This window comes from Strongylocentrotus purpuratus, unplaced genomic scaffold, assembly GCF_000002235.5.
Source record: "Strongylocentrotus purpuratus isolate Spur 01 unplaced genomic scaffold, Spur_5.0 spur5_scaffold_3, whole genome shotgun sequence".
Taxonomy (NCBI): Eukaryota; Metazoa; Echinodermata; class Echinoidea; order Camarodonta; family Strongylocentrotidae; genus Strongylocentrotus; species Strongylocentrotus purpuratus.
Window position 1 is genome coordinate 21449408 of NW_022145609.1, and position 119235 is coordinate 21568642.

General features: G+C 38.3%; 5 protein-coding genes across 5 annotated transcripts; 3 read left to right on the forward strand and 2 right to left on the reverse strand.

Moving 5' to 3' along the window:
* The first annotated feature begins 18745 nt into the window (after positions 1 to 18745).
* Positions 18746 to 25974, forward strand: LOC105437882. The gene is made up of 2 exons (XM_011665014.2): positions 18746 to 19040; positions 19981 to 25974. Exons 1-2 carry the CDS (start codon positions 18896 to 18898, stop codon positions 20301 to 20303), a joined length of 468 nt encoding a protein of 155 aa, XP_011663316.1. The 5' UTR covers positions 18746 to 18895; the 3' UTR covers positions 20304 to 25974.
* Positions 25975 to 28607: 2633 nt separating this feature from the next.
* Positions 28608 to 46502, reverse strand: LOC589199 (centromere protein C). The gene is made up of 14 exons (XM_030996092.1): positions 46365 to 46502; positions 42312 to 42349; positions 41591 to 41673; positions 40951 to 41018; positions 40069 to 40274; positions 39217 to 39423; positions 35332 to 37937; positions 34438 to 34524; positions 33697 to 33984; positions 32976 to 33164; positions 32272 to 32400; positions 31237 to 31350; positions 29976 to 30128; positions 28608 to 29405 (listed from the first exon to the last, which is right to left on the reverse strand). The coding sequence occupies exons 1-14, from the start codon at positions 46386 to 46388 to the stop codon at positions 29332 to 29334; spliced, it is 4266 nt and encodes a 1421-aa protein (XP_030851952.1). The 5' UTR covers positions 46389 to 46502; the 3' UTR covers positions 28608 to 29331.
* Positions 46503 to 55531: 9029 nt separating this feature from the next.
* Positions 55532 to 66913, forward strand: LOC583283 (HAUS augmin-like complex subunit 3). The gene is made up of 13 exons (XM_030995573.1): positions 55532 to 55729; positions 56282 to 56395; positions 56928 to 57011; positions 57111 to 57222; positions 57728 to 57907; positions 58302 to 58444; positions 59207 to 59341; positions 60392 to 60575; positions 61417 to 61569; positions 62302 to 62398; positions 63037 to 63181; positions 64287 to 64464; positions 64958 to 66913. The coding sequence occupies exons 1-13, from the start codon at positions 55551 to 55553 to the stop codon at positions 65084 to 65086; spliced, it is 1833 nt and encodes a 610-aa protein (XP_030851433.1). The 5' UTR covers positions 55532 to 55550; the 3' UTR covers positions 65087 to 66913.
* Positions 66914 to 71450: 4537 nt separating this feature from the next.
* Positions 71451 to 95943, reverse strand: LOC583309 (cyclin-G-associated kinase). Its single transcript, XM_030995574.1, has 22 exons — positions 95675 to 95943; positions 94971 to 95032; positions 93835 to 93894; positions 92356 to 92610; positions 91325 to 91450; positions 90109 to 90198; positions 88971 to 89106; positions 87993 to 88175; positions 87071 to 87188; positions 85850 to 86048; positions 85291 to 85413; positions 84945 to 85078; positions 83994 to 84110; positions 81982 to 82062; positions 81192 to 81309; positions 80242 to 80321; positions 78846 to 79036; positions 76687 to 77777; positions 75910 to 76369; positions 75089 to 75246; positions 73073 to 73201; positions 71451 to 71840 (listed from the first exon to the last, which is right to left on the reverse strand). Exons 1-22 carry the CDS (start codon positions 95799 to 95801, stop codon positions 71691 to 71693), a joined length of 4188 nt encoding a protein of 1395 aa, XP_030851434.1. The 5' UTR covers positions 95802 to 95943; the 3' UTR covers positions 71451 to 71690.
* Positions 95944 to 104064: 8121 nt separating this feature from the next.
* LOC754752 (cystinosin) lies at positions 104065 to 116869 on the forward strand. Its single transcript, XM_030996616.1, has 9 exons — positions 104065 to 104199; positions 105731 to 106010; positions 107442 to 107548; positions 108509 to 108649; positions 109401 to 109500; positions 110883 to 111002; positions 112945 to 113124; positions 113815 to 113932; positions 115807 to 116869. The coding sequence occupies exons 2-9, from the start codon at positions 105804 to 105806 to the stop codon at positions 116001 to 116003; spliced, it is 1170 nt and encodes a 389-aa protein (XP_030852476.1). The 5' UTR covers positions 104065 to 104199; positions 105731 to 105803; the 3' UTR covers positions 116004 to 116869.
* Positions 116870 to 119235: the final 2366 nt, after the last annotated feature.

Consider the following 119235-nt stretch of genomic DNA (forward strand, 5'->3'; position numbering starts at 1 on the left):
GGCCGGGGTGGTTCAGCATTTTGGAGGAAAATATTATTTTTTTTAATAGGCTAGTTTTCCCCACAATGAATGTCCATACATGCCATTAGATGGATCCTGACCCCCATATCCCTTTGAAGGGGCGTAGTGGCAAATATTGTAAATTTTGAATTATCACAACTTTCGGGCCGAAATTGTAAGGGCCGGGGTGGTTCAGCATTTTGAGGAAAATATTATTTTTTTTTAATAGCTAGTTTCCCCACAATGAATGTCCATACATGCCATTAGATGGATCCTGACCCCCATATCCCTTTGAAAGGGCGTAGGGGCAAATATTGTAAAATTTGAATTATCACAATTTTCAGGCCGAAATGGAAGGGCCGGGTGGTTCAGCATTTTGGAGGAAAATATATATTTTTTTTAATAGGCTTTTTTCCCCACAATGAATGTACATACATGCCATTAGATGGATCCTGACCCCCATATCCCTTTGAAAGGGGCGTAGGGGCAAATATTGTAAAATTTTGAATTATCACAACTTTCGGGCGAAATGGTAAGGGCCGGGGTGGTTCAGCATTTTGGAGGAAAATATAATTTTTTTTTATTGGAGCTAGTTTCCCCACAATGAATGTACATACATGCCATTAGATGGATCCTGACCCCCATATCCCTTTGAAAGGGGCGTAGGGGCAAATATTGTAAAATTTTGAATTATCACAACTTTCGGCCGAAATTGTAAGGGCCGGGGTGGTTCAGCATTTTGGAGGAAATTATTTTTTTTAATAGGCTAGTTTCCCCACAATGAATGTACATACATGCCATTAGATGGATCCTGACCCCCATATCCCTTTGAAAGGGGCGTAGGGCAAATATTGTAAAAATTTGAATTATCACAACTTTCGGCCGAAATGGTAAGTCCGGGGTGGTTCAGCATTTTGGAGGAAAATATATATTTTTTTGATAGGCTAGTTTCCCCACAATGAATGTACATACATGCCATTAGATGGATCCTGACCCCCATATCCCTTTGAAAGGGCGTAGGGGCAAATATTGTAAAAATTTGAATTATCACAACTTTCCGGCCGAAATGTAAGGCCGGGGTGGTTCAGCATTTTGGAGGAAATATTATTTTTTTTTTTAATAGGCTAGTTTCCCACAATGAATGTACATACATGCCATTAGATGGATCCTGACCCCCATATCCCTTTGAAAGGGGCGTAGGGGCAAATATTGTAAAAATTTGAATTATCACCTTTCGGCCGAAATTGTAAGGGCCGGGTGGTTCAGCATTTTGAAGGAAAATATTTTTTTTTGATTAGGCTAGTTTCCCCACAATGAATGTACATACATGCCATTAGATGGATCCTGACCCCCATATCCCTTTGAAAGGGGCGTAGGGCAAATATTGTAAAAATTTGAATTATCACAACTTCAGGCCGAAATGGTAAGGGCCGGGTGGTTCAGGATTTTGAGGAAAATATATATATTTTTTAATAGGCTAGTTTCTCCCAATGAATGTACTACATGCCATTAGATGGATCCTGACCCCCTATCCCTTTGAAAGGGGCGTAGGGGCAAATATTGTAAAAATTTGAATTATCACAACTTTCGGGCCGAAATTGTAAGGTCCGGGTGGTTCAGCATTTTGGAGGAAATATATATTTTTTTTAATAGGTTAGTTTCCCCACAATGAATGTCCATACATGCCATTAGATGGATCTTGACCCCCATATCCCTTTGAAAGGGCGTAGGGCAAATATGAAATTTGAATTATCACAACTTTCGTGCCGAAATTGTAAGGGCCGGGGTGGTTCAGCATTTTGGAGGAAATATATATTTTTTTTAATAGGCTTAGTTTCCCCACAATGAATGTACATACATGCCATTAGATGGATCCTGACCCCCATATCCCTTTGAAAGGGGCGTAGGGGCAAATATTGTAAAATTTGAATTATCACAACTTTCGGGCCGAAATGCAAGGGCCGGGGTGGTTCAGCATTTTGAGAAAAATTATATTTTTTGAATAGGTTAGTTCCCCACAATGATGTACATACATGCCATTAGATGGATCCTGACCCCCATATCCCTTTGAAAGGGGCGAGGGGCAAATATTGTAAAAATTTGAATTATCACAACTTTCGGCCGAAATTGTAAGGTCCGGGGTGGTTCAGCATTTGGAGGAAATATATATTTTTTTTAATAGGCTAGTTTCCCACAATGAATGTACATACATGCCATTAGATGGATCCTGACCCCCATATCCCTTTGAAAGGGCGTAGGGGCAATATTGTGAAATTTGAATAACACAAATTTCAGGCCGAAATGGTAAGGGCCGGGTGGTTCAGCATTTTGGAAGGAAAATATATATTTTTTGATAGGCTAGTTTCCCCACAATGAATGTAGTACATGCCATTAGATGGATCCTGACCCCCATATCCCTTTGAAAGGGGCGTAGGGCAAATATTGTAAAATTTTGAATTATCACAACTTTCGGGCCGAAATTGTAAGGGCCGGGGTGGTTCAGCATTTTGGAGGAAAATATTTTTTTTTTAATAGGTAGTTTCCCCACAATGATGTACTACATGCCATTAGATGGATCCTGACCCCCATATCCCTTTGAAAGGGGCGTAGGGGCAAATATTGTAAAATTTGAATTATCACAACTTTCGGGCCGAAATTGTAAGGCCGGGGGTTCAGCATTTTGAAGGAAAAAATTATATTTTTTGATTAGGCTAGTTTCCCCACAATGAATGTACATACATGCCATTAGATGGATCCTGACCCCCATATCCCTTTGAAAGGGGCGTAGGGGCAAATATTGTAAAATTTGAATATCACAACTTTCGGGCGAAATGGTAAGGTCCGGGTGGTTCAGCATTTTGGAGGAAAATATTATATTTTTTGAATAGGCTAGTTTCCCCACAATGAATGTCCATACATGCCATTAGATGGATCCTGACCCCCATATCCCTTTGAAAGGGGCGTAGGGCAAATATTGTAAAAATTTGAATTATCACAACTTTCGTGCCGAAATTGTAAGGCCGGGGTGGTTCAGCATTTTGGAGGAAAATAATTTTTTTTTTAATAGGCTAGTTTCCCACAATGAATGTACATACATGCCATTAGATGGATCCTGACCCCCATATCCCTTTGAAAGGGGCGAAGGGGCAAATATTGTAAAATTTGAATTATCACAACTTTCAGGCCGAAATTGTAAGGGCCGGGTGGTTCAGCATTTTGGAGGAAAATATATTATTTTTTGAATAGGCTAGTTTCCCCACAATGAATGTACATACATGCCATTAGATGGATCCTGACCCCCATATCCCTTTGAAAGGGGCGTAGGGCAAATATTGTAAAATTTTGAATTATCACAACTTTCGTGCCGAAATTGTAGGTCCGGGGTGGTTCAGCATTTTGAGGAAAATATATATTTTTTTTATATAGCTAGTTTCCCCACAATGATGTACATACATGCCATTAGATGGATCCTGACCCCCATATCCCTTTGAAAGGGGCGTAGGGCAAATATTGTAAAATTTGAATTATCACAACTTTCGGCCGAAATTGTAAGGCCGGGTGGTTCAGCATTTTGGAGGAAAATATTATATTTTTTATTAGGTTAGTTTCCCCACAATGAATGTACATACATGCCATTAGATGGATCCTGACCCCCATATCCCTTTGAAAGGGGCGTAGGGGCAAATATTGTAAAAATTTGAATTATCACAACTTTCGGGCCGAAATGGTAAGGGCCGGGGTGGTTCAGCATTTTGGAGGAAAATATTAATTTTTTAATAGGCTAGTTTCCCCACAATTGAATGTCATACATGCCATTAGATGGATCCTGACCCCCATATCCCTTTGAAAGGGCGTAGGGGCAAATATTGTAAAATTTTGAATTATCACAACTTTCGTGCCGAAATTGTAAGGGCCGGGGTGGTTCAGCATTTTGGAGGAAAATATATATTTTTTTTTAATAGGCTAGTTTTCCCCACAATGAATGTACATACATGCCATTAGATGGATCTGACCCCCATATCCCTTTGAAAGGGGCGTAGGGGCAAATATTGTGATAATTTGAATAAACACCATTTCAGGCCGAAATGGTAAGGGCCGGGTGGTTCAGCATTTTGGAGGAATATATTTTTTTTTAATAGGCTTTTTCCCCACAATGAATGTACATACATGCCATTAGATGGATCCTGACCCCCATATCCCTTTGAAAGGGCGTAGGGGCAAATATTGTAAAAATTGATTAATCACAACTTTCGTGCCGAAATTGTAAGGGCCGGGTGGTTCAGCATTTTGGAGGAAAATATTTATTTTTTAATAGGCTAGTTTCCCCACAATGAATGTACATACATGCCATTAGATGGATCCTGACCCCCATATCCCTTTGAAAGGGGCGTAGGGGCAAATATTGTAAAAATTTGAATTATCACAACTTCAGGCCGAAATGGTAAGGCCGGGTTGTTCAGCATTTTGGAGGAAAATATTATTTTTTTTGAATAGGCTAGTTTCCCCACAATGAATGTACATACATGCCATTAGATGGATCCTGACCCCCATATCCCTTTGAAAGGGGCGAAGGGGCAAATATTGTAAAAATTTGAATTATCACAACTTTCGTGGCCGAATTGTAAGGGCCGGGGTGTTTCAGCATTTTGGAGAAAATATATTTTTTTTTTAATAGGTTAGTTTCCCCACAATGATGTACATACATGCCATTAGATGGATCCTGACCCCCATATCCCTTTGAAAGGGGCGTAGGGGCAAATATTGTAAAAATTTGAATAAACACAACTTTCAGGCCGAAATGGTAAGGCCGGGTGGTTCAGCATTTTGGAGGAAAATATATTTTTTTTAATAGGTTAGTTTCCCACAATGATGTACATACATGCCATTAGATGGATCCTGACCCCCATATCCCTTTGAAAGGGGCGTAGGGGCAAATATTGTAAAAATTTGAATTATCACAAATTTCGGCCGAAATGGTAAGGGCCGGGGTGGTTCAGCATTTTGGAGGAAAATATATATATTTTTTAATAGGCTAGTTTCCCCACAATGAATGTACCTACATGCCATTAGATGGATCCTGACCCCCATATCCCTTTGAAAGGGGCGTAGGGCAAATATTGTAAAAATTGAATTATCACAACTTTCGGGCCGAAATTAAGGTCCGGTGGTTCAGCATTTTGGAGGAAAATATATATTTTTTTTAATAGGTTAGTTTCCCCACAATGAATGTCCATACATGCCATTAGATGGATCCTGACCCCATATCCCTTTGAAAGGGGCGTAGGGGCAATATTGTAAAATTTGAATTATCACAACTTTCGTGCCGAATTGTAAGGGCCGGGGTGGTTCAGCATTTTGAGGAAAATATTTTTTTTTTAATAGGCTAGTTTCCCCACAATGATGTACATACATGCCATTAGATGGATCCTGACCCCCATATCCCTTTGAAAGGGGCGTAGGGGCAAATATTGTAAAAATTTGAATTATCACAATTTCGGGCCGAAATGGTAAGGCCGGGTGGTTCAGCATTTTGGAGGAAAATTATATTTTTTGATTAGGTTAGTTTCCCCACAATGAATGTACATACATGCCATTAGATGGATCCTGACCCCCATATCCCTTTGAAAGGGGAAGGGGCAAATATTGTAAAATTTGAATTATCACAACTTTCGTGCCGAAATTGTAAGGTCCGGGGTGGTTCAGCATTTTGGAGGAAAATATATATTTTTTTTAATAGGCTAGGTTCCCCCCAATGAATGTACATACATGCCATTAGATGGGTCCTGACCCCCATATCCCTTTGAAAGGGGCGTAGGGGCAAATATTGTGATAATTTGAATAAACACAAATTTCAGGCCGAAATCGTAAGGCCGGGGTGGTTCAGCATTTTGGAGGAAAATATATATATTTTTTTGATAGGCTAGTTTCCCCACAATGAATGTACATACATGCCATTAGATGGATCCTGACCCCCATATCCCTTTGAAAGGGCGTAGGGCAAATATTGTAAAATTTGAATTATCACAACTTTCGTGCCGAATTGTAAGGGCCGGGGTGGTTCAGCATTTTGAGGAAAAATATTTTTTTTTTAATAGGCTAGTTTCCCCACAATGATGTACATACATGCCATTAGATGGATCCTGACCCCCATATCCCTTTGAAAGGGGCGTAGGGGCAAATATTGTAAAAATTTGAATTATCACAACTTTCGGCCGAAATTGTAAGGGCCGGGGTGGTTCAGCATTTTGAAGGAAAAAATTATATTTTTTGATAGGCTAGTTTCCCCACAATGAATGTACATACATGCCATTAGATGGATCCTGACCCCCATATCCCTTTGAAAGGGGCGTAGGGCAAATATTGTGATAATTTGAATAAACACAAATTTCAGGCCGAAATGGTAAGGGCCGGGGTGGTGCAGATTTTGGAGGAAAATATATATATTTTTTTAATAGGCTAGTTTCCCACAATGAATGTACCTACATGCCATTAGATGGATCCTGACCCCCATATCCCTTTGAAAGGGCGTAGGGCAAATATTGTAAAAATTTGAATTATCACAACTTTCGGGCCGAAATTGTAAGGGCGGGGTGGTTCAGCATTTTGAAGGAAAAAATTATATTTTTGATTAGGCTAGTTTCCCCACAATGAATGTACATACATGCCATTAGATGGATCCTGACCCCCATATCCCTTTGAAAGGGGCGTAGGGGCAAATATTGTAAATTTGAATATCACAACTTTCAGGCCGAAATTGTAAGGGCCGGGGTGGTTCAGCATTTTGAAGGAAAATTATATTTTTTTGATTAGGCTAGTTTCCCCACAATGAATGTACATACATGCCATTAGATGGATCCTGACCCCCATATCCCTTTGAAAGGGGCGAAGGGGCAAATATTGTAAAATTTGAATTATCACAACTTTCGTGCCGAAATTGTAAGGGCCGGGGTGGTTCAGCATTTTGGAGGAAAATATATATTTTTTTAATAGGCTAGTTTCCCCACAATGAATGTACATACATGCCATTAGATGGATCCTGACCCCCATATCCCTTTGAAAGGGGCGTAGGGGCAAATATTGTAAAAATTTGAATTATCACAATTTCGGGCCGAATTGTAAGGGCCGGGGGGTTCAGCATTTTGAAGGAAAAAATTATATTTTTTGAATAGGCTAGTTTCCCCACAATGAATGTACATACATGCCATTAGATGGATCCTGACCCCCATATCCCTTTGAAAGGGGCGTAGGGGCAAATATTGTAAAATTTGAATTATCACAAGTTTCGTGCCGAAATTGTAAGGTCCGGGGTGGTTCAGCATTTTGGAGGAAAATATATATTTTTTTTTTAATAGGCTAGGTTCCCCACAATGAATGTACATACATGCCATTAGATGGGTCCTGACCCCCATATCCCTTTGAAAGGGGCGTAGGGGCAAATATTGTGATAATTTGAATAAACACAAATTTCAGGCCGAAATCGTAAGGGCCGGGGTGGTTCAGCATTTTGGGAGGAAATATATATATTTTTGAATAGGCTAGTTTCCCCACAATGAATGTACATACATGCCATTAGATGGATCCTGACCCCCATATCCCTTTGAAAGGGGCGAAGGAGCAAATATTGTAAAATTTTGAATTATCACAACTTTCGTGGCCGAAATTGTAAGGGCCGGGGTGGTTCAGCATTTTGGAGGATAATATTTTTTTTTTTAATAGGTTAGTTTCCCCACAATGATATACATACATGCCATTAGATGGGTCCTGACCCCCATATCCCTTTGAAAGGGGCGTAGGGGCAAATATTGTAAAAATTTGAATTATCACAACTTTCGGGCCGAAATTGTAAGGGCCGGGGTGGTTCAGCATTTTGAAGGAAAAAATTATATTTTTTGATTAGGCTAGTTTCCCCACAATGAATGTACATACATGCCATTAGATGGATCCTGACCCCCATATCCCTTTGAAAGGGGCGTAGGGGCAAATATTGTAAAAATTTGAATATCACAACTTTCGGGCCAAAATTGTAAGGGCCGGGGTGGTTCAGCATTTTGAAGGAAAAATTATATTTTTTGATTAGGCTAGTTTCCCCACAATGAATGTACATACATGCCATTAGATGGATCCTGACCCCCATATCCCTTTGAAAGGGGCGTAGGGGCAAATATTGTGATAATTTGAATAAACACAAATTTCAGGCCGAAATGGTAAGGGCCGGGGTGGTGCAGGATTTTGGAGGAAAATATATATATTTTTTAATAGGCTAGTTTCTCAACAATGAATGTACCTACATGCCATTAGATGGGTCCTGACCCCCATATCCCTTTGAAAGGGGCGTAGGGGCAAATATTGTAAAATTTGAATTATCACAACTTTCGGGCCGAAATTGTAAGGGCCGGGGTGGTTCAGCATTTTGAAGGAAAAAATTATATTTTTTGATTAGGCTAGTTTCCCCACAATGAATGTACATACATGCCATTAGATGGATCCTGACCCCCATATCCCTTTGAAAGGGGCGTAGGGGCAAATATTGTAAAATTTGAATTATCACAACTTTCCGGCCGAAATTGTAAGGGCCGGGTGGTTCAGCATTTTGAAGGAAAAATTTATATTTTTTGATTAGGCTAGTTTCCTCACAATGAATGTACATACATGCCATTAGATGGATCCTGACCCCCATATCCCTTTGAAAGGGGCGTAGGGGCAAATATTGTGATAATTTGAATAAACACAAATTTCAGGCCGAAATGGTAAGGGCCGGGGTGGTGCAGGATTTTGGAGGAAATATATATATTTTTTGAATAGGCTAGTTTCCCCACAATGAATGTACGTACATGCCATTAGATGGATCCTGACCCCCATATCCCTTTGAAAGGGCGAAGGGGCAAATATTGTAAAATTTGAATTATCACAACTTTCGTGCCGAAATTGTAAGGGCCGGGGTGGTTCAGCATTTTGGAGGAAAATATTATTTTTTTTTAATAGGTTAGTTTCCCCACAATGATATACATACATGCCATTAGATGGGTCCTGACCCCCATATCCCTTTGAAAGGGGCGTAGGGGCAAATATTGTAAAAATTTGAATTATCACAACTTTCGGGCCGAAATGTAAGGGCCGGGGTGGTTCAGCATTTTGAAGGAAAAAATTATATTTTTTTGATTAGGCTAGTTTCCCCACAATGAATGTACATACATGCCATTAGATGGATCCTGACCCCCATATCTCTTTGAAAGGGGCGTAGGGGCAAATATTGTGATAATTTGAATAAACACAATTTCAGGCCGAAATGGTAAGGGCCGGGGTGGTGCAGGATTTTGGAGGAAAATATATATATTTTTTAATAGGCTAGTTTCTCCACAATGAATGTACCTACATGCCATTAGATGGATCCTGACCCCCATATCCCTTTGAAAGGGGCGGGGCAAATATTGTAAAAATTTGAATTATCACAACTTTCGGGCCGAAATTAGAAGGTCCGGGGTGGCTCAGCATTTTGGAGGAAAATATATATTTTTTTAATAGGTTAGTTTCCCCACAATGAATGTCCATACATGCCATTAGATGGATCTTGACCCCGATATCCCTTTGGAAGGGGCGTATGGGCAAATATTGTGATAATTTGAATAAACACCAATTTCAGGCTGAAATGGTAAGGGCCGGGGTGGTGCAGGATTTTGGAGGAAAATATTATATTTTTTGAATAGGCTTGTTTCCCCACAATGAATGTACGTACATGCCATTAGATGGATCCTGACCCCCATATCCCTTTGAAAGGGGCGAAGGGGCAAATATTGTAAAATTTTGAATTATCACAACTTTCGTGCCGAAATTGTAAGGGCCGGGGTGGTTCAGCATTCTGGAGGAAAATATTATTTTTTTTAATGGCTAGTTTCCCCACAATGATATACATACATGCCATTAGATGGGTCCTGACCCCCATATCCCTTTGAAAGGGGCGTAGGGGCAAATATTGTAAAAATTTGAATTATCACAACTTTCGGGCCGAAATTAGAAGGTCCGGGGTGGCTCAGCATTTTGGAGGAAAATATATATTTTTATGCCTCCGTTACGAAGTAGCCGGAGGCATTATGTTTTCGGGTTGTCCGTCCGTCCGTACGTACGTACGTACGTACGTACGTCTGTACGTACGTACGTCCCGTTCTCGTGATCGCGTTATCTGAAGAACTGGTTGATGGATTCCTGCCAAACTTTGGTCATGTATGTATCTTGTAGAGCCGATGAACTGATTAGATTTTGGGGTTACGAGGTCAAAGGTCAAAGGTCACAGGGCTCATTATGTATGCAAAACGAGCTCGTGATCGCGTTATCTGAAGAACTGGTTGATGGATTCCTGCCAAACTTTGGTCATGTATGTATCTTGTAGAGCCGATGAACTGATTAGATTTTGGGGTCACGAGGTCAAAGGTCAAAGGTCACAGGCTCATTATGTATGCAAACGAGCTCGTGATCGCATATCTGAAGAACCGATTGATGGATTGCTGCCAAACTTAGGTCATGTATGTTACTTGCAAAGCCAAAAAAACTGATTAGATTTTGAGGTCACGAGGTCAAAGGTCAAAGGCCACAGGGCTCATTATGTATGCAAAACGAGCTTGTGATCGCGTTATCTGAAGAACCGATTGATGGATTGCTGCCAAACTTAGGTCATGTATGTTACTTGCAGAGCCGATGAACTGATTAGATGTAGGGGTCACAAGGTCAAAGTTCAAAGATCACAGGGCACATTATGTATGCAAAAACAGCTCGTGATCGCGTTATCTCAAGAAACCGATTGATGGATTCCTGCCAACTTAGGTCATGTATTTTCTTGCAGAGCCAATGAACTGAGTAGATTCTTGGTTCATAAGGTCAAAGGTCATGGGCTCATTATGTATGCAAAAATAGCTTGTAATCACAATATTCTGAAAACCTGTTAATGGATTACAATTGAACTTGAATTTGAAAAATTTCTTCTGTTTTGGTTTGTAAAATTGCTCTATGACGGAGGCATCATTTCGACTGCGCGCAGTCGAAGTTCCATCTAGTTTTAATAGGTTAGTTTCCCCACAATGAATGTCCATACATGCCATTAGATGGATCTTGACCCCGATATTCCTTTGGAAGGGGCGTAGGGGCAAATATTGTAAAAATTTGAATTATCACAACTTTCGGGCCGAAATTGTAAGGGCCGGGGTGGTTCAGCATTTTGAAGGAAAAATTATATTTTTTGATTAGGCTAGTTTCCCCACAATGAATGTACATACATGCCATTAGATGGATCCTGACCCCCATATCCCTTTGAAAGGGGCGTAGGGGCAAATATTGTGATAATTTGAATAATCACAACTTTCGGGCCGAAATGGTAAGGTCCGGGGTGGTTCAGCATTTTGGAGGAAAATATTATATTTTTTGAATAGGCTAGTTTCCCCACAATGAATGTACATACATGCCATTAGATGGATCCTGACCCCCATATCCCTTTGAAAGGGGCGTAGGGGCAAATATTGTGATAATTTGAATAAACACAAATTTCAGGCCGAAATGGTAAGGGCCGGGGTGGTTCAGCATTTTGGAGGAAAATATATATATTTTTAATAGGCTAGTTTCCCAACAATGAATGTACCTACATGCCATTAGATGGATCCTGACCCCCATATCCCTTTGAAAGGGGCGTAGGGGCAAATATTGTAAAAATTTGAATTATCACAACTTTCGGGCCGAAATTGTAAGGGCCGGGGTGGTTCAGCATTTTGAAGGAAAAAATTATATTTTTTGATTAGGCTAGTTTCCCCACAATGAATGTACATACATGCCATTAGATGGATCCTGACCCCCATATCCCTTTGAAAGGGGCGTAGGGGCAAATATTGTAAAAATTTGAATTATCACAACTTTCGGGCCGAAATTGTAAGGGCCGGGGTGGTTCAGCATTTTGAAGGAAAAATTATATTTTTTGATTAGGCTAGTTTCCCCACAATGAATGTACATACATGCCATTAGATGGATCCTGACCCCCATATCCCTTTGAAAGGGGCGTAGGGGCAAATATTGTGATAATTTGAATAAACACAAATTTCAGGCCGAAATGGTAAGGGCCGGGGTGGTGCAGCATTTTGGAGGAAAATATTATATTTTTTGATTAGGCTAGTTTCCCCACAATGAATGTACATACATGCCATTAGATGGATCCTGACCCCCATATCCCTTTGAAAGGGGCGTAGGGGCAAATATTGTGATAATTTGAATAAACACAAATTTCAGGCCGAAATCGTAAGGGCCGGGGTGGTTCAGCATTTTGGAGGAAAATATATATATTTTTTAATAGGCTAGTTTCCCCACAATGAATGTACCTACATGCCATTAGATGGATCCTGACCCCCATATCCCTTTGAAAGGGGCGAAGGGGCAAATATTGTAAAAATTTGAATTATCACAACTTTCGGGCCGAAATTAGAAGGTCCGGGGTGGCTCAGCATTTTGGAGGAAAATATATATTTTTTTTAATAGGTTAGTTTCCCCACAATGAATGTCCATACATGCCATTAGATGGATCTTGACCCCCATATCCCTTTGAAGGGGCGTAGGGGCAAATATTGTGATAATTTAAATAAACACCAATTTCAGGCCGAAATGGTAAGGTCCGGGGTGGTTCAGCATTTTGAAGGAAAAATTATATTTTTTGATTAGGCTTGTTTCCCCACAATGAATGTACATACATGCCATTAGATGGATCCTGACCCCCATATCCCTTTGAAAGGGGCGAAGGGGCAAATATTGTAAAATTTTGAATTATCACAACTTTCGTGCCGAAATTGTAAGGGCCGGTGTGGTTCAGCATTTTGGAGGAAAATATATATTTTTTTAATAGGCTAGTTTCCCCACAATGATATACATACATGCCATTAGATGGATCCTGACCCCCATATCCCTTTGAAAGGGGCGTAGGGGCAAATATTGTGATAATTTGAATAAACACAAATTTCAGGCCGAAATGGTAAGGGCCGGGGTGGTTCAGGATTTTGGAGGAAAATATATATATTTTTTGAATAGGCTAGTTTCCCCACAATGAATGTACGTACATGCCATTAGATGGATCCTGACCCCCATATCCCTTTGAAAGGGGCGAAGGGGCAAATATTGTAAAATTTGAATTATCACAACTTTCGTGCCGAAATTGTAAGGGCCGGGGTGGTTCAGCATTTTGGAGGAAAATATATTTTTTTTTAATAGGTTAGTTTCCCCACAATGATATACATACATGCCATTAGATGGGTCCTGACCCCCATATCCCTTTGAAAGGGGCGTAGGGGCAAATATTGTAAAAATTTGAATTATCACAACTTTCGGGCCGAAATTGTAAGGGCCGGGGTGGTTCAGCATTTTGAAGGAAAAATTATATTTTTTGATTAGGCTAGTTTCCCCACAATGAATGTACATACATGCCATTAGATGGATCCTGACCCCCATATCCCTTTGAAAGGGGCGTAGGGGCAAATATTGTAAAAATTTGAATTATCACAACTTTCGGCCGAAATTGTAAGGGCCGGGGTGGTTCAGCATTTTGAAGGAAAATTATATTTTTTGATTAGGCTAGTTTCCCCACAATGAATGTACATACATGCCATTAGATGGATCCTGACCCCCATATCCCTTTGAAAGGGGCGTAGGGGCAAATATTGTGATAATTTGAATAAACACAAATTTCAGGCCGAAATGGTAAGGGCCGGGGTGGTTCAGGATTTTGGAGGAAAATATATATTTTTTTAATAGGCTAGTTTCCCAACAATGAATGTACCTACATGCCATTAGATGGTCCTGACCCCCATATCCCTTTGAAAGGGGCGTAGGGGCAAATATTGTAAAAATTTGAATTATCACAACTTTCGGGCCGAAATTGTAAGGGCCGGGGTGGTTCAGCATTTTGAAGGAAAAAATTATATTTTTTGATTAGGCTAGTTTCCCCACAATGAATGTACATACATGCCATTAGATGGATCCTGACCCCCATATCCCTTTGAAAGGGGCGTAGGGCAAATATTGTAAAAATTTGAATTATCACAACTTTCGGGCCGAAATTGTAAGGGCCGGGGTGGTTCAGCATTTTGAAGGAAAAATTATATTTTTTGATTAGGCTAGTTTCCCCACAATGAATGTACATACATGCCATTAGATGGATCCTGACCCCCATATCCCTTTGAAAGGGGCGTAGGGGCAAATATTGTGATAATTTGAATAAACACCAATTTCAGGCCGAAATGGTAAGGGCCGGGGTGGTTCAGGATTTTGGAGGAAAATATATATTTTTTAATAGGCTAGTTTCTCCACAATGAATGTACCTACATGCCATTAGATGGATCCTGACCCCCATATCCCTTTGAAAGGGGCGAGGGGCAAATATTGTAAAAATTTGAATTATCACAACTTTCGGGCCGAAATTAGAAGGTCCGGGGTGGCTCAGCATTTTGGAGGAAAATATATATTTTTTTTAATAGGTTAGTTTCCCCACAATGAATGTCCATACATGCCATTAGATGGATCTTGACCCCCATATCCCTTTGGAAGGGGCGTAGGGGCAAATATTGTGATAATTTGAATAAACACCAATTTTAGGCTGAAATGGTAAGGTCCGGGGTGGTTCAGCATTTTGGAGGAAAATATTATATTTTTTGAATAGGCTTGTTTCCCCACAATGAATGTACGTACATGCCATTAGATGGATCCTGACCCCCATATCCCTTTGAAAGGGGCGAAGGGGCAAATATTGTAAAATTTTGAATTATCACAACTTTCGTGCCGAAATTGTAAGGGCCGGGGTGGTTCAGCATTCTGGAGGAAAATATTATTTTTTTTTAATTGGCTAGTTTCCCCACAATGATATACATACATGCCATTAGATGGATCCTGACCCCCATATCCCTTTGAAAGGGGCGTAGGGGCAAATATTGTAAAAATTTGAATTATCACAACTTTCGGGCCGAAATTAGAAGGTCCGGGGTGGCTCAGCATTTTGGAGGAAAATATATATTTTTTTAATAGGTTAGTTTCCCCACAATGAATGTCCATACATGCCATTAGATGGATCTTGACCCCGATATCCCTTTGGAAGGGGCGTAGGGGCAAATATTGTAAAAATTTGAATTATCACAACTTTCGGGCCGAAATTGTAAGGGCCGGGGTGGTTCAGCATTTTGAAGGAAAAATATATTTTTTGATTAGGCTAGTTTCCCCACAATGAATGTACATACATGCCATTAGATGGATCCTGACCCCCATATCCCTTTGAAAGGGGCGTAGGGGCAAATATTGTGATAATTTGAATAATCACAACTTTCGGGCCGAAATGGTAAGGTCCGGGGTGGTGCAGCATTTTGGAGGAAAATATTATATTTTTTGAATAGGCTAGTTTCCCCACAATGAATGTACGTACATGCCATTAGATGGATCCTGACCCCCATATCCCTTTGAAAGGGGCGAAGGGGCAAATATTGTAAAATTTTGAATTATCACAACTTTCGTGCCGAAATTGTAAGGGCCGGGGTGGTTCAGCATTTCGGAGGAAAATATTATTTTTTGAATAGGCTAGTTTCCCCACAATCAATGTACATACATGCCATTAGATGGATCCTGACCCCCATATCCCTTTGAAAGGGGCGTAGGGGCAAATGTTGTAAAAATTTAATTATCACAACTTTTGGGCCGAAATTAGAAGGTCCGGGGTGGTTCAGCATTTTGGAAGAAAATATTATATTTTTTGAATAGGCTAGTTTCCTCACAATGAATGTAAAACATGCCATTAAGTTGATCCTGACTCCCATATCCCTTTGAAAGGGGCGAAGATGCAAATATTGTAAAAATTTGAATTATCACAACTTTCGGGCCGAAATGGTAAGGGCTGGGGTGGTTCAGCATTTTGGAGGAAAATATTATTTTTTTTGAATAGGTTAGTTTCCCCACAATGAATGTCCATACATGCCATTAGATGGATCTTGACCCCCATATCCCTTTGAAAGGGGCATAGGGGCAAATATTGTGATAATTTGAATAAACACCAATTTCAGGCCGAAATGGTAAGGGCCGGGGTGGTTCAGCATTTTGGAGGAAAATATTATATTTTGTGAATAGGCTAGTTTCCCCACAATGAATGTACATACATGCCATTAGGTTGATCCTGACTCCCATATCCCTTTGAAAGGGGCGAAGATGCAAATATTGTAAAAATTTGAATTATCACAACTTTCGGGCCGAAATGGTAAGGGCCGGGGTGGTTCAGCATTTTGGAGGAAAATATTATATTTTTTTTAATAGGCTAGTTTCCCCACAATGATTGTACATACATGCAATTAAATCGATTCTGACCCCCATATCCCTTTGAAAGGGGCGTAGTGGCAAATATTGTAAAAATTTTAATTATCACAACTTTCGGGCCGAAATTGTAAGGGCCGGGGTGGTTCAGCATTTTGAAGGAAAAAATTATATTTTTTGATTAGGCTAGTTACCCCACAATGAATGTACATACATGCCATTAGATGAATCCTGACCCTCATATCCCTTTGAAAGGGGCGTAGGGGCAAATATTGTGATAATTTGAATAAACACCAATTTCAGGCCGAAATGGTAAGGGCCGGGGTGGTTCAGCACTTTGGAGGAAAATATTATATTGTTTGAATAGGTTAGTTTCCCCACAATGAATGTCCATACATGCCATTAGATGGATCCTGACCCCCATATCCCTTTGAAAGGGGCGTAGGGGCAAATATTGTGATAATTTGAATTATCATAACTTTCGGGCCGAAATGGTAAGGGCCGGGGTGGTTCAGCATTTTGGAGGAAAATATTATATTTTTTTAATAGGCTAGTTTCCCCACAATGAATGTACATAAATGCCATTAGATGGATCCTGACCCCCATATCCCTTTGAAAGGGGCGTAGGGGCAAATATTGTAAAAATTTGAATTATCACAACTTTCGGGCCGAAATTAGAAGGTCCGGGGTGGTTCAGCATTTTGGAGGAAAATATTATATTTTTTTAATAGGTTAGTTTCCTCACAATGAATGTCCATACATGCCATTAGATGGATCCTGACCCCTATCCCTTTGAAAGGGGCGTAGGGGCAAATATTGTGATAATTTGAATAAACACCAATTTCAGGCCGAAATGGTAAGGGCCGGGGTGGTTCAGGATTTTGGAGGAAAATATATATTTTATTTAATAGGTTAGTTTCCCCACAATGATTGTACCTACATGCATTAAATCGATTCTGACCCCCATATCCCTTTGATAGGGGCGTAGGGGCAAATATTGTGATAATTTGAATAAACACCAATTTCAGGCCGAAATGGTAAGGGCCGGGGTGGTTCAGGATTTTGGAGGAAAATATATTTTTATGCCTCTGCCACCGAAGGTGGTGCCGGAGGCATCATGTTTTCGGGTTGTCCGTCCATACATCCGTCCTGTTTGACCGTTATCACAATATCTCAAGAACCATTTAAGATTTAAACTTAAGACTCGGGAATAGTATTTATCACCATAGGAAGACGATCTGATTAGATTTTGGAGTACGTAAGTCAAAGGTCACAGGTCACAGAGGTCAACTTATGAAATTCCTTGTATTGAGTTTGTTAGCGCGATATCTCAAGAACCATTTGAGATTTAAACTTCAAACTTAAGGATAGTATGTATCACCATAGGAAGATGATCTGATGAGATTTTGGAGCACGTTTGTCAAAGGTCAAGGGTCACAGAGGTCAACTTATGAAATTCCATAAATTGAGATTGTTATCATGATATCTCAAGAACCACTGGAGATTTAAACTTCAAAGTTAGTGATAGTGTGTATCACTATAGGAAAACAATCTGATTACATTTTGGAGCACGTAGGTCAAAGGTCAAGGGTCATAGAGGTCAACTTATGAAATTCCATACATTGAGATTGTTATCATGATATCTCAAGAACCACTGGAGATGTAAAAACTTCAAACTTGAGGATAGTATGTATCACCATAGGAAGACGATCTGATTAGATTTTGGAGCACGTAGGACAAAGGTCAAGGGTCACAGAGGTCAACTTATGAAATTCCATACATTGAGATCGTTATCGCGATATCTCAAGAACCACTGGAGAATTTTCACTTCAAACTTAATGATAGTATGTATCACCATATCATAATATCTCAAGAACCACTGGAGATTTAAACTTCAAACTTAATGATAGTGTGTATCACCATAGGAAGACAATCTGATTAGATTTTGGAGCACGTAGGTCAAAGGTCAAGGGTCACAGAGGTCAACTTATGAAATTCCATACATTGAGATCGTTATCGCGATATCTCAAGAACCACTTGAGAATTTTCACTTCAAACTTAATGATAGTATGTATCACCATATCATAATATCTCAAGAACCACTGGAGATTTAAACTTCAAACTTAATGATAGTGTGGATCACCATAGGAAGACAATCTGATTAGATTTTGGAGCACGTAGGTCAAAGGTCAAGGGTCACAGAGGTCAACTTATGAAATTCCATACATTGAGATTGTTATCATGATATCTCAAGAACCACTGGAGATTTAAACTCCAAACTTGTTTAAATTGCTCTATGGCGGAGGCATCATTTTCGACTGCGCGCAGTCAAAATTCCATCTAGTTTTTTTTTTTTTTTTTTTTTTTTTTTTTTTTGCGGCCGAATATTCGGGTACAATAAATCGTACCCGAGTAGTTGTCAACCGTGCGGGTACTCGAGCATTCGAATTCGACTACCCGTCGCAGCCTTAATATCAAATACCTTATATTGTCTATAAATGTGGAATATCATCATCATCATCATTATTATTATCCATTCTTCCATGTTGGCCGGCTGCAGGTGTTTGTGTGCTGCATCACGCCCCAATACATCATGTCAGAGAACTGTAATCGGGAGTTGAGCCTTGCCGATCAGCTCAAGAAACCTATCATTCCCATCATCTTCAGGAAAGTCCCTTGGCCACCACCTGGCGGCATGGCCCTCATCGTGTCACAGCTCATCTATGTCACCTTTATTGGTGAGTATATCTTACAGATAGAAACTGGAAGAGGGTGTAATATTCAGTCAAACCTGTCTATAGCGATCGCTCAAGGGAAACACAAAAATTGGTCTTTGAAGACAGGTGGTCTTTGTAGACAGGTTCCTTTAGTACATTTTTCAATGAGAAACCATTTTCAAGGAAGACAAAAAATGTGGTCTTTGTAGACAGGTGGTCACTAAAGCAGGTTTAACTGTAACATTCCTTGGACCGCCGAAGGGACTTGTATTTTCACAAGGAGTAGCATTTTCCTGAACTATGGGGCTCTGGAGTATTTGATCACAAGGGAAAATAAAACGCCTGTACCTTCCAAAGAATGTACTGGTATATTACGTACGGCCCCCTTCCAGTTAATATCCTCAAACTCGATTTCACGTGATGCGCTGAGGATCAATCACACATTGGTATATCTGCAAAAGAGCTGTCTAATATACCAGGATCGTAGCGCAATATAAAGACACGCCCGTTACATGGATGACACATGTTGACAAGACGAATACGTTGGTGTCTCCATCTATGTTTGGTTAAAATCATCGTGCATATGATTCTTAAAATATTCATAATTTGGTTGTATAGATCGAGGCATGCTTATATTGTCTGTTGTCCTAACAAGAGCATACAGTTTTACAATCAGAGATAACACCATTTAGTTGCTCCAAACATTTACCTCTTTAACAACATGATTCGGCTACGTAATATTGAAACAGTATTTGTGGTGTATCAGTTTACACTTTACATGACTGAAATCACCAACAAGGAATGTGTCAAAAAATGCCACTAACTTTTGCCAAGCTACGAAAAAAAGATGTTTATTGGGGGATAATGCATTCAGTTTATATTCCATGATGATGTGTGATTCGCATCTTTGTTTCAAGCAAATTTAATCAACGCTTTACGGTGGTCTGATCTTTGTTCATAGGGGTCGGAGGTCATGGAGGGTCAGGGGTCAAGGCCGACAAGGAGATGAAGAACCAGGATGTGATCCATCAGATCACTCGCTACGTCAAGCCCATCCAGGTCAAACCGGCCGTCAAGATCGAAGACTCGGCCGTCGAGATCATCACGACCAACAACTCCCAGTCAGCCGACTCCACGACCCCGCGGAGCATGCATAGCCCCAGCCGAGTGGAGTCCCTGCGCACCCAGAGCAGCCTCGGGAGAAACAGCACGGGTGGAGGAGGAGGGCAGAGACAAGCGCAACAGGTGGCGGTCACCAAGTGTGCCATCTGTTCCATTCTCTAAGGTAGGCCACCCATGCAGGACTGGGATTTGCAATGGCTGATGAAATCAGTGTTTCTTCTTCTTCAAAATGGCAACACTTGTATCTCTCTATTTGCCTTACTTTTCCTATGAAAGTTCTGTATCTAAGAATATTTTAAAATGTCATTGACGTTAAACTACAACTTTGCTGATTCATACTGAAAAACAATGACTTTGAGCTTATCATCATTTTGCTACTTTAAGAAGCTTAATGCTTATTTTACTTTTTTTAAATTCTAGAGTCAAATGCAAAATGGTAAAGCAACAAAAGTCGACACAGTGTGTGAAGAAATGTTTTGATCTTTGAATTGATTTTTGTGTCATTATTGAATGAGATTCTCAAATTTCCTGAACATTCACTTTGTAATTCTACAACAAGTGTACCTCCACTTATGTGTTCAGTGTTCACTTTAAGCAATATATATTTTTGTTGTGGCCAAGTCAATATCCATTGGAGATCGGGAGAAATTGTCAAGAAAAAAAAGAAGTCATTTTCTGAATTGGACCAAGAATACTTATTTGGTATGCTTATATCAAAGTACATTGTTCTTTAAATGTATACATGTTAAGATTTTTGATGTGAAGCCTTTAGATTGATAAGATTTATATTTCTGTATGACTTCTAGGAAATCATGTGATTATATGCTCATTTATTGTGTGAAATTGTGAATTGTAAAATTGTATCTATAAGAGACTTCTAATCAACTCGCCGTCCAATGAAATAGGCTAGTGACAATTCTTTAAATAGTCATTTCACTTTCTGCTATTTATTATCATTGTTATGTTTCTAATGTACTGAAATGCAGTGTGTAAAATGGAAATAATATTTTGAAGTGATTTACAAATGATTGAATGAGGATTGTATATTTCAGAAATGATTGAAATTTTTGTGCCTATCTTGTGATAATTAGCATACATGTACGATGTACTTAAGTTCCAGTGTGTTTTGATGACATGCACTTGCGCCTTTAACAGGGCTAATACTATTTGAGTGGAATGTAGTCATTTACTAGTCTTATGGAATTCTTTACTAGGCCAACTCAGAATTATGAAGAAAAAAAAGCAATCAATAATGAAATTGTTACAATTGTGATTTACACATTTGTGATAAAACGACTTTGAGGCTTAGTAATGCAACTGTGAGGATTAGGAATGCATTTGTGAGGAATCTAGATGGTTGCATACGAGTATATCGTACCTGATGTGTCGGCCATCCTCATGTATGGTAGGCCTACTGCTAAAAATACCTAGTTGTCTTTTAATTAGCTCTTGGTTTTCCTCTAAGGGGCATCCAAGCTTTTGCAGTGGGTGGAGGCAGGGGGAGGGGTCAGCTTTGATTTGTTTTTTATTTTGTGTGTGTGTGTGTGTGTGTTAAATCTATGTGTCAAGTGCAGAATGGAGAATAGTGTTAAGAAAACTGAGGAAAGCCTTATTTTAAACTGTAGATTGAATATAGATTTCCAATTAATTGTTACATGGTCAGTTTAGAATTATGATACAAAAGTTGTGCAATACCATGAAAATTCTACTCCTCTATTTTATATGTTCATGTTCTGTCATAATTCTCCCTACCGCATATAGCTTAGAACATTTAAGCCACGTCTATAGTAGAATAATAACTTTTCTTTGATCGCATTTTTTAAAAGACGTTGTGTATGCGGCACTCTAATTTTACTAGCGAATTTATCAGGCGTTTGCAGTCGCACAAACTTATTTTCTGTCAAAACGGGGGACAAAGTATTGGACTCACACTTAACTGTTAATGAGACTAGAAATGAAATGTAGTTTTGCCTAAATCTCTAATGATGTAAATTTATGAAATATGTGACCCTGCTGTATATCATGGGAAATTCTTGAACATTCTTGACAATAGAGCCCAATCATGGCTTGGGGAAAAGAATCTACTTTTGCTATTGCAGCATGCCAAGTTTTCATTTTTTGAGAGAATTTCTCCAACCGCTGGCATTTGCCAATGCTGGTACATTACTTTCAATTAATCAACATACTTACCGTTACTGCTTGTGTATTTTGCAAAATTTGTAACTATCGAACAAGATTAAGAATTACAGATAATAAATTACTAGTAAATCGAAGAATAGCAGAATACATGTTTTAGGATCACCGAAAGTTAGTGAGTCTACAAAATTGTACTGAGAATAATTGTTCAGAGGCACAATGCATTATGAGAATGTACATGTATATTGCTATATGCGGTAGTGAGAATTGTTTTCCAGGGATTGCAGCCTGAAAAACAAATATTTCTATTTCAAGATATTTTTTGATTTTCTTATATCCTTCCTTTTTTTTCACTGAAGCTCAAAATTAACCTCTACTTTTGGTATTCAATGAGAACTAAAATTTAACAAGATTTAGCTGTTCTTTTGTATTCACTTATATATATATATATTTGCTGTTTGTGATATATACAAAGTAAAAATGCATGCTGTAATGTGGGGTGTGTGAGTTTGATAACTAGTTTCTCTCTTAGGCAATTTTCTATTGGTAACAAGGATTGTTTGACAACATTTTCAAGCCTTGCAGACTATACAAATAATGTATGACATTCTGTTTTAAAACCATGATATCAATCATGCTCTGTAGTTATACTAGAAAGAAAATTGATTTTCAAATTCATGGATGAAGAAACTATTGTCAAATTGTCACTTTTTACTTATGCAGAATCGCCCTAACATCTATGTAAAGTCTATCATCTCTTTGTGCAAGAAGTGCCTATCTGTTTCATGTACATATTCAACCAAACTGAAGCTTTCATATTTTTGAAAAGAAAACTTTTAACTATATCATGGATTGAAGATCCATTGATTATATTCTTTGCAGACTTTCTTTTCATGTTTTATACATAAAATATGATTGAACATGTTTTAAAAAATGTTTTTAAAAATGCTTGTGTCACCTTGGTAAACAAGTACTGTATGACCAAATATTTCTAGTGCTTTCACAGGAGCTACTTTATTTGATCCTAATTCATACTTCTACTATTTTAATATACAAAATCTTTATTGCTACTGCTTGTACAAATGCTATGAGTGCAACTTTGACAATTGCTATGGATACACCTATGTACTCTAGTTGCAACCATGACTAAGGTAGCTACTACAACTACTTATTTCTACTTCTACCTTTATGTTTACTACTTCTATGACTATTACTACTGTTATTTCAAAAATGCTAATTTTACTTCTTCTACTACAGCTCACAACAACAAATACTATTTTTACATCAATTAGCATCTACTGCCACTTTTGCTCCTGTTGCATATTTATTATTCATGCTTGTTTATTATTTCTATGCCATATATAAACATGTCATCATATTTTTTTTTAAAGGTCACCCTTGCTACAGTCATTGTAATTGCCCTTTGGCAGTGAGATGAAATTGACATACCTTGATGGGAGTTTTCTCCTTTAAAAAAAATGATAACTGGGTATTAAACAGTATGCACGCATAAGAATATAGTCTGTTTTTTTAAAATCATATTTATGGAGAAGTTCATTAGAGCCTTGCATGATATACATGTACATACTCAAACTAGTTGTAAAACCTTGTTCATATTTAAAAATGGAGAATATGTATTATCTGCCATATTACCTGAGTTTAGTCCATTCCTGGTTGTGAAAGTTAGGGGCCATTACTATTTATATCTACTTTCTTGTGATTACAGTACTCAATCACAGATCATTATTTTTCCCTGCTCTTTGTTCCTCTACCTTCTGTCTATATTGTCAGATTTTGGCTTTCTGTCCCGCATTTTTCCAACTAACTCCGTTAAGTGCAAGATGAAATTAGCTGCAGTATGTCTGTATTCATTGCCATTTTAATTAAAATCAATGTTATTTCTATTTTGTCATCAATCATGACCTTCTTTTAACCTTCCCTTTTAATTGATTCAGTGATTCAAGTTCAGATATGGATGGATGTACTTTCCCATTATCAGCCTGATATGGCTTGCCTTTTGACTATTTACCTTACTAGAGTTCGGCCAAATTATGATGAAATCGTAAATTAAGTATACATGACATAAAATATCTATTTGAGCAACTGAAGAACACAAGTAAAAGGACAAAACTATTCTTGTACCTACTTCATTTATTACAGCTTTGATACAGGTTATATACAAGTATGGTATAGATGTATAGTTACATGTAAATTAGAAAGACAACTTTTATACTGCAGCATTCCATCATCATTATACACTGTATAATGAAACATTTGACTATTTTTATTCTGTTGTGTGTGGATAAGTGTGCTTTTTATGGCATATATAGCCTTTCTTTTAATGGTGTATAGGGGTCGGAGGTCATGTAAGGTCAGGGGTCATTTTATGCTGAATTTATATTGTGATGCATGTCCCTTTGCCCTTCTACTATATATTTATTATAATATATAAAATAAGAAAAAGAGTTTGACAAATCAATGCAGAAATCATAATTTCCTGAACCAGATACAGGTCATGCAAAGTGCAAACACTTCAATACCGATATGTAAACTTACAGTACGGGATGATTTATTAAAGCCTGCTTAATTTGAATAAAAAGAATCATCAAATTATGTGTACTCAGTAATAAATAAGGAAAAAGGTCAGAGCATTGATATAACATGTATTTCATGTAGAACCATGTTGTCATTATTCGGGATCAAAGGCATTTTATTTTGAAAATGGAATTAGTCATTTTTGGGGGTGCATTTTGGGTTATCATTACATATATGATATACGCTTTACATTTTGCTATGCAAGGTTGCAATATACATGTACATGTATGTATAGCTGGCCATACTAGATCATTTTTACTAATGAATTCAAATTTATGGATGCCTTACGCCAGAAACAAAATGCCACATGTAAATTTAGATATGTGATATTTCATACTCAGTGGATCGAGACCATCCTCCTTGTATGCATACAAAGGTTCTCCAGTAAACAGGTCTTTGAAACTCAAATCACAATAATTTGTGTGATACGTGTCAGGAAAGAACCTGAAATAGGGGAAAAGGATTCGACTGCTCTTGCTGCTGTGTTTCTTCATCTCTTCATTTCATGATAAGTAAAGGAGAAGTCCACTCTGATATTAAGTTGGTTTTAATGGAAGTAGAAAAATGAGAGAAACAAATTAGTGAAATGTGCTCTGTGCAGAAAATTTCATAAACTTTTGTTTTCCTAGAATGTTGTTGATGACGGAATTAATTTATTTCATATAAGGGTTGTATAAAAACATATTTGAAATAACTATATTTAGGACGAATGTATGATAAAAAATTTTCTAAGGGATTTTTTCTAATTTTCTTACGGGAATATATTTTTAGCGTTTTCAGTATAGGGCAAATGGGAGGGGAGCTCGCAAGATACGTCGCAAAGTTGCCAATTTCTGTTTGATCGATCGCACTTTTAAAAATTCCTATTTTTTTAAAATCAGTTTTTGCTCAAACTTCGCTGACATGTTTCTCTCATTTTTTTGCTCTTTTAAATCAACAAAATACAATGTTTTATCAGGGTGGACTCCATTTTTTAACTCTTGGAGATGATTGCGTGTACCGGTATTCTTTATGTGTGAAGTACTTGTACTTGCAAGTCATTTTCAAATTTTCAAATCGTGCAAATGATTTTGTCATTAAATTGCCATGTCTATAGTAGAATTAATATTTGTCTTTGATTGCATTTTGTTAAAGACGTTGTTGTCCCTGTATTCTGTTCCGAAAAAATGTAATGCAGTCATCGGTAGAAGGCCTATACATGGGTTAATGTTTGATATACTAAATTACATTACATAATTAAAGGATGCTCCAACAGTTCAATTTGATGAAATATATGAACAGAAACAAAAATTGGTGATGTCATATTTCTAAAAAGCCACCTTCTCAAGTTAAAAAATAATGACACTAGTGAAATTCTGAATTTGAAGGGGGGGGGGAGAAGTATTAAATTTCTTCATGTTGTTGTCCTACAAGTACATCTATATCTTACCTGAAAAACAAACTGAGAATATGAGAGGTAAATATAGCTAGAAGCAGAGTGAAATAGTGTCTATCGAGCTATATTGAGCAAGATTAAGTGGGTTCTAAAAGATAACGTCTCCCAAAGCAAGTAAAAGTTAGAGCAATATGCAATGCCGATTTAAATAGACCAAAACAAACTATGGCAAAGAAGACTGTCCATGCCAGAAAAAGAATGTTTTCAAGTACAATAGACCAGTTTACTACCATTCAAACTTTATCCATGCTTTTTAAACAAAGGTTGTTCTTGAAAAAATGAAAACTTGTCAGAGGCTTTCCCGACATAGCATCAAGGAATATATGCAGCCTGGATTCCAACTATTTTGGTTCATTTATTAATAACAGGTTAATGGAATAACTCTTCATAGCTCCCCAGGAAAAAAAACACATCCATAAGATGCAAAAGTACATGCATGTAGATAGATCTAGGGGTTTAAAAAAAGGGTGGCCTTTGTAGGCAGGTTGAGATTGTGTATGTTCACAGAGCACATTCACTTTGTATGCAATTCACAGCATAGTTATCGCTTTTTCTCACACAACCTGCAGATCAATGATTATTCATCTAAGGAAATTTTTAACGTTACAATTCATGTTTAGTCATCACTGCAAGCATTTTATACAGGACTTATCGTACTCATACATGAACATACAAATAATGAAGGCTGGTATAGACGATATTTATAGCAGATTGATAGGTTTATTTACAATTTATTTACAGTTAGTTAATTCATCTCTAATGTACATCAAACTAATGCATGTATATACAGTGCTTACTGTGCAGTGCAAGGCAGAAAATACAGTTAAAAATTATACAAAAATCCAAACAAATATGATCAAACATAAGTTGGATAATACTTTGAAACGTTCAAGGCCCTTTTGCCTCTTAACATGAAATTACATTATTATGTGGTGATCAAGGACAATAGCAACTGCCTCGCTTTGCCTTCTAAATAACGTTCATTATTATTATTATTAAAACAATGCGAAGATTCATGCCTTTTCAATTCATGTGAGAAAGTCTGAAAGAACATTTACACCCCAAACAATGTTAAGAGTACTCATAACATTTACACCAAAAGCCAATGACAATGAGAAAGCTGAAGTCCTTATACCTAGTGGTATGAATGAAGTATGTTGTATGGCTTTTTTTGGCACAACAATCTTTCTGAAGTTATAAAGTAGCGTAAATAATCAGAGCTTTTCCAACCAAAATGCATTAAAAGCATTTAAAATGACAGTAATACACCCCCAGCAAATAAAATACATGTTTATATGAAATAGGAAGTATTATTTGCAATATCACAAAAGTTCTATATACATGAACAGTATATATATATACTGTACATCGCACAGGCAAATTTTATAACATGTTTAGTTCATGTCATACATTTACTGAAATATTGATTACGGTAAGAAATCAAGAATAAGAAATGAAATTATTTCCACTTGAACCTTCTAATGAATGCACCTACTTTTTAAATAGAAACCTTTAATTGTAAAGTTTACGTTAAATAGACATCAGATATACAAGTACATTGTTATGTTTATTGAAATCTTGTTAAAAAGTTATTTACAATAAAATTTACAATTTACTAGAAAATTGATCACGGAAGTATTCTGCATGAACAAGGCTCTCCTTCCCCCCCCCCCCCCCACATCATTATTGTTTTAGCAATATCATTTTTGAACACTTCAAACTTACAGGAGATTTGTTATCGACGAGCATCCTTAATCACAGGTAAATTAAGTTGCCAACTGACAGTGATGGTAATACAAGTACCCCATTTTTTTAATGCTCCATAACTGATCTATACAATTTTAAAAATCATAAAAAGACATTCCATACTCTACCTCAGTTTTACGCATAGTTAAGTATTTTATTAATGACAGTAAAATCTATAAATTCATGAGATGCAAATATACGTTACACTGCATATACAAAATGTAATTCCGCTACTTGCACTTTGAAAGTGTCCAAAAAGATACACACCAGGGGGGTGTTTCACAAAGATCCGAAGTCGAACTTAACTCTAAGTTGGACTTAAACATTATGGAGAGCCATTTGTAGCCTTAAAATAAAATATATTCAAAAGCAAAAATTCACGTATTGTAGACTTTTCATAAATTCCACATCAAGAACATGAAATGTCCTTGATAAAAGAAAACATGAAAGATTTGAATCAACGTTTTATGCCAATTTTAAAATAGCTTTATTTTCAAAGATGCTCAAAGCTTTCCATAATTGTTAGGTCCAACTTGGAGTTAAGTTCCGCTTAGTATCTTTGTGAAACGACCCCCAGAGCTGCCAACTTTCACAAGAGCATTTTTTCCCCAACGGCTGAAAATTACTACTTTGTTGAGGGTACCACTATTTCTGTAATGAAAAGAATACAACATCGCAGAAACTGGGCCGGTATTCAATTCAATATCTAAACCAGAAATATCAGTATTTCACTCAGATAAAAAAAACTTAGATAAAATACTTACCGGTAGCCAACTTCAGTATTCGTTTGATGCTTCTGGCTAAGTATTTTACCCTAAATTAAAAGACAGCTCGCTAGCAGACTCAAGCCAATTATTTTGGAAGCATTGATTGTTCATCATAAGCTGCGCACAATAATATTAGCCCACATTTAATACTACAGGTAAATTGCGCATTACTTTTGATTGACTGTGTGATATCACAATGCTTATCAGTAGGTATTTTGGCATAAGTTTGCTCGCAAAAGTAAATTGCTTAAATGTGATCTGAATACAAGTCAAGACATTTTACTTAGCTAAGCCAAATGCGAAAAATAAGTTTTACTCATACAAAGTATCACATTGAATACCGTACCTTGATCTTGAGAATTGGGATTTCTGTAACAAACCATTCATATTCTCTAATTTCGGTACAAAATACAGAAAGTCCATACTTCTTGGTTGCTCTTCAAAAGCAAAGTTTGAAGAATCGTCGTAATCTCCATGCAAGTGCAAGGCTCTGTTTTTCCTCGTCCGACTTTCATGAACTTTTTAGCTGGAAGAAAGTCAGCTTGGCCTCGTCTCTCCGCAGGTTCGTGATGTTATAAACGTTACCTGAAATGACGGGAAGACCAAACAAACAAAACCATCAAAATACAGTAAACCTTACCTGTGTATAAGAACCACTCAAGGGTAATAAGGATGGTGATTTTTATAGCAAATACAAATAATTTCTAGCATATAATAAAAAAAAAACAGCTCTAGTTATTTACAGGTTGAGCGTATATTATAGCCTTGAAAATCCATCTAGTAAAACACATATAGTGATTACAGATTACTCTGTTTGTGTCATATTTCGTTCAAAACTTTCACCAGTTTGCTTCTCTGATTTTTGATCCGTCTTTTAGAGCATTTCCCCCCTAAGCCCATCTGTACTAGTATAACCAGGAGGGATTAGACCACCCAGCATGGTCACTGACAGGTGGTTATCTCATCAACTCAGCTCTCAACTAACATAAGAAAAAGACGATCATGGGGGACCAACGGGCACCGCTTAGGCATTGTTTTCTATAAAGAGGGAGTAAGTAGCTACAAGTAATGCAGTGGGGCTTTAAGCAGTTTGCTGCCTAATGTCTAAGCAAGGCTTATTAAAAGCACACAATGCGAACAAGGATAAATATTCACCTTTAGGAACAAAGAACCAGTCTCCACTCTGTAATATCTGGCTCGTCTCGTGAAGGGTCATGGCGACTTTGCCTCGAACAACATAGAATATCATCGTGTCACGTCGTACAAGCTGGGATCCTTTCTCCCCAAAGGGCCGGATAGTCAGAATGCCTGAATGGAAAATAAAAGATTAAAATGTATCTTTGTTCACCACACTTACACAAGTAGGTTAAATTAACCAAAACAGACCTATACATACAATACCTTTCCTTTTTTTGTTGTTGAAATTGTTCATGTTTGTAATGTTTTATTGCTTGATTAGCTTGTTTGTTTTTACATTCTTAAATAGTGTTTCGCTAAGAATACAGGGATGATATAAAGGGCCTAAAAGAATTCCCTTCCACAAAACAGGAAAATATAAGTACATATTTCATTTATTAATTTAATTCATTCCAATATTTATGTAGGAACACAAGATCAGTATGTTACTATTTTTCATCTGATATCAGAACTATGAACAATAATGGAATGGTAAAAAATAGTTAAAGTTAACATAATAACAAGTAAAAGTAGAAATTAGACCATACCTGCCAACCTGAGACAAGAGAAATTAGGAGTAAATTTTTCTGGATGGACTACGAGGTCGCGAACCACCGAAGGATTGGGGTAGTAGCCCGTAGATTGGGGGGGGGGGGGGGGGGGGGGGGTACACAGGACTTTAGGGTTTTTTTTTTTTTCCATGTCGCTGTGTATATCTTCTATGAGCGCAAGCGCGGATGTCGGCGTGATCTGGTTATCAGTGCTGTGTTATGCTTTAGTCTTATACATACATACATACATATTGGTATTTATTGAGCGCCTTTACATGAACATGCTCAAGGCGCTTTACATTTCAAAATACAAACATAATAGTTATATACTCTCCAAGTGCATTACACTCTAAAAAAAAAAAAATAAATAAATAAATAAATAAATAAAAAAAAAAAAAATAAAAAAAAAAAATAAATAAAATAAATTAAATTAAAAAAAATCGGAGTTTTGAGGCATGCATTCGGAATTCGGAGTTGGTATGAAAAATGCGGAGGAACTCCGCCTAAATCGGGGTGGTTGGCAGGTATGTTAGACCCATTTCATGAAGCTCATTAAGTTATTATCAATAACAAATTACAATAATTGTTATAATAAGCTACTGAAATATTGAATTTGAGTGGCTGTGAGCAAAATTGTCGTAGAAATGTGACATTTATTATAGAAAACAATAAAAAAGGCCCTGGTTTACCTGCTGCGAAGGCTTTCTGTGAAAGAGCCTTTGAGATGGTGATAGCATCATCTGGTTTAGCAGGCAAGCCACTGGGACCAGTGAACTTGAGCATCTTGGATGTAGCCACAGCATCTAATAGGTACAAAGAAATGCATCATGGATTATTCTTTGACTGCACAAGAACACAGAGGCTACGTTTTGTCTTGAATTCACATGCAAAAAAGGGTGATGAGAGAAAACTTGAGAGAAATGAATAGTTGGAGGAGGCAGTCAGGCCCCTCAGACAAGGAGCGATAAAAATTATGAGACCTGGGGAGTGTTTCTCAAAGATTAAGATCGACTTTAAGTTGGACTTAACTGTGGCAGGCCATTCATGCCACTATTTACTCTCACCGTTATGATCTTTAAATAATATTTTTTCCTTCAATAATGAATTATCAAAATATATAAATTCTGTAGATTTGTGACCATGATTTGTATGTTCCTTGAGAGACAAATGCCAGTAAATGGTGAGGAAAAACAGTGGCATGAACGGCCTGCCATAGTTAAGTCCAACTTAAAGCCTATGTTAGTCTTTGTGAAACACCACCCTGGGCCCTATCTTACAAAGAGTTGCAAGTCCTCCAATCAATTGCAAGATTGCAGTCTCCTATCTTTTATGTACATAGTTGCAATTGATATCAACTCTTTATAAGATGGAGCATCTTTAATCAAACTTGGAAATTTACAACACTACTGAAATATGAAGAATTGTAAGATGATGACATGGATCCTAATCAAATGATTGGTTGAGAGCATACACGTGACCAGGCATTTATTTTGCCTAATGCGTAATTTGAATAATGACCGGTCATTATCAAAATCATGTTATAAAACATCATTTTATAAAACAAATAAAACATAATCTTATAAAACAAATAATAAACAGCATTTTGTTTGGGAATTAGTAAAATTACCCACACTCGGTACCTTCAAGTTAGACTGTTCCAAAGGTACCTCGTGTGGGTAATTCTTACTAATGCCCTCAATACTGTGTATTATTTGTATACTCACCAATAGCGACTTCTTGCTTGGTGTCAGGGTTGACTACATTGATGGTGGGTTGGCAGACTTTACTGGTCCCTACGGGAGGTGACGCATGGATTGAGATGTGAGAGGGCGTCACTGGCAGGTGACCTTTGGCTGAAAATAAAATATTTAAAGGGATTGGGTAACTTTTTCTCAGATTCTGAACAAAATCCTGGATTTAGCTCATTGTGCAATGATAATTGTTAACCTTTAGGTCAGTCAGGAACCCCATGAATTTTACAAGCCGATCGTCTGTCTGATTATCAAGATGAAAATCAAAATCAAAATCAAATTTTGAGTTTTCCTAAGGGGCCATTAATCTCAGATTTAACATTGTTAAACGATGCCTTTAAGATTCATGTTATATCATCCATATTTGGTATCAGGGTAGACTACATTGATGGTGGGTTGGCAGACTTTACTGGTCTTAAAGAGAGGTGATAAATTGACCCCCCTCCCCCTTAAAATACTGCAACTTTCATTAAATGTTTAACATTTAAATCTTTATTTTATTTCATTTTTTTCCCTGTTCTACAGCATGTATTCCATCTTTTAGAGAAACAATATACTGGTAAATTAACACTGCAGAGAGATATATATTACAGAAAGGTGACCACAAAGACAGGTTTAACTTTTAACAGTGAACCCTTGCAAAGGACTACACAAGTCTCCTTCCTAGTAACACTTACGTTTAGCTGGTTGCCTCATAGACCTCACAGACACTCTCTCCTCTGGTGCTCCGGGAGAGATGATACCAGCCAGAGCAAGCCCCCCTGACTTCCGACGTTCGTAGAGTGGACGTTCGTTACGCCAGTACTCTAGAGGGCGCACTCTCTGTCGTCTCGTCCGTCTGACTCCATCTTCCTCATCAGGTTTGACTATAGGAAGGAAATCGATGTCAAAATTAGGTCATTTATCATTGGAAATAAGTAAATCAGGGATGCCAGTTAGAATTGATCAGAAGGGCCTAAAAATTACCTAGAATGAGCTTTTTATACACAAAAAGCCTTAAGTATGGTCTGAAAATAACTCACATGGGCCTGAATTCAGGCTATTGCCTGAAAACTGGCATCCCTAGTTAATGTAACATTCAAAAATGATTTCCCCGTCTAAGGCCATATTTTCCTGAGACATGTACTGGTAGCCTGAAGCTAGCTGCCAGTTTTCTTTAGTTGAAAAAAGGATAACAAAATGTGTGGATATTACAACAATAGCGATGGTGTATTCCTAGCCCATTGCTTACTAGCTTTGAGCTACAGTGTATGCAGCGTGAATGATAATTTGTATGCATTGGGTTAAAAAAAAAAGTTTTATAAACATTTTTAAATTTGAAAGTGTTCGGTTGTTCCAAAGAATAAACCTTGTGAAAGAAGCTACAGTGTTTGTTTTTGGATACGATTAAACACTTACTGATATAAGCCTTCCGGAGTGGCTTCTCTGTGTAGAGGATGGAATATTTATTCTTCTTGTTCTTGGGTCTCTTATCCCAGTTCCTGCTGACTTTCAGGATAGACCCTGTGGACGTTATTGACCTTGCTCCACCGCTGGACGTGCTTGGGGACTTGCCAGGGGGGGTTGGACCCTTGGGGGACTGGTCAGTGGGCTGGTCAGTGGACTGGTCAATGGACTGGTCGGATTGATTTTGGTTTGCATCATGGTGAGCAACCAAGACTTGGGTAGTATCAGTATGATCCTCAGCTGTAAGCAAAAGATTATAAAAATAAACATTGAAGACTGCTGTACTAATAACATGTATACAAGGACCACTGTCTATAACCAAGAGTTTTGAATTCCAAATCTATCCTGTTAATTAATCTTTACAGATAACTACCTGCCAATAAAGAGAGCTTTTCTCACCTTCCTTGAGCAGTCTGTACATAGAGATTAACATGTAAGAACATGGTAAGAACAAAATCACTAAAGGGGAACAACATTGATTGTTCTAAATTACATTGAGTTTGAAAGAGGGAGGATTCATTGATGCTTAGTTACAAAATCAATAATAAGTCTATGTGACAGAAGAATGCTGATGATCCTAGATCCCACTCAAGTTTCACAGGCCACTCTCCTTAAATGAGAACGATCCTCCTCACTTACTGTTCCCCATTGTGTCAGGTTCAAGTCTAGTTTCAATAGACAATAATGACTTACTATGTTCGATGCTGTCGTGCCAGTACTCTCGAGGGGGCGCTCTGTGACGTTTCGTCCGTCTGACCCCATCTTCCTCATCAGTTTTGACTATAAGAAGGAAATCGTTGTAAAAATTAGGTCATTCATCATTAGAAATGAGTTAATTGCACATCCAAAAATTATCTACCGGTACTCGATTGACAGTTTCAAAGTCAAAGGTCAAATGCCTTCCCCAGACATGTACAGGTAGACTGAAGCTAGCTGTCACTTTGTTATTGATTGCTAAAGGATGCTATTTTGACAATCGCCATGTTGTAGATGTCTGATAACTGTTATGAGGGGTAGGAGGATAATTGTTAAACAATTAGAAAGTCCATGTGACAGTAGACAGATAATCCCTGATCCTACCCTTTTGTGTTTCACAGGCCATTCTCCTTTTAATGAGAACAATTCTCTTCACACAGTGTGCCCTATTGGTTCCTGTTCAAGTCTAGTTTCTATAAACAATAATCCTCTTTATACCCAACACCACTTGTATAGTTTGATGCTTTTTTTTTTCAATGACATCAACATCCTGGTGATCAGGCTTTCCCCACCCTCAGTGGGCTACTACCCTTACAATTTCTTTCAATAGAAAGTTCAAGGATCTGATGAAAGTTCTGTTTCAGTGTAGCTATCCTACACAAACTTCTATTTTTCATCTACTGTATGATCAAATTTCAAGGTTAATTCAAAGCAAATTCTTCCCACATCAAAGTTCATAACCAGACTTCAATAGTGTAGCTTTCAATCTTCCCTTCTACACTTTATTCAATAACATAAAGTAAACCATTTCCTGGTAAAAACTAGTAAAGTTAAAAAGTGGCCCACAAAAAAATCAAATATTTGTTTTTGTTTCACCATGCAAAGACTTACGAGAATCTTCAGAGGTTGTGGAGGTTGCCTTCGAAGATGGTCGCTTTGACGGTTTCTTGGCCTTGGCTCCCTTCTTCCTTCCTCTTCTACTTTGCCCTTGATCAGCTGTCTCTCGATCACTCTCTGCTGTGCTTTCATGCGATGACTGACCACTCAGATGTTCTTCCACGTTTTTGGTGTCGTCCTCATTCGCCTTGTCCCGCGTCTTGGCACCACCGCCACTTGATCTCCCCTTAGACGATCTCCTGGACTTCTTGTGGTCCTTTGAGAGAGTAGCTGTAGTAGGTGGAGCGTCCTTGTTGTCTGAAGATTTGTCCTCAGCGCTTGAGACTTGATGGATGCTAATGTCTCCACCGACAGAGATCATGTCCTTGGTGGTAAAGTGGACACTGCTTCGACGCGACCTGAACGCACTGGAGCTAGAACCAGCCTTGCCTGTCGAGGGTCCATCCTCATCGACCCCTAGGGTTTCATCACTGGCTGTCTTAGAACTGTTGCTGACCTCTGCAGGATGATCGGAGGATTTCTTTTGTCGCTGCTTTCTCTGCTTCTTTTGTGGAAGATCCACAGCAGCAGCTTGGTCATCATCAACCTGTGAGCCAGCATCTGCATCAGAAGAGCTAGCCTTCTGATTGGAGGGTTTCTTTTGTCGTCGTTTTCTCTGATTCTTTTGTGGAAGATCCACAGCAGCAGCTTGGTCGTCATCAACCTGTGAGTCAGCATCTGCATCAGAAGAGCTAGCCTGGGATGTGCTCTCAGAAGACCTTTGGCTCCTCTGTAATTGTTTTTTCTGTTGGTTAGACTTCTTTCCTCTGCTCTTCTTGCCTCCCATTGCTAGTTTGGAGTCATGCCCATCTCCACTTAAACTCTCGTTAGGACTTTCCTTTAATTTCTTTTGATCGTCATCCCTGCCGATTTCCGATCCTCTTTTACTTGCCTTTTTCTTCTGTCCTTTCCCCATTTTGCTCTCTTGTTTATCCTTCTGGGTCGGTCTCCTTGTGGATTTCGGTAACTTTTCTGGTTTTTCTTTTTGTACCACTTCCTTATCATTTTTCTTGCCTCCTTTTGCAATGGTTTTTCTATTTGTTCTCCCTGCTTTTTTGCGATTTCCTTTCTGTGTGTCATCCAATAGGCCATATTCTTGCGAATCGGCATCAGCAAATTCAAATTCATCTTCCACTTCATGAACTGATGGAACTGCAAAACTTGCTCTTAAAGAAAAGAAGACTTTCTCAGTGTCATCATCTTCATCTTCAACAACATCAGATTTTGATGCCACAACAGTTTTTTCCTTTTGCTTAATTGCCTTTCTAAAGTTCTCCTCTTCTGTCTTTTTTATTTCATCTACTTCTGTGTCCACTGCCTCCTCTGATTCTGGTTCTTCAATATTTCTTTCTCCTTCTTCTTCTTCTGTTTCTGTAACAAACTCACTTTCTGTTTCTGTCTCTAAAACTTCCTCTTCCTTGGTTCCTTCAACCTTCTCTCCTTCTGTCTCTCCAGCAGTTTCTGCATCTGTCTCTGGAGCTACCTCATCTTCCGTTCCTTCATCCTCCTCTTCTTCACCCTTCTCTTCTTCAACCTCTTTTCCAGGAGGGGCATTTGATTGCTGTTTACTTTTACGTCTCGACTTGACCACTTGTGTTTCTTTCTCGACATCGTCTTTAAGATCTTCCACTCCCTTTGAGCGACGGATACTTCTATCGTGGATTCTCTTGATCTCCCTTTCTAATCTGCTTGACTGATGAGGACTCTTTCTGAGATTTGATGTTACATCATCTGTTTCCTTATCTCCGACTATGTCTTCTTGCACGTCTTTTATTGATACGTTTGACTGACGAGTACTTTTGCTGCGTCTTGTACCTCCAGCTCTCTCTTCCTGCTTCTCTAACTCCATCTCAGTATCACTTCCTTTATTTATGCTCATGTTTGAAGGTTTTAAACTTCTGCTTCGTCTGGAACCGTTTTGCGTATTTGTGTCAATCTCTATGTCATCCACGGCATCATTAGCTTTTGACTGACGAGTACTTTTCCTGCGTCTCGTACCTCCAGCTTTCTCTTCTTGTTTCTCTAAATCTATTTCAATATCATTTCCTTTATTTACGCTCACGTTTGAAGGCTTTATACTTCTGCTCCGTCTGGAACTGTTTTTAATATTTGTGTCAATCTCTTTGTCATTCACGGCATCTTTATCAACTTTTCCTTCATTCGCTTTTGACTGTCGAGTACTTTTCCTACGTCTTGTATCAGCACCTTTCTTTGCTGACTTCTCGTTATCCTTCTGAAGCTCATTTTCATTTAGCACACTCGCATTTGATTGTCGAGTGCTTCTCCTGCCTCTTGTTTCTACTGCTTTCTCTGCTTCCCTTTCATCTATTTCTTCATTTTCTACAATGTTCTTTGACTGAGAAATACTCTTTCTGCTTCTCGTCTCCCTTGGAACTGGGCCACTTAGGTCACCATCAGGCCGGGTTGATCGCCTCTTGCTCCCTCTGGTCTGTGCAGTAGTACCCTCGTCGCTTGGTGAAGTGGCTTTTGCCTGAGGCTCAGGTACCTCTTCTTGAGGTGATGATGGTTCACTGGTTGTCCGGCTACTCTGCTGGTCATCACTGCAATAAGGAAAAAGATAATGAAATTACAAAACTTATTCACTGACACCTCTGATCCTAAACCATGTCTATGCTGTAATTAATCTAAAATCCTAAACATGATTTCAAAGGCATTATCTTAATTTGTTAACATGTGATGAATAATAAATCTATGAGCTTAAGGGGTTACAAGATTCTGGGACAACTGCCCAATTGACTATCACCTCTAAAAAAAACTATCCCCTAAACCTTTCATGATAATCCTTCCGCATTTTGGTTCGATTACTTTTGATTCAGAGCCCTACAAAAATATACCAGGGGGGTGTTTCACAAAGATCCTAAGTTGAACTTATCTCTAAGTTGGACTTAATAGTTATGGAAAGCCATTAGCATCCTTGAAAATATTTTGTAAAAGTTATTTTAAAAGGCATTAAATGTTGATTCAAATCATTCATATTTTATATTATCATAGGAGATTACATGCTCTTGATGTTTATTTCATTAAAAGTCTAAAATACTTCAATTTTTGCTTTTGAATATATAATATTTAAGTCCAACTTAGAGTTAAGTTCGACTTTGAATCTTTGTGAAACACCCCCCAGGTGTACGATAAGAAAGGGCAAAAATGTCTCTCTACAGACTTCATCAAATTTATGTCTCATAGGAATTTCAAAAAGGAAATAAGCTCCAAAAATCTTTAAATTGGCAATACAAAGGGAGCTTCAAAATCATTGTTTGTCAATCAGGGTCCTACCCATGTACTTTTTTTACAGAAATATTACAAAAATGAAGTAAGACAAGAAAAATACATTTTAAAAGTGAGATATGATTAATTTACCTCTTTAAAAAAAAAGTCCTGTTTCAAAAGGGTTAACTAGCCTCTGGCAACTATCCCATGAACATGGAAGCCCTAATTACTCCCTATATAGTTGTTGGAGGGTAAATTTTAAAAGGACAGATGGTAATTGGTCCTTTAATTAGAGTTAGTTGTGATGGGTTGATAGCTCTGAGGAGCAGTCACCCTGCCACAGGTAACAAATATATTTTTATGGGTGGTGGCAGTGGAATGAGTTCCTTAAAATTCTCCACTAGTTATGATGGTATTTATGATTTTAGAATTCCTAATACTTTCTTATTATTTTATATTCCTTATTTTCTATATCTAATTCCCCCTTTAATCTTAAGTCAAAAGCAGATTACACTAAACGTAAAGGGGTAGGGGGCAGATCTCATTTTTTCTTCATAGAATTAATGTTCTGCTGAAGCTCTGGATTGAATTCCAAATATTCCCAATACTCACTGTTCGACAGGCCCGCTCGCATCATCCTCTTCAGTCTCTGTCTGTTCATCCCCTTCTTCTTGACTGAGTTCCGACTGGCTGGAAGGTGCTTTGACAGTTCCTTCTGAAGATGATCCACTCTCTTGGCTCTCTCCTTCATCCCCGACACTGTTCTCCCCTTCACTGGTTTGGCTCTCTTCGGAAGTGGTGGCCTCTGAAAAACTTAGCCTACAATGTATAATGTACGAAATGAAATTGCTTTTGAATATATACTTCTACGCTGAGAAAAGAAAATGGTGAATAACATAATATTGCCTGATCACTAAATTTATGAAAAGAATGAGAACCTATAGTTGAAGATTTTGGTGCGGTTTCACTTATCACTTCTTATGTTGAAACTCGTATGTTGAAACTTGTATGTTGAAACTCATTTCACTTGCATTAGAAGAAAGGGAAAGTTTTGTTTTTGTGTTTGTCAGTTGATTTGCACTTGGTAGAGGTTTCATAAAAAATAGAAACGACATGTGTCTACATGTATATAACTGAAATGGTCCTTCTAGTGCTGGGTCTTTTTCCACTTAGACTGTAGACTAGTCATGCGTTACGCATTCTAGACAGAGAACATCCCAGGGTTTTTAGTCATTGCCTCTCCTCATCCAACAATGGCAAATTTTGCAAGACTTGGTCCAAAGAGAACCTCTGGGACCTGTTTCACAAAACTTGTCATCAGTGACAAATGACAGTCTTTGTTATAAGCTACTGAAATCTTTGCTTCTGATTGGTTATCAGCAGATTTGTCACTGAATTTTGCTATTTGTCATTGGAAAAAGGCTTTGTGACACGGGTCCCTGGTCAAAACCATGTGGGACCTACCTCTGCCTGGTCTTGAATTTACTCAAGGCTGACGAGGGTTCCAGGCTGGGGGCTCGTCCCTTGATGATGCTGCCAGTGATATCAGCCTCAAGGGCTGAAGCATTCTCTGCAGCTTGTGAGACGTCCTGTGGCAGTTCAACCTTGCTTGCCTCTCGATCTGAGCTGGCTTCTTGAGGGGTGAACGATGGCATAGACCTCAGCGATCGCTGCAAGTTAAAAACAAAGTGCTAGGTAATGCTCACTGTTGCTGAGTATTCATTGGAGTTTTTATATAATCATTGCAAGCCATTATCTGTGCATAACTTTTTTTTTTCCAACAGAAGTATTGATCAGATTTTATATCAATATCAGACCCTTGGTCATTCATTGTGTATGTCGACAAGAAGTCAACAACTAGACTTACTTACAATGTACATCCTTACTTCAGAGATATTTTCTATGTTCTAAGGACAGCATCACTGTTTTGAGTACTGCTCATTTAGTTAAAGTGAGATTATAGTGCTGAAAGTGTTCCATATGACATATATTTATTTCAAAATCGAAGCACAACTTACATTGAGCTCACTGACCCTATACTGTGAGGACTCTTATGTCATTCTAGATAGCACTGCTACAGCCTGTTGTCATTTAATGTCTTGCTTTACCTATACTTTCCTTGCAATGAATCAAAGAGCATTTTCATTTTTTACAAGATTCGTTCCTTTAGCTTCAGCTAAGATGAGAGCAAGACAAAGAATGTTTGGTCTGTCTGTTTTGTTACTATGCTTCGATATATTCATTTAATTTCTCACAAAAACGGTACAAAATGGGCAATTTTTATGATAAGAAAATGGACAATACTTCCACGCCTCAACCAAAACAACAGTTTTACAAAATAATTACCTTTTTCATAGTACCGTCTTTATTTTCCTTCTCTGCTGCTAATGTAGTGTGCATGGTAGCATCATTCTCTGCAGAAAATGGATAAAAAAATCTTTCATGAGTAATGAATACACAGAAATGTACTACTAAGTAATACAACCGTCACAAGAAATTATATTATTCATTTTTCATCATATAATTTCCTGTTAAGTTAGTACTACTGAGATAATGTAGCATGGTTAATACGCTTCCTGTGCCATCTTGTTTTGCACTGATTTATTTACTGAAACTGCTTGCAGCACGTCTAATATGAATGGAATACACTACTGCCTGTAAAATACCTCATACATGAATCTAAATTTGTATTATTTCATATTAAATCATAACAATGCTTATATAGATCTCTAAGAAAACTCTGTCAATTTTCTTTAAATATTGAGCAGAGAGTTCCATCTTAATATGGTCCCCATGCAATTTGGGCACTAGTTTTTCATGGGGAGGAGAATTGGCTTTGCATTAAAAAAAAAAATTGTTATCAATTTTGTAGCCTACCGATATATCTAATGATGCAATGTGATTGGAATAAAAAGAACTGACATTTAGGGTTCGCGAGAAATAAATTGTGTTTAGGAATTGCTCGGAACATGAGGTGCATACTTACCGCTCTCTGACCAGTAGTCATCAAAGACTTCAAAGCCATCGCTGTCTTTCCTCACATCTTTTTTCACTACAATGCCAGTCCGCCTGTATCAAGAACAAAGATTGTTTAACACTCTCATTAATACCAAAGACGATTTTGAAGTTGTATGATGGTTTGTTTTTACCCTACTGTTAAGAAAGCATGTACATGTATATCCTTGTATGCAAGCAAGGGGACTGACGACTTTAAGTCCTCTCTGGGGGACTTTAACTTAGTAATGAGGATTAACGCCTTACAAAAGGGCACGACTGCATCAACCTGGTTTGGAATCCAGGACCTCCCGGTAATGAGACCACTGCCCTAACACTGAGCCATCACATGACTGTTTATAATAAAAATTTATTTCCTTCTTTTCCATAGCAATTTCAAGAGAAAGCCTGCAGTTGTTGAGTCATACAGTTACATGTACATAGTATAGAACGCTAGAAAGTGCAGTTACAAATTATACAAACCAGGCCTGATACAAACATTAAGGTTTGGAATGATTGGGAACTGAACAACAGAACAAGTTTAGGACAAAAACCATACGGTAAGTAAAATTAATATAAGATAGCAGGTGAAATACTAACAATGCAGTACACACAAATCATTTTGGGGAAATCAAACTTTTACAACTATACAATAATTATAAATATAATTTTACACTTCATAATTGCGATGCTCCTGTTATTAGTATATTTACCTGCCGACACCGTCTTGGTAGAAAGGGTTGACAAAAACCTGTGAAAACAAGAAATTAGACAAATTAGTAATATTTGACATACTGACAGTATAATGATTTAACAAATTATATAAGTATCAACAAAGTCTAAGTGTATGTCTGGACAAATGTTTTAAAGCCATGTATAGGACAGTATGTTTCTGGAACTGAAATCTAAGATAAATCAAACCAAAGATGAGAATAAATTCTGGAACTCTGGAGCACTATGAAATTTTTTTTTTACAAGATGTACATGTAGGCAGATCAGAGAGCCAATTTGTTACTAGTCCAACTTACATTTGTTTAAACAATTCGATTGTTCACACCACACTTCTTCAGTAGGTCAAAAGTTCCAACTCATAAACTCATAGTTTAAGATTAGAAGAGAGGCACAGCCAATATGGGACTTTATAGGAGACCATGGCATTGTTTTATGAAACCGTCATTAGTACAAGCTCACCGACATCCCATTGTGGCATTGAAACACTTGTGTTATTACATTCAATACACGCGTCTTAACACTCAATCAATGGCCTAATTGGGTTGTCGGCGAAAATATACTCATGACGGTTTCGTGAAATCTGTTCTGCTGTACATCTAACTCCACTGACTGCCTCTGTACAGAGACCAAATTGTGTTGTACAGGTTAGTGAGGGAAATTTATGCAATGCAGTTTGTGTGTGATTGCTGATCTCATTGTATAGTAAATACTGTTACTAATTGTGTGCGGCACGTAGAACTTATCAGGCCTCAGCCTCATTTTCCTAAATTGGCCCTTCTGATTGGCTATCGTATTACTAAAACATACCAAAAATCAACTAAATCTTCATCAATTGTTCGAATAATGGTCATGATTTAAAATCATTATGTTTTTTACCTCAATACCTGTTTCATGTAAATTTTCTTATCTTTTCTGGAGTATTTTTCCTAAGAACGAAGACTTGTAATATAAACTTTCTCACAGGATTCACGGCAAACTGCTGCGATTTGCTGTGAAACCTGTGAGAAAGTGTATATTATTGTGTCTTCGTTTTGGGGAACATAGGTCTACTTAAAAAAAGATAGGAAACTTGACACAAAACAGCAACAGGTAAGAAACATATCGACTTTGAAATCATGACCATTATTTGAACTTCCTTGCTTCCTCGTAAGTAAGAGAAAAATAGAGTAATGACAGTTAATGTTGTATGACTATGAATGATCACTGATCAGTGAACACAATTTCCAATCTAGCTCCGTTCACAAATGATCATCCACACTAGTGCTGTAGCCCGGAAGGCTTACCGTTACCGGGTTCCAACCCGCCGGGTTGAGCATTTCGGGCCGGACCAGTTCCGGGCTGAACTGTAGCCAGAATTAGATCAACTCGGTAACAAAACCCGGCAGTAAAAAAGAGTTTTTAAATAGCTCATTGTTCGTTATCTACTTATCTTTCATCACAATAAAACCGTCAAAAGTAACTGTAAACAAACACAGCATGATGGCTCGATCTTTTACATCTGTTGAGCTGTCTTTACAATAGACACAGCACACATAGATTTTGTGTTGTGTGGTCAAGTGTGTATTTGTATCTCCCTAGCCCTGGCCCTGCCTGCAAGTGATGTGACTGATCAGCTTACTGTACTGACCAATCAGAAAGTTTCCCCCGAGTGGGCGGAGAGTGAAACCAGCATAAATTAAAGTTCAGTGATTGCTGGCACAGTTACAGTAGAACAGACGATTCATAAATTATGAAGTTTGTTGACCTAGCTGATAGACGAGTGAATGGCAAATTTACATAATGTGTTTGAGAGTGTGTATGTGAAAATTTGTTATGCCCGAGGTGGAGGCTGAGCTGAGATGAAGTCGACAGAGAGTTAAATTAAAGAGTAATTCCATCACCAAAATACTTCCTGACAAACGGATTTAATTAGCAAACAAGATAATTATTGGGGTCCATCTCTCTGCCTTAATTCTTGACCAAAATTGATCAAAAAGATTTAGCCCAGATTAGAAGAAAAAAAGATAAGTTTGTGAAATGTTAATAGTCTTTAGAGATGAGAAGGAAAAAGTTATCTTCATCATCATTCTTCCTTCAATCTTTACCTTTTTTCAATTCTATTTATTCATCTTCCGAATGTGTTTTAAACCTTTTCCCCCCTCAAATCAATTTGATCTTCTTTCTTAAAAAAAAAATAAAAGTACAGAATTATTTACGTAATGTAGTTTTTCTCATGTTTTCTTTTCTTTCTTAAGTTTCTTTCATTGTGTCTCTCGATCCCCCCCCCCCCAAATTCATTCACATCTGATATATCTCTTTCACTATCATGTCACAGAAATTTAGAATACAAAACATTCCCTGTCAAGAATAATGCATGCCAGACAGCTTGGGCCCAACTGGGTGTAACATTACACCGCGGATTCTTTGAACAGGGTTCAAAGGTTCAAAGGATCAACAAGCAGCCTTTGTCCTGCTATGCGCACATCCCCAAAAATATGCAAATATCGGTTAAGCTATATCATGTGCCTTACATGTGATTATTGTTTTTAATTGGCAGACAAACAGACCAATCATAGTAGAGCATGTTGTATGGGCACTATGACAGGGAAATGAGCTATTTTTAGGATGCCTACATACATGTAGCTAGCCTTATGCTTCATCTTTTTAGGGAGTGGATTAAGGGTGATAATTTATGCTGACCTGGGACTTATGTCTGGACTCACAGACAGCATGATAAACAAAATGAAGTGATGTGCCCTCCATTCAGGACAAGGTCGGTAGATCACACAAGATGTGTTTGTAGTAGCTTTCAAATAGAATCTAGTCAATATTATTTCAGTCCAACTCTCACCGGGTTACCGGACCTTTCCGGGTCTCGTTAAGAAATTTGGAAAATTGCCGGGTCGGGCCGGGTCCGGGTTTTGGGTTCCTCTTCTTCAAAATAATCTGCCTCCTTCACTGCTGAAGATTCTTGCAGATGTGTGCGAGTGCATGTGTGTGGCGACATGGGGATGTCCAGGTGTGCAGGTGAGAGGTGTATATATACATAGTGCCAGTAAAAAACATTGCCGGAATTTACTTCCCCCCGGTCTTTAGTTGTCGCTGGAAGGCTTCCACTGATGGAGCCAGGACAACCTCAAGGGGGAGAGCGTTCCACTGTCGAACAGTGCGAGGAAAGAAGGAGTGAATATGTTGCTCTGTTCGTGACTGCATGACACGATAACAGTAAGGACGAAACGATCTTGTAGTTCTTACGACTGTTGCCGGTTGGATGTATAGTGGTGGATGTCAAAGTCAACCAAAGAGTAGTGCATCTTGTACAGTAAGGTGAGACGTTGATGCTCTCTTCTCTTCTGGAGGGAAGTCCATCCAAGTTGACTCAGCATGTCAGAGACGCTAGATGTATGATGATAGCGGTTGAGAACATATCTCGCTGCTTGTCTCTGGACTATCTCCAACTGGTTTACACATCTGATGGTGTGTGGATCCCAGACAGCACAAGAAGAGGGCGAACGAGAGCCTGGTATGCAGTAGTCTTGAGCCGAGTGGAGTTGACACGCAGGTTCCTTCTAAGAAAGGCTAGGGTGTTGTTTGCCTTCTTGCAAGTGGCAGATACATGCTGTGTCCAGTTGAGGTCAGCAGTGAGAGTAATGCCAAGGTATTTGGCAGCTGACACAGACTCCAAGGGTTCCCTAATCCACACACACTTCGTCTAGACTAACTTAATTCTACAAAAGTATGAATATGATTCTGAATAAGCGCCGGATCTATAGTATCAGTTTAGATCAGGATCTCAACAACAAACATCACAATCACACCGATTCTTCTCTCACAATGAAAAAAGTGCACACAGGAAAAAAAAGGCAGACATGAGTGTCCCGCCGAGCACTCTCCCCCGGAGTCCGGGCATGGAGAGGTATCAGACCCCGCTGAACTTCATGCAGCTTTAGTTGTTAGTTATTCAGTTATTGACAATGCAGTAAAAATAAGACTGCGATTACAGAACGGTCATGAAATGAAAAATGTATCCATATGAACTTAAATAAAATACTTACATTCTTCTTCTTAAATGCCGACATTATTTTGATTTCAATCTTCGTTAGTCATGGAGAAATCCAACACCAAATTTCACATTATTCAGCTTGATGTCGATTGGGTTGACGTTTGAATCTTCGCGGCCATATTTTGGATGTGTTCGTTTTTCTTAGATCAGCTCTCACGCGCAGCGCACACGTACGTACGCACAGACCCGGATAATCTAACCATAGGATGGATAAGGCCAGACATTAGTCTCATAATGCAGACCCTACATTAAAGTTTGACCAAATCGGGGGAGCTCGTCTCGAAAAACTCTAGATGGATATAGATATAGTTATCCAAAGGAGGATAGAGGGGCGCAAAAACGCAAAAGAGGGGGGGGGGGGGGGGGGGGGAGGAAAAAATTGCAAATTTAAAGGGAAACGGAGGAAGGGGGATCCTCATTCTGAAATGTAAATTTGTATTAGAAATACATATTTCTAATGGTTTGGCTCCCTCGAGTGTGTAGTTTTAGGTTTTCGTAATTTCACACCCCAATATAAATACATGTATGCCCATATTTAGCTTATACAAAAACATTTTTAGACGGACTATAATGCAGTGCAGTGGCGCTGCTTAGTGGCTGCCGGGCTCACGATCAATTGGGCAAAAAGAATTTCCGTTTCGGTTTAATAAAATTTGGAGTGGACTATTAGGCTATTATTATTATTATTATTATTATCATTATTATTATTATTATTATTATTATTATTATTATTATTATTATTATTATTATTATTATTATTATTATTATTATTATTATTATTATTAGTGTAAACAAAACAAAAAAACCAAAATGGGAAGTTAAGCATTTGAAAGAAATAGTACATCCTGTTGCTTGGCTTAATTCTTTGAGTAGTTCCTCTAGAGAGTTCAATATTTTGCATCCTATTTGAAGAACAACTAAAAACAAAATGCTGCTTATTTCAAAATTTTGCAAATCCACTGTTCTGTATTGGCGTTAGAGGTCGCAGGATGTGCTTGGGGCTCCCAGGGGATTTTTTTTTAGAGTAATAACTTTCAGACAACTATCATCTCATATACGGACATCGTGATGCCCGTGTATCCTTATATTTGGGTGCCTGAATATTGTATTCGGGCAGCGGCAAGGTGTCAGAACTTACTCTTATTTTCAAATTTAAGTAGCGGACGATAACTGAATATTGATGATAAGTGAAATAAAAAAAAGTGAAAATAAAACTTAAAAGTAACAAAAGAACCCATTTAATTTGTTTTTAAATGTTCGTTCTGATTATTCATAGCAACAGTTTTCCCGAAAATCAATCGTCATATTCTGGTTTCAAATTCGATTTTCAGTGGTTTTTAGCACTTGACTGACTAAGGTCCATGTTTTTAGTTACCTCTTTCAAAATGGTCTACTGCATGAGCAAAGCTGGTTACGTTTGCTTTACGCGATTATCTTTAGTCAATCCATATACCTCTTACTTTTCGGGGGGGGGGGGCACTGGCGTACCTATGGGGGGGGCAGGGGGGGCAGAGTGCCCCCCTGACGGGCTCCAGGGGAAAAAAAGAAAAAGGGGAAAGAAAAGAAAAGAAAGGGAAGGAAAGAAAAAGAAAAAAAGGAAAAGGAAAGAAAAAAGGAAAGAAAGAGAAAAAAGGAAAAAAAGGAAAGAAAAAAGGAAGAAGAAGAGAAAAGGAAGAAAAAGGGAAAAGAAAAGGAAAGGAATAAAAATGGGGGAAAAAATAAAGAACATGGCCGTAAGCACCAGGGGGGGGGGGGGCAGTTGACCCCAGATATTTTGAAATCGTACAGTTTTTTTTCCTGAAAATGTAGTGTAGGCCTATACCAAATCCTTCAATTCTACTTTTGAAAATGCAAAAGTACCCTCATGACCAGTTCGGTCGCTCGAACTCCCTTCACTCTTTTTGCTTTTGAGATTCTTCGAAAACTTTTAACGCATCTTTCCCCCTTCCCCCATCAGAAAAATATTCCGCATACGGCCCTGAAAAATTAAAACAAATAAAAATAGGAAAATATAAGTGATATAACAAATTTGAAACTCTTCGCTGGCGCGAACTGCTTGCTAGCCTATTTTGTATTAAATGTTTTCACTTCCTCGTCCCCCTGAAAAAAGAAAAGGATTAGTATTGCCTAGAATACAATTGTGCCTGCCCCGACGGGCCCCGACCTGCAACCATGGCAACAATAACACACAATATATGTACCAAATGTTACTAAAAGAGACTAATTCATTTTTCTCGCTCGCTACACTCGCTCGCGAATAAAATGAATAGACATTGCTTTGGAAACAATTGTGCCCACCCTTGACCTGCAACAATATCATTAAAAATGGAAGAGTTTTTTCGCCCTCTCGCCAAAAAGGAATTGAATCGCGTTAAACGCGATTGCGTCCATCCTGACCTGCACCAATAAAAACAAGTTTATTTATTAATTTCTATTAAAAGAGAATTTTTTTTTTTTGCTTGCTCGCTATGCTCGCTCGCCAAAATGGAATTGACACCGCTAACGTGCCCGCCCCAACCTGCAACAACCAGTTAACAATTATGTACGAAACGTTATTCAAAGAAGTTTTGGTGTGCTCGTGCTCGCCAAAACGGAATTAACATCACCTTAGACATGATTGTGTAAGCCCTGCCCTGCAACAAAAAAATCTGAAATTTATGAACCAATTATTATTACAAAAATTTTGCTCGCTCGCTACGCTCGCTCGCCAAAATAGAAATAACACCGCTTTTAATAATCACGTCCCTGACATGGAACAATTAAACCAAGTTTATATACCATATTTTCCCTATAAAGAGAAGTGATTTTTTTTTGCTCGCTCGCTACGCTCGCTCGCCAAAATAGAATTAACACCGCTTTTAATAATCACGTCCCTGACATGGAACAATGAACCCAATTTTATGTACCATATTTTCCCTATAAAAGGAAAGTGATTTTTTTTTCGCTCGCTACGCTCGCTAGCTCGTGGAATTATGTGCCCACCACTAACCTGCTGCAATATCATTAAAAAGAGAAATGTAGGGGGTTGCCTGCCCGCCAAAATGGGATTGACATTGCCTTAAACACGATTGTGCCCGCCCCCTACCTGCAACAATGAAACAAATTTTATATAGCAATTCATTGAGAGAAAGGTGTATTTTCGCTCGCTAGCTAAAATGGGTATAACATCACCCTTAACACAATATTGTTCCCGCGCCCTGCATGGGACAATTGAACCAAGTTTAAGTGGCAATTATTAAAAAAGAAGTGATTTTTTTTCTTGCTCGCTACACTAGTTTGCAAAAAAAATGAAATTAACGTCGCTAACAAGTGAATGTTCCCACCCCCAACTTGCAACAATACCAGTTTATATACCAAACGTTACTTAAAGATTTTTTTTTGCTCGCTCGCTCGCTCGCCAGAAGTGAAAATTAGCATCGCCTTTTTTGTTTGTTTCGGTCGCTTGCCCCCCCTGACGGAGTACCCCAGGTACGCCACTGATCCAGAGTTATCATGTGTTTGGTTAAGTTACCAGATGAGTTGAATATCTTCTCACAATATTTGCACTTGAAAGGGTTTCTCTCCAGCGTGCGTTCTTTTTTCTTTCTTTTTTTTTTTTTTTCCTTTCCCCCCCTTTTTTTGGTTTGTTTTTTGGGCCGCCCAAGGGAGGGGTTTAAACCCCCTAAACCCCCCCCCCGTAGATCCGCGCCTGTTTCCCCGCGAAGCGTGGGCGCTGGATGTGTTTTATTTACTCAAATTGTAGTATTACTACACGTCCGTATTACACCCCCATGTATGGTAATTTACCCTGTATGCCAACTTTTTTGCATGATTCAAACATACCTTCCAGTAAATTGAGAGAGACGGTTTTGTCCTTATGGCAGCATGTAGGAGACGAAATTTTCAGTTCGTTCCCTGATTCTGATTTTGTTTTATTGATTTTCATCCATTTCTTTGTTTATTTATATCTCTACATGTAAAACATTTGAAGAGCTATTTTCCGAAAGGAGCAAAATCTTTAGATAGCAAATGAAGATAATGATATACATTTTTCCTCTATTTACTTTGAACAAAATTATTAACCTAAATTGCGAGAGAAATTATGAACACATGCATCTTTTAATAACAATTTTTCATAGACACTAGAACAAAATCGGGTAAACAAAGAGTTCCCTTAAATTACATACATGGATCTAGTGCCTCTTGAAAAGAAATCAACAAAAAGTGTTCCCCCCCCCCCCCCAAGCCCCTGAACGAAATATCTGATGACGTAATTTTCCAATTTCCGGGGCCCAAATTTTTGTTGCTCATCTAACCGTGATTAAATGCTTTAAAACCCCTGAGCTTCCGGGGGCTCTGCCCCCTGGACCCCACCTAGGGCCTTAAGGCGGACGGTTGGATGCTCATCTGACGGTAATTTTATGCTTAAAACACCTATGCTTCTGTGGTCTCGGCCCCCAGGACCTTACGCCAAGTGTCCGGCCAGTGTCACAAATAAGATATCAAAATATGCTCATCTGACCGTAATTTATTGCCCAAAACTCCTGAGCTTCCGGGGGCTCCGCACCCTTGACCCAACACCAATTTGTGTCTTGCTATAGTGTCACAAATAAGGTATCAAAATATGCTCATCTGACCGTAATTTATTGCCCAAAACCCCTGAGCTTCAGGGGACTCCGCCCCCTGGACCCCCACCCACTGGCGTACCTATGGGGGGCAGGGGGGCAGAGTGCCCCCCTGACGGGCTCCAGGGGAAAAAAAGGAAAAGGGGAAAGAAAAGAAAAGAAAGGGAAAGGAAAGAAAAAGAAAAAAGGAAAAGGAAAGAAAGAGAACAAAGGAAAAAAAGGAAAGGAAGAAGAAGAGAAAAGGAAGAAAAAGGGAAAAGAAAAGGAAAGGAATAAAAATGGGGAAAACAAATAAAGAACATGGCCGTAAGCACCAGGGGGGGGGGCAGTTGACCCCAGATATTTTGAAATCGTACAGTTTTTTCCTGAAAATGAAGTGTAGGCCTATACCAAATCCTTCAATTCTACTTTTGAAAATGCAAAAGTACCCTCATGACCAGTTCGGTCGCTCGAACTCCCTTCACTCCTTTTGCTTTTGAGATTCTTCGAAAAAATTTAACGCATCTTTCCCCCTTCCCCCATCAGAAAAATATTCCGCATACGGCCCTGAAAAATTAAAACAAATGAAAATAGGAAAATATAAGTGATATAACAAATTTGAAACTCTTCGCTGGCGCGAACTGCTTGCTAGCCTATTTTGTATTAAATGTTTTCACTTCCTCGTCCCCCTGAAAAAAAGAAAAGGATTAGTATTGCCTAGAATACAATTGTGCCTGCCCCGACGGGCCCCGACCTGCAACCATGGCAACAATAACACACAATATATGTACCAAATGTTACTAAAAGAGACTAATTCATTTTTCTCGCTCGCTACACTCGCTCGCGAATAAAATGAATAGACATTGCTTTGGAAACAATTGTGCCCACCCTTGACCTGCAACAATATCATTAAAAATGGAAGAGTTTTTTCGCCCTCTCGCCAAAAAGGAATTGAATCGCGTTAAACGCAATTGCGTCCATCCTGACCTGCACCAATAAAAACAAGTTTATTTATTAATTTCTATTAAAAGAGAATTTATTTTTTTTGCTTGCTCGCTATGCTCGCTCGCCAAAATGGAATTGACACCGCTAACGTGCCCGCCCCAACCTGCAACAACCAGTTAATAATTATGTACGAAACGTTATTCAAAGAAGTTTTGGTGTGCTCGTGCTCGCCAAAACGGAATTAATATCACCTTAGACATGATTGTGTAAGCCCTGCCCTGCAACAAAAAAATCTGAAATTTATGAACCAATTATCATTACAAAAATTTTGCTCGCTCGCTACGCTCGCTCGCCAAAATAGAAATAACACCGCTTTTAATAATCACGTCCCTGACATGGAACAATTAAACCAAGTTTATATACCATATTTTCCCTATAAAGAGAAGTGATTTTTTTTGCTCGCTCGCCAAAATAGAATTAACACCGCTTTTAATAATGACGTCCCTCACATGGAACAATGAACCCAAGTTTTATGTACCATATTTTCCCTATATAAAAGAAAAGTGATTTTTTTTTTCGCTCGCTACGCTCGCTAGCTCGTGGAATTATGTGCCCACCACTAACCTGCTACAATATCATTAAAAAGAGAAATGTAGGGGGTTGCCTGCCCGCCAAAATGGGATTGACATTGCCTTAAACACGATTGTGCCCGCCCCCTACCTGCAACAATGAAACAAATTTTATATAGCAATTCATTGAGAGAAAGATGTATTTTCGCTCGCTAGCTAAAATGGGTATAAAATCACCCTAAACACAATATTGTTCCCGCGCCCTGCATGGGACAATTGAACCAAGTTTAAGTGGCAATTATTAAAAAGAAGTGATTTTTTTCTTGCTCGCTACACTAGTTTGCAAAAAAATGAAATTAACGTCGCTAACAAGTGAATGTTCCCACCCCCAACTTGCAACAATACCAGTTTATATACCAAACGTTACTTAAAGATTTTTTTTTGCTCGCTCGCTCGCTCGCCAGAAGTGAAAATTAGCATCGCCTTTTTTGTTTGTTTCGGTCGCTTGCCCCCCCTGACGGAGTATCCCAGGTACGCCACTGGGGGGGGGGGGAGGGGTTGGAACATGAACAAAGTTCAAATTGTACTGGAATTACAAGTGCAGCGCTTGTAAAATGGCGACTGGCTGGTTGAATGCTCCCCAGGGAGTGGAAAATGAGCATAAGTCCTGCCGGTAAGCCTGAATCCGATGGCCGGCGTAATAATATATGCCGTGCCTAGAAACAATTTATTAGGCGCATTTGATTCTGGAAAAAGTTTCTCAGGAATGTTCATATGTTGAGGAATGTGATCATGCAATGGAGTCGCACCGCATTTCAGGAAGAAAAGGCCTATGTCATAGGCCTGCTCTTATCACCGAAGATGTGCACATCAAAATTCAAATAGGTCTATAAACCCAGACTCCACAATTTTAATCTACATTTTTACGTTGAATGATCTTCGTCATTCAGCCAATAGCTGCACTATTTAATATTAAATCACGTATTGGCTGAATCTTTAGACTAGGAACAACGACGTACCAGTAAGTGAGAAAACGGATAGAGGTTTGTCTATCCTACGTTTCTTAAATTCTGCGCGCCGCGAGCTAATTCAAAATACTGGCGGCAGAGCTAGAGATGCATGCTGCTGACCGTGCTCCAGCCCCACGCTCCCCCGGTCTCTGTGCATGTGTGCATGTGTCGTCCGGCCGATCCCGTAACTATTCCGAACACTAGCTAGCTATAGCCTATAGCCTAGGTAACGTAACTGTATTCCATGATTTCCATCGCCTAATTCTGTGTGTCAGTAAGTGTTGTACATGTAGGCTAGTCTAACTCTAGTAGTAAGTCTAACCGTGTCAATTAATTGTTATAAAATCATGTAAATCGTAGTTTTACTTTTACGTTAACTTTTTTTAGTCTGGACTTTTTATTTATTCTGACAAAAGTGACAGAGACTGAATTGAGCTGAGTGAGAAGTGAGAGTGCGATGATCGCATGTAAACAAACATGAATAATTGTGATGTCAGTCATGATTGCCCTTGGCCTTGTTGCCATATTGCCCAGGGTCCCGTTTCTCAAAACCGTCATAACATAAGTCTAACTTCTTGACTAAATCAGCGTTAGGAAGCTACTTCACTTGTCCGCTACGTGTTTCACAAAGCCCTCTTTCACAGTCTTTGCCAAAATCAAAGACAACATCCTTACAATATAATTGACGATTCCGACCCCGTCATATCTCTATCAATGTCATAGCCTACTGTGCATGTAATATATTTCTACATGCAAGTTCCAACTACACACGCACTGGACTATTCAGATGAACAGTCTACAGATGAATGTTTTGTCAAAAGATGTAAAAGTCAAGTCTAACTCAGCTCTGTTAGGCCTAGACCGAATTTTCCGTCTCTTTCGTTCGTTAGCCTCTTATTGGGGTAGGGTCGGCTCGCTCTTTAGAGACGGAAACCGTCTATACACATTCCCTTGATAACGCCACGGCCATTTCAGGTCGTAGCGTTTTGCCCCCAAAATCCCCAAAAATGTCATTTTACCTCGTGCATGTTATATTGTAAATTAGGCCTAGGCTATAATAAATCAGTTCCACTTACCAACTTTACTGAAATAATCACTTTAATAGTCCCTTTTTAGGAATTTATGGGTCAAAATCGAAATCCATGTCGAAAAAGATTTTCAAAATGGATTTCGATTTTGACCCATAATTTCCTAAAAAGGGACTATTAAACTGATTATTTCAGTCAAGTTGGTAAGTGGAACCGATGTATTATAGCCTAGGCCTAATTTACATGTGGATATGCACGAGGTAAAATGACATTTTGGGGGATTTTGGGGCAAAACGCTACGACCTGAAATGGCTGTGGCGTTATCAAGGGAATGTGTATAGACGGTTTCCGTCTCTAAAGAGAGAGCCGGCCGACCCTACCCCAATAAGAGGCTAACGAACGAAAGAGACGGAAAATTCGGTCTATGTTTAGATCTATTAAGTATTATTAACAACTGTTTAGTCTAGATCTATTTACAATTTTGGCACAAGGTAATTTTTTCTTTTGTTCCTCTTTTCGTTGGTAGATTCTATTAATTGTTAAAACAATGTAGAAGGTCTATAGAATCTACCAGATTTTCAAAATCTTATTGATTTTTGTAGGTCTTTTGCATTTCTATTAATTATATACATAGAATGTTCAACACTGTACACGTTGACTAATAACAACACTTGGAGGGTTCAGTGACACAAAGGCATAACTCCAAATTTTGCCAAAATGAGGATTTCAAAATGTTCAGAAAAATGTGGGCTTTCCAGGAAACACAAAGACTTAACTCCACCCAACACCCCCATTAAAGTCAATGGCTAGTGAAACATAGACTCTATACTTAACTCCTTAAACTAAGCCAAAGTGCTCAGAGACACATAGATTCTAAACCACTTTTTCTCAAAATGGCGAAAATGGAGTTAAGTCTTTGTGTCACTGACCCCTTGACTTATGCATTTTGTATCAATTTTCCACAGTGCAGAATGTAACAGCTTTATTTACATTCTAATCTAGACTATATGCGAGTCATGAGCTGAACTGAATTCTTATGCAGAATGAATGACGGAAGAAAGCTTAAGGAGACCCTGAAGCGCCTGGATTACCCAGAAGCCCAAGAACTGCAAGCAGAGGCGTTTGATTGGTTGTTTGAGAATGACGCCGTAGCCCCCTTCTTGGATTGGTTCATTGACAATGTAGGACCGGCCAATGTACTGTCCAGACAGGAATTAGCAGAGTAAGTAATGAATGAAGGTCTGGAGATATAAGCTAAGTAATGCCACCATAAAAACTGGCATGGATAGTCAGAATGGAATGACAAGTAACTGATAACAAGGTATGGGAGAACATAAGTTGATTGTTAAGTGTGATTGGGTTTAAACCTCCTCTTTACAGGAAAAAAAAAAGGGGGGGGGGGAGATAAAATGTTGCAAATCATTTAGTCTGTAAGTGATTTGTTAAGTTATCCTTTAAAGCCCATCTGTACTAGTTTGACCAGGAGACGTCCCTGCAAGTTCACTGACAGGTGGTTATCTTATCAAATCAGCTCTCAATTAACATAAGAAAAGGGGATCATGGGGGACCAACAGGCACCGATTAGGCATCGTTTGCTACAGGTATATTTATAGAGGGCGCAAGTAGCTAGAAGTAGTGCCGTGGGGCTTTTAAAGCTCTTTTAATTGAAAGAACTCTTGTGGGTTTTTTGTTCAATTCCTGAGACATCACTTTGATTTTACTTATTTAATGTCATTGACATTGTTTTCCTTGAACAATGTACATCTACATGTAGGTTTCATACCTTGGAATCTTCTGGGGATGGAGTACTGGAAGGGGAGAAACTAAACACGGCCTTGAGGAGCTCAAATACAGGAGATGAAGATGATCTCTCTCCGGAAAAGCTTAAGTATGTTCCTTGTCTGTCAATCAGTGCATAATTCTTTACATAGCCTAATATTCTACATTTCTATATGATTCGATTATTGTAAAAGATTGCATTCAATTCAAGTTTGATACATGAAGGATCATTAATGTGTGTCACCTTGACGAGAAAAGTCAGTCATCAGAACTGTTGTCAGATTATACAATTTAATACTTGACTAAATATGGGGTGAGAATTTATTAGGAGCTAAAAGACATGCAAAGCTTATTATAAATACAGTTCAACATTTTGATTCAGTAATCAAAGACCTTGAATTGATAGTTTTTCCAAGAATGTAAGAAAAAATATTTGTAAAATTTAAAGGAAAATGATGTCTATTTAGAAAGAGGAAATAAATATGTTGATTTTTCCATAAGAAGATTAATAAAGACACATACATGTAAATGAACAAAACAAATTATCTGTTTTTACATTTTACACATAACTCTAATATCAATATCAAATTATCAATGTCAAGTGTGTGATTTTATTTTTGTTTTGTTTTTGTGATTTTTAGGGATGATATAGAGGCGATGGAGGAGGAGCTACATAGAGCTCAGAAAAACAGGAAAAGCCTTCTTCAGCTGAGGAACAAATTAAGGTAATCTCCACTGGATATTAGTTTACTTCTAGGCCTATATCACTATACTTGCTAGTGAAATGACATTGATATTCTCCTTTAATTTCTTTGACCATGCAGCCTTCATCATACATCCTTGACCCACCAGCTGACCAAGCTTACCCCTGTGGAGTCCCAGACTGAGAGTCAGTATAAGAACATGCTGGAGAATAGCCAAGAAGACAACTTTAAGGTATCCTTACAAACTGTTTATTCAAAAAGATCAAAAATTTAACCGACTTTGAGGCTCTTGAAGTATCAAGATATCTACAGATTTGTTTACAAGAACAAACTTACAATACTTCAACATACATGTACTGCCCAGTTTTGTTGATTGGTTTTTATTTCCAGATGATAGCACGGTTTCATGTTTTCATAGTTTGCCTATTAAAGTGATTGTACGTCACATGCTCCTGTGGCACTTGCTTTGCAGACAGTTTTTAATATCAACCAAATCCATGTTTTCTGTACTCCCAACTCTGAACCTAAATCTTTAACCCAATGTCAACCTGAACTTTCATGGCCCAACCCTGTATAACAAAATGAAACTCAGAAAAAATGCCGCCAGTGAGAATTCTTTTATCATTATACTTTGCAAAGAGCAAACATTCAAGACCATTTCATTTTTGTGATCTAATTTTTATATCATCTTTGTCATGAGGGTAATTAATTTTATTTTTAAATGTAAACCAATTTAGGTCAACACTTCACTGGATGATCTGAACAAGACCATTACTGAACTGGTGGCACTGTCGACAAAGAGCCTCGATACCCAGCATGCACCATTCATGTCCCAGCAGCCATTGCAAGCATTCCACCAATCAGAGGAGAGCTATACCCAGGCCCTCAAGCAGTTCACAAAGAGACAGTTCTTTGAGGTAAATTTGTGTCAGTGCTTTTCACATGTGGATCGAAATGTAGATTGGAAATTGTCTTTTTTGTATGCAGGGAATTTTGTACAACGAGTTGTATAATGATGTGAGGTCTTCTTTCACATCAGAAAATCATCATCATTTGGAGTCTTAAACTAAATGTCTGTAGATTTGATACCACCATATAAGTTTGGTGTACTTTGGTGTGCTTTATACCCAGCAAGATGTGATTTCATAATAATCTAGTAGTTTGCCTAAATTTCCAGTATACATATATTAACAGTTTTCCCATTTATTGACAAATTCTGACAACATTTCAAAAGGGGGGTATATGTCCCAGTAATAAACATCATTGAATAATAAATTGATTTCGTTATTTTTTAATTTGTTTTATATACAGGGCATAGCACAATTAGCAGGTCACAATGAAGGGTCACGGTACGAGCTGCTAGAGGTCAGTGAACCTGGATCTCTGGTCATACGAGGAGAGCAGTGTCATGTGACCGAGGCTGACTGTGAGGAGCTTGCAAGGCTAAAGACACTGTAAGACACATGTTGCCTTTCATCAGACATTTTAAAACCCATCTGTACTACTTGCTCCCTCTATATAGAAACAATGCCTAATCGGTGACCATTGGTCCCCCATGATCCTCTTTTTCTTTTGTTAATTGAGAGCTGAGTTGATGAGATAGCCACCTGTCAGTGACCTTCCTGGGTGGTCAAAACCCTCCTAGCCAACTAGTACAGACGGCCTTTAAACAATCAGTAAGAAAGATATTGAGGCTCTCTTTTCCTTTAGATTAATGAGATTTCCCATTTCAAATAGGCAAGTGGCAACACTGAAATTTCTTTATAAATTGAGTCCAATGACATTCAATATGTAAATTTGTCTCCCCCCCCCCCCCCCTCCCACTCCCTCCCTTGTCTGTCAAACAAAGTGCAGAAAAGAAGTGAGGTAAAATTTAGGTTAGTAAGTATGAAATTTCTTCTTTGTAGTGCCATAAGGAATAGATTATAAACCACAAATCTGAGAAATGTACTTAGTTTCTAATTGTTTATTTAGTCACATGATACCAGGGTTGCCTCATAATATTTTTTGTTACAAAAATGTGTCGTGTTGCATGTTCTGTAAGCCTCAAGGTTGAAGAAATATCAGAGAAAAGCAAAACGTTGTGTAGGTATGCTGGTGAAAATGATGCTGAACTAAAACTAATTTCATGTTACATTGTCCTTCACATGTCTCATGTATTTCCATACACTTTTATGTTTTTCTCTTTGACTGCGTCCTAATTTGAATGTTGACAGGTACCCAACCAGTCAGAGAGGGTACATGAAAGCACTCCTTGAAGAAAGCAGAGTGACTGCGGCCCACAGGCTAGCAGAGAAGAGGCTAGATTCAATCTCTCACCAACTGTATCCACGAGATGTTCACAGTCTCAGGTAACAAGTTTATGATAGTATACAGTCATACCTGTTCTAGGGATCACCTGTTTAGAAAGACCACCTGTCTACAAAGACCACATTCTTTGTTTCCCTTGAAAATGATTTTTCATTTAAACATGTACTAAAAGAACCTGTATACAAAAACCACTTATCTTGTCTCCCTTTGGTGGTCTTTATAGGTAGGTTTCACTGTTCTACCAAAGGGCAGATATTCTGTAGTTGACAGGTCTCTCATTTCACATATCTCTTGAACTGGGTTGCCACTTGCCAGCCAAGCTTATATCTTAGGGTTGCAAAACATTAACCCGGTAACTACTGAATTCTTCAACCCCCTTAGGCTTATTACAGGAACCACCTTATACCCATAGGCAGTGGGTTAACATTTAGATGCTCAATTAACAAAATGAATAATAACAACATTTATAATGCACACATATCCACCCCAGGGATACTTAAGGTGCCTAACAAGGTAGATACATTAAGCATATGAAATTACATGAGAAGTTACAACGAAACGAAAATAATTAAACATAATTAAATATAGTTAAACAACGTTAATTACATCAGATTTTGGCTAGGTTTTCAAGTTATTTTTGAACAAATTTTGATATGTACATGAATGAATCCAGTGTTCGGGGTAATAATAATATCTATAAAGAAGTTATAGATGTCTTTTTGTATTTAGTGTTAATAAATCCTGGGGAGTGTTTCACAAAGTCTAAGATCGGCTTTCAGTTGGACTTAACTATGGCAGGCCATTCAGGCCACTGTTTGCTCTCACCATTTACTGGTATTGGTCTCTCAAGGGACATAAAAAAAATCATGATCATAAATCTACAGAATTTTCATTTTTTCATTGTTCAAATCACTATTGAAGGAAAAAATATCATCTACAGATCATAATGGTGAGAGCAACCAGTGGTATGAATGGCCTGCCATAGTTAAGTCCAACTTAAAGTTAATCTTAGTCTTTGTGAAATACTCCCCTGGTTTACTGAAGGAAAAATTATGAACAAGTTTCTTACATTTTTCCTCTCCGTTAATCAGTGAGAAGTTAGAGCAGTGCGAACGACAGAAAAATGCTGCCCTCAACCAAGCCGTCCAGATCTGGGAGAGCGAGATCCCTCGTCTGCTAGAGGTCAATGCTTCTCTGCAAGCTACACACATACTATCAGGGGACTACAATCTCAAGATCGCAAGGCAGGACTACTTCACATCAAAACAAGATAAGGTAAATGTCAAATTAGTACTCTGCTCCAGAATACTTCGGAAAATAAAACAAGTTGAAAATAAGCTACACACATACTATCAGGAGACTACAATCTCAAGATTGCAAGGCAGGATCGACTGCTTCACATCAAAACAAGAACAGGTAGATACATGTAGATGTACATGTAAAATTAGTAGTCTGCTTCGGAATACTTTTGGATAATAGAATAAGCTGAAAATAAATGATAAATGTACATGTTTATGGATATCAACATGTGTCCGGCCAAAGGGTATGAACCTATGCATGACCAGCAGATGTACATTTGTCAAAATATGCAGTTTAGTTTTGAACTTCCTTTGAATACATGTCTGCATCTATACATTACATCTTCAAATCTGTTGTCAAAAGTGATGGATGGATATGATGATGGAACCTTGTTATGTAAAGAAGACTTACTGTATAACAAACACTCATTATTACAAGGTACATGGTTATTTGCTAACTTGGTACATTGCTTTCTCTTTGTTTTTAGCCCTGATCTTCCTCTTAATCTATTCATCCCTTCATAACAAACTTCTAAAATTTCAAATTTGACAATAATTTGTCAGTGTTCTTCTGCTTGGGACATAATATTTTCCCTGCATATATACATCACAACCATGGAAAATTTACAAGAGTTGAAAGTAATGTCAAAAATAAATAAAGCTCTGTGAACAAATTAAAGATGTCAACAACAACAAATCACAGAAACTGTCACTTTATCTACTCAAATGTTCTAAAACAACCTGAAAAGAAGTTAGTACTTTGATCATCATCATCATCATTATTCTCATCATGATCATTCCTATCATTTGCATCGCAGCTGATTGAGTTGCTGTCGGTCCAGAGAGCACGCAAGGAGTTCCTGGACATGGCCTATGAGGTGGAAGCACATCATCACAGAGCTACACACAGACTCATGACGGCATCCACCAAGCTCCTACAACAGGACCTCACCATGCATCACCGGTCAATGGTGAGTAGGATGTTTAGAAATGTGTGTTAGTTTGTCTTGCAAAGACAGAAATCTCTGTGAATCATGGGGGCACAGTTTAGGTGAGTTTGTAATCCAGAATTATGTTCTAAGGAATCATATTAAAAGTCATCATACAAAGTTATGTTTAATTTCAAAAGGAGCTTAAGCCAGGAAGAAAACAATTTTTTTTAAATTCAGGTGAAAAAAATATACTTTTTAGACTTTTTAAAACCATATATTATTGGTCAAGGGTAACACCTCTAACATATATATCCAAAGATGTACATACATTACTAAAGGGAAAGTGGTATAATAAAAAAGGTGATTTACCTGGAAATACCCAAAGCGGATTTAGCTCCTTTGGGAATTAAGCTCTTCATATACTCTCTGAACACACCATGGCATGGACCACACTGTGGCAGGTGTTTTATTTAATCCTGCTGGGGGGGGGGGGGGGGGGGGGGGCTTGGCACCCTCCCATGAGCTCATTGGGGTAGCCGGTTTGGTCACCGGCTACCCGAACATGAACTTGCAGTACAGGATTACATGGTTACCTGTAGCAGCAATACAGTTGGCAAGACTGCCTTCTGTTTGGGGCATAGCTGTAATCTTCCATACAGGGACCATCCATATGTGGGGCTGTGTCAAGTTTGGCTTCAGTCAACACCCAAGTTGAAGAGGAAACTTGACTATGCCAGAATAAGTGACACAATTATTCTCCTTTTTTCCCAGGGATTCCTCTCAGATCCTGACCTGAACATCAATACTGAAACAAGAAGTACAGTGGACAGCAGAGATCAAACGGTCAACAGACTACATGAGATGATTGGTATGATGTCCTCAGATACAGTCAAACCTGCTGTAGTGACCACCTGTATAGAAAGATCCTCTGTCTACAAATGAGCTGAATTAAAAATGATTTTGCAATAAAAAGTGCATGAACTGAATTCATTACAAACGGCGTATTAACATAAACAAAATATTTCCTCTCATAAAAAAAATGGTAGGATTGTTACTTTAGAACAGGGAATAAGTATTAATTACAAATTAGGCTTTAAAGGGAAGTAGAAAAGAAGTTGAGTTCTGAAATACTAAATAAGTATATATAGTTAGGCTTGCGGGTGCACCATGTGAGAGAGAGAGGGAGGATTAAGGAGTCCTGAAAAGGACTCTCGGTAATCTTTCTTGACTATATAATCAAAGTACCGGTAAATGTTGTAGATCACAAAAATAGTGCAATAGGAACTACCAAAGGTATCCTATAAGTATGGAAAGTGTGCAACTGTCACTTTAAAGTTGCACAATTTGTATTTCTTAAACTTTTATGTTGGGTATGAAGGACTTTGTCCTCTTTCAAGCTAGTTGTCAGCAAGTTATGAACAAGACAACAACAATACCAACATGCTGTTTTCTGCTCAATTCCATTCCTATCCTGCTTTGCTTTACATTTTCACCCGATCCTCATAGGCCTTGGTGGAAAGCAGGAGCAACAGCTGTTTCTGACATACTCTGGCCTGCTGGAGGATAGCAGAGTATTTGTGAATAGACTATCGTCATTGAGAGACAACCTGCGCCTTGCTTGGGATAGCCAGGAGGGTCGGCTAGCTTCCTTGTAAGTAAACCGACTCAAAATATTTTAGGAAATTCATGTTGGAATTATTTTGATAACAACAGTAATGATGATAATAATAATAATATTCAGTTCTTGTATATTGCAAAATATATCATGAAATAACATCTCTATGCGCTTCCAAAGAGATTTGGAAATCATTTCCCGGCACTCGTTATCAGCGCATTATACCTCACCTGGGTTGAGTGTGGCAAATGTCTAATGTCTTGCCAAAGGACATTAGTGCCGCAGTAGAATTCGAACTGTGGACCTTGTGATCCACAGTCAGGGACATCCACTGGACCACTACACCTCATCGTTATTGGCATCATGCTCTTAGCTCTATCATTATAACCCTGGCTATAGCCTAGTTGCCATTTTGGGGGCACTTTGAGCATTCTAGGAAATTCTCCTTGTCCATTTCTAAACCTGTGTCAAGAGAGACAACTCTAGATAAAATGCATTGTGTATGGATATGAACACTTGGCCTTGATTTGAACCCTGAACTGAACTGAACCGAACTCTGTTGATAGCTCAGCAGAATTAACCCACAGTATTTCTCTTTTAGAAGTCTCTTCTGGATGATAAAAAATATAATGGACTGAAAAGAACTCTTAGACATAGGGTACTTGGAAAGTCATCTCATTACATTGATACAAAGTTCAAATCCAAGATACGCCAAGCTTGAGTTGTCCAATGAGCAATAAGAAAGACCAGAGGCACAACATCGGGGCGTTGTGGCGTGCGCCTGTAATCAAGCCAACAATGGAAGTTACAAACTGATTTAGCCGAGGATGCAGGTTCGAAACTGAGTCGCGTCTTTCGGATGGTGACATTAGAGGTCGGTCCTCAGACATAAATAATCATATCTGATTGATACATGTCTGTAAAAAAAACAATTACAAGCACACACACATCAGCACAAATCCCAAACTTTGCCTGCCTAACCTGTGGACTTCTCCGCCAATCCAAAATTTGCCCTTTTAGCCATCAGTGGAAACACATGAGACTTTAAAACCAACTGTAGTAGAAGCTAGACATCCTCGAAATGGAGTCATTGACTACCCACAGTTCATTAAATACTACTGCTTATTCTCCTGTTTCACAGGGAGAGGAACCTGACCCAGTGTGAGAACATGGTCTACGCCGGCTCGACCACGAAGGACGGCCAGCCCGTGCTGACACCCCCTGCCATACTAGATGGAATCGCTCAACTGGAGAAGATGCTGGAAGACCTCACGCAAGGCATGATGGACCTGATGGGTGATTACAACAATAAACTGAAGGTAAGTGCATTGTGTCAAGAGTCAGTTTTGCGGTACGTCTTAGAACCTAGATTGTCTTGTGCAATCTGTAAATGAATGGAAAACCAGTGGGAAATTAAGATTCAAGGTATTTGGGTTTGATTTAATTAATTAATGCAAAGTCAATGTGAATATGCATACTCCACATAAGATGATGTCATCAAAGTCAATAGCTAGTTTTTAGGTCGACAACTTCCAATTTTCAAAGTTTTAGATTTTGAGTTTTCAGAAAGCTGTAGACACTAAATCAGCATATGATAATAATATTGTAATCTTTGGCTTATAAGCTTTCGGTTGATTCATAATTCACTGATTTAATTTTTGAATTCCTGCAAAGTCTATAAAGATATAGATTTCCTGATTGCCTAGACCCAAGCATATCATTGTATACCCAGCAGAAAGGTGTGAATGGATACACTACCTTTATTTGTATCCTTCTTTCCCTCTCATTCCTCTCTCTCTCTCTCCCACACAGACCCTGAAGAGTGATCCCTTGTTGTCTGAACAGCGCCAGCTCTTTGTCTACTTCTTCACCGAACCTGTTCAGCTGAAGAGACAGCTCCAGTCACTATCCCAGCAACTACAAGCTTTGACAATCTCCTAGAGCGTTGTTCATACCTGACGCAGTGAACAATTTTTCTTGTTGTCTGAACAGCGCCAGCTCTTTGTCTACTTCTTCACAGAACCAGTTCAGCTGAAGAGACAGCTCCAGTCACTCTCCTGGCAACTACAGGCTTTGACAATCTCCTAAAACCTTGTTCAGACCCGACGTACTGAACGATTATTGTGCGTTTGGTTAATGTTTTGTAGAAGGCAGTATTTTTGGGAGAAAATGGACATAGCAGAAATGATGATACCGCCCCCCCCCATGCATACTCTTTAATCTGTCGTTTGTTAACTGCATAAATATGAAGCACACTGCACTCATCTTATTCAATCTTGCAGCTGCTTTGCTTTAAAGCTAATTACCCAGTGTCCCGAGTCTGAATTGCTAGCAATTCTCCTGCAGCTAACATGGACCATATTATAATAAGGACCATATATTGTCTTTGCACAGTATGAACGTGAAGCTTGGAGACGGTGTTGCCAGAGTCCTACATATATCTATGTAGTGTATCACATATTGCTTGCCCTATAGCCATACTGTTTGTAGTAAAATCCTGTTCTTTCATACTGTACAAAACTCGGGCCTACCCTGGAGACATCTAAAAGGACTAAAAATGTGAGGTGTTCCAATTGATTGGCCGTATTTCTGTATGTATTTTCCCAATATGTATTTCAAACTATGTTCACAAGCCATCAGTTTATGCAGCGCAGTTGGTTTTTGATTATTAGAGCCCCAATCGTCCCCCTTTCTTGTAATGATCTGTTCCGACTATCAACATGATTTTGCAGTTAAAAAAGATGGCTTAGGCAGCAGAAGGGGTAATGTAGAACCAATGATTTGCTATTCTAGTGGTTACTAGTACCGGTATTGGTTTGTAAGGGGTAAAGTAATGTAAAATCATGACTATTTCTGTAAATAAATGAATAAATAAATGAAACAAATGCAGTGTAAATAAAAAGATATATAAATGTACAAACATTCTGAATCTTTCGTTTCATTTTGCATTGCGTTAAAATTTTACATTACATATTTTTATTAAATAATTATTATCAATATGAGACAATCGCTCTTTCTGAATGGTTCTGGAGATAACACGAGAACAAGATCTTGAAATGGAACTCCCCACAACAATATTTGTTAAAGATAATTCACACACAAAATATATATCTCTTCTCTGTAACATAAATACAACAAGAAACTAGGGACTTGTTTTCATATATGACACTTTATTTCATAATCACAGCTTCGACATAGGGGTCAATATTCATCATATCTATATATATATTTATATGTATGCGTTAAATCTATCAACAACCGACTTCAATTCCATGACTTTACATATATCAACAATATCAGAACTAGAGGTGCAAGATCTCCCCTCCTGAGAATTCCTCTTAGGTTTTGTTTCTTTTTCTTAATTCCGGCATCTACAAAACCACCTTGAAACTCTAGCTGAAATGGAAGTGCGATGTAGATGTATTTCAGGTGAAATTGTGATCACCTAACAATTATTGTTAAACCCCATCCATGCCATATGCAAATCTTGAGAAATATTGTTGAAAATAACTTTACACTTGTCTTTAAATAACCTTCTTTTTTCAAAGAATTTTTTGAGATATTAAAAGCTAAGATTAGTATAAACCTAATGACACACAAGAGGTTAATAATTCTTTCACCTCGCAAAAATCGTCTTCACTTAAATGACTGCATTTTCTTACACATATCCATTTTCATAGAATGTAGGTAATGCATTGTACATGTTCAGGAAAAGGACTCTGCAAACATCAAATAGCGGGGGCAATAACTGGTGAAAGGTCCATCAAATTCAACTTTTACCAGGATTCTTCCAAACAAGGATGAAAGGGAAACATATTCACCTGCTACAATACATGTATTCAACATAAGCGGATCATTTCCAATTAGCTCTCTTGTTTTTGAAGCTGGTACAACATTTTTATGTCATGACCCCTTCACAATGAAGATTTTAACATACACAAAATCTTATATGTAGAGGTGGACAGTCAATAAATTTCTGTTGATAAATGTATATTCATAATCACTAACTCTCCGACATGTGATCAGTGTATAGCAGGTCGAACACAAACCTGCGATTGCGAAATGAACATGAAAGAGTAAGTTGAATGAATGATATCGTTAATTATCAACTGAATGTATACATTTCATTATAACTTGAATGTTTGTAGGTTTGAATATTCAAAATTCAAGTCATAATTATTGATAAATGTAAATGTTAGACTTTGTATTAATGTTAGTTCATTGTTAATGTCTGTGACATTGTAACTCTCACCAAAACTGTTGCCCTTACAATGAATTACTACAAGATCGAATGATTAAGATTAACCTCAATAAACATGTGCATGAAATAAAAAAAAACCATAATGTCAAAATGAGGACATTTGGTAAGCAAATTGCATCATTCTAAAACAAATACTTGTACTGTTACAAAATTGCAAAATTTCTAAGTCCATATTACAACTAAAAAACATATGGATACGGATAAGTAACAACCATAATCATTTGGTAAACTACACTACAATAAGTTATGCTTTTAAAATGTTGCAATGTTCATATATGTGTCATTGTGGTTCCATAGGTTCTCTGTTGGTACAAAAGATTTAAATAAATACCAGCATTTACGGTGGCACAATAACATACTTTCTTCAGAGACATCAGACAATAATACGATTCTCTCTTAGAGTAGATATAAGCATAAATAATTTTCTGTGTCACACATATTTCGGGAATGAAATTCACAAAAGCTGGTAAATAGAATGTACGATTGAAAATACTATTTGTTTATACATTTTTTCCCTCACATACTTGAAACAATCCTCCAAAAGGTTAAATCTCTCTCTCTCTCTCATATTAATACACTTTGCACGTACATGCAGCATTCACCTGAACACATGTAATACAACTTTACTTCCTTTATGTTGTTTTTGATATCATATGCAATAAAAAAAAGTTTCCAGTCATTCAGCAAAAATCCATATTATTATTTCATAAAAATCAATTCTAAATAGTACTAATATACATACAAATAAACTACCCACATACTCTTTCAAAATCAATGATGGTTATTTTGTAGGCAAGAGATACATGTATAATTTCTGCACATGTCAATATACATGTATCAAACCTTTACAAAAGAAAAAAAGAAACTGGAATGTGACTGAACGGAATCGCACGAATGATTTTCCTTTCAAGACTCGTTCTGATATAATGCGGTGAACGTCTTTTTACAACGTACAGATGAATGGCAACTGCGCTCAACACAGGTCCTGTGCGTATTCACCGAGCTCTGTGTAACACGATACAGAAATGTGAGGAGTATTACAATTTACATCATAAAAATATGCTGCAGTTTTGCAGTGTCGAGTCTGAACGATGTTTCATTCTGTACTGCATGTGATGCATGGAAACTTACACACTTCGTGCATGCCGAGTACAAGGGTTTAGCTCCATGGAAGTTAGTTCTATGATTGTTTCAAAAAGAGTTTGAATACTTTGTATTTCACAACCATCAAAATTATTGATTAAATGTTAGACGTCACAATATCAATAAATGAGTACATTAAAAACAACTGATATGATAAATATGCAAAAAGAAGCTAATTTTAGAACTTGGATTAATTGGCATATACTGTAGGGTTGGGGGTAGGAGGGTTAAATCTTAAATGTTTAATTTTTCACAAAACATAATTAAGGATCAGCACTGTAGCACAAAACATTGATGAATATGAGAAATGAGATTAATATGTTTGGGTCAAATATAAGGGCTACAATCCACAGGTAATATATTAAGTTCTCCAATACTGTTATGTTAAACAACTGCACCACTTTTTATTTTCAGACAAAACATACCTCAACCAAGCTATATTAAAACAATCAAATCGATAAACTTCTCACTGATAAATTCAGCAAATTGCTGAAACGTCACGTGTACTTATAGCTAATCCTTAACCATTCAATATCATATCGTATACCCAACACATTGCATTATGCCTAGTCACAGACGATAAATAAGAAATTTTAATAAGGGATATATTTCCTGGGGGAATTCATATTTAACCATTCATTTTCAAAGAGGGGACAAAACCATCACTGAACCAATGTTCTCATACATATGCCACACAACTGAATTGAAAATTATGTTAAAATTCAATCTTAAATGTTAATGTAACTAAAACACTGAATATCAATTACATGTATTTTTCGATAAATAAGATAACTGATTATTGCATAAAATAGACACAATTTACTCATTCACAAGGCCACTGAGCACAAACGTACGTGGGTAGAGTTGGATGTAGCAACTATCAAAAATGATTCAAAAAGATGGTAGGAATTAACCAAGGAACTGACAGGAATGCAAGAAAATACTGGACTTCTATGATTATGAAAGAAAGATACATGTGATGTCTTTTTAAATAGGGGCACATAATTCAAGATACAAACAACCTTGATGATCTCTCTCTCTCTCTGTCTCTCTCTCTCTCTCTCTCTCTCTCTCTCTCTCTTCCTTTGTGTAGGTGCCATATCTGTAAACTATGGTGATCATGTTGATCCACAACAATGTTTTAGACGACCTTCATCAACATTACTTACTGGTCTCTTACTCCTCTCCACTTCTGCAGGATTTCCATCCAGAGTATGCTTCTCCTTCCTCTACTCTTCTTTCCCTTTATCTTTCCTACATGTGTCTTTGGCACACCAAGTGCCCTGTCTGTCCACTCCTTCGCCCATTCCAGCTCTTCTCAAAGACCAAATCATTCGAAAACTTTTCATAAAACCCTTTTCAAAAAGTCCAACCAGAGATATCTCTAAGACTTGCATCTTCACTCTCCAGAGAGAAGTCTGCACTGCATTGAATGGTGTCATCAATAATCACAAATCTTGGTTCTTGTACCTAGAGTAAAGCCAGTGCTTGGGCAAGCAGTACCATGAGGGGTGAACTATTGCAATAGCCGCTCATGCATACATAAGAACCTTACGGTTGTACTGTAGAACAGGTCCAACGATGGAGTCACATTGCCTATAGGGGGGGGGGGGGGGTCACTCTCTCTCTCTGTGAATAAGATTGAGACCAAAAATGAACAGCAATATTCTAGCATTACATAGCTGCTTGTACATATACTACTAAAAATATCAGCAACAAAATCACAAGTGCTTACCCGAAATTAGTCTAAATCAACTATCACGTCTATTCAAATCATAGCCAAAAGCGATGACTATTTGAAAATAGTACTAATCCTATGTCTTCAACGTTAAAGGGAAAGTTGAGTTCTGTTGCAGAGGGCGCTACAAAAATAATTTGTTTGTGAGATAATGAAAAACTGAGTGTCAAATTTGAAAAAACATCATATTTAAATGACAAAATCATCTTTGTTTGATCAAAATCGGTTCAGAGACGGCTAAAATATAACGATTTCTAATACTTGTGTACCACCACAAATATTAGGTATTTTGAAAAATTTGAAAAAAACCGTTAAAAATATGATTAAAGCCGTTTACGTCGTATTTCAGCCAATGCCGATGTTGGCTTGGTTGTCGGCATTTTCGTGTTGCTTATATTACGCGCAACCAGTCGGCCCATGTATTGTTATTTTTTATTAAATAATTAATTAACGGTCACCATGTTTTTTTGAAAGTGGAGCTGAATTGGTATGCCCGTCTTGGCTAAATTTCACACATTTTGGGGTCTAAAATTACCTTCATAGCAATTTTAGGTTCTAAAAGGGTACTAGAAATGTCATAGATAAGAATAAGAGCAATAACCATGCACTTTGAAGGCATTTGCGGTCTGAAAACAGAACTCAGCTATCCCTTTAATCTTATTATTACAAACAAATACAAAATAATTTCAGCTTGAATAACTTGAAACATATTTCACTTCCATTTTGATGATATATTAATATGGTTCTGAGAGAGATGATCACACACATTATTAAACCCTAATGTACGTGGATTTACATGACTTTACAACCTCACCAGTCTACGGAAATCCCCAACTACCACCCCTGAAGCCCCACGAAGGCATGACAAGGGGAAACGCCTCAAAAAACATTGCGATGGCAAAATTTCATGAAAAGAGGCTTTTTTATGGACCTTCTAACAACAAGGCTGAAGGTTCAAAAGACCAACAGTTCTTGAGACTACAGGTTTTGGTCTTGGGGACCTGACAGGTTGGTAGTTCTTGAGACAGAAGGTCAAGGAGAATGTAGATTTGCAAGAAAGAAATTTCTGATCTTTGTGGACCTTCTGACATCAAGTCTGAAGGTTCAGAAGACCATCAGTTCTCAAGAACAAAGATCCATGCTACCACAGGTTTTGGTCTTTGGAACCTTCTGGCAAATCCATAGATCCAGGGGGATACCAGTTAATGAGATTGACATTTCAGTCACAGGACCAAAGGGTTGAGTCTTAAGGACAGTTGGTCTACTTGGTTTTGTGCAGATCAGAAGAGTCCAACAAATGGTGTTACTCCACATCCTCTCATAGTCCACCCCACTCCACAGACGACATATAAAAACCTAATGGCAGTTAAATCAAGGGGGCCTTAATACCGATGGAACATCCATTAGAAGAGTGCTTGTGCACCGGCTTCTTCAAAGGCTGACCATGCGTCACTGAGCTCCATGAAGATCAGCTTGGCAAGCTCCTCGTTGGGTGTTCCCACCTGCTTATCAGGGTGGGCAGAGAGCACCGCCTTCCTGTACCACTTCTTCACCTACAAACAACAAAGAAGAATATGGTCAGGGTTTGATAGATTCAGTATATTTGTCTTGACTTTAAAGAGAAGGTTGAGTTCTGAGGAGAGGCGAAAAATAATTTGTAAGCGTTACCATTGTTATTAGATAGATAGATAGACAGATAGATAAATGGATTTTATTAAGATCTTCGTGTCTGACAGTTAAAAAACTGTAATGAACATGAATTACAATACAAATTTCCAAAGAACATTCACATAATTATATGAAATACCAATAGGCCACTTCCGCAATGCATTCAAATGCAATCGAACGGAAGAACATCAAAGAAAAAATGTTCCCTAAAAAGCATGGCTCTTCAAATGCCTTCATATTCTTAATATGACATGTATTACGGCTTAGAAATCAGACCCAATTTTTTTATGCCACATGTTTGTGTCATCCCATATATGCTTGTTACTTTACCAAGACTGGGCCATTTTTTTTTTATCATTTCGATGGCTCCAGAACCTTGCAGTACACACCAATACCAACATGTATATGCTACATGATCAACTTTTTCTGATTGATTCCACATACACACCTTGTAATATGGTGACTGGCTACAAATGTGGAGTGGAGTGAAAAAATGTGCAGAATAATAATTTCATTTCAGTTAAAGATACTATGTCCCTTTTGCAGCCAACCTCAAATTCTGTAGAACTTTGCAGGAATTATGAATATGTCATGAATGTCCGATCTGTGAAATTTAAAAGTTAGCAGTGTTCTTATATTCAAATTATGCAAGGAAACCCGTTTACTTGCTAGACTTCACTGTCAGACACTATTGTCAGTATTGAGTGACTGACTGGCCTTTTCTCTTCTTTGGTAATACCATACATAAAATGAGCTGTAAAGGATCCGTCTACATCAATAACCCACGTCTTGTAATGGCCAAAATTAAACTGATTGAATTTTTGCACAGCATAAAACGTACGACCATGCGGTACAATCGTGTCTAAAAATCAAGACTATTACTTATTGGCTCTATAGCTCCTAAGTCGATTTGACAACTAATAGTCATTATTTTCCCACCTATAGACATTTTAAAGCCCCCTTCTAAATAAGTATTATCTTTCAAATGCCATTGGAATCTAACCTTTTCATTTTTTGGTGTGCAAATGGGACATAGTACCTTTAATAGTAACTGAAAAATAACAAGTCTTCATTATTGTTGTAAACAAAAAATCATCATTCAAGCTTCATAGTCTACCTGATTGTGCTCCACGAGTTGATGCATGCCGACAGGCTTCCATCTGTCCTCTCCATCCCATAATACTTGGTGCATGGAGCAGATCAGAGCCCGGATGTTGTTCTCCTTGCCCTGCGTCCAGTCTCTCACCTGAGGGCAATCATAATTGCAGAGTAGTAAATTTTCCCACACAATTAAACAGTAGATTGGGTGGCGAAAGTGAAACTTGTCTTTCCTTTTATATGAAAAGCTTTAGATATACCCTAATAATCCAAATATAACTGATTATTATTATTATTTATTTATTGCAACCAAAGCTTGAGGTGGAGTTTCAAATATAAGTAAAAATGCTAATAGATACATTACAATTATGGTAGAAATAATGTACACAAAGTCAAAGAAACTGTAGAGTCTGATACATAAATATATGAATAACAATGTGCTACAACCAAATTATTATTCCTTATCAAATGATTTAATGAAAGCTCATGAATACAAAATTGATGATAATAATGGATAATGGATAAGGTTTTAATAAACTAAATCTTGAGAACAAAATGGTAATGCAACATGTGTGTACCAGCAGTGAAATATACACATAAATGTGTGCAGTGCTTTTAACTGCCATTATCATCAAGAATAAGGTCAAGATCATAAAAACTCTGGTGATGTCCAAAACACAAACATTAGTGACAGAAACGCCTTTGAATATTCATGTATGACAAAAGCGTGAATACTCAACATGCATATTCATAATATAGGAAGCTTTCTGGGCTTGACTCGATCATACAAAATCATGTGAACCTAGAAGAAAACTATTGTTGTTGTTGGTTTTTTTTAATCCCGCAAAATTACCAGCTACAAAAAATCTAAGATCCCACACCTTGTGAAGAATATAAAATAACATTTCAGCATATTTTCCAAATCCACAATTACAACATTTCTGAAAACAGCTTGGTAACAGGAGTGTTACCGGTGTGTTGGCTCAGTCAGTAGAGCGTCCGCCTCACAACCGGGAGGTCGTGGGTTCTAACCCCAGCCGCGTCATACCAAAAGACGTTAAAAGACGGGAGTTGCTGCTACCTTGTTTTGGCGTTCAACAATAAGGGATAGAGCAACGTCGATCTGGCGCTGCTCAGTGGCTGCCAGGCTCACGATCAATTGGGCAAAAAGAATTTCCATTTTCGGTTTAACTTAATAAAATTTGGAGTGGACTTATTATTATTATTATTATTATTTATTATTTATATAAGTTTGTGACAAAATTGGTGACCTACTACCAATGTTCTGCAGGAGAGTTTTACAGTTAAGCTCTAGTAAATGTGTACCATTAGGCTACTTATCATGTGCTAATACAACATACAACATTCATGTACCAGGGCCCAGTTTCATGACAGCTTGTGAGCGTCAAGTAACGCCCGGCTAGAATGCTCCCCAGGGAGTGGAGATTGTGCACACAATGTGTGCGGGCAAGCACTGAATCCAATGACCGGGGTAATAGTATATTTGTAAAGCGGTTAGAAACATTTGTATTAAGCGCTTTATCAAAATTAAATATTATTATTATTATTATTATTATTATAATAAAACTTGCTATCAATAACAAATGCTAAATTTCTATGACAAGTTTGCTCTCAGCCAAGCAGATGACATGCTTTCAGTAGCTTTCAACAGTTATCGTAACTTGTTATTGATGAAAAGCGTTTGAAATGGGGAACAGGGGGGTGTTTCACAAAGATTCTAAGTCAAACTTAATTCTTAGTTGGACTTAAATATTATGGAGAGCCATTTGTAGCCTTATAATGAAATATATTATAAAACAAAAAATCAAGTATATTAGCCTTTTCATGAACATGAAATCTCCCATGATAATAGAAAATATGAGTGATTTGAATCAACATTTTATGCCTTTTAAAATAACTGTTACAAAATATTTGTAAGGATGCTAATGGCTTTCCATTATTTTAAGTCAAACCTAGAGTTAAGTTCGACTTTGAATCCTTGTGAAACATCCCCCAGAAATTGCTAAAATATTACCTTGAGGACGTTTGGATCTGTTGTGGCTTCTATTTCTTTTCTCTTCATGTCGTTAATTGTCTTGGTTTCATGGCTCTTGGCAGAGGCCTGGAACTTCTGTTGGTCTGAGAGGAGGTTGCTGAAATCTGCCTGCTTAGCTGCTTTACTCGTCATAAATCCTGCACACACATCAAATCAAAGACATGACTTTCTAAGATGCTCTACATCTACATGTATATCTCAAGAAGTCTATTTAAAGGCAGTGTTTAACAATTTTAAATCTGAAATGCATGGCCCTATGTTTTAACTGTGTCTGTGATATGGTCTAATATTGACTCCCTAAAAAAATTGCGCTTCAAAATGATCATGAAGTGCCTCAAAAAATAGAAATCTTTGAGTGACCGGTTTTACCATACTCATTTTCCATAAAAGACTGTAGTGTAATAAAAGTGGTTAGAAAAAAAATAATTTCAATTTCAATTTCCAATCATAAATATCTTGATAATCAGATCGGCTTGTAAAAGTCATGGGGTTCCTGACTGACCTAAAGGTTTGTAATTATCATTGCAGCATGAGCAAAATCAAGGATTTTGTTTCAGAATCTGAGACAAAGATACCAATCCCTTTAAACCTGTCATAACCACATCCCAAATGGTTTGGAGCTTTGTACGCATCATTGGATTGCGATTGCTTTACTTGTCATGAATCCAGCACAAAAAATCAAAGACATGACTTGCTAAGACGCTCTACATCTATATCTCAAGAAGTCTATTTAAGACTGGCATAACCACATCTCAAATGGTTTGGAGTATACACAGCAGATGTTATCTTCTTAAACTCACCTCCATCTCTCTTGCCTCTTTCTTCTCTACCTCCAATGACACTACTAGATGCAAACCCGCCGGCAAAGTAGTTAGGTTTGGCCGCCTGAGGAGGAGGAGGGGTCGCCGTCTTCTGAGGCATCGTCTGACTCTGGGGCTGGAACGGTCGATGGGACGGTGACTGGGCCTGTGAGGACATCATCGGTTGTTGCCTGCCCGCACCGAAACCAGGGCTCTGCCTCTGCTTCTGCGGACTGGGTTGGCCCCCTCCTCCCATCGCCGGGCTGCCTCCCATCGGCCCCCCTGCGGTGCTGGGGGAAGGAGAGGAGAAGTTTCCAAAGTTGGAGAAAGGGTCCACCTTGGCAGGAGGTGGGGTAGGGCGAGTGGAGTGCTGGGGAGTTCTGTTGGAGCCAGACTGCATGGGAGTCGATCGGGGACCACCTTGGTTCCAGCCTGCCATTAGGTCTGGGCCACTGTTGCTCTGCAGAGAAAAAGAGAAAGAAGTGAAAGAAGGTAACAAAGAATGGAAAGAGCGAAAATAAACAAGAAATATCTCTCCAATATGAAGAAAAAACCATCAAGAAGTGAATCGACCATTGACGGATAAAGTACCAAAGAATATTTGGGAAACCAGTTGACAATGTTTATGTTTTTAATCTAATCATCATAATGGAACAACTAGGGAGTTCAACTCCTGTGCATTGAATCATATAGCAAGCATCTTGGGTGCCTGAGTTGGCAGACACCAGCACACCACAGAACATCATCATTCAATGCCACATGTCTGAAAAGACGAACCTGTTTCAAAGTAGGGCCACCATTTTGACTGAAGCTGCCCAAGTCACCGAGGAGGTTGTCACTGCTATGCGTCTGCCTTGTCATGCCTCCCTGTGGAGCACTCAGGTTACTCGTCGAAGCGGGTGTCGGCGAAGGAGTTGACCTTGGCTGTGCCCCGAACGGATCAAATAAGGGCTTGCTGGCGCTGGCAGGAGATGGCTGACTGCTAGTCCCAGACATACTGGGGGAGGGCTGGCCAAAAGACGCAAACGGGTCAAACAAATTGTTCTTTGCCCCTGCACTGCTTGGTTGGCTCTCCTGCTTGGGTGTGGCCTTTGGTGTCCCTTGTTGACTGGTCGGCTGCGAAGCAAACGGATCAAACTTGACATTGTCAAACGGCTTCTCTTGGGCTTTGGTTTGCTTTGGCGCGGAGGGTTGAGATGGTTTGGCTTGCATGAATGGATCAAAAGTATCCTTCGACTGGCCATTTCCAGCGGGAGACGTCCCCATGTTCAGTTCAGCGGTTGAGTCAACTAGTAAATCAAAATTGGTAGGGTCCCTTGGAGGTGGGGCCATGAGATCGGGCTCCACTGCTGGCTGGGATGCAGGTGTGCTCTCACCACCTATGTTCAATAGATCGGTCGTTTGTTCCGATTGTGACATTGCGGAAGAGAAATCGGCGAAGAGATTCTCTTGGTTGGTACTGCTCTGAGATGTTTCATTGATATCTGACTGAAAGAAGTTAGCGTCATTACCACTTCCTTGTCCCTGACTCTGCTGACTTTGGCTAACCGTACTGTTCTGGCTCATCTCACTCAACCGTTGCGCTTGAAAACTGTTGAAGTCGTCATCATCACTATCATCGTCATCGTCAATTAGGGTCTCGTGTTCCTGGGTTGGGAGCCTCACGTGGCCTTCCGTCTGTGGAGGACCACCCTCTTGCCAATCCAACGTCTGAAAGAAGGGCTTCTTGGCCTCTGCAGGGGCTTCTCTGGGTGCAGCTTGCTTTGGAGGAGGGGTTGTCTGCCGAGGAGCGGTGGGTTTACTCTCGGAAGGTTGCTGCTCTGATCGTTCCTTCTCTAACCTTCTCTGTGCCTTCGCATCCATCTGACCTGCATTAGCAACAAGAAGACAGTGTCAGGACCAACTGTCAGAAACCTCATCTCATATATTTATTCAAATCAAAACATATATTCAACCACAACTAGAATTTTAACAATTGTTGTATTTATATTCGATAGAGACAAAAAAAGGGAATGATATAAAGACTGAGGTACACTTAAATGAAGGGGGGAGGGGAGGAACAATGTACAGGTTATCACATGAAATGCAAAAATCAACAATTAATTTAAATGAATAGATAGGAAAAGGAAAATTTGAAGAGAGAAAAGAGGAATAGGATACTCAACAGAAATCACATAACAAACGACAAACATAAGTAAACAAGAAAAAGGAAAATTTAAATTTCTTCCATCAAAAATTACTGTAAGCAAACTCACTGCATTAATTTTAAAACAGAACAATCCATTCACATCAGCCAATAGCAGAAATAAACTAATTACCAACAAAATGACTGAGATAACATTGAAATCTTTCACACGTGTAAAAAGAAAACATTTGTGACATGAATGTTAGCCTCGTATCTGTCCATAATGTTTAACTAGTCACATCATGGTCTTCAAAAGGCATAAAACATTTGATATTGGGACATGTGAAAAACCCAGGACAACACTGATCTTATTGTTCTAAGCTCCACCATCCCTTACATAATACACCAATAGGACATCACCAGAATCGTGATGACTGTGTAAGAATGCCTCCAAAATAACTGGCTGAAAACCCCACTGCACTAGTTTAGCCAGGAGGGATAAGACCACCCTGCAAGGTCACTGACAGGTGGTTATCTCATCAAAACAGCTCTCAATTAAACATAAGAAAAGGGGATTATGGGGGACCAATGGTCACTGAGTAGGCATTGTTTGCTATATGAAGGGTGCAAGTAGCTATAAGTAGTGCAGCGGGGCTTTAAGTCTGGTAGGGAGCTGTCTTAAACTCTGGTTAAAATACTCAGCCAAAAGCGTCAACCAAGTACCAAGCTTGTTAAGTAATTGACCCAAGTTGAAAACCGAGTAAAATACTCTGAATATTTCTGGATTGAATCCTGACTCGGGGGGTCTTACCAAACTGGGCGGTCACACTGTCCCACTCCTCCTGGCCAGAGAAGCAGTACTTGGGGGTCAGTCGCTTGGTCTCGAACGTGGTCCAGGGGGGAGGTTTCTGGGACGGTCTATCCTTCTCTGACACCACCACATCCAGACTGGCATGGAAGTGCTCGGCAAACTTGTCCAGTTCAAAGAAGTCCAGCTCGTACCTGGTAATACAGAGAGAAAGAAAAACAAAGGGCTAAAGCTTAACAGGAATCGATTATAGACGTTGAAGTGTCGTGGCTGAGTGGTTTAGGACCCTTGACTGGAGATGCTAAGGTCGAGGGTTTGTATCCCGACACGGCACTAATATCCTTTGGCAAGATATTAACCTCCACTTGCTACTCTCCACCCAGGTGTTAAATGGGTACCCGGTAAGATGTGATCGTCATTGTTTGTCTAAACGGTTTTTGATAGTCAAGTAACGCCTGGCTGGAATGCTCCCCAGGGAGTGGAGATTTTGCACACAATGTGTGCGGGCAAGCATTGAACCCAATGACCAGGGTAATACTACATCTGTTGGTTATTGGTGGTTATTTTACCTTACTGCTAAGAAAGCATAAATGCTTGGAAGTAAGCAACTAGACGTCGACGGCTTTAGGTCCTCTCAGAGAGACCTGGTAATGAGGATTAATGCCTTACCAAAGGGCACTAGCACATCGTCTTGGTTTCAAACCCAGGTCACCGGACTACGAGACCACCGCTCTACCAAATGAGCTATCGCGCCTCCTGTAAAGCGCTTAGAGAAATTGTAGATGTATTAAGCGCTTTAAGGGTAAGATCAATTATCTTATCCCCTATATTTGTCATAATTGTACAAAACATTTATTCTAAGGTAAAATCTGCATGAATTGTTTTCTCAATTTTTTAAAATTTGACCCCTCTTTGTTTTAGCTTTGAAGGTTACAGATTGTGGCTTCCCTTCCAAAAGGCCACAGTTGTACATGTTAATCGAGACATCCTGTCTTTACCCCTTTGACTTTTGATTGCTTGTATTACCATAGACATTGTACAGGACCAACTGGGTCCCTGTATGCAATGGGTTAAGAAAGATCTTTTTATTTTCTACAGATTGAGCTCACCTGCCTAAAACGACCATTTTCCTATAGTTTCTTTATGGCAAGCTTACTATGTAGAGTTGAGGGTAATAAGAAACTGCCAATTTCATATATAGCAACCATGATATCATAGCCATGGGGACATTCCCTTTTTAACCCTGTGACCTTTGTAAATGCATGTCCATCACAAATATACATCAAATTTTTCTATGGTGATGATCACTCAAAATACAGGTGTCGTTAGCAACAGATTAGGTACAGGTACTTCAGTAGTGTAGAAAGGTTGGCAGGATCACAATAAAGAAAGGACTTACCTATTGAAAGAGATCTCTTTGGTTCCTGGTTCTATAAATCCAGTATTGAACTGGAACTGGAACATTTTTAGACCGGTCACCTGAAGTAAGACAACAAATAAAGTATGACATCAAGATGGTTCATCAAACAGTAATACGAGGGTGTTCGGTGTAAATAGACAGTTACAAGGCCTCTCATTTCATACTAATTAGGTACTCCACTGGCACTGCAATCATTGTCTATACAGGAAACAAGGGATGCAAGGCCTTTGTCATTTTGTTACCAAAGCCTATCGGGAAAGAAACCCCTACCTGAAAATTTACGGGGAATAACAGACATAAAAGAGGTTCGATTGGCTGTCCTGACGAGCAAGCAATGGTATACAAGGCTAAGTTACTGATTGCATTTATAGTCAGCTAAGACAAGACAATGAGTGATTTCAAGTTGGGTGTTTAGGGCCGGTGTTAGTGTTTAAAACAGTTACCAGCCCTAAACACCAAAATGGAAATCAGCTGATGTAAAGGCTTTGACCTCTGAATATTGTCAACTTCCGGTAGCTAGTGTTATCGATTTTGTAAAATTGTCTTCTGCTGAGCCCACCTTGGTAGCTGGTGTTAATAATTAATAATTACTTATTAATTAGTATTAATAATACTAGCCCCTAGGGATTAAGCAAATGTTGATTTCCAGTTTGGTGATAGTGTTAAGCTATCGATATTGATATCGATATCAGGCTCTTAATTTCATCAGCAAATATTTAGCTTGATTTAAGAGCTCTTGACTGCTCTAAACACTAACACTTATACCCAACTTGAAATCACTCAATGCATGCAGTGCTAGTGGTGTACCATAGCAGCGAGAGATGGTCCAAAAGCCAAGGTACATTGTGCATACCGGTATACTTTCATCAAGAAACAAAACAAAAGATCATTTTATGCAGCCAGATGAAAAGTCCAGATTGATTACAAACCTTTCCTTGTACTTTTCCACCAAAGGTTGACCGGGCATGATAAACTACAACCATTACATCACCGCACACAGGGATATTTAGATCGATGAAAGCGCTGGCATCCTCGACCTCAAAACCCCTACAAAGGGAAGAAGATGATAAGGGTACAGGTTATACCCTTTTGTAGTGTAATATTTTACATGACTTTGTTGCAATTTCCCATTAAAAATGATGATTTGAAGGTAAATTTTAATACTCATAATCAAATTTAACAGAGAAATCTAGGAATAAGATGTAAACATCAACACCTTTTAAAGGTAACCAGGCTCTAAAACCCCCCCCCAAAAAAAAAATCAAAAAAAATCAAACCCCCCCCCCCCCCCCATAATTTTTTTTTTTTTAAATCACTTTTTAACCTGTTTGACTTCTCACTTTCCCATAGGCTTAGTATGGGAATGACCCAATTCACAAAGGCATTTGGGAAAAGAGTTATCACATAATTATTCCCAAATCAAATTAAAAGGAATTCATTTCATAACTAATAACACAAAATTAAGGAAAAGTGAATCAAGAATGTTTTTTTTTTTTGGGGGGGGGGAGAGGGGGGAGTTAAAAAAGTTATGACAAACTTGAGTTTCATTGTGACTTAACTAAAAAGATGAAAGTTCTATGTTGTAACTGACACACAGTACACATCTTTCCTCCACTCCTAAAGACATGCATCATAACAGTAGTAAACATGGGGACTGATTTTGATGATATGTCTATACAAATTTCTCAAGGAATATATAAACTAATTTTGCCACTGTACCTCATCCTTTCATACTCTTGAGACGTGGACAGAATCCTCTCCTCATCGTGGAACACTTCACAAAATGGACGGCAACCACTCCTGTAAACAACAAAAAATATCAGATTGAATCATCCCAGGCTCTGTCAACTCAACTCTTTGGTGAAATCATCACTTTAAAGGTAATGCAAAGTTTTGGAAATACTGAAAATTGGATGGATAGTAATTTTTTTTTAAATTTTGACTCTTTTTAACTCTTTGGTGAAATCATCACTTTAAAGGTTATGCAAAGTTTTGGAAATACTGAAAATTGGATGGATAGTAATTTTTTTAAAATTTTGATATATTTGGATGCCCCTGTGGATGTATTATAAGAACTGGAAAATTTAGCCCTTAAAACACTTCTGCTTGCGAGAAATTGAATAATGAACTAGATGGAACTTCGACTGCGCGCAGTCGAAATGATGCCTCCGTCATAGAGCAATTTACAAACCAAAACAGAAGAAATTTTTCAAATTCAAGTTCAATTGTAATCCATTAACAGGTTCTCAGAATATCGTGATTACAAGCAATTTCTCATATACATATATGACCCTTTGATCTTTGACCTCATGACCCTAACATCTACTCAGTTCATTGGCTCCACAAGATGTCCCGAGTTAAATAGTAATCCATCTGTCAGTTCTAATGAGAATGCGTTCACAAGCTATTTTTGCATACATAATGAGCCTTTGACCTTTGACCTCATGACCCAAGAATCTACTCAGTTCATTGGCTCTGCAAGATACATACATGATCTAAGTTTGGCAGGAATCCATCAATCTGTTCTTGAGATAACGCGATCACAAGCTGTTTTTGCATACATAATGAGCCCTGTGACCTTTGACCTTTGACCTCGTGACCCCAAAATCTAATCAGTTCATCGGCTCTGCAAGTAACATACATGACCTAAGTTTGGCAGGAATCCATCAATCGGTTCTTGAGATAACGCGATCACAAGCTGTTTTTGCATACATAATGAGCCCTGTGACCTTTGACCTTTGACCTCGTGACCCCAAAATCTAATCAGTTCATCGGCTCTGCAAGATACATACATGACCAAAGTTTGGCAGGAATCCATCAATCGGTTCTTCAGATAACGCGATCACGAGCTGTTTTTGCATACATAATGAGCCCTGTGACCTTTGACCTTTGACCTCGTGACCCCCAAATCTAATCAGTTCATCGGCTTTGCAAGATACATACATGACCAAAGTTTGGCAGGAATCCATCAATCGGTTCTTCAGATAACGCGATCACGAGAACGGGACGTACGGACGGACGGACGTACGGACGTACGGACGTACGGACGTACGGACGGACGGACGGACAACCCGAAAACATAATGCCTCCGGCTACTTCGTAACGGAGGCATAAAAATTTACAGGTGCTCCCGGTAAATTTCAAATAGCGCCTAAGGCTATTCCATGGTAGCTGCGACAATGAAAATCTCAGAATATGCAGTTCTGATATATAATTTCCAAATGGGGATAGCTAATCAGTGGATTGTAGTCAAGAAACATTGTTTTAAAGCTTAAGTAATATCAGTCTTGAGAGGGAGCTATACAACTTTATTTTTATTTTAGTTTATTATTTACAATTTCACCACTTTAGACTCAATTTCAACCGCAAAAATGATCATTGAATAACCAAATTCATGACCCCATACCAAAACTTTGTATTACCTTTAAAGAAAGAGGGCTGCAGATATCCTGATAATAGTCAAATTTTTTAATGAGCTATTCCAAATGCATGTGGGCCAAAGGTTTTTTTTAACCCCTAGAACATGACCCTCTCCCTTCAATACATTTTCATGGTTTCTGCTTGGTTTAAACTCCTTTCCCAAGTTGAATTGACTTGAAGAACATTTAACAGACTCCTTGACTTATCTTTTCTCTCCCTTCCAAAAGAAAGATATCAGCCAAACATTTTGACAGTCTGGGGATTCAATTCCAAGCAAACTAGGAGTTAGAAGAAGGAACTATAATTCTCACCTCATCTTATTGTAGAGGGGTACTGGAGTTAACCTCAGGCTTTTAATGAGTAGTACTCTCTGATGGGGCATGATGGAGGCTGTAGGAGACAGCATGCCACTGATATACTCCATGTACCTGGGGTGGAGAGCATAGAATTACTGTTAGGTATTCATCAACTGGTATTACCTTTTTAAAAGAAAAAGTTGAGTTCTGGTCATGCGATTGCACTGTAAAAGAACAGTTTGGAATCGATCAAAAAAAGTTGATCGTGTAGCATATACATGTAAGTATTGGTGTGTACTGCAAGGTTCTCTGGAATCATCAAAATGGTAAGAGATTCGTCCCAGTCTTGGTAAAAGTAACAAGCACTGTACACAAAAAGGTGTATATGGGACAACACAAACATAAGGCATAAAACAGTGGTCCTCATTTTTAATCTTTTTACATGTCATATTTAGAATAAGACGGTATTTGACACCTTTTGGGTGTTTACCCAATAACAAGTATTTCTTAATGGGACCATGGGCTTGCTAGGTGCGAGACTTGTAAACACATTATTGGTATTTCCACCAAGTTTTGTGTCTGCAAATTTCAAAACCTACCATGAACATGGAAACTGACTATCATCTCCCTTTAACTGATCTATTGCACAGCAACATGTACACTTTGAAATTTGTGTAAATATTTCTAGCTGGGAAAATATCTATTGTTGTTTTTTTGTTTTGCAAGAATTTCTCCAAATAAAGTTAGTCTGTATAATTTGTATTTTTGTTATTGCTATTGTTTATACCATGTATTTTTCCTTTACTGGGAACAACTCCATACAAGTTTTTATAAACTTTTTAGTAGTCTCCATTTTTTTCTCTTACTATGTATATTTGCCATTTCTGTATACATTACAATATTGTATTTATGCTTAAGAAGAATGAATAAATTTAACTGAACTAATCTGAACTGGTAAGAACCTACCTTTTCTGAGACTGCGTTATCCCAGGAGGCCCTCGCTTGACGGAGAACATGTAGAGGCTGACATCAACCGTGCTGAAGAGACGACAAAACGTCAGGAAGGAAGAGACTATCGTAGCTGAGGATGCCTTGCCATCCTGCCAAAACACAATCAGATTAATTCGTTCAAGTATGTAAACTCGTATTCATTGATGGCAGAACAACTGTAGCCTGAACATGCGAGGTACCAGCCATGCATTTGTATGATCTTACACAGTGGTTGCCTTTCGACAAATGATATGTATTCTTAATTTAAAGATTTGAGATCAAAATAGAGTGTTTAGAAAGAGCTCCCATGTGAACTACTCACCATACAGTGTATCACACACACGTTCTTGGGGTCTCTCTGCATCCATAGATACATATTCCTACACACATGATACAGGAGAACCAAGTTGGGTGGCCTTTTGGCAGGGAAGCCACAATCTGAAACCTTCAAACCAAAAACAGAGAGGGGTCGAATTAGAAGGAAACACAGGAGACAAAAATTCGAACAGATTTTTACCTCAGAATAATGCGGAGACATGTACTATTATGACAAATACAGTTTAGGAAATATTTATTCTTTATACACAAAAGAAATAGAAGAACCAAGTTGCAGGGTCTCTTGGCTTGAAAGCCGCAACCCAAAACCTTAGTTTGGAATGAAGAAGGGAGGGGTGTCGAAACAAATATTCTTACTAGTTAGCCAAAAAATTCAAACAAAAATTGTCTCTGAAAGAAAAAGTTATACAAATTTTGAAAAGAAAACGTTATCACATTTAAAAAATTTCTTTACCCGAAAAAATTATGAATATGGCGACAAGGAATTTGTATGGTAGTGGGCAATATCAAAACTTGCTTAGATAACATTCCTTTTCAGAACTTACTCTATTTTCAAACTTGGCAGGTCTGTAGGTCCTCTGCGATAGATTGAAGACGTGATAGTGCCCACTATGTCTGGTTTCTAAGAAACTACGGACATCGTCGATACCGTTCTTGTAGGTGGACTCTAAGCCCTCGGCTGGAAATGACATGACGATGATCCTGCTGGTGATGTAGGATATGTCCAGCTCTGATTTGGTGTAACTGAAAGATATAAGACCAAGATAAAAGAAAGAAAAATTTATAATGATCATATTTCCAACTATGCAGCCTCTCATATTCAAAGTGTGTGAGAAACAAGGAGATAATTTACACTCAGTACTAAAGAAGATGCTTGTACAGTCAAACCTGCTTTAGTGACCACCACCTGAAAAACCACATTTTTTGTTTCCCTTGTAAATGGTTTCTCATAGGCACCTGTCTACAAAGACCACCTGCCTATAAGACAAATTTTCTTGTCTCCTTTGGGTGGTCTTTATAGACAGGTACCACTGTATTAAACTGCATGATTTCTCAAAGGATACTAATAATGATTCTAGAAATGTAAGAAAACCTTAGAATTTATATTTCCATCACCAACCATCATTTTAACCTTCTTTACTGATTTCATAAACTGCAATATTACTCGGGTATACAGTAGGCTTACGGTTGCAACATGTGAGAGAGGGGGAGGAGGATTGGGGAGTCCTGAAAAGTACTGTTGGTAATCTTTCTTTCTTGAGTGTGTGTGTAGTCCTGAAATGGGACTTGGGTATTTGGGTAGTGTAGCATCGTTTCACTTGTTACCCGTAATGTAGTGCCTTATTCTCCCAACCACAACACATCTACATAGTACAAATCATTATAAAATGATGACGTGGATCCTAATCAAATGATTGGTTGAAAGCGTTCATGTGACCAGGCATTTATTTTGTTTAACGCGTAATTTGGATAATGACTGGTCATTATCCAATGACCGGTCATTATCCAATGGTAATGACCGTTCATTATCAAAGTCATGTTATAAAACATCATTTTATAAAACAAATAAAACATAATCTTATAAAACAAATAATACACATCATTTTGTTCAGGCATTAGTAAAATTACCCACACTATGTATCTTCAAAACAGTCCAAACACCCTTCACTACCGCCTCGGGCATGTTAGACTGTTCCCAATGTACCTCATGTGGGTAATTCTTACTAATGCCCTCACTGCTGTGTATTATTTGTATACTACCTTACCTTGCTACTGTCTGTGCTACCCTACTGGAGGTGTCTTTGAGGTTGCGTAGGAGATTTCCTCCAGCTCCTTTCATCATCCCCAGGAAGTTTCCTGCAGAGTCTACTGAATCTGGAACAGCTGGATGAAGGAAAGGCATGAGAACAAATACCTCCAGTTTAGAATGGACAGTAGACTCATCAGACTCATCAAATCAAAGGTCAGCTTTCAAAATATTTATTTTTACCGTATTTTAGAAGAAAAAAAGGTTTAATGAGTATAAAAATATATAAAAGCATTCAACACTGAGAAATATCAGCACAAAGAGGGAGAATTTTTTTTAAAGGGCAATACAACATCTTTTTTTTTTAAGGCCTCATGGAGAAGGTAAGATTAGAATGAGAACAAACAAAATTAAAAACCTATCTCCAAATTTGTTTGCGTTATCTTAGTTAATAATTGATACGAGTATGGTATGTATGAAAACTTGGTGGCACAGTTTGCGTTAGTAAAGTAAATTGACACATCACATTCATTTCTAAACTTTGCATTTTAAAATTCTGCCATTAATTTGACTACCAGTAGATCTATAAAACAAATTTCAGCCCACTCATCATTCATCTTGATAAAAGTGATAGGTCATGACCTCATTATATAATTTTTGTATTATATCATGGCAAAACTTGGAGGTCAGAAGTGAACTGTAATGCAACTTATTTTTGCACCCTTCTGCCAGTCACACACAAAATAGCTCCATATATTACATGCTTCTGCATGTATGTGATTATTGTGGACAATCTTTTATTTTGGCTAAGCGAGTTGGCTCAGTCGGTAACGCGTCCGTCTGTCGAACCAAAGATCCCGGGTTCACCTGCACACACCCCCAGTATAGTACGATAATACTCTGTAAAGAGGTCTGTACTCAAAAGGAAGAAGAACATTTACCTCCTTCTCTTTCTGGAGCTCTCTTTGCAGGACTAGCCGTATGCTGCACAGGACTGGCGCGGGAATCCAGCATTCTCAACGGGCCTTTCAACGTGACCTCTCGGGCAGCTGCGATCTCCTGAAGTTGGGCAACAATGACCTCTAGAGGAGGCCGGTTGCGTGGATCCACCTGTAACATTGCACCTGCGTAATAATAATGGTAATAACGATAATTATAATTTGTCTTGTCTAACCTGGATAGCCTCATCAGTATAATATTTGTGTAAACATTAAATGAATGTCGGTCTATTGTTTTATCTACCCTAAACCCTAAACCCTATTAGATTAGGACGTGTGCGCTTGTAAAAATGATGCCTGGCTGGAATGCTCCCCAGGGAGTGCAGAATATGCATACAATGTGGGCGGGTAAGCTTGGATCCGATGACCGGGGTAACAATATATATCTGTAAAGCGCTTTGAGAGGGCCTGCAGTCCTGGAAAGCACTATATCAGAACAAACTATTATTAAAGGAAATGGTTCTATTGCACTATCTACAAAGGAAAGCATTGAATGCTTTACCAAACTATCTACAAAGGGAATTTGCTCACCATGTATCTACGTGAGACCTGGACAGATCAAGCGATTGTCCACCTAGGATAAATCTTTGGCTCGTGAACCCTATTGGAATGTCATTCGTTATTACAGTAGGCTTACGGTTGCACCATGTGGAAGAGGGGGGAGGATTGGGGAGTCCTGAAAAGGACTGTCGGTAATCGTCCTTTTCAGGACTACACACACACTTAAGAAAGAAAGATTACTGACAGTCCTTTACAGGACTCCCCAATCCTGCCACCCCTCCCACATGGTGCAACCGTAAGCCTAATGTATATCTACATCACATTGCAAGCCGTACTTATAAGCAGCGTCATTGGTTTGTTTCTACAGAAGCACAATAAAACGTTTATTCATGCAGCTATTAAACCTGCATGTGTACTCACGTATTAGATCATGTAGTATCATGTATTCTTCGTCATCTTCTGGAATGGTGTAGTTTGCATTGATAATCCTCAGCTTGGCAGAGTCTTCAAACGGATGCTGCCGGTAGCACATGGTGTACAGCATACACCCTAACGCCTGGAAGCAATAACAAAGAAAAGGATATCCTTTCACTAATTTTGTTTAGGGTTAAGTTCTGGTAAAAACTTAGTTCAAAACAATTTATTTGAGCTTTTTCATTTACTTCCATGTAAAAGAAAATCTTAGTAGTGATGTCTATAAATGTTCAATCCATGGGATTATTTTACGACATGAAAACAAATGGCTAATGCATGTACACAGAAGTCCTATGCGCGTTCACTGAACTCTGAGTAATATAAGTTACAGAACTTGAAGTGTATTACACCTGTGTCATTAACAAAACAAAAAAACTATGGTTTACAGCATCATAACTGTGCAAGGCTATATGAAGAACAAAAGGGTCGCTCTTTGAGGGCTTTCATATTTCACACATGACTAGAACTAATTTACAACTTTGGACCGAATTCCGATGCCACACGTGTGTGTATTCCGTGTGTAAAGTGCTTATGTCTATTGTGCTTTTAATACAAACAAGATTTTGTCAATTTATGATTTGCAAAAACTTTAGAATGCCTAAGTAGTCCCATGAACTGATTTAATTTATGTCATTTAAGAATCTTGATGAAATACATGTATCTTTAGCCTCTGATACTAAAAAGGGTTTGGAAAGTTGCAAAATGTGGTTTTTAAGAAGAATGATGAAAATCTGTTGGACTGACAAAGTAATGAAGAAGTTCTTAGAAGTGCAAAGGAAAATGATATGTGAGATGTTGATTAGGCAGTTGAATTTCATGGGTCACATTGCATGTAAAGAAGGCCTACAGAATCTTACTTTGACAGGGAAAATTGTGGGAAGGAGGAGTAGGGGAAGAAGGAGGATACTTTGGATGGACAGTCTGCACAAATTATTAGAAGAGAGACAGAGCTGGGTGTGGTGCTAATAGAGAAGGCTAGGAGCAAAGGATTGTGGAACAGCATGATCGCCAAAGTCAAACGATATGGCACTTAGAAAGAGAGAGGGATGAAATGTTGACAGTTAGATAAATGCCCGTTACTCACCCATACATCCATGGCATGGTTGATTGGGAAGTTCTCATAGAGGTCCAGTATCTCAGGTGGTCTGTACATGGGTGTGGTGTGTCTGGCAAACTGAAAAAGACAGGCAAAAATTAAGGATTCTTAGATGAACATCAAGCCAGTGGCATTCAATTCAATTATTTCCAAATTCCAACATCAATTATAACAATGTGTAAAAGAACAATCAATGGGCAATAAAAACATTATACAAATTTGACATTTTCATCAAATGATTAAGAAGATAAAAAACAGAACAAGTATAGCATTCAATGAGAAACAAAGTAAAGAAAGGGAAAAATAGATTGTATAATACATAATTCAGTATTGACAGACTACATCAAATACATCAATGAATAATTGGAAAATGGTGAACACAGTGAAAGCCAGGTTTGTGGCTTGTTGGAGTGTGTGCATGTACATCTACATGTATTTATTAGTTTGTTTGCACACAACTGAATACTAACATAATAGCAATAATGTCAAATAATCAAGTACTGCCGTTATCATTACAACTACCAATGAGGGAAGGATGGACGGAAATCACAACAGATCTCTATGCCATAAATTAAGCAATACAGACTGAACATGATGGTAATCTCAATGCATTTTGAATGAGGCGTCGTGCTCTTTTTTCTTTCTATTGAAGATTTTATTCAGATGGATTGATAAGTCCATCATAGAACATGAAAGGAAGGGAGGTAATTTGGCAAGAAAATGTATAAAATACAGCTGACTAAAATAATATTCTACAAAATCGGCCTATATTACAGCTTACTACAGGAAGTAATAAAAAGGTCAAAGTTGTCCCTTTTTAAACGTGACCATTTAACATCTGTATGCTTCAATGACATTTGTGTACAGTGTACAACTATGAACAAGTGGCAGAATATAGAAGAATGTACAAGAAATATATCTGAATTCACAAATTAAGTTCATATAATAATAATAATAACAACATTTATAAATCACACAGGGATGCTCAACGGCGCCTTAACAAATTAGGAAATTATTACCCCGGCTTTAGCTGAGCTGCCATTACGGCGCTCTAGCATTTCAAGGAATTAATTCCTGCCAGGTAGGTACCCATTTAGATGTACATCACCTGGGTTGAGCGTGGCAAATGTAGATCAATGTTTTGCCATATAATGCCCTTCTGGTTCTAAGCAAGCAACTTTTATAAGACTACTGTAAAACATACCTCATCTTCTAGCGTGCTTCTTTTGAGGGAGCTCCATGATGAATCAGGTTGATATGATTTGCTCGTCGCACTGCCAAAATCACAAAGCTTCAGTGTTTTCTTGCTTCCAATCAAGAAGTTCTCAAGCTATAAAAAAACAAAAATACAGGAATAATTCAGTTTCGATACATGGCAAAAATATACTGATAATTCAAATGCTTTGGTAAGTCTAATCTGATATAAAGGATACTTTTTAAATTGAAAATAAATGACTGGTTTGTCCAGCTCGATAGCTTCACTTTAAAAGAAAATAAAACGGATGAAAATGAACATGATCTGCCCATAAAGTCTAAGGAAGGTCCCCTCATAAAAATTCCTTCCTGTACCCTACAAAGAGCTTCCTAACTAGAGAATATATATCTTTAAATGGGTTATCATCTGTACATGTACAAATAGTAACAAAATTTATACAAACAAATCATTTCCTTAAGTCACCATGTACCCTGCATATAGAAGTGCATAACTGCATAAACTTTAGGACCTCTCTGCCACAAGAAAACATAATACACTGCAAATGACACCACGCCTTCTCTACAACCATTTGCTCCACACTCAATTTCTTTTGCACTCTCAAATTCCTAACTCAACCATAGACCCAACAACAAACCTTACCCTACCTAAAACCAAATCACAACCCAAGCCCTTACTTTGTGTGATGAAATAATACAAAGGTAAAATCACCATCTTTTCAACTCTCCTTCATTTAAATCTTTATATGTACACAATGTTATGAAGAAGCTACAATTCATGCCACAATTATAGTGCCCCTTTTTGAATTGTTTGTCTTAATACAAATTCATTGTCATGAAAACTTCCAATATCCATGAACCCTTTTTAAATTCCAGAAGACAGAGATTTTTTTTTTTACTAAAAAAACAAACAAGAAAAATAAAACCAAAACATCGCATGTAGTAACAATTTGGGGCAGTTCATACAAAACAGTCAAAATGTTAACTTTGATCAGTTTAACGGAACACGGTGTAAACACTCACTTTGATATCCCTGTGTGTGACGGGCGGTGTCTGCTTGTGCATGTGCTGCACACCCCTGCATGCCTGGTAGAAGGTCTGCAGGACATCATCGCAGCTCAGCGGCATGTGGCGCTGGTTGATGGCATCCACCAGCTGACCTCCAGGACACAGCTCCATCAAGAGCAGGTACTCTGACTGACCATGGTCAGTGTCGCCCTTCCCGATGGACGCGGCCGAGAAGAACTGCACTATGCTCGGGTGCCCTGATAACCTTTTCTGTGAATTTAGGGGCTAAGGAAAAGTACCAAGGAAAAAAATTTGGGGGCTACTTTTCAAGCTCGCTTCATTAAAATTACACTCTTTTATGACTTTTGGGGGCTCTTTTTGGCATTTCGGGGGCTCATTCTCCCGAGCCCCCATGTATTTTTTTTCCCTGAAAAGTACAGTACTACAAGTCATTTTCACTCGATAAGCCCAACAGAGGACATGATATGTGCTGAAGCCCCAATATGTTGTGCAAGAGAAAGCCTGGACATTGACAGGGCATGAAATCTGGGTATGAAAAGCATGAGAAATGGCTTCCCTCAGAAGAAACTGCAAAGAGTTCTAGCTGTTACTTCCTCTGCATGACATCGCTAACAGGGAAGAAAAAAATTAAAAAATTTAGAGGGCTACTTTTCAAGCTTGCTTGCATTAAAATTACGCTCTTAAATTTGTTTTGCTTTGAACTCTATGCAAATTTTTGGGGGCTCTTTTATAACTTTTGGGGCTCTTTTTGGCATTTTGGGGGCTAATTTGCCCCGAGTCGGTGAGTCCCGTGGATTTTTTCCCTGATCACTAAACTTATACAGATAACAGAGAACTCTACAAAATGATCAAACAAACTAGTATTTGGGTGAGATAGAATTTACAAAGTTAAGCTTACAAGTTACATACATGGCTTTACATGCTTTTGGAAAGCCCTATAAAACATTTTTTCATATTTCTTTTGTCAATATAACAATTCTAAGCTCCTACAAGGGGATATTTCCTTTATACGAGGAGTATTCAGCAATGCTGATATCTGGGAGGCGCGTACAGTAGCTCAGTCAGCAGAGCAGTGGTCTCGTAATCCGGTGACCTGGGTTCGAAACCAAGTCGATGGGCTAGTGCCCTTTGGTAAGGCATTAATCCTTATTACCAGGTCCATCGGAGAGGACCTAAAGCTGCCGGCCGTCTGGTTGCTTACTAAAGAGGATCTCTTTTCATGATCTAAGTATCTCCTGACTGAGCTTTCATGTATTTTGTTTTTTATGTTATAACAAACTCTTCTAAAATATTCAAACATCCTGAGTCAACATCCTAACATAATTAATATTTGTGGATAACCTAACCAAGACAAACAGCTGAACAATGCCTCTTTTTATACCATTTGAGACTTAAATGGTTTTAGACTATCATATATCGTCTTTTAAAAATATACATGTACTGTACATGAAAACGTAGAATAATAAAGGATACAAGAATTGCAATCTCTTGGAGAATTTCTTTTGACTTTTCCTCATCATTTGCCAACAGTCTCTGTAATAAAGAGATAGGAAATTAGGAATACAAAAAAATATAGACAAAATATCACATTATGAATAATGGTAGTGAAATCATAAGTGTACAGACCCCAGACAGGTAGCTCTCATTCTCAATTCCCCTCTGTCATGTCCTCCCTCTCTCTCTCTCTCTCTCTCTCTCTCTTTCTCTCTTTCTCTATCTCTCTCTCTCTTTCCATCCTTACGATTGTGTGATGTACATGTTATGCTGTAATTCATTGTTAAAATTCCATTAGTTATATTATTGGATTATTGACAACATCACTAAATACATGTTTGTGAAATTATCAAATCTTCATGTACTATCCTCTATAGTTTTAATAAGATAATACACAGGGCAATGGGCCAGAGTTGCATGGCCCAAATAGATTCAGTTGTTGACAAATAAATTGCATGCACTTTATAGAAATGTGAACAAATTTTCGAAGAAATTAGGAGAGAAATGAACAAAACAAAAACTGCATGTAAAATTGCTTCTATTGCAAAATGGCAAGCCAAAGTATGTTGGAAATTGAAATACACACAATTCAATAAATGAATGACAGAAATACTGATATACGAAATGCATAATTTATACAACAACTACATTACCAGTTATCCTAGTGGGGGTGGGGGGGGGGGGGGAGGTTAAACTTTTGTACACATTAAAAAAAAGGGCGATCCTTCCTAAACATTGCATTTAAGTTGTAACACTACATCTACATGTGATGTACTCAATGCGCCTTTTAGACTTAAACTACTAGTGGCATTTGTGATCTGAGACATATAAGTGAGGTAACAAATAACGACATGAATGAGCTTGAAGTAAAATGTAAATACGTGTATACATGTATGTAGTGTTTGATGTGTAATAAAGCCTTGGCAAGGCGGGTACCCGGGGGGGGGGGGGGGGGGATCAGTCTATCTTTGCAATATATTATTGCAGGCTGCAGAGTACTGTTAAAATGAATCCGTGATAATAATACATGTAGAAGAAAAAAAAGGGAGAATTTATACTAATTAATAAAAATAGATTTGACTCTATTTCAACACTATTTATTTTAAGATTCTTACCTTGAGAGCAAACTCCTTTCCAGTTGAATTTTCTTGAGCGACATATACAAACGCAAAACCTCCTGTGAAGAAAAAGTTTGAAGAAATTATCTTAAAGCATTTTTGGCAAATATCAATGATTAAAGAAAAGTGCATGATGGAGAAGTAGGTCTAGTTTGTGTAAGCTAAACTGCTGTTTCAGAGATTATTCTGTCTTTCGTTAATGCTACATCATGCATGGTGTTTACCTTCTCAGAACTTTCACAATGTCAATGAGGAATTATTTTGAACAAACAAACAAACCCCCCAAAATAATAAATAAATAAATGTTTCATGCTTGTTGTGGTTTTTAGTACTCCCTCCAAATGTAGACTAGACAGCTGAACGGCCACACAACATACATGTTTGTAAATCGTGAGTGTACAGACTCTGTACAGCTAGCTCTCATTCTCAATACTACTCTCTCATACCCCACCCTCTCTCCCTCCACTCCCCCCCTCCCCTCCCTCCCAGCTCCCCCTTCCTCCCTCTGCCAAAATAATGAAGGTCATTAATAGAAAGAAAAAAAAACATTTTGTATAACTTGTACATTAGACATCATGATTTCAAATGAGAACCTTCAAAATATAGTCTCATGCACACACATTACAATTGCACCCATTCAACTCATGCACACACAAATCACAACGCCAATGCAATGCAATGGTCAACATACACCCCTTTACCTTCGGCGATAACTCTCCGCACTTTCAGCTTGGTGTCGCCGAGTTCGACCTGCTGGCCAACAAATTCATTTCCTCTATCGCTCGGGCCACCAAGGATTCCAAACGCTGATCGGAATAAATCAGTCATTGTAGAGATTAACACATAACAAGTTCAGTGCGAAAGTATTTTGTGCTTAATACATTTTTTCTAGCGTTTTTTCAACCTGTTAAAAGTACGAGAATCCACACAGAACACAATCTATGCATTACGAATACACACCCGGTGGATTTACAATTCGGCCAAAGCGCAACTCGCTGAAAATGAATACACATCGACCGAGTCATTTGGGGAAACTATTTATTTTTTATTTTTTATTTGTTCATTGTTGGTGGTGTGCCCAGGCGCGTACCAGGCGCGGATCCAGGATTTCTTAGGGGGGGGGGGGGGCCCATTTTTTTTTTGGTCCGAAAAAAAAATCGTAACGACTCAGCCAGGCGCTAAATAAGCGGGGGGGGGGGGGGGGGGGGGGGGGGGGGGGGGAAGGACACTTTTTTTTTTTGGTCTCAAAATTTGAAAATTTGACATTTTGTTCCGTTGGGGGGGGGGAGGGGTGAGGTCACCTTTTTTAGGTCAGCCATTGGCATATTTTTTTAAATTTTTTTCTAAATTTAAAAAAAAAAAAAAAAAATCACAGAAAAGGGGGGGGGGTTGCTCGAAAATACACACATACAAAACCGAAGGGGGGAGGGTCAACCCCCTAACCCCCTCCCCCCCTTCCGTACGTGCCTACTCGTCTGGAAATAGTTTTTCCCCTCCCGCGCGAAGCGCGGAAGCTTTTACGTTTGATTAAATCATTAGAAAAAGAAGACGATTCGTTGTATAGTTTTTTACTCTTAATCCTCGTCTGAATTCAGTTTTCCCCTCCTCCCTCCCGCGCGAAGCGCGGAAGCTTGTTCGTTTCATTAAATCATTAGAGAAAGAAGACGATTCGTTGTACCGTTCTCGACTCTTAATCCTTGTCTAAATTCAGTTTTCCCCCCGCTTCGACGTTTCATTAAATTTTTAGAGAATGAAGACGATTCGTTGTTCCGCTCTCGAAAATAATTTAGTTTCCCCCACCCGCGCGAAGCGCGGAAGCTTTGACGTTTCATTAATTCATTAGAGAAAGAAGACGATTCGTTGTACCGTTCTCGACTCTTAATCCTTGTCTGAATTTCAAATATGTTCTTTGTCTATTCCCTTTTCTTCCTACGTCCTCTTCCTTTACACTCCTCTCTTTTTTGGCTGGCGTTTATTGGGGGACCACCCCACCGCCCCCCTGGCTACGCGCCTGCTGTTAGATGAACAGTTGTTGATACCTTGTCCGCCCCGGAAGCTCAGGGGTTTAAGGTTTTAATTTACGGTCAGATTAGCATTCAGGGGTCCGCCTTAGCGCCCTAGACGGGGTCCAGGGGGCAGAGCCCCGGAAGTTCAGGAGTTTAGGCATTTAATTACGGTCAGATGAGTATCGAGGGGCCCGCCTAAGGGCTCTTGGTTGGGTCCAGGGGGCAGATCCCCCAGAAGCTCAGGGGTTTTAATTACGGTCAGATGAGCATTTTTGATACCTTATTATTTGTGACACTAGCAGGACACTATTTGACGTGGGGTCCAGGGGGCAGAGCCCCCAGAAATCAGGGGTTTTAGGCATAAAATGACCGTCATATGAGCATCTAAGGGCCCGCATAAGGGCCCTAGGTAGAATCCAGGGGGCAGAGCCCTTAGGATTTTAGGCATTAATTTTAATCATGGTCAGATGAGCATATTTTGATACCCCATTATAATGTGACACTGGCAGTTAACTATTTTTTCTTTCTCGCTCTCTTTCTTTCTATTTCTCTTTGATATACTTTTTCAAAGAAAGTATGGGGGAGGGGCTCGAGGATCCCGATCCCCGCCGTTCCGCGGGCCCTGATATGTAGGCATCTCAAGAAGCATTTTCTTGCCTGGCTGTAAATTTAGGAATTTGTCATTTTCCAACAAACGCATGAAGTGAGGAAAATTATCTCATTTCAGCATTATTTGTTAACCACCGTTATGGAATTATAAATAAACCACGTTTGAATTCTATTTCTCCAACCCCCCCCCCTCCCCTATCATTATGCCAGTGCCCCCCCCCCCCCTCCGATCTACACCTTGTTGGCGGGAAATTTGCAACTGATATCCCCCTTCTTTTCTTTTCTTCTTCCTATTTGTCCTTCCCTTTATCTCCTCTTTATCTTTTTCTTTCCCTTTCCTTCCTTCTCTTTTATTTTTTCATTTTTTTTTTTTTGGGGGGGGGAGGGGGAGGCAAGTCCTTCCCCCCCCCGATCTCCTTCTTCCCTCTTTTCTTTTCTTCTTCCTCTTCCTTTTTTTCCCTTTCTCTCCTCTTTCCCTTCTTTTCCTTCTCTCTCTCTCCTTTTTTTTTTTTTTTTTTGCGGGGGGGGGGGGCCAAGGCACGCTCGCCCCCCTGGATCCGCGCCTGGCGCGTACACAGGGCTGGGTGGGGGGGGGGGGGGGTTAAACCCCCTCTTAATTTGTGTATGTGTGTATTTTGGAGACCCCCCCCCCCCGCTTATTCAGCGGCTGAGTCGTTGCGAAAATTTCGTCCCGATTTAAAAATGTTAACCCCCCCCCCCCTTGAACAAATCCTGCGTACGCTACTGTGTGTTCCTATTATAATTTATTGGTCCTTTCTCTAATTCTTTTACTTTTCCTCAAATCGATTGTTCTCTTCATCTTTTTCTTCTTAGTATAGTACTTTAGAAGCAGAAACATGATGAGAGGAACAATTACTTAGTGAAAGCTCTACCGCGATATCCGATTAAAAATAGGAAAGTTATGAATTATTGAATTTTCATCAATGACACACAAATTGACAAACACTGTGACGCATCTTGCGAACTCCTCTCCAATTTAATTGCTCATTACAGATAATGTCATATACTTTCATTTTCTTAGTTATTGATGATGGAGTAGATTTTTTTTTAAGACAGGGGTTGTATAAAAACATATTTGTAATAATTACATTTAGGGTGAATGCATTATTGAAATTTGTCTTAATATTTTTTTAATCGCACATCGCTATTTTATATAGAAATTTGCAGGAAAATTTGACACCATTCGGTTGTTGCTGCACCTTTTATCACCTGCCGTGCACTGGCGTACCTATGGGGGGGGGCAGGGGGGGGCAGAGTGCCCTCCTGACGGGCTCCAGGGGAAAAAAAGAAAAAGGGGAAAGAAAAGAAAAGAAAGGAAAGGAAAGAAAAAGGAAAAGGAAAAGGGAAGAAAAAAGGAAAGAAATAGAAAAAAAGGAAAAAAAGGAAAGAAAAAAGGAAGAAGAAGAGAAAAGGAAGAAAAAGGGAAAAGAAAAGGAAAGGAATAAAAATGGGGAATTTTTTTTAAAAAAAAGACCATGGCCGTACGCACTAGGGGGAGGGGGCAGTTGACCCCAGATATTTTGAAAACGTACAGTTTTTTCCTGAAAATGTAGTGTAGGCCTATACCAAATCCTTCAATTCTACTTTTGAAAATGCAAAAGTACCCTCATGACCACTTCGGTCGCTCGAACTCCCTTCACTCATTTTGCTTTTGAGATTCTTCGAAAACTTTTAACGCATCTTTCCCCCTCCCCCACCAGAAAAATATTCCGCATACGGCCCTGAAAAATTAAAACAAATGAAAATAGGAAAATATAAGTGATATAACAAATTCGAAACTCTTCGCTGGCGCGAACTGCTTGCTAGCCTATTTTGTATTAAATGTTTTCACTTGCTCGTCCCCCTGAAAAAAGAAAAGGATTAATATTGCCTATAATACAATTGTGCCTGCCCCGACGGGCCCCGACCTGCAACCATGGCAACAATAACACACAATATATGTACCAAATGTTACTACAAGAGACTAATTCATTTTTCTCGCTCGCGAATAAAATGAATAGACATTGCTTTGGAAACAATTGTGCCCACCTTTGACCTGCAACAATATCATTAAAAATGGAAGAGTTTTTTTTCGCCCTCTCGCCAAAAAGGAATTGAATCGCGTTAAACGCGATTGCGTCCATCCTGACCTGCACCAATAAAAACAAATTTATTTATTAATTTCTATTAAAAGAGAATTTATTATTTTGCTTGCTCGCTATGCTCGCTCGCCAAAATGGAATTGACACCGCTAACGTGCCCGCCCCAACCTGCAACAACCAGTTAATAATTATGTACCAAACGTTATTCAAAGAAGTTTTGGTGTGCTCGTGCTCGCCAAAACGGAATTAACATCACCTTAGACATGATTGTGTAAGCCCTGCCCTGCAACAAAAAAATCTGAAATTTATGAACCAATTATCATTACAAAAATTTTGCTCGCTCGCTACGCTCGCTCGCCAAAATAGAAATAACACCGCTTTTAATAATCACGTCCCTGACATGGAACAATGAACCCAAGTTGATATACCATATTTTCCCTATAAAAGAGAAGTGATTTTTTTTGCTCGCTCACTACGCTCGCTCGCCAAAATAGAAATAACACCGCTTTTAATAATCACGTCCCTGACATGGAACAATGAACCCAAGTTTTATGTACCATATTTTCCCTATAAAAGAGAAGTGATTTTTTTTTTCGCTCGCTACGCTCGCTAGCTCGTGGAATTATGTGCCCTGCTACAATATCATTAAAAAGAGAAATGTAGGGGGTTGCCTGCCCGCCAAAATGGGATTGACATTGCCTTAAACACGATTGTGCCCGCCCCCTACCCGCAACAATGAAACAAATTTTATATAGCAATTCATTGAGAGAAAGATGTATTTTCGCTCGCTAGCTAAAATGGGTATAAAATCACCCTAAACACAATACACAATTGAACCAAGTTTAAGTGGCAATTATTAAAAAAGAATTGATTTTTTTCTTGCTCGCTACACTCGTTTGCAAAAAAATGAAATTAACGTCGCTAACAAGTGAATGCTCCCACCCCAACATGCAACAATACCAGTTTATATACCAAACGTTACTTAAAGAATTTTTTTTGCTCGCTCGCTCGCCAGAAGTGAAAATTAGCATCGCCTTTTTTTTGTTTGTTTCGGTCGCTTGCCCCCCCCCTGACGGAGTACCCCAGGTACGCCACTGCTGCCGTGCATTGGCCCTGCAGGGATTACGTCATGGTCCTGACTCCTGAAGGTTCAAGATTCGAGGGCAAATGGGAGGCTGGGGAAGTCTCAAGATACGTCACAGAGTTGCCAATTTGTGTTACTGAGTTGATTGATCGCACTTTAATGTTCACTACTTTCTTATTCTAATTGGTTTCTGCTCAAACTTCCAATGACCAGTTTCTCTCATTTGTCTGCTTCTATGATCAAAACCAACTTATATCAGATGGACTTCCCCTTTAATTTTTTTCCTTTTCTTTTCTTCTTCTTCTTCTTGATTTTAGGCCTAATGGGAAAAGATTTCTGTTGTTAATTGTAAAACAACAGACAACAAAAACGAGCCTAGGATTCTACGTATAATCATACTCCATGCTGGTAGCGAAATAAATTGAGCTCAATTTTGTATTGGCCGAATATTTACAATCTTACAACGATAATGTCTAGTGACCCCTCGGACTATATACTGTATGCATCATCAAACTGCTCTCAGTCTCATCAGCGATGGGTGGAAGAGCTAGAGAGATATATAATGAAAAAATAATAATATTGCTAGCATTGTTTTGCTCTTTGTTTGTATGCGTGGCAGTTCAGTTAATGCTTCCAATAAGCTTAAGCTTACATGAATAATCCTCTATTGTTCGATACAAACAACCAAACACATGGCTGAAAGCAGGGGCGGCCGATCGAGCGACTTCCAAAGTGGGGGGGGGGGGGGGGGGCACCAAGAAAAAAGGGCACTTTCTGAAGAAAAAAGGCACCTACAAAAAGGAAATCTCAAAGCGAAAATATGCGGGTTTTTTAAACATTGGTATATACCCTTACATTGTGATTACAATATTTTCTTAATATACAGGGTGTATCATAATAAAGGATATTGAAGTTTAATGACGATTTATATGGAAACTACTGATTTCATAATCAAGCACTTATGTCTGTTGTAAAGGACAGAATGTCCTCTTTTTAATGACACCCCAATCATACTTCTACTGTCACAGTTGACTGAATAACAAAGCATTGCTGTCCACCATGTGAAAGGTGCACTGTGACAAGTTAGCATTCAAAGATTAGTGCTTGTGTCAGCCCAGACATATTGAAATGCTGAACAATGAGTGGATTATGTGTCTAAGAAGGAAATGTTATCAAACTTGGCACAGTGCACCTTTCACATGGTGGACAGCAATGCTTTGTTATTCAGTCAACTGTGACAGTAGAAGTATGATTGGGGTGTCATTAAAAAGAGGACATTCTGTCCTTTACAACAGACATAAGTGCTTGATTATGAAATCAGTAGTTTTCATATAAATCGTCATTAAACTTCAATATCCTTTATTATGATACACCCTGTATATTGTTAAGCATCATGCTTTGCATTTGGGTGTGATGGGGGGGAAATTGCGAGCGAGGAAAAATTTGAAGATTTATGAGGTCGCAGTGCGAAAAAATTACATCTTATAAAGAGGAAAAAACCCAATCCTGATGGGGTTATAAGCACATTCTCATAACGAAAGACTGAAAAGTCCTTTGATAACATAAGTATATCATCTATAGATGCATGCGAGCTTTGGGGGAAATTGCTCTTAGTCGTTTGAAATTAGGGGCGCGTTTAATGATGAGAGGAAAAGGGGACACTTATGAGAAAATAAAAGGAGCATGTGTCAAAGTACAAAGAGTAATTGTCAGAGGTGAAAATAGGGTACTTCTTACACCCTCAAAAAAAAGGCACTCACCAGGGGAAAAAAGTCAGTCATATGAGAATAGGGAATGGGCATTTGTCGACGGAAAAAAACGGCTCCCATCAGATTTTGATAGGTGCATTTATAAAAGGTGAAAAAGGGCATTTATGACTAGGGGATAGGTCCCTTATTAGAAACGAAAATATGCACGTATCATTGTTAAAAGGAAAATTATCAGGGGTGAAAAGAGGCACTTATCGCACCTGAAAAGGGGCTATGTGCAAACATGAAAAGGGGCACTTATGTGAATGAAAAAGGGGCACTTATAATAAAGGAAAATGTTCATTAGTTGAAAGAAAATGATTTTAAAGGGTCATTTACCAGAGAAAGGGCACTTATGAGAATGGCAAATGGACACTTATTGCAAAGAAAATGGGAACTTGTCGAAGGAAAAGTGGCACGCTACCAAATAAAAGGGCACTTATCAGAGTTGAAAAGTTGAAGGGACACTTTAACTAATTAATAGGGGCACTTTTCAAAGTAAAAGGGGCACTATTCCTATGTAAAAAGGGGCACTTTTCGGGTGCGTGAAAAAGTGGGGGGCACTGTGCCCCCTCTGCCCCCCCCCCCCCTCCCCGGGAGGGCCGCCTCTGGCTGAAATTTGAGCCTAAAACTTGGACTTTGCATATCAGCCTTGTAATTAAGAATTTTCTTCGAAGTTTTGTCTGTTTTTTGAAGTTCCAGGCCCCGGAAGAGCCGGAACAAAATTGCAAAGGAAGAAAGAAGAGGGAAGAAGAAAAAGAAGAAAGAAAAAAAAAGGGAGAAAGAAGGAAAAATGAAAGGGCGAAAAAAGAAGAAGATCCGTTTCACGCCTGTTTGAACCTTGTCACTTGAAACTCTATTTTATAATGGTTACATTGGTTCCATCAGGAACAGGGAAACTCCGAGCAGTTTCCCAACCTTTTCAAATACCGCAAAATTGCACCTTTTGACCTTTTGTATCCGGGCCCCCTTCCCCTGCCAAAAAACAGTTAAAAACACGTTAATGTTACCTTTAAAAAAAAAAAGACGGGCCCCTTCCCATGGGGAAAAAAGCAAACATTGTGCTCCCCCCCCCTGCTTATTCGTCAGCTGACTGATTCGCCACTAGTATTTTCTCACAAATTGGGCAAAAACAAAACAAAATGTGATCCTTACCCCCCCCCCCCCCGCTTATTCGCCGGCTGGCTGATTCGCCGCAAAATTTTCTCACGAATTGCCCCCCCCCCCCCCTTTGGCCCCTCCCTTGCCACCGGCTGGATCCGCCCCTGGGTGGAGGAATAAAACTCCCCCCACCAACCCGAAACTTTTCTTCCCGAGGACAGAGCCTAGCTGTTCAGCCACCCCACCCCCTATTTTCAAAACGCCTAGTAATTTCATAATTTCAATTTCATTCATTTGTTTTGTATGGTGGCCCATAGCATAATCATGCCTCGAAAACGTAACTTACAATAGCGGACATGAAACTGGAAGGTTCATTAAAAAAATTGTTCACATTCCTTTGACTGAACCTGCAATGGAGGGGGCGTGGTAGTACCTATGACGTAACATACATGCGATGATTTGACAAATCATTTGATCACATGATAGTCATGTGTGTACACACAACAGATAGAGTCGATAGGTCTCCGATCGTCGCATGAATGCATGTAACTTCACACCGATTTTGGACGAGAAACGGTGAGTAGGATAAATTTTAGTCATGTTTATGAACACTTGTGAATTTATAAATATAGATTTGGTACCATTGTCATGTTTTTATCCTGAATTTTTTCAAATATGGAGACTTTTACAGTTACAGTTGGCAGAAACCGCCGGGGAAACCGCATACCGGACATCGCGTCAATGCTGGCCGTCTAGCGCCCGGCCTGTCCCGCAGCAGCCGCTCACACATCGTGTACCGCCGCCTGGCTCCAGCTGCATCTGGTTGCACGTTGGTCTTCATTGTTGTCTGTGCCTGTGGATAACTATTTATCAATGAGCATATTTGTACTTTTGTAATGTTGTTAGTTTGTGTAGATAAGGACAGTCAGTTAGATTAAACTTTAAAGAAAGAAAGAAAGAAAGAAAAGAAAAAAAGGCTAGACTTGATTTCAAGTAGGGGAAGGAAAGAAATGACTGGGATAGACAGTTAGACCCTATATTTTATTGAATCTAATTGTTTTTGTGTTATTTTCTCCTATAGAATCTCCTCTGTCAACTCTATCTTAGTTAAGGGCAATGCTAATCAATTTGTGAACAGCCTGCCCCTTCATGGGGGCATGGAAGGAATACAAACATCTAATATAATTAGTGCTGTAGTCAAACGTTTAACCGTCCAGTATCCGACCGCCCATAGCGGATTCCGTTTTCAATTGGACGGTTTCGTTTTCCCTTTTTTTTTTTTTTTTTTTTTTTTTAAAGTTTTGATTTATGCCCCTCCACCTGGCACTATGCCTGGCAATGTCTCCCCGCTCAGTAATCTGTGTGTTGACTCACCACTCCGAAACTAGAACAAAACTCCAATTTGTCTGTCATCTTGGTTTGAAAGTAATCTTTGTAATAGATCTCAATATGTAGTTTATAATAATAATTCATCCAACTTTTGCACACGGCGTACCACAAGGTTCTATCCTAGGTCCTCTACTGTTTTTAATTTACATTAATGATCTTACACATTCTTCTAAAAATGTAATTGTTACTATTATTTGTGACAAGTTCACAAGCCTTCAAATGCACCTCGCAGTTAAATGAAAGTCCTTTCGCTTTTTCACACGGACCTGGCTTGGGCCGACAGAGTCGGTCAACAACACACAAAAAAAAAAAAAAAAAAAAAAAAAAAAAAAATTTAAATCGTCCGGCTTTGACTGGCGGTTAAACGGAATTGGAGATATCCGTGATGTTACAGCACTAAATATAATGAAAAGATGAAAAGCATGTTTTCAGTTTATTATGCCTTCTATTCTATCAGTAAGTGAAATTTCTTGTTTTGGGAACATTTTTTGTTGGCCCACTTTACAGGCTACACTGAATTTTCTGTTTGTTGCACTGTGTTTTACCACTTTGGTGACACTCAAATGACTCACTTTTATTTTCAAATGTGGGATCCTAGACGTACTAATACATAAGCTATGATTGCAAGCATTTTAAGTCAAAACATTGAATTCAAAATATTCATTTCCTCCTCTATATCTCTCTCTTTCAATCTTTCTTGTCTTTTTGTGTTTAACAGGTGGCACGGGAAAGGGGAAAAAGAGTTTTGATGGATTCTAAGCTTGCAGAGTTATAACGCAGCCTAGATTAACATGGAGAAAATCTTCACTTTGATCATAACCATTGCTCTTGCTGGTTCGCTTGGAAATGGCTATAACGTCACGACGGGGACTGAAAAGCTGATAGTAGAAATAGGAAAGAATGGATCTTTCACAATCACACCAAAAGTGGACCTTCAAGAAACTGCACAGATTGAGCTTTTCAATGATAAATATGAAATAGCAAGTATACCATCTGAGGTAAGCTAGCAACTTTGAAACTACAAAAAAAAGCTACCTCAAACTATTTAATAACTGTACATGTGCAGCTTCAGTTTTACAAATATGATTATTTGTCTAAAAATTTGAATTTAAGGGAGATTTTTAGTATTTTCTACCAATTGCCTAATATTTGAAACACCCTCATAAACCAAATAGAAGTACAAAAGAGGTAAAATTATTTTTGTAGCATATATGAGAGAAAAAATATTTGTGATGATCATTTCAATATTTTTGAATTAGTTTGAGATTCCCTATGTACAGTGTATGATTAAAACACTTCATTATTATTATTATTTCTTTAAACTTCTATTGTAAAGAACATACTTATACATCGTTCATGTAACACCGGTTTGCCATTTCAATATTCTATTTTTGCAATATATACGGTAATTAGGGTTTGATTTGTTAGCAGTCCTTGTTATGTTGTACATGTACATGTAACAGTTTTGTTATTGCATCAGGGATAGACTAGTATAGATATATTGACTGCTATGAGAGGCATCGCTGTTTCTACACTGTATAGGCTCAACAGGGCTTTACCTCCTGATATTACCCCGAGGCATGCAAAAGGTCATATCAGGATGTAACGTCCCCGAGACCCAGTATAGAAACAACTACAGTTGTATGCTTCGAATATTAAAGCAGTCAATATATCTTTTATATACCGAATTTACAAAAAAATCTACAAAGAATTCTGACCTTATCCTTTTCTTGAGTAAAGACTGGTTTAAAACATCACAGCTGGAAAGTTGCCTGAATGTTTGTCCTTTGTTTAACAGTGTAGTAATATGTCTTATATGCATGAGCTACTATATGTACACAGTGACGTACCTGATGTCACAATGCACGTACTGTACAACTTATCTCGCTCATATTTGATCATGGTGGCCCCGACCCAGCCAGTTGTGTTGCTGGTGTTTGTATTCACCTCATAAAACCATTATGTTGATGTTGAACTTTATATCAAAGTGTGCTAGGACTTATTAATGCTTGTTTGACATATACAGCTCCATTATTTAGATATATGAGTGAATTTAAAAGTCTTGAGCTATTGATAAAAATGTAATATTCTTGTTCACGCCATGAGATTTTGGCAACATACATTTTTTAAGGAAGATGCGTGACATACCTACATGTAGCTGTGACTCTTTTATTTTGAGAGGTTGTAATGTCATCTATAATACATTTTATGTGATACTGCTATGAAGGGGTGCACCTATAAATGTACATGTATGGTAAAGTGCATAATCCTGTACATTGTAGTGTACTCATTTCAACTGAATGTGATATCGCAACATGCACAAGATCATTCCAGATTGTGTACATTACGTCAGATTGTATTTGAAATGGAAGTCATTTTTAATGATGTCACAATTGTTACATTGATTTCTTTCATTTATTACCATCCAGGTGGACATACCTTCTAACAGTTCAAGTCCGGTGTCTATCACTGTCTCCAGTCTTTCCGTCGGAGTGTGTCACATATCTATGAACACCACATCTTCAGAGCTAGGAGAGTAAGTACAGTTGTATAATTACCTACTTTCAATACTTCCATGTATTGGGAGCCTTACTTATTTCATGTGACTTTGAATAGCAAAATGAAGAAAGTAGGATAGTTGAAACCCTATGGACAATTTCGATGTAAGTTTTTAATAGTTGTGCCCGAAAAAAAAGAGGCTGCGACTCTAGAGATAGTCCACTGCCTGGACTGTTTCTGTGTCGCGCGCCTAATCAGCTGAGAAAAAAACACACTCTCAAGGCTAACACAGGTGTATTTGGGGGGATCGCTTGATTAGTGTAGTCTTCACGTTCTGTGTGGGATATAAGGAAGGGGAAAAATCTGATAAAAAAAAAAACAAACAGACAGAATCTGGACTACCAACGAGACTGATAGCCTGTGACATGCCTTTGAAAAATTATCAGAAGATTGATAAGACTGACCATGCACCACCTGAAAAATTGTCTGAGGGTTCATCACCAAACCTTATTGTTGGTCCCTTCGGCTGTCAGTCTCAATAGACGTTGGTCTCTTGGACTACTGATCTGCTAGGAAACCCTACAGGAAAGGGACTAGTCTAAACATACCTGCCAACCCGAATAATCCAGAATGTTCTGATTTTCTGGATTTTTAGGACCTACAAATTCTGAATATTTCGATTGTTTTAAATTCCTTTTTTCTTTTTTTTTTGTGCTTGTTTTATCATGTGCCGCGATTTGAGAGTTCACATATTGTGTGCGTTGAATGGCTGCATGATCGAGGAGCAAATTTGTTTTCGCTTTTCTGAATAGATTTACCGCGTATTGCCAGTTACACTGTTGCTGCATACATGTGCTAACGCCTGTTAAGGGTACAGATTTCATATTTTGGAAGGCATACTGTGCTAGTAATTCCTTATTCTTATTTTCGAATGTTGGCAGGTATGGTCTAAATTATGGTGCACTAAATATGATTTATGCCTCTTGGTTTCTTGCAGCTTGTCAGGACTGTTTGTGGAGGTTAATGTGGTCCAGAGCAGTGCATTGTCCATCGTTGTCATAGTGGTCGGCTGGATCTACTTCCTCGCTTGGTCTGTCTCCTTCTATCCTCAAGTCATCCTCAATATCAAGCGAAAAAGGTGAGTTTTACATGAAAAATATAGAAATGTTGTGGTTGTGGTTATTTTACCTGACTGCTAAGAAAGTATAGATGCTTGTTAGTTAGCAACCAGAGCACCAACGGCTGTAGGTCCTCTCCGAAAGACCTAGTATATTTATGCCTTACCAAAGGGCACCAGTGCATCCCCTTGGTTTCGAACCCGGGTCACCGGATTACGAGACCACTGCTCTATCAACTGAGCTATCGCTCCTCCTCAAGCTATCGCGCCTCCTTTTTTTATACAAATTTGGCAGAGGATAAAGTATCTCTTGTTTTGTAACACAAGCTTTTTGGCTCCATGTTTTGGATCATATTGGACACAAACAAATTCTTAACTTCAACCCTGGACCGGTGTACTGGTTCATCAGAAGGTACAAGAGTAAAAATGTTAGATATACTTTTAAGGCTTGGATTTGTTTTAAAAAGAGAAGAAGTATTGTTCATTTACAGTGATTTTTTTATATTACTACCATACTTCTTGGGGGTGTTTCATTAAGAATTTATAGAGACATAAACCCCAAAGTCTCTCTTAAGTGTCCTACTTATGCGAGACTTTAGTCACGAGAGACTAGTCTGTTTCACAAAGCAAAGTCTACACATAAAAGTCTCTTTTAAGTCAAAAATCTCTCGTAAAGTTACGAGAGATCAAGAACTCTCGTAAGTATTCAAAGTCTCTGTTATCTTCTACATATTATCTGATGCTTACCTTTTCAACAAATTTTTCTCCTCAGTGTAATTGGCTTGAACTTTGACTTCTTGGCTTATAATATTACTGGCTTTGTAGCGTACGGTGTCTTCAATGTGGGCATGTACTGGATAGAACCAATAAAGGTGAGTTCATAGTACACCTATTGATACTTATGATGGTGTTACTATTCGCACTACCCTCCGTCTATCCTCTTACTATCCCCACTTGAATCTTCTTCTTCTTCCTCCTTCTTTTCTACGTTTTCCTCTTCTTCTTCCTCTTCATCTTCTTCTTAATCTTATGATCTTACGATCCTCTTTTCTTTACTTTCTCTACTCTACACTATCATCAAGTTCTTGTTCACTTTTCTTTATATCCTTTATATATATAAAATGAGTCAAGGAGATCAAATAAGAATTTTAGAGTTGAATATTATTTTATACAATTTAATAATTCACATTCAGTTCATTAATTTTGATGTCATTTGCTACGAATGTTTTTATATATTGTATTTTACATTTGTAAAACAATGCCCAATTCTTTAGTCCATACCCTATTTGTTCATTGATTGTTTCATAAAGCAAATTCATTTGTAAATCTCAGTGATAGTGATAGGGAGAATAAAAGAGGTACAGTGAGCAAGTTAATAATAAACTTTCTTTGATCAGGTTAATGATTTCTAGCATTGTAAAAATTAATTTATCATTGTGGTTAATTCATAGTATCTACTAATGTGAAGTGTATTAAAATGTATTATTACCCGTATCAGACATCTGAGCTGGTCATTTACAAAACCGTATTGCCCTAGTTTTCACTAGCAGTGGGAACGGAGGGGTATATTCTTTGTATTTTCCTTGGTCTCCCTGCGCGTATTGACTTTGCGTGTAGAGACGAGTGAAAATATACCTTGGTATTTTCCACGGTCTATCTCGTATGCGGGCATCTTGTATTGACCGCGTCGCATTTTCATTGCGCATCTATTATGCGTACGAGAACCTGCGCACTTTGCGCGCACTCTATTGTGACATAATAATCACATTAAATACACACTGTTTGCAGTGTATCGAAAATTTTGTCAAGCACTGGATGCACAGTGTTGGTTTGACAAAGTTTGTTCAGTTCTTGAGATTGTCATGGTGACTTTCTGTATTTGCTCTAGATGTCTAATTTGGATAACAATAAAAATATTGACTGGCTTTACTTTCGGGGGAAATCAGAAATATTGACCGCGCTAAGACCATATTGCCCTCGTCGTTCGACTCGGGGCAATATGATCTGAGCTTGGTCAATATTTCTGATATACCCCTCAAGGCCAGTCAATATTATATAATTATGCAATATGCTATATCAATTCAATTACTATCATCATTCGTTTACAAGATTCTCTCAATTGCACTTGAATAGTGTTCCTGTGAAATATTTCCTGCCAGATATGTCTTTTGGCTAAAAGAATGAACTTTCTTGATTTATTGTTTCAACCTTGCAAATTTCCTTTATTACATTTTATGTCTTTCACTTTATGTAGGATGCATACAAGGCAAAAAATCCATATGGTGTGAATCCAGTGTTATTGAACGATGTCATCTTTACTCTCCATGCTGTGTTGATTACAGCAATCACCATATTCCAGTGCTTTATCTATGAGGTAAGTTCTGTTCAGTCTTCATTTCATTCACAATAAAAGACATTATACATAAAATATGTACACAACACAGAGTAATACCAAAAGAAATCAATGCAGAGCAATTAGAACAAAAACAAATTATAAGAATGAGGGATCAACAAAAAATAGCAAATGGCCTTATAGTATGTTGACCCCAAATTAATGATGCATACATAATTATAACAAACAAACAGACAGACAGACAACAAATCAAAGAAAGAAACAAACATGCATGATTTTACATTTCACATTATGAATACAAACTTAAAAGATGGGATTTATCACAGCGTTTAGAATAATTAAGTGATGGGCTGATTTTTAGTACAGGAGGGAGATTGTTCCTTAGAGGAGAACCTTAACAAAAATATTGAGTTATGGGAAATCAAAGTTCTGACTTGAAGTAAATGATAATTAGATGGAAGCAACTGAGAGGAGGCATGATGGCTCAGTGGTTGAAGATCTGGTCCTGAAACCAGCAGGTCCTTGGTTTGAAACCCCCTTGATACGACATGGTGCCTGATGGATTGTATGAAGGGCAATGTGTTAAGCAAGCAACATAAAGACCTGGGGAAGTTTTAGCTTAGGTCTGCCAAGGACTTTGTGTGATTTCAGTTTGCTACGCATGGTAATCTACCTCCATCTTTTTATTTAGGCAACCGCTGAGAAGGTCGCTCACAACGTACAAAAAGACAAAGGATTAGAAAATTAACACCTCACTTAATACCATGTTTGTAACCGGAGTGTTGGCTCAGTCAGTAGAGCGTCCGCCTCACAACCGGGAGGTCATGGGTTCGATCCCCGCCCCGTCATACCAAAAGACGTTAAAAGATGGGAGTTGCTGCTACCTTGTTTGGCGTTCACCAATAAGGGATAGAGCAACGTAGATCTGGCGCTGCTCAGTGGCTGCCGGGCTCACGATCAATTGGGCAAAAAGAATTTTCATCTCGGTTTAATAAAATTTGGAGTGGACTAAAAGATTATTATTATTATTATTATTATTATTCTCTCTGAATGCCACTCTTCCATTGTGACCTGCTATTTAATGAATTCAGCAAAAATGGATTTTGAAGCATCACATTGTGTGTTTGGTTTATTTTCTGCTAAGACACGAGCTTTGTGCTTCCCTCTTGTGCTGAGAGATAACACTTATGGGATTGTGTTTGGATATCATTGTGTGTGTTATCAGAAGGATAAACATGAATTGTCAAGCCTTTCAAAACAACCTGACATTGTTTTTTTCAAAGCAATGTGTAAGTCATTTGTTCTATCATTCCAGCTTGAAAACTATATTTGTTTGAAATGTAAAGCAGTAAAAATAAGATATTATTGTTGTCAATTTAGGAATAAAGCTAAATTATCTATATATATATATATATATATAGCCTTTACAACTCTTTGGCATTGTTATTATTTCCAATTTTCCTTTTCAAGACAGATGTAACCAGTAAGTGTTTTATCATAAGTCATATTATTGGTATATTTTTATTTGAATTATGAAACAGTAACACACGAATTAGATGTTAATGTTGCCAATTTGAAGAAAAAACTGACTTATCGACATGCAGTCTGTAAACGATCCCTGCCAATTTGTTTATTTATTTTTGTTTGTTTTCATGTAGAAAGTTAATCAACAAGTGTTTATCAATATTCACATCATACCAGCCTATAATGTTTTTTCTTTCTTATAATGAGATTTTATTCATGCCAATTTGAAGAATAACGCTGAATTATCTTTCTGTAAAATTTGTCTGTATTTGCTTTTTCAAGCAGAGAGATAATTAGAGAGTGTCCTTTATTATTTCCTGTATTCTAGCTTGAATAGGACTATTTTGTAAGAATCATGAAGCAGTAAAGATGAGATGTTGTTGTTGCCAATTTGAAGAATAAAGCTGATTTCTTTAGGCCTTAATTATTTTGCAAACAGAGAGGTAGACAGCGAGTGTCCATCATAAGCCGCGTCATCCTAGCTGGCATGTGGCTCTTTGCGCTCATCACACTGATCATCACTGCTGCATCAAGCGGATCTGTCATCACGTGGCTGGAATTCATCTATTACTTCTCCTATATCAAGCTCGGAGTGACTCTCATCAAATATATTCCACAGGTCAGCATTCTATCCCTGGTATATGTGTTTGCCGGTAATGTCAAAGTTATGATAATTATATATCAAATGGGCATGGTTCAAGAGGTCGTGAAGAGATCCCCCCCCCCCCACAAAAAAAAAGAAAGAAAGAAGATTTTTTAAATAAATAAATAAAAACAATGTAAATAAATAAACTTAATGAATAGAAAGTGACTGTGTTTTTATGTTTCGACACTGGTATACTATATTCACCTATATCTAACATTAGATCCAAATGATAATTCTTCAAGAAAAACTTCAAATTCAAGTATTTGTGAGTAGGTTAGTCAATGCATCCATGTTTTTGCATGGGAATCAACCCCAAGATAACATGTTAAAATGTGCATGTATTCCATCATGAAATGAATCGCCATCGTCGTCCTACGAATCATGACTGACCCTTTGTGATCCTATTGATGATGACGTTCCAACCACTTCTATCCTGGGCATAGTGATTAGCTGTGCAAATGTTCATGCCAGTAATCTCTTTTATTCCTTTGGGCCATCAAACTTTTGGCTTACCTCGTTTTCGTTGACCCTCATCATGACCTTGGGTAATGATCTTCTCTAGGTTGTCACCTTCTCTCCTAGAAATGTGTCCAAAATACTGCAACTTGTTCTTATCTATCTTATCTTTGAATCATCTCCACTTTATATTCCACCACCTGATAGGTCTACATGAATTACAGGAGAAAGAGCACAGAGGGTTGGAGTATCGGCAACGTCTTACTAGACTCTACTGGAGGATCGTTCAGTCTGCTGCAGATGTTTCTCATCTCCTACAACAATAGTAAGTTATCAAGGTGGTAGATGACGAGATTAAAGCCTATCTGCATTAGTTTGGCCAGGAGGGATTAGACCTCCCTGCATGTTCACTGACAGGTGGTTATCTCATCAAGTCGGCTCTTACTTAACATAAAAAGGGGATTACGGGGGACCAACGGGTACCGATTAGGCATTGTTTGCTATAGAGAGGGTGCAAGTAGCTATAAGTAGTGCAGTCCCGCTTTAAAGTGAGGAGAACAGAAAGAGCCATAATATGGAAGATGGGTGGTGTGAAATTGTCTGGTAGAAAGATCATAAGGGAGCTCATGGAAAGGTTGGGTCTGAAAGAAACTGGTGGAAGTGGTAAATAGAAGTGGGTTGAGATGGATGGGTCATTTGTTAAGAAGGTAAGGTGATGAATCTGTGAAAAGTAGATATAGATCTTGAAGTGGATGCCCCAAGAGGGAAACGAAGATTAAAGATTTTATGGAACGATATGGTAAAAAGAAAGAAGTAAGGTTGGTCTAAATGAGGAGGATGCTCGAGACAAGAAGTAGAGGGAGGGAGGGTCATCATGTAGTAACCCCTGGTAAAAGGGAAAATGCAGACGTTAATAAAGGAGGATGATGATGATGATGATGATGATAGCACCAACCTGTATCAGGATAACTATCCCTAGACTACCACCCACTAGACAACTATGTGTACTTCCAGAGCACCTAATTTCCTTGGACAGTTACCAACTACCCCACTATCCCAAGTAATATTGGATGTTTATATAGCGCACATATCCACCCTGCAAGGTGCCAAAGGCGCTCCAATTTTACCCCGACTCGGCTAGGCTACTGATTTCGATGCTCACAGCATTCAAGGAATTCCTTTCTACCGGTACCCATTTAACACCTGGGTGGATAGTGGTAAATGTAGACTAATGTCAGATGGTTAACTACTCCTTCTACAAGTATCCCTTATGACAATTACCCTCTGGACAACTACTGGTGTGCCTTTGTGTACCCCCTATAATGCTTACCTTTAGTAAATCCTGTTCTCTTCGATTGAGGGTTGCTGTAATCTGCTGTATGGTACAGGTTGATTGTTTATTTATGTGTATTTATTGGGAACACTTCATTCACATTGTACATGAATACAGTGTATTGTAGTTTTACAATATATATATATATATATATATATATATATATATATATATATATATGAGCATACTAATAATTATACTGCTACTACTTCTCCTACTACTACTAATACTACTACTACTACTACTACTACTACTACTACTACTACTACTACTGCTGCTACTGCTACTACTACTACTACTGCTGCTACCACTACTTCTTCTTCTACTACTACTGCTACTTCTTCTACTAATAATTATACTGCTACTACTTCTACTACTACTACTACTACTACTACTACTACTACTACTACTACTACTACTGCTGCTGCTACTGCTACTACTACTGCTGCTACCACTACTTCTTCTTCTACTACTACTGCTACTTCTTCTACTAATAATTATACTGCTACTACTTCTACTACTACTACTAATACTACTACTACTACTACTACTACTACTACTACTACTACTACTACTACTACTACTACTACTACTACTACTACTGCTGCTGCTACTGCTACTACTACTGCTGTTACCACTACTTCTTCTTCTACTACTACTGCTACTTCTTCTACTAATAATTATACTGCTACTACTTCTACTACTACTACTACTACTATTACTAATACAACTACTACTACTACTGCTGCTGCTGCTACAACTTCTACTACTCCTACTAGTACTATCATCAATGTTGTCATCTTCATCTTTATTCATCAATTTTATTAATGTTATTATCAAAGTCTTTTTTTGTCAATCTTCAACAGATGACTGGGCATCCATCTTTGGTGACCCAACCAAGTTTGGCCTGGGTGTCTTCTCCATTGCTTTTGACATTATCTTCATCATTCAACATTATGTACTCTACCGTGACCAAGCACCCTCGGATTCAAGCGGTGAAAACAAGCCCCTGATGAAAAATGAAGAATATACCAGTTCTGGAAGTATCATCAATGCTCAATAGTCCATGGATTTCTGCATCATATTTTTTAAACTCTTTTTGTACGCACATACATATTGCCATTAGTCACACTGAATTTGCAGAAGTAATATTCATTCCAGATCATCCTCTGGATCTTTTTATCATTGTTGGTCAAACAGCTTGTGAGCGTCAAGTAACGCCCAGCTGGAATGCTCCCCAGGGAGTGGAGATTGTGCACACAGTGTGTGCGGGCAAGCACTGAATCCAATGACCGGGGTAATAGTATATTTGTAAAGCGCTTAGAGACATTTGTATAAAGCGCTATATAAAAATTAAATATTATTATTATTATTTTTTATTGAATTTTAATTAATTTAGCTGATAAAAGAACATTGTGTGTGATTATTGATAGCAGAAGTGGGTTTCAATTTAAATGGATTTTAAATTACACTGTGCAATCCTCGGTGAGGTTCATGTGATTGATGAAGCTTACCTTTTCTGATTAAACAATCACTATGTTGATACAGAACAGTTTCATTGGTTGGGGACTTTGAAATATGCTTAAGGGCAGCTAAAATCAAGTGTTTTGCCAAATCCTCAACGATATGCACATGAAAATATAAGGCAATAGGATGTTGGAACTCAATGGTAGAACATGTTTTTAATGACATCAACTGAGGGTCATTGATAATCAAGTTTTTAGAGTGCTTTCCATCGTAAAGTGTACAAAATATATCTTGGTCTAATACGAAAATCAATATTTTCATGTTACAGTGTATGGGTATTAAAATACAGGACGCTATCTTCTCATTTTCCAAAAATGTTATCTCACTGTTTTTTAAACTACTTGTTTCTTTTTACACTTCACCCTTCTGTGCTATGGCTTGTGAATCCTAACTTTGTAAAAAAAAGATTAATTTTTGAAATCTTTCCTTGTGCAATTGTAATCGTTTTTTTAACCCGTTGACCACTGAATTATCATAGTCCTCATTGGTTTAATACAGAAACACCCGGTTCCAGTAGGAAATGGGCTGAGAAGCAGGTTGTTTTAAAATTTTCCATTCCCTGAATTCAGTATTAAATTCAATTTAGCGTGCTCATGATGTTTTAATCTTTTATAGAAAGTATAATATAAATGGGATATTGAAGATAAATAAACAAAAATCAATGTGATAATATATTTAAATTTGAAATAGAATCAACAATGTGGAAGAAAGGTTTGCCTTTTTTTTATGGAACAACATAAAGTTTCCTATTTGCAACATGGCATTTATGTTTGTATATTTCGTAACATAATCAGATTATAATTTATTTAAATTTGTGTCGAGAGATTCTTAGAAAAAAAGGATCAAGACTTGTGTTCTCTTAACCTGTATTATACACCATTAATAATGCATTTTTATAACACTTTCTGTGCACATGTTTTCAGGAAAGCAATGCAATTATAACTGCTGTTTTCACTATCATACACAACAAATGCATTTGATGAAGATCTACTAAGAATTTGGAAATGTTTGTGTATTTAATCATTTGTCTACATTTTTATAAATGAACTGTAGTTTTCTTTGTTATCTTTACTATACATTATGCTGTGAATGCTTTGGGAACTGGGCTTATACAAGGCCTAAGGGCTTTATTTATGTAGTTCCCCATTTTGTTTTCTAAATTCCGTCGCCTGGGTGGCTGAAGGGCATTAGCTCGAATTTCAGGTAAAAAATGAATCGTTAAGCAGAAGGGCGTTAGCACTAAATCGCCTCAAACTTTTATAAAACTGACTTATTTCCACATAAAAATTGTGGTCGTGTTCTACTATAATATTTCTATCAGTCTTTTAAGTTTAAAACCAATTTTGGGGACGGAAAGCAGTTTAAATATAAAAATGTAATGTAATTTTTAACCGAGAATGAAATAAATGAGAATTGAATTGAGTATTGTTGTATCAATTTATTAAAGAAAATATATAACCCCAGCAAGTGGTAGTGGAATACATTGCAGTCCTTAATTTGTTTAGCTCGTTGCAATTCAGGTTTATGTTATACATGTATCTCATTAAGCTTTATTATTATTCTTCGAGCATATGGAATAAAAAAAAAGGAGGAATGTGATAGAGATTAAGTGAAGTAGTGCGGTATGGTATGTACTTTTTTTGCCAAAATTGATTTTGTTGTGTTGCTGTTTTGGCTTCAAAAGGGTCCCAATTGGCCCAAAACGATGGGGTTCAAATTTTCAGACCCCTCCTTCACTTCCTGGGGGGGGGGGGGGGGGGGGGGGTTCCATATTGGGCGTCAAAATGGCTTATTTAAAGCGCAATAGGGAAATTTGGTGTCTTCGGGAAAATTTGAACCCCATCAATTTCTGATAGCTTGGACCCCAATGAATCCAAAAATGCAAAAATGCAACAACAACGACAAAGAAAAAAGAAGGGAAAACAAAATTTGGCACAAAAGTCCTATGGGAGCTGTTTCAGTGACATACCACACTAAAGATGAGAAGGACAGAGGAGGAGAGAGAAGAAGAAGGAGAGAGAGAGAGAGAGACCAAAAAAGAGAAAGAGATAGATACAGACGGAGAGAGAGAAAGGAAAGGGGGGGGGGGTGGTTTGAGTGAGAGAGGCAGAATGAGAAATCACAATCTGTCATTGTTCATCAACAGCATAATAGACCAGTTCACGGTTAGCACCTTACTGCAATGACCCCGAATATCCACAGATCTTTAACACAAGAAGAGGTCCCACTTTGTACATTTTGAAAAAATCACTCCTACAGCGATCGAGGTGCTTTATAAATAGCCTTTGTTCCCCTTTTCAAAGAATACTTCCACCTGTGTGCAACGGAGTGCACTGAATGTGCATGAATGAATAATGTTACATAACTTTCATGAGCACGTATCCAGTATTTCGTCTCCGTGTATTTCAAAATTTGTTCTGCAATGACCTTTATCTGCTCATGCTCAGACTGCAACCGTGAACTGGCTTATTATTATACATATCATCAACATGATCAAGCATAATCAAAATCATCTTTTTCAAGCATCTGCGTAGATACCATCATCACCAACTATATTATCATCAATGACATATTGACCAATATCCTCTGTAGCAGGGCTTCTCAATGTTCGGACCGCAGGGCAGGGGCGGATCCAGCCGCGGCCAGTGAATAAGCAGGGGGGGGGGGGGGGGTGATGAAAAGGAGAACCACTAATTTTTTTTTTTATGTGGGGGGGGGGGGGGGGGGGGGCAGGCCGGACAAATCGCCACGTGGATCCGCGCCTGCCA

Coding starts and splice junctions, on each gene's coding strand:
- LOC105437882 (XM_011665014.2), top strand. CDS start 18,896: ATGTCAGAGAACTGTAATCGGGAGTTGAGCCTTGCCGATCAGCTCAAG. Junction 19,041..19,980: donor CATCTATGTCACCTTTATTG/GTGAGTATATCT, acceptor CTTTGTTCATAG/GGGTCGGAGGTCATGGAGGG.
- LOC589199 (XM_030996092.1), bottom strand. CDS start 46,388: ATGTCGGCATTTAAGAAGAAGAAT. Junction 41,674..42,311: donor TACCAAGACGGTGTCGGCAG/GTAAATATACTA, acceptor TTCTTGATACAG/GCGGACTGGCATTGTAGTGA. Junction 41,019..41,590: donor TGACTACTGGTCAGAGAGCG/GTAAGTATGCAC, acceptor CATTTTCTGCAG/AGAATGATGCTACCATGCAC.
- LOC583283 (XM_030995573.1), top strand. CDS start 55,551: ATGAATGACGGAAGAAAGCTTAAGGAGACCCTGAAGCGCCTGGATTAC. Junction 56,396..56,927: donor CTCTCTCCGGAAAAGCTTAA/GTATGTTCCTTG, acceptor TGTGATTTTTAG/GGATGATATAGAGGCGATGG. Junction 57,908..58,301: donor CAAAGAGACAGTTCTTTGAG/GTAAATTTGTGT, acceptor TTTTATATACAG/GGCATAGCACAATTAGCAGG.
- LOC583309 (XM_030995574.1), bottom strand. CDS start 95,801: ATGACTGATTTATTCCGATCAGCGTTTGGAATCCTTGGTGGCCCGAGC. Junction 88,176..88,970: donor GATACTACATGATCTAATAC/GTGAGTACACAT, acceptor ATTATTACGCAG/GTGCAATGTTACAGGTGGAT. Junction 80,322..81,191: donor GTGGAAAAGTACAAGGAAAG/GTTTGTAATCAA, acceptor GTCTTACTTCAG/GTGACCGGTCTAAAAATGTT.
- LOC754752 (XM_030996616.1), top strand. CDS start 105,804: ATGGAGAAAATCTTCACTTTGATCATAACCATTGCTCTTGCTGGTTCG. Junction 107,549..108,508: donor ACATCTTCAGAGCTAGGAGA/GTAAGTACAGTT, acceptor GGTTTCTTGCAG/CTTGTCAGGACTGTTTGTGG. Junction 113,125..113,814: donor TCATCAAATATATTCCACAG/GTCAGCATTCTA, acceptor ACCACCTGATAG/GTCTACATGAATTACAGGAG.